Source organism: Hippichthys cyanospilos, chromosome 20 (assembly GCF_059441005.1).
Source record: "Hippichthys cyanospilos isolate Australia breed blue-spotted pipefish chromosome 20, RoL_Hcya_1.0, whole genome shotgun sequence".
Lineage (NCBI taxonomy): Eukaryota > Metazoa > Chordata > Actinopteri > Syngnathiformes > Syngnathidae > Hippichthys > Hippichthys cyanospilos.
In genome coordinates this window covers 10,883,509-11,026,785 of record NC_142388.1, presented here as the reverse complement: position 1 = coordinate 11,026,785, position 143,277 = coordinate 10,883,509, and the positions used below count along the sequence as shown (strand labels likewise).

The following is a 143,277-nucleotide window of genomic DNA, read 5'->3' as shown; positions in this document are numbered from 1 at the left end:
GTCATTCATGTCATACACTTCTTGCTATGGTACAGTGTATTATGACGCAATGACTGGCTTCTCAGAATTTTTCCTGCTAGCCGCTCAGCAAATTTCATGCTTAACTATAATGTAGAGGATTGACAGGCAGTGCATTCTCCCCGTGTACTGTACAGTATTTCATAGAATTTTTGGCCCATCCCTATTAATACCTGCTCGTTAAATGTGTCCATCCTGCCTGGGTGGTATCAACATAAAATGTGCTAAATACAAAATCTGACGTACAAGTATCTCCGAATGTTTCTAAGTCAAATATTCGTATTTAGAAAAGTGTCTGTATAGTAAGTTAGGTTCCTTGAAGATGAAATCCTTGGTATTGGTATGATTGTCACAAATTTACACATTTTAAAACCAGAGCCTGGTAAATAAAACTGTTCAATTGGGTCAGTGATCATTTTTTTAATCGTAGACAACTTGACATTTTTGCATTTTAGCCAGAAACTTGAAGTCATAATTAGCACATTCCAGGCCACATAAAATGATGTGATGGGCCGGATCTGTCCCCGGGCCTTGAGTTTGACAACTATGCCTCAAAATGTCTTGTAATTACTCTGAAAATACAGCCTACTCATGCAAAATGTGCCAAAAATGAGTAAATATCATACAATATGTAAGGATATGCGCTTTCATTGCAGACTGTTGGACAGAAAATGGCTGAACGATCCCTCAGCTAAATCCAACAGAGCCAAGAGTGACACATCGTACATCTGTTGGCTAATATTATTGGTTGATTTTGGCCCACCGGTGTGGAGTTTTTTGATACGACAATCACAGAGCATAAAAAGCAGACTTGAGACGTGATGTTATTGTATCCTTCGACTCCACTGTTGACACTCTCAGCGCCGTCTACGCCGCGGCGTCGCAAATGGGAGACATAGTGGAAAGTTAATAAACAACGACTTTCCCGTTTTCATTCCGGCGCCACGCCTGTCCTTGGCGGCAATCGCCTTTCTCCCGCTTATCGTAAGGTTGCACAAGCTGACTGAGAGAGGCGCTGGATCTATTATCGGGGGATCGGGAGAATAACTCCTTTCCAAAATCAGTTAAGGGTATCGAAATTCTCATACAGGTTGGGATTTGGGTTTCAGTCACCCGCAGGGTTGAACTGAGCTACGAATTTCAGTGAGTCGAATATGACGTCCACACTCCCTGGTGGTGGTCAACGGGTCGGCGTGAAAACCAGAAACGTTTAATTTTGCGCTCAAATCGGACTGTCAGTTCAGTGGTCAGAGTTTTCCGCAAATGGCCGATTTAACGGAGCTCATTACCAGACGAGGGAATCGCTTTTTGACTGGCGACTCGCTCCGCAGACAGCCCGGGCTCTTTAATGCTCAAAGCAGAAGTGTGAGATGTCAAACAGAGTGTGTGTGTGTGTGTGTGTGTATTAGCATCTGTTCATTTGACAACTACTGCATCTGCAGGACATCATGTGTTGACCTACAGGCTGTAGGTTCATTCCAGTCCAGTCCAAAACAAAACAAAACCCCCACACACACACGCTGCGGTTACTCTTCATTCAGAATCTGACCAGCATCAACAATCCCACTAGCCACCGGGTATTCATGCCCTCAGCTCCAGGCAGACTGCCAAGAGCTCCCAAATACGAGGCGCGGGGGAGGTTAGCGGGGGTTACATATCGCTTGCTTTATCATACACAAAATGTCCTGAGCGTGGCCCTCCTTTCTGGCACAGCTGAAAGCCGAAGGGTAAACACGAGGCGACTAGAGATCGACTGAGTAGATCCTACTTAAAGGAGAAGTCAACACCAACATTTTCTCTACAATAACTACCGTAACTCCCCATATATAAAACTCACTTTTTTTTTTTCAACACTATGTGGAAGATTCACCTGTCAGCCACATAAGCCGAGTTTTGACAAAAAAGATGTGCATTTTTATATCCGCCGTATTCTTACTTACAATAATTACCATAACAGGACAAGTTAGACGAAGGACATCAGTTTGCTGTTAGCAACAAGTGCCAGTTGCAACGTTATTTTCAATAAAAGAAGCAAGCGGACTGAACCACCGTCCGAGTCCTCCTTTGTTCATACACAGGAATAGTACTAAATCGGAGGGGATCGTGTCTCCCGCTGATTCAGTTGAGTGACATTTGACTTGTTTATTAATAATTGTGGTCTTTTGGCATAGACACACAATCATAATCAACTTTGTGAAACACAAATGCTGCACAACTTTACAATAAAATGAATTCGAGCAGCTTCGTGTGGAGAAGGACAAAAAATTGCTTCGAGCACATTCACTGTCAGTGTTCACTGACTGCTCATAATGTGGGAAATCTGAAACAATGATATAACCTACGAATATGAACACAGGAAAATATGAAAAGTTTTGGAACATACTTATCCTGTTTTGCTGTCGTTTTTCCATTGTTTCCTTGCATCTTATATACGGTAACAAACAAAAGACCAGAATTTGACCCCAAAATTAAGGGTGCGTCTTTTACTTGTAAAATGTGAAGAATTTTCAGATAAATGTGTTTTGCTGCATAACAACGTAACATTTTATGTCATACAGAGACCCGGCCTATTTATTTGTGTCCACAGTAGTGGACATTTTTTACTTCTTAATGAAAACGTAAAGAATTTTCACATAAATGTGTTTTGCTGGGTAACAGCTGAACATTTTATGTCCTACAGAGACCCTATTAATTGGTGTCCGCTGTCATGGACATTTGTTTTTTCCTCTATATCTATTGACTCACTGGAGCTACCCCACTAAGAGGGGACACAACAGTGGACACTAGTGGTCTCAGTAAAACAAATCTCAAAATGTAAAGAAATTGGAGATAAGTGCATTTTCTTTGCTGGAAATCAACTAAATATTTACATATCTTCCTGAGACTAAGCCTATTCATTTGTGTCCACTGTAGTGGACATTTGGTTGGTTTTTGATCGATATCTTGTGTTTATTAGTGCTACCTCATTAAGTCCTAGTGTGCTCAGCAGAGGACATCTTGGACTTTCCAATGATGTCCCATGTGTTTAGGTAGGGCGCAATTAACTCTGCTGAGAGAAAATTGACACCTCAGTAGACAGAAATGCTGAGTTTCCAAAGAGTACAAGTCCAAAAATCAAGCACATTAAGAAGGACTAACAGAAAGAGAAAAATCCCATCTACAAATTAAACTTTTTTAAGGAGCCAAAACACAAAAAGGAAATATTTTTTCTGAAATCACAGATGGAATTTGTGTGGGCAAAAGGCCTTGGAACCATGTGACGTTTGTACAAAAGGTTTAATATGACTTTTATTGCATCAAATGAGATCCGTCAATTCATACTGTACCTTATTTAGACACGTAGAATGTTTCGATTATGACTCAGGCTTTGTTGATCTGGGCTAGCAGTCGGGGGAAAAAAAGAGCCGTGTCATGGCAAAGGTAACAGCAATGGTGACTATAAAGTGGGAACGTGGCTGCTTCCCAGACTCCACTTTGAGCCCCTTTAACGCCTCTGCCTTCTTGTCTTGGTCAGTAAAAAGTGCAAAAGTGAGGCAAAGTCGGGAGAGATAGCGAGAGCAGAAGGGAAGCTCGAGTCTGACTGTGTCGGAGAAGCTGCCAGCCTCACATAAACACCGAGAACCTGTGGAAAGTTTCACTGCCCTCGGGAGGATCCCTTTCTCCTCATGCTCATTTAATTTACGTCTAGCTGGCCCGTGACCTTCTTGTCCTGTTTAAGGGGGAAAAAAACATGCGTTGACGGTTTGCAATACGGCAGCATTAAAAAAAAAAAAAAGTTTAGTGACCAGTAGTGCAGCAATGCTAGCACAATGACAATTGTAAATATGATTCAGAAAGTTCACAAAATTGATCAAATTTAACCATAGAAGTACTAGTCAGATGTTTCGGAAGTTATCGGCAAGAAGAAATTAACTATTGGAATTGGGTTTGTTCATTGTACAATAACGGCACACCTACCTAAAATGACTTGGAAATCATTGTGACCAAACAGCGAGGAAAAAAAAAATTGTGAAAATCTTGCTTTCAGCTGTTCATTACCATTTTCAGGTAAAGATCGTTGTAGAATTATGAGGAGATTCACATACTGCGTCTTTTAAAAAATAACTGTCTGCTACCTTGACGTTGACACACAAAACAAAACATGATAGGCTAATACTGTTAACATTAATGTAGATCAATTTTATTTTGACAAGCCCCCCCAGGAAAAAGAAAACTTTTCACACACCCCAGCTTGACACAGTGACTATAAATATGATCATTATCTATAAAAATGGTATAAGTATACCTGAACTTGTATCTAGGTGGGCATTAACCACCTCTAGGGAAAAGACTGTTTTTTATGTGAAGTGTAATTGCAATAAAAAAAAAAAAAAAAGATCTTTTGTTTTTCAGGCACTTTGATGCACATTTTTTTGTTTTGGTTATTCAGTTTTAGACTAACTTGTAACCTGTAGAACACTGGGGGGGGGGGAGTAGTTAACAGTTGTTGAAAATCGATTTATATTGCTTCTTTCTTATGTTAATGTGAGAAAAGATATAGTTTTAGATTCACATAGAATTCTTTTTTCGATAATTCCCTGATTTATAGTCTGTGCGGAGAGTGGGTGGGGCACGAAACGTTTACCCTTTCCTGGGGGGTGGGTTGCAATATTTGATCGAGAAGCACTGTTGCAGATGATCAACAAACGTAAGACAGTATAAGGAAAATGATTTTTAGATCTCTTGAACGTTCGTATAAAGCGAAAATACTGACACTGCAGTAGACGTAAGTACACCGTGTGTAAATCCAGCCTTTGATGTCAGGCCAATGAAAATGAGGAGAGAAGGAGCCAGAAAAGTAGTCAATGGGCACAAAGGCCTCACACAGTGTGGAGCCAACTCCGTCATCGCTAACAAGTGCAACATCGCCATCTGCAGGACATGATCATAAACCTACTAAATCCTGGATCAAGAGTTCAAGTGGAAGTCACCTCCACGGGTGAAGCTCTGAACGATTTTCCCATGACTGGGCGTGTGTCGTGTTTACATAGGTGACAGCGGGCTCCAGGTGCCAAAGCACAACGCTGCTGCCAGCTGTTTGCAAGCTGCCTCACTTCAACTCTGCCTTGATTGGCTGATCTCACAGGAAGTGACAAAGTGGTCAGCTTACCTAGTAGAAAATGTGAGGTTCACAAAATAAATAAATTAAATAAATAAATACGTTTTTCAGTGATGTACCCCCTGTGAAATATGTCTTCAAGCACCCCTTAACTAAAGCATTTTGGGGTTAAAAAAAACTGTAAATAAATAACTTGAAACAAAATCAGTTTCTTGTTTATTAAACTTTCGAACCTGTCAAACGTCATTGGTTTTTCTCCACAAAGTAATCATCTACAAATAGTGTTAATAGAAGAGATCTGCTATCATAAAGAAATAACTTCATATTGATATTACCCTATGATATTACCGATCATTACCCTAATTATTTATAAATATTTGTCCATAAAAAAATATTCAAGAAAATGTCAGACCTGTTCTCAAAAACAAATCCTTATAAATATTAGTCCACAGAAAAAATAATCAACTTAAAGTGTCCTTTTGGGATCATAGGAGAAATGTGTTCACAAAAATAAATCATTAATTTGACATCATTAATTAGAGGTGGCACAAGACAAGTTCTTGTACGGAAGAGAATCTGGGTTTTTTAAATCATGAACTAACCTACTGAACATAAAATTTGTTCCACCACAGTCTGAAGATTTTGCATAAAATGAAAATTGTCGGCTGATCTAATCTAGCCAATCAAATACAAGTACCGTACAAGTTCACTAACTGCAAAAAAAAAAAAAAAAACAGCAATCAGTATTGAACATTACATTCAAAACATTTAAATCAATAAAAGTTAAATAAATATAAATAAAAAATCTCATCTAATTAAAATATTGTGCAGTGCGGAACTGGCCATGTACAATTAACACTATATTCCAAAGGTCCAATTTGGCCACGCGTTTTTAATTTCCGCTTCTATTGATTAAAATGTGAATTTATTTCCTTAATTCAGACAGTGTTTGCATCTTTGCCATGTTGGTTGCTGACTGCACAATACAGTTTTGTTCACACTGTGGTGCACGAAAAAAAAAAAAAAAAAAAAAAAAAAGACTTCATTTCACATTCCTCGCTTATTCAGCGACATCCAAACTAAACATGGCCACCCGTGGCCCGCACAGTTACGCCAGACAAACTGTCCGGCTCATACTAGTCGTGACACAGGGGGGAGAAGAAGAAAAATCATAAATTCACAGTTAGGCGCCGATGATATTCTGGAGGTTGTTTTCATAACGTGGAGCTTCACTGCGTCCTCAAAGCGGGAAATGGTAAGTGACAACATTTAAAAAAAAAAAAAGCTTGAAAATGTTGAAGCAAAAATCCTACACTGAGCAGTATGAACCCTCGTGCAGAATTTTGTTCACTACTTTTGTGAAAGGCATTTCACATCATAGGGAAAGCATTGAAAGAAGACACTAAGGAGCTGAAATTTCACCCAGATGGTGATACTGTGAGAATGATCAAATGGGTTAGAGAAGTACATGGTGCCTTGAGGTACAGGTTTAATATGTTCTTTAACCACATACTTAACCGAAAACCTAGCTGAAATCATCTCCCATTAACCTCTCCCGAAAAAACAAAAATCCCATCTCAAAAATATGTGTTCATTTTTCAAAAGTCCAGATATTTTGCCACAAGGACAGTCTAAAACGGTTGGCACTAAATGACCTAAGAACTAAACTAACGTATTTCTCCAAGTACAAGTCAATCTTGCGTTTTTAATTTTTATTTTTACTCACATTTGGGTCAGTTTTACAAAAACACGAGTATAAGTATATACGAGCGCGGAAGGTTGGCTGTTCCTCCCCACACCTGCTGACATCCATACAAGCTTGTTCAAGCACACATCCAAGGCCTGAAGGAGACAGGTCAAGCCGTCTTTTCCTTTTCATAATGCATCAAAGTCCGCCGAAAAAATTATCCACGCAGTCTTGTTGTTTACAACAAAGAGGCAATAAAGCGCGGCTTGACGAAAATGCATTTTTCCAATGTTCTGCGCAGACGTTTTAAAACAAATGCATACTATATCGAATTAGGGGTATATATAATCATTTCAAGCCTTGTCAATGCCATGTTATTACTTTTCACATCCTAATTAATGTTATTCAGACACAGAGATGTGGAAAAAAATGGTCCGTTTTGAGTTATGCGGTTATAAGTGAGCACCCCGAATATGGAGGTTGAAAATGAGGAAAAAACTCGACTTGTACTCGGAGAAATACGGTAAGCACTGTCAAAAGTAATCAAATTGCCAAAGTGCCAAATTACTTGATCATTTTCAGTTACTTGAAAATTTTTGCAAAATTGAAAAGAAAAAAAAAATTCTTTAAAAATGGAAAAACATGTCAGTGATTAAATATGTAAATGGGGAAAAACACTACAATATTGTACTTTTTAAAAACACAGTAGTGGCACAATTAAAGAGTATGTTAAGATATCTTTGCTAGCAGAGGCTATGTTTAGTTTCAAATTCACATGTAATTCACTCGATTTCAGGTTTCATTTGACATTTAACTCAGTGGGCGGGACAATAAACAGCTCGAAGCCTCTTTTACAACAATAGTTTACTAATTATATGACAACCTGCTGCTTGTTTACAGCAATCAAGTATTTTCTCGCAAGCCAAAGTCATGGATATCTTAAAAACTCCCACAGTTACCTAGACTGTTTTTTGCAGGATTTCTCCTTGTTAGCACTTAAGCTAGGGTGCCTAACTCTTTAAACTTAAAACTACTTCTCATACAAGAAGATCAAGGGGATTTTTGTTCCCCTACAAATCCTGCAACTCCCAATCCCACCAAAGTCCCAGTATTGAAAAAAAAAAAAAAAAAAAAGCAGCAGCAATGAGCATAATGGCTCCCTTCTATGTTTGTCCAGAAAAATATGGCGCTGGAGCAGTGTTTGTATTATTTAAGAGGATCCAGACATGCAGCCAAATTCCTAAGCAAAAGAAACAGTCCTTAAAAGTAGTGAAGGCGCAAGCTGGTGCCATGCCCAACGCTGAAATCACGGACTGTGTACTGCAATATTTCACGGCAATAATACTGCAATTACACGCCAAGGGGGAGAATGTGCATTACGGGACGTGCCTCAGGAAACGTCCAAAGCTCCTCTAACCACTAGAAAGAAACACACTTGGGCCGGCAAAACACCATAATGGAATCTGTTGCTGTAAGGGGAAAGCCTCATTTGTTAGCATCGCATATCTAAATAGCATCTGAAAACTGTGGCTAGCGCTGATTATGCCGCAACGTTTTTGTGCCCAATTGAGCATCTTCGGCCTGGCTGATTAAAAAACCCGATGCGCTATCGCGTCCGTTTGGTGGGATTTACACTACATGGGTCAAGTGAGTCAATTATGTGCGCAGCACAATTGGGATATTCGGTTTCAACGTGACAGAAAGTACCGTCTACACAGCCTCGGAACAATGAAATTTAAATGATGTCTCGCCAGTGCAGTTGATCTGTTTTAGTCATCAGGTCTGTACACAACAGGCGAAGTTTGACAGAGACGTCGAAAGGGTTTCAAACACGTAAGATGATCCGAGATCTTGTTGGGAGAGCCAGACTGATGATGTTTGCCAAGGTTCTGCTAGTTCAGATCTTTGTGCTAACGCAGGGCAATGGGATAAGGCACATGGCTTGGGCTCCAGACAGACTTCATGAGTCCACCTCCCCTTTTCACACTGCACGTCAAAGTCAGCTTCTCATTCACTTAGTGAAAGACAGCGCTGGGGAAGACGGGGTTGATTTTTCCTCCCAAAATGGATGGATGGATGGATGGAAAAGTGTATACTAAGGATGCGACGAGATCTCGTGCTGCAAAATATCGTAGCGTCCTAAACTTACCAGATCAGGACGCTGATCTGTATGGTGCTTGCCGGCTTCTGGCATAAATTATCCACTAACTAGCAGTGCTACTGTACTCTATATCTTTAATTTCTCAACACAGCCGCCGTTTGTACTGATCACTTTTGAACGAACCAAGCTGACTCAAATTGTTAACAACCAAGCTGACTCAAATTGTTAACCCAAAAATTACTTAATCAAAAAAGTTGATTTAAAAGTTCAACGTTAATACAAAAGGTTAAAAATAGGGTTTTACATTTTATTCCAACAAACATTAACACACACACACACATACACATATATATATATATATATATATATATATATATATATATACACACACACACACACACACACACATATATTAGTGTTCCCTAGCTCCTTCATGCTTCATTTTTTCCGTCCTCGGTGCTTCACTTTTTCATTTTAATTTAAATAAATAAATAGTTTGGAAAAAAAAACATTTTTTTTAATAAAAGGAATGGAAATAAAAACATACTTGTAAAATAAGTGACATGAATAAATTGATAGATTAATCAAATATGAAAATTATTAGCCGCAGGTCTAGTACGCTATTCTACTTTTGATCTGAAATGCAAATGTTTCCAGGTTACAGCAATATGAAAACCTAAAATTATGGATTATTTTTTTTAATTATTCAACAAATCAGATATATTAAAAGCACATTATATTTTCATATTTTTAAAAAAGACAATTATTTCTAATTGATAGGGAACACAATCAGAAATAATGAGTAATTAATTTGATAAATCGATCATTCCACATTAATCGATTAATGATTAGACTTCTAAACAAGGCAGTAGAGCTTGCCGTTTCCATACTTTTGAACGTGACAATGTATTAATGCAGGAAGCCGCTTCAGAAGATTTCTGAAAGCCACAGGCAAATAAATCCTTGTTTACACCAATTTTCCGAAAACTACGCGAGGCTTTTGCTGAATCGACACGAGCACACAACAAAACCTTGGGGGGTACTCACTCACAGTTGTGGCGGCGACTGTGTGTGCGTAACCACGGTGATGTTCGCTGACCCCTGTTCGGGCCCACCAGAAGAGCATCGAGCAAAGCCGGCATTGCGCCAAGCCAAACATTTTAACTTTCATAGACAAAAACAAAACGGTTTGGCCTTTCCTCTCCCTCATTTCGCCCCATTCCTAAATATTTGTTCACCCGAAATCAAGCGTCACGACGACGGCCGGCGTTTTTTCGGATCTCCTCGTTTTGTGCTGCTCTTGCAAAAAATCCGCAAAAATCCCCTCCCGTGCCATACGTCCACTCCGCTCTTCTGCAGGAGTGCTGATTATTTTACTTTTTGCCTTGTCTTTCTTCCTAAATGTGTTTTTCATCCTGTTCAGCAAGTCTTCAGGCACACTTCAGAGGCCAAAATCAAATAAACAGACATGTTTTGGCCCCCCGTCGCCGCGGGCCTGGAACAATAAACAGCTGTGTTTCTTGAGCTCGCTTATACTCGTCTGGAGACGTTGGCGGACAGAAGCGCAACAGGAAGTAGACTGTGCGAACGTACGGACACACCGGGCCTCCGCCTGCCGTGGAGCGTCACTGTGTTGGTGGACGCAAGCAGACCGTGATAGCGCGGAGGCTGCTGGCGGGCGGCGCGGACTCCGTGTCTGGCACCCAAGGAAGGTTTACCTTGGAAGGCCACCAACCATCTGCATGCTATAAGGACTCAATCTGCGGGCTGACGTTGAATGAGCGAGACAAAAGCGCTCCACGTTGGCGAGCGTGTGTTTGTCTGACTTTATGTACGTATGTGTGAAGCTCTTCAAGGTACGTATAAACATAAAAGCAGGGCTGACAGCTGAGGCCTTTCTGCGTTTCAGGGAAAGAAGCGAGACGCAATTAAAGCTGAGAGCGGCCCCTCCGCTCATTGGGAGCTTGGCCAGGCGAGGGAAACCATATAAAGAGGTGGTTTGGGGCCTCTTCAAGGCGGGTTCTTCACCCCGTCTCATCTTCATGGCCTTCACAAGATGTTTAGTCGAGCTCTGACCTTTCGAAGTGATGTTACTGGAGTTACTAAGTTACATACATTTACTATCAGATCAAATTGGGGCTGTAACTAATGATTTTCATCATCAAATCATGTTGATTATATTGTTGATTATCCGAAGATTGTTAAAATTTCACGTCATTGAAAACAGGACATTCGGGCAAATTGAAAATTATGATTCGGTTAGGGGTTTGGGTCTCGTGTCAGAATGAAATGAAAATGTTGATCATTTTCTTTCAGTCTGAATTGACAAAAAAACAGCCTGCTTTCATAAAGGGCGTGAGAAACCGGCTGAGATTCTAAATTGAGAGCTTCATGGGTGAAGGGTGCAGTATTGTGAACTTTGATTATCTATCTGTCTCGTGATGTATTTGCCAATACAGTTTGTCAGTTTGTTGACAGGGCCGCGAAATATGGCAGATCGTTGTGGAGTATTCTGACCAAAGTCAAGAAGAAATGGGCCAACGTGAATATTTGAGCCAGAAAGGCCTTCTCATTTGGAATCGGGCAATGAAAATAGCAAGACTAATTTGTCAGATGAAGAAAATGTCATGTTGCATTGGAGAGTTGGGAGGGCAAAGATGGAGGTTAGTGCTTTGATCAGATGCCAAAGACTGATATTGAGTGTGTTTGTTGCCATCGTCACCAACTTGCAGTGGACAAAAATCGAAAAAAAAAATCAACTAAAATGACAAATTTTGAAGGCTGATTTACCTGCATGTCAGGCACAAACATAAGCGGCTTTATCAACAAGTGCCCACGTGCCGCACCCGACCAGTTGTCTGACCGGTAAGTTTTTCAACAGCACAGAAGGCGGTTCTTCCTTGTTGAAATGTAATCAGGACATTGCCATGCTATTTTACTGGTTAAAGATGGATATTCTCCACTTTAATGCAGTTCCAAGCAGACCTCAGTGGAGAGGTAAATCGATCGCTGATCGCCCGAAACCTCTTATGTTTTTTAACACAAGCCTTTATTTGGTGCTTAACACACTGCCTAGGTTCTTTTCTTTCTTTTCTTTTTTATTTAATGAACAGCATTCAGCTCCATAGATCACAGCGAAAATAGGGCTGCACCAGATTTAGCAAGATGCTAATTTCCATCGCTAGATTATACATAAATCCAAAAGACACAACACAAAATAACTGCGGCGCATGAAACATCAATCACATACACATCATATACAGACACAATCTAAAAAGACATTCCTAATATGAAGTACAGGGCATAAAGCATCCAGTTTGCACATACAAAGTGCTGGTTAGAGAGTGCTATTTATTATTGTCTTACATATGCGGTCTAAAAACGCACAGATGTGCATTTATTTATTGGCCATAACCTTACTTACAAGATGTGCTGCAAAGGGACGAGCCTGAGGTTGTTCAGCGTTATTTTCAATTAAATAAACAAGCAGACTGAACCGCAGTCCGAGTCCATCCTTATTCACGGTCAGGAATATTACTAAGACGGAGAGGATCATGTAAAAGTTATGAAGTCTCCAGCGTGTTCAACATTACACTGGCGAGGCGTTCACTGACTCCTCACATTGTGAGTAATCTGTAACACCCTTAACTTAACATGTGTCAAATATGTAACTTAGAAAATATGGCATTTCCAAAAGATGAGATGTATTCTGTTTTGCAACAGTGTTTACATTGATGCCAAAGTGTTGGTGCATCTTCTACATGGTAACATAGAAAAGTACCAGAATTTAACCCCAAAATGATGGGTGCGTCTTATACACAGGTGTGTGTCATATTTGGGGAATTACGGTAATAGCTATAGACGCACAAAAGTAGAGCTTGTCTTTTCCTCTTATTATTGGGGCACCCATACGCTCTGCATGTGCGTTCATAGAGTGGAATCCAGTGCGACTTGACAGTATCCAGACTTGCATATCAATGACTATGTCATGGCTTGGCCTCCAAGAGCCAAGAAGGAGCAAAAATGGCAAAACAAAACAAAATGTTTCCGTAGGCTCTTCTAAACTCGCTTTTCTAAAGCCAGTGCAACCAAAATACAATGTAATGCCATTTTTCCTGATGGACTACATATACTATGCGAGCTCCTGTGGTACACTTTAACTGTTGAGAAATTGATACTCCAAGCATTTGGACAATTTCAAATAAAAAAATAAAAAGAATCTCTAACTGATTAAGACTAATAATATACTTTACAGAAGTGCTTGTTGGCGCTAATGGGGGCAGCATACATGCATGCAAATGTTCACTGATCAAATTAAGGCCAAATAGCGATTATTATGAAATAATAATTAGGAAAAGGGATACAGACACTCAGAAAACGTTGTTTCTTTTGTTACACCCATGGGATTCTCAACTCCAGACACCACACCAGGCGATACAAGACAAAGCCGGCGTGACAGAGCAGATGATGGCCCTGTCACGCTAAAAACGCCCGGGAACATCAGCTAATAAAATACACGTCAGAGCACTCAGCTGACAACTTCTGGAGAACGTCTGGTGAACGTCCAAACTATTAAAAGGTAAATACAAACCTTATTCTCTCTAAAATATATTCGTGGCTCAAACTTTGTTTTCAAATCTCTGGCAACAGCTTTGTCTTTGACGCCTTACCACGGCTATTTAAAACCAAAATGACCTCGCTTGATTTACGATAACGCTGCTGATCGTGTATTGCGAAAACTAAAGCTCGAGCTTTTCCTTCTGGTAAATTAGCCTTGACATTTTACAAGGGAATTTTATTCCTTCAACTTTGCAGCATTTAAATACAGACGGCGCTTATAATAGAACATCAAACCTGTTTTGTACATCTTATGTAGACGTTTGAAATAAACCACAGCTCTTTGGGGGCGGGCATCCCATTTCAACTTCTTTGTAATTTTAATTTGTTGCTAGCGTGCGTCCTACACACCCTGCGTACTTTGTTCTTGTGAATTAAAGTCAAGATATTATGGGCCATGCCATGTTCTCATCCTAGTTGAAGGATGTGAGTCATCATTTTAAGTGATCCTACAGACAAAAAAAAGAAAAACAATCAACATTACTGAAGGAAATATAAAAAGTCTATGCAGCCTTGTTCAACTATAAGATTTGTGTGTAATAAAAATTCAGGGGGAAAAATAGCATTAGAACACAATATCCCAGTGCAGTTATATTTTACAAACCCCCCACTCGCAGCACCGACTATAAATAAGAATATTATCCAATAAAGGTTGTATAACTTTTGTAAAACTGTGTACTTTGTGTGTGTGTGTGTGTGTGTGTGTGTGTGTGTGTTCAGACACGTTACAAGCTAAAACAGAAATAATAACTTTAATAGCTTTTTTCCTGGGGTCATTTGTGCCCCTCGTCATTGCTGCACTATTTGATCAATTGAAATATACAGAAGCTCTGTTGACTTTTTTTTTTTTTTTGAGGAGGGAGGTTGACTAAAAAGCTTTGGTCAAGTTTATTTGAACTCATCAACCTCATTGTGTATATATTATACAAACATGTATGTCACCACTACTGATAGTACTGCGGTTTCCATTTCACATGCATATTTATACATCTACATTTAAATTAAATATGTTCTGCGTTTTCACAAAAACAGGCATATGTCGAGAATATTAGTTATTGGCAAAAAAACAACTTTTCGGCTACAAAAACCTGTTCCTCAAGGTCTCCACTTTCATTTCCCAGCAGCCAAACAGTTTTATCTAGCAAGCTAGCTAGAGCTCTTTGAATTTGCCACTGAATGACCCAGAGTTCAAAAGTGTTTACACGAATGAATTATATCAATGGACCAAGCGACCAATAAAATTCAACAAACAACAATCAGAGAGAGCGTGCAAATTCCTTGCAGTGGAAACACATCCCAGAATGCTCTTATCAGCAAGAAATTATTTTATGTAAAACATTTTAAAAGCAAAATAACACACTAAAATTTCTTTAAACGTAATTCCAAAAATTACTTTTATCTTTTGGTCAGCGAGATTGTGTACAGTATGCATTTTGGTTCATGAAACCAGGACTGAGAAAGGGAGCAACTACAAAGAAATCAATCCCCAGTAAAGTCAGCTGCGTCGTAGCTGTGAAAGCTGTGATTACAGTTTGCAGTTTAAAGATTCAGCAACAACAACAGAATGTTGTAAAGACAAACTATCCACACTTAATATCCTGGTTGGCAAAACGGACGTCTGTAGGCGACGGACTGACGGACAGCCCATCAGTGCTAACGAACACACCTCTGCTGACTATTGTATTGTTGTTCATAGGCACTTATGTACAAATAGTGTGCAGCTATTTTATACTTTACTGTATAATGTTGCTCTCACTTCAGTTGCTGATGCGTATGGAAATTTTGATGGTTTCATATTGTTGTTGCTTATAAATCAACTTTGCTTATCGGTTCTGTCATATCCTTGTCCTGTACTATAAGATAGTGTCATTTGGATTAAAATTGTACTGTGCGCATGGCAACCGTGGGACAAACAGAGATTATCCAGTATGAAATCGCAGCTGAGGCTGTCGGGTCTGCGGCTGTTGCAGATTTTGCGATTTAGGTTTCATTGGCTTCAAGGGTCGGGGCCCACACGCAAGCAATGATGCTTTAGTCAGCTTTTACATTTTCATGAATAATATTCCCAGAGATGCGAGAACGCCGGACAGACGCTTGTAATTCCACTGACAAGAAAATGAAAAGCTTTCTTTGCCCTCACGTCACTTTGGAGGAAGCAAATTAACAACCGGGGACAATTCCAGCTCGAACGCCATTTGGCCCGGTTTAAACCCCCACCAGCACCACCATCATCAAGCTTCTGAGCTTGAACGCTTTTCCAGAAGGATGTGGTCCTCGCTGGCCAGGCAGCTGCTTTAAATAAAGTGACAATTTTTAATGGGGTTTCAAACCTCAGCGTCACCGCGTGCTGCCAACTCTTCTTGTGATGACATGCATCCCATCTGCACATTTTTCAATGGAAGCGGATGCAAAGGAAGCCAGCAAGAGGAAGAACTTTATATATGGTAGCTTCGGGGTTTTTTTAGATGATCTTTCCAGGTTGCAGTGTCACTTGATGCGCTTTTATTAGCAGCGACAGCTGAAGTGGACAGACGAGATGAGGCGATATTAACAGTTTACGCAATTACAGTCCCATTTGCGAAATTCCTCAATGGGGAGCCTCCAATTTGGTGGCAATTTTAACAGGCCGGCGGCCGCTAAGTGATCATAATGATTGTTCATGTTTTCACAGAGCCCAGCTCCCCCCAGTGGTATTATCCCCTGACAGTTTGATCACCCCACCTCCCCAACCAACCGTCCGGTAGGAAAATTGTCATCTCAACAATTTTTGCCGTCATTTACATGAGCTGCTATTATGCTGCCAGGAGAGACAACAGTGGGCAGCACCACATTTTGATAATTCCACGTGCGTTCTATGCAACAAACTACATTTTAGAATTTGATTTATATGTACGATTTTCTTTTTGTTTTACGCAATTTTCTTGGTGCTGCCATGAGGTTTAAAAAAAAAAAAACAAGGTTGATTAAGCTCTGCAATTATTTGTTTTCATGAATGAATTAGTATTCACCTAAAACGCTTTAGAAAAACCATCACTTGTTTTTTCTCTTTGGATGTACAGTGGCACCTCTACTTACGAATGCCTCGTTACGAAAAATTAAGCTTACGAAAAGCCACTGCGGAAAAATAACGTCACTAGTGAAGAGAAAAAAATCAAGATAGGAAAGGTGACAGTTGGCATATGAAACACCAGACACCAGCGCGCATGGCAACACGACTGTAAAGCGTTATCACAACCCGTGATGTCTTGATTTGTGATGGATTTTTTTATCATTTATTAATATGCCGGCTTGCCCACAAATGAGACAATAGATTTTTGCATTGATGTTTACCGTGGTCTTCCACGTTTCATCTTTACTTGTTTCATCCATACTTCTCACCAACATTTTACGCCATTAGAACAAACAGATATAAAATTGACATTAATCTGTGGTAACAACCTTCTGTGATTATTGTTATAGTGTCTCTTTACTTGTGCCGTAGCACTTTTGGTGTACTGCCACATGGATGCCATTTGTTATCTTGATAATGGCTTTTCCCCATTATGTTTTTTTCATTAAGCTAGTGTACTTAAAGGCATAGTTATGTTAGCATTTTAAATAAACCCTGTATCTAAAAAAAATTGCTTTTTAAGTCAAAGAGTAAAAAAAAAAAAAAAAAAGCTGAACTTCCACTAGTATCTCAGTAGCAGTATTTTTTTTCATCGTATCATTACCGCAGATTTATTGTTTTCTGATAATCACTGACTCCTTTGCAATGCGACCACAAACTCTTCAGGGCTTACTTAAAAAAAAAAATAAACACACACAAAATTGCACTTTCCAGCTTGCTGTTGATATGACATCCTCTCCAGGTCGTGAACCACGATGTGCAAACTTTTTCTCTACGGCGACATAACGCAATCACCCCCCCACCCCACCCCCCAACCTCCTCAAAACCCAAATAAAGCCACAAAGGTCATCGTCTCACACTGTGACACATATCATTTCGATGAAGAGCAGAAGCTGCGACTCACATCAACAATGACAGCAGTCTAAAGCATGGGCCGTATTTTGTATTTCCGCGTGCATAAAGTGATTACACAAAACCCAGCCTTTGTGCTCTACAATCTTGATGAAGCTAACACACACACAAAAAAACAGGATAAAAAATAAGCAAAAAAAAAAGTTGTTTTTGACCTCACACATGGAAAATAAATACACCCAGTCAGAGGAACGTGTGATTATTTATGTGAAAAATAAACAGTGAAAGCTAATCTGCACAATGGTCACAGAACGCTGACTCCAAAACATTTCATTTCAGGTTTGCACGGAATGAAACGGGCGGAAGGATTTCAGAGAAAAACTTTTAAGCTGCTCAACTTTTATTGCAAGGTCTTTGATGTGGGTGTAGCCTAAACGTTTGCATCCATGTGGAATTTTGAAGGCGAATTTAGGTTTTTATTGGGTTTCTTCTTTAGAATGAAAAATCCACTGAAAACTTAGATTCCGGATTTAACATTAAATCACTATATTTTTCTGGGTAGACTAGTAACAATGAAGCAACCGGTTCAATGGATATGAGAGACAAGACAAACAACACTGCCCTCTAACGGTGACAATGAAGAACACCGTTTGATCAACCACATGCCTTTCACCAATTTCACATAAAACCAAACACAGAATTGTATGCATTTTGGCCGTTTCGTTCATCTCGCGGAACAATAAAACAAATACAACTCTTCAATATATAAATAACTATCAAGACAGAACACTGTGTCGGTACGTGTTCTATGAGTAAACACGTTTATGTTGTCAATGGAGATGAGCAGTCTGTGGCGTCAAATTTTAATAGACGTTTGTGCAATTGAGGATTTTTGTTTAAACATTTTCTCACGGCATCTTTGTGAAATATTGTATTTTTTCCAGTTACTTGGTTCATATTAAAATGAAAAAAAAAGCCTTTGTGTATCCAGTCAGTTGTATTTGTTCCTGAATGTACTTTAATATTCATAGTAGCTGACAAAAGGCAATTTTCTTCAAAGTAATGACTGCCTGAAACAAATTAAAAAACTGGGTGAACCAAAATTGCCTTCGACTAAAGCAAAACAAAACAGGGGTAATTGTTTGTGGCAATAAAGAAAAATAACATGAGGACATGGTCCTTAAAGGCTTATCCATGCTTTTATCTCCATTAGATGTGATTGCTTGTAATGGTCTTCTGACCGGACTCCCTCAAAATAACATCAAACAACCTCAACTCATTTGAAAAAGCACTGCTTGGGTTCTTACCAGAAGAAAGCCATCACAACATTAGTCCCTTCTCTGGTTTCCAGGTAGCTGCGGAATAGATTTTAAAATGAGGTTACTGGTCAATAAAATCTCGAAACAGTTTTAGGCCATTTGTTCTTGAACGATTTTAATTTTGGCAAGTTCCTTTTATTTGGTAACAATTTGCTTTTAAACGTACTGCATGCATTTGTAAGTGTGTTAAATGTTAAAGAATGGAAATAAAAAACATGTTTTTAAAAACCAGATTCAATTAAGCAATAATGTAATTGACAGGTTAATCAAGTGGAAAATAAAACAACTAACAGAAATGTAGTTTGAGATCATACTGTCCATAAAAAAATAAATAAATAAATAAAAAAAAAAATCAACATTTCCATCAGTCCCCCATTCAGGCAAGTAAAGCTCCATTTGCTAATTGCTCATGCTTAAATCCTGTATAACGTTTTGTATTTTGATAATTGCTATTTGTAATGATAATTAATCATATGTACACGATTCCTCTCAAAACAAATAAAAACACATTTTTAACTCAATAAATCACAATCAATATCACCGTGATTTTGCAGTCTATTATTCTGAAATCTGGCCGAAGGGTGTCGTAAGTTGTACTTTCTTTGTAAAAATGTTGTCATTTAAATGTGTTTGTTTGTAGATCCAACAACTTGTGACAGTTGGATGACATGCTAGCTAATGTTCGTTCTTATCTTCAGCCTGTTATATGGTACCGCCTTGTATGCGTTTAGCTCGTAAGTATTTCTCTTTGCTATATGTGAGCATTGCAAATGTGTTGCATTGATTAGAACTCATTTGCATCCAATTGAGTTTGTGATTCAGTTCTATGATGGACTTAAGGTCATTTGTATATATTTTTGCACTTTATATTCAATTTTGGGTGTTGACCGGTCCGTGGCGATAAAAAGTTTGGGGACTACTGTTCTATAATATTTTGGAGGAAGGCCCAGTTGCGTTTGTTATCAATCCACACGGTGTCAGAAAATGAATTTTTTAAAGGTGTTAAGCTTCAAGTCGAGTGTCAACTCCTGTCAGTTTTCCAAATATTACAAATTAGCACAATATGCACCCCTTAAATGTCATCATCCAATTACTTCCTAATTAGCATACAAGGGTGCAAATTAGAAGCCATCTGACACTCTTCCTATGCACCAGTAACACATGTCACATCCACTTTGGCGATGTCTGTGAAGTAGGCCCATGTCCTTGAGTGGGCATGCAATATATTCAACCAAACTGTCTTCATCTCCTATCAAGTCTTTTGAAGTCTTTCTCAATGACATACACTGAGAAGGCGCAAGGGAATTTATCGCCGCCCCACAGCAAGATGTGCAAGGCAACAATTACAAAGAAGCGTTTGTTGATTGTAATGGCTTGATTTTCAGAACAGCACACAAGCAAGCTGTTAAATTAATCAATAATTATCACCATTCAGCCACGCTTTTAAAGCTAATCACTTCAAGATGACGCATGCAGTACCAAGAAAATGAATCTTCTCACCTGCATCTTTTGCTTCAAGTCACAGGTGAATGCCACTAATTTGGAATGGGCTTTTAGAGAGGGCTGAAAGCATACTGACTAAATGTTTTCTGCCTTGAAAAGGTACAGCATGGAACCTACATTAAAAAGACATCGGCTTGGTATTATGAGAGCTTAAAAGAGGAACTTGACCCACATATTTTCCTTACAATATTTTCTATACACCCCCAGCAGTCTAAACACGGCATTCGGATGAATAAAGCAAAATCCACCTGTGTTTATCCATCTTAGAGGGCGTCCATTTTGTCCCTTGCCATCCACTGAAACTGACAGTGCATCTTAGTTTGCATTACCTGAGCAACTGTGATGTTGTTTTTCGGTCAAAGGCGACGCAAAAGGTACGAAACCTAAAATTAATCCAAATTTATATTTCAAAAACATCTGAATACCATGTTTGGACGACTGGGGCCGCACAGAACTTAATATTGATCGCACTGCCTATAGATGTAAAAGATTTTGATTATTTAAGATCTGTAATTAATTAATCTTTTTAATCTCATCTAAAAAAATATATATGAACCCTCAACCAGTTTCATTTGAAATAATAGATAACATTATGCTATTGTGGCAGATGAAAAGATTGACAGATTGAGACTAGTACCTAGTGCAGGATGCAACATTTACAGTAGTTTCAACCATCAGGTGGAATGGTGTTGTTTTCTTTTGTCAAACGTATGTCAAATAATTAGACATAAACATTGACGTAAAACGTCATCCATCCACTCCGTCGCAGACTTGCTCAAACGTGGACTTAAGTCTGGCAAACATCTTTGCAATGGCTCGCTACATTGGCATCTTTGCGTGGCTGTAGTCACAGCAGAGTGCTTTGCATTTATGTAGCAGGCTCAACTCTAGCTGCTCCTGTGGGAAGCAAGCTTCCTCTTAAAAACACGATTTTTTGGCACCCACGTCCAGATCTCTGAGTTAAAAATGCATCGAAAAAGTTCTGATCTGATACCTCAAAAATAATCTCTATACCTTTTTCTCACCACGAACTGGTCAACGTGGGAAATAACATGGGAAATACCTGGCACAAACAAAAATGCTAAGGAGCAAAACACATACATAACATGCTGAAAATAAGAATGAATGTTAGCTAGCATGGTATCCGCATTGTTACAAAGAAAGTACAACTTACACTCGTGGGCCACATTTCACACAGGAAAAACGTGTGTGTAACCAACAGTGACTGTTCTCAACTGAAACCACACCGTCCTTCTTCACAACAAAATGTAATATCAACAGTGGCCAGAGGTGGCGCCAAAAAAACAGCAATCAGGCAAAACAGAGCACAAATGAACTGTTAAAGGATAAATTAAATCAGTTCCAAAACATTATTTCAGGTGTGGCCCATGCAACCCAGTACCAGTTGGTGGTGATTTCTGATTTGGACTATTAACAATTAAAAGAAAAAAAAAAACATGCAAATGAGCCCATATCCAAACAGAAATGTACATAAAGATGTATAAAGGGTATATAAAGCTCTAAATATGATGAGCTCATTGAATGTCAGACATGTTTTATTTTACGTTATTTTAAGTTATCCGCACTGGCATTCTTTATGGGTTTTTAATATAAAATGAGGTCAACTTACACTTGAGATCGACTTCTACTGGAAAAAATATGCTAATATTCTAAGGCTTTTAACCCCTTGCAATGTTTCCTTGGCCACATTCAGCTGCGCCCATTTTCTATCGCTGTCATTCATATGTTTCAGCTACTGGCAAATAATATGCAAATATGCTTGCTTTCTCCATGCAGTTTTCACCATGAGGGAACCACTTGAAAAATTTCCATGTCATTTATTCAAGACAGAAGAGTTGAGAAACAGCGGCTATGGCTTGCATGATAAATGATGCTTTCTTCTCTTTTCCTGCAGTGCGATGTGTTAAAAGTCAGTCAAAAGGATGAGACGTTAAGGGAGGTTAATTGTTTTCAGCGGCTATCGTTTATACTTCAATGGGTACGTCTGGGGAACAAAAAGATTAGTGGAAATTAAGACATAGTTAACCTGATCTTTGAGCAACTGGCGAATTAATTGGTTTTTCTTGTTGCTTGGATTAATGGCACAGCTGTTATTTTGACACCGAAATGGGGGTGACGCTGCAATATTCAAGCTAGGTAACCATTACGTTAATCAAAAAGAAACCATGCAGACATTTCATTTATGCCCATGAAATAAGCAGAGGTGGGCAACTTACTTTTTTATGCTGTTCAGTTGTTTTTCAAAGCCCCGCCCCCTTTTCATCATCGTCGGTCCGTCATTTTTTCAAGGCATAAATAATTGTAAATCGCCGGTCCGTCAGTCCATCGGTGTATTTTTGTCCAATCTTCCGCCACCACAAAAGGGCGACATTTGACAATTTATTTTTGGCCCGTCATTCGTCAAGCGCTGATATACTTGTCTGCACTCATACTAATTTCTTTTTCTGTTTTAGTACTTACACTTAAAGTTAACACCATGTCTGTGGTTCTACAGGTACACTACAATTGAAACACAACACAGTAATATAAGTGTAACACGAAAAAAAGCCAGCGAAGTGGTTTAACCCTCAGCTATAATATACCATCATGTTTAATACGAAGGGCAAGAGTGCAATTAGCAATCATGTCCACTGGATGGCATCAGCATGCTTTACATGACTCTTTAGCGCTTAGAATGAGGCGGTGGGTGGTGTGTGAGAATGGATGGCAGTCTGAATGGTTGTTGTTTTGCTGATAAAGTTTGTGTGATTAAAGACTATTTCATCTTATCATTTTTTTAATAGTTTGGCTGGTCCTGTGATTTATACTCGTGTGGCACATGTTACTTTGCCACAGTAACTGACTTTTATTTTTTTTATTTTTTTTTGCCGAAAACACTCATATCAGTGCAGTTCATGTCTGGATTCTTGTTTACACTAATGAGTGCCACTCAAACAACAAACGCGTCATTGTTAGAACATAAATTTATGTATGAGTTTGTGCGTCATCCAAAATGCTATGGGTGATAGTTCAAGTAAACCCTTTTGCAGGGATAAAATGGGTCTGATTAATCTGAGTTACCTTGGTTCAAAAAATGCTCGAGGCATTTGTTTCTTGCCCCAAATAGTAGTTTAGTGTACACGAAAGGAAAAGTCAAGCCAATCACAGCAATTACTGTTAATGTTCTGTGTGACACTAAAGTACGCAAGAAATTCTGTGAGGTTAACTCCAAAATAAACCTTACTTTACCCAATAATACATGGACTGGAATGCCTTGGTAGGCTTTCATTTTGAAAGCAGGATGTTGCAGTGTAAATACTGTAAATGTCACAATACCAAAAGATTGACGGGTTCCTACTGACAGTTGCCGTTCCTACTGATCACATTTTTTAAAAACACATTCTCATTCAAATGGGATTTTTCAGCCAGCAAATTTGTCTCCTAGACCAAGATGTATGGCGAGGAATATTTGGAGTAGGAGGAAAGCAGTGTGCTCCTGAGCATCGTTTAAATTAAGAAAAAAAAAAAGCTAATCTAATTCATATTTATTATTTATATTGAATTTCTAAAAGTGTTTTATTCATATATAGACGGAAAAAAAAATATAGACGTGATTTCAATTATTTTTCAGCCCCCAAAATTTCATTTTTATCCAAATGCTCAAAACTAAATTCAGATTTTCTGCGCGGTTTCCGAATACCAAAATTACTCAATAGTTGCATCCCTTAAGTTTTCTTAATCAACAGTGAAAGAAAAGCTTTTCTGTCGTCCAAGCAGAACTTGCTGTTTCCAAAATAAGATGGGTTTGCGTGTCTGTACATTTATAAGTGGACCTGAGTTCTGCTTTTGTTATCAACTTATACTTTGGAAACTTATAGTCTATGAAATAAAATGCATAAATTGATTGAATTTATAAATTGATGGATGGAGTGCTTGAAAAATGTATTTTCATGTACTTCAACAGTCTCTCCAACTCATCCAAGAATCATGGAAAACAATAAACAATAAAATAAATGCAGCATACAGCCACATAATAAAAGACATTTCTAACGGAACTCAAGACTTGCACGTGGGGAGAGGGGAGTGTGAAGAGGATGGGCGTGACCAGCCAGAACACGTGCATCAGCAGTGCACCTGGGCCGTCACGGGCAAAGGAGGATATACGCGATTGAACCCTTTTTATTGCTGATACAGTAAATATCTTTTGTTCCACAATTTTAATGTATGGGGCGAAAGCGGGTTTGTCAATTCTGTTTGCAAGATTGTGTACAGAAACACAATGGAAAATTATGCAGCATGTGGAGTGCATGTAAATACCTAAGAAACCTATTTGCTTGTTTATTGCTTTAATTTAGTCAGCCAGCATATGCACGATGTCTACTGATGTGTTTTCCAACACGTTCATTATTCAGTCAGTGTCAGAGGTTAGCAAAAGGGCAGTCAAATGTCTTTTTCAGTCATTTTGCTTGACCGAGCCCGCAAGGAGTCACTGATGATGGAACAAACTTAAAAGTTGCTCTCCATAGGGACACATATGGCCGCCATGAAACACTTAAATCTGACAAGATGGAGAATTTAGTCCCCAAATGTGGTAGGCATGTCTGAGTATCCCTCGCCATCGCCTCCAAAAAGGTCCCATAAAAACATTATTAAAAAGACACAGTGTGTCTGCCATTTTGGTTTGAAGTGCCCATTTAACCCTTTCACTCCCGTTGGGACAATGCATCCCACAGCTTTTCAAAAAATGGCAGTGGGTACAGGAATGGTAGCAATAAGATGAAATAGCATGCCAGCGCTTCATTACACACCTATCTACAAATTCTGGTGGTATTCAGCAACTTTTCCATACACAACAGGCCAGTGCTGGGCCCACTGTCATCAAGGTAGCTTGCCTTGTACAATTAACCATCTAGTACAGCAAAACTATATTGATAATATGTGCTATATGTGTGTTGCTAGAGGTTACACTGATTACTATGTATTGTAGGTGTTTGGGGGGCATTTTCACTTCTCTGGCATATTTATGTTATTATTAATACTATATTATATTAATATTATTATTATTGTTATTATAAAATACTGATGGCAAAAAGAACAAAGGCCAGGGCCTGTAACCTAATCTATAAAAAAAAATAAATAAATAAAATCGGTAGTGAAAGGGTTAAGCGAAAATCACCCATTTCCAGCAATCAGTCTTTTTGTACAATTACATGCATATTTGAATAGACAGATTGGTGATGTGGAATTCCATATAAATTACTCACCAAAAAGTCTTATAGATCTATTTTAAGGTATTTTTTGGGGAGGAAACATTTGCAGTTTTCATATTGCTCTTTGACGTGTCAACAATGTCTGATAACTTACCATATGCCTGGAACTCATTCAGATATCGTTGCATTTTTTTTTCCAATCAGGAAAAGTAAGGTGTGTGTTTATTGTCAGAGAAATGTATGACTAAATGTGGAAATTGAGCTTTTCTTTTTTTTTTTTTTTTTACATGGATTATTTTTAATACGTTTAAATCTGTGCCCCCCCTTTGAGATAGTATGCTTTATTATGTGGATAGCGAAAGGACATCAGAAATTTCATCAGTTGAAAAGTGGTTTTAAAAGGTCGACGTCTTTGGAAAAGATTGTCAGAACATCAAAAGAGCCTGAGAATAAGACAGCCATATGTCATAACAGCCTTTGTTGCTTATGACCTTATTACCTTTAATACCCCCACCTCCATTAGCAAGGTGAGAGAAGTCAGTGCTGGTTGCCAAGGCGACAGTAACAGAAGGAAGTCAAAAAGAGAAAAAAAAAAAACCCTTGCCTTATGTCTGTCCAAATGTAACATTAAAGCCCAAAGAACCATGTCACCCCCCTATGCGTAGCCATGCTCCATGTAATTAAGTTACTTTGACCTTTGCTTGTGTGAGGCCATGCGTAGACTCTGCGGTCATGTGACTGACTGGCTCTGTTTGATTGGTCAAATGGATTTCAATGTCATTACTAGTTATGTTGGGTTGCTTAAATGTCATGCAAAAAAAGTCTCTCTGATAAACAATAGCATCCAAGAATCGGTAGAGAAAAAGCATTACGGTTACATGACATTCTGAACAACAATTTAAAACAGAAAAGTAATCGTTGCTGAATAAAATTCTTACTCTAAAAAGTTACTTGAATAAATTGTGAAAACAGTAAAACCGAATCAATGTCGCTTGTTATTAACCACCTCTTAAAAGCACTCAGTCTTTTTAATTACAGTCTTGGTCTGTAATGAATACGTTTTCCCATTTGTTTGTCACATGAGTGGCTATTATTGCATAGCGGCGTGTCAGCTCAATCCTCAGTGGTAATTCACCACGCTATTGATTTTTCATTATTGGATAGGGGCCTTAAGTAGGGGAGTGAAGAGAGACGTTACAAGCAAATCAAGATGAGTGCGTCTAGATAAGAGGGCATTCAAACAAAAACATACACTCAAGAGTAGCATGCGCTCGATATCCATCTGTATGATGCTTTGAAGATTGGTGACCTCTGCCATGTTCACTGCTTTGTGTGAGGAGCTAGGATTTCAGTTATGGAATAGGTTAGGTTAGTAAACTAGGAGTTATAATGGATTGGATCTTAGGGGTAGGCGATAGGGTTTGGGTTTTAAGTGAGGTTTGTAGTCAGACAACACATATGGGGCTGGGATCAGTTGTTTGACATGGTTTGGTGTAAAGGTAAGAGATGGGCATTTGGGCTGGGTTTTCGGTTTAAATGTCAGGGAAAGAAGTTTTTTTTTTTTTTTCCCTTGGGACCTTTACAATCCCTTTACAAAGGATAACTGCAATGTGCTAAAAAAGCAGTTATACAGGAGTTTAATCACTAAACACTGAATCTGTCCGTTGCAGTTTGAATCACGCGCCTTCCATCTTCGGCTATTTCCGACGTCACTGCAGCCAAGCAATTCAGCGGCGAGCACTTATATCGTGCGGTTCGTGTGCTTTCGGTTTCCACAGGGTTTCTATGTGCTTCTGCTATTTAACGATGCTTTATCGTGTCGCAGTTGGTTGCACTGTTGATGAAGTGGCAAGAGTCTTTTTCTTTCTTTAGCTTCCCAAAGGATAATACATACATGACGAGTGGATCCAGAAAGTCAAATTAGGAACGCGTTAACAGTGCCAAGCAAATACGCAAAGCTCTGTGCGTGATCATTGCATTAGAGAAGCGGCACAGCATTAAGTGAGGAGTTATTTGCATGTACCGACGATTCTATAATGGTGATTGTGCAGCGACTCACAGAAAAAAAGGACATCCGTTGTGTCACATGTACTTATTTTGCCTTGATGGCAAACTGAAGTTGGTCAAAGTAAACTCTTTGTCTAAACACAAGTTGGCGAACATTAATCATAAATTCAGAGTTCAAAATGACTTACCTTAAGCCAGGTTATGTAAAAAGCATTTGTAATGTTTGCATCCAGTCAAATATGAGTCTGGATTTCACAGCTATTTCACCATATAAGTGTGAGCAACTAGGAATGGTACGAGATCTATTTTCTTTAGGCTGTTTTTGACATGGGGTACACGAGAATGCGATTGCCTATTAATTCTCTGCGTCACGGAAAAGCACTGTCAAACCGTGGTGAGAAATGAAACTTTAGCAAACCAAATAATATAAAGACGCAAATGCCTCAGTATGTTCTTATTTTGAAGTTGGTCCAGGAAGTGTGTCGTGACAAAGACTAACTTGACTCACAGGAGTCGTGAGTCAAGATGACGTTGTTTCAAAATCGTATTAAATCATTAATTCAGGTCACCGAAAAAAGACTTTCCGTATTTTCCGCACTATAAGGTGCACCGGATTATAAGGCGCACCCTCAATTAATGACATTTTAAAACTTTTTCAATCACAATATAGTAATACTCAAAGTAATAAGAATAAAAACTCAAATAATACCTCTAAACTCTTAATAGCATAATAACTGTTGATTTGACCAACCTTGTTCAACTGTAAACACACAAAAGAAACAGGTAAAGCTTACATTATCAGTTCATTCCCCATCTACAAATCCCAATCTCAATATTAATCCATATATAAGGTGCACCTGATTATAAGGCGCGCCGTCAGCTTTTTTTTTTTTTAATGGCTTTTAAGTGCGCCTTATAGAGCAGAAAATACGGTAATTACAATGAAATGTACAGTGCCTACTGCCAGCGTTTATATATGCGAATATGCAAAAATTTGCATCTAGCTAGCATTTGAGATTACCTTTCAAAGGCAGTTTAAAAGAGGCAAATTATTCGCCTTGATGCTGACAGCCTGATCGTTCCTGTTCGTACTGATCGCTTTAGAACAAACCAAGCCGACTAATTGTGTTGTAATGTAATCACTTTGTTTCATTGACCATTTTCTATGGTGAAAGAGTTGCCTAAAACTTCAGTTCATGGTTATGTAAATAAAAGAACTTAATTGTCAAAAATGATCAAATTTACAGAACCTATCATATCACACTTTTTACACGTAATTCCAAATTCTTGACAAATTGGAAATAACTTATTTATCGGATTGGTGGCTGTCACAATGATCATTTCTATACCTATATTGGGAGGTCTTGCACAGGATGGACCCTAATTAGCAATAGAGTTATGGGTTATGGGTAGGGGATATGGACACATCAAGAGTATAAAGACAGGGCAGGAATGAGCATATAAATCGAAAGCCGTATCTGAGCAAGTGTCTCGCAAACACTGACTAAAATGCAGTTAGCAACTAAAAGACGTGTTGGCTAGTTCTACCATACGCAGCAATGACACTGAACAAATTTTGCGACGATATTGTCACAATCCTCCAATTTAGAATTACATTAAAAATGTTCTCACATTCCAAAAGCATGTACGGTTAATCTGGGAGAAAAAAAAAAAGCAAAAATCCCCGGAGGCTGTGAATTGAGGGCTTCTTCCGCCCTGCTAAAGATTCCTTGACTCAAGAGAGTTTGTCTCCGTCAAGTCAGAAAGAAATTGAATGAAACAACAAACAACATATTCCCCATCACTTTCCTTTGATACTGCCGAGAAAATGGATACGAATGTCACCTTCAATTGCTTAGCAAGGAAGGTGCAACATGCTAACAAGATCACGCAGATCTTGAAAACCTTTTCATGTTCACTAACAGCCTCAAAAGCCTCCAGGGGCCAAAAAAACAAAATGTCAAGTATGAGTGGTGTGATTGCTGTGATTCACCCCCCCCCCCCCCCCCCCCCACACACACACACACACACACACACTTTCTTCACTCTGAACCCCAAGTGACCTGAAGGGTAGTGTAAAAATTTTGTAGCATCTTGGATTCCATGACTTCAGATCGCATTAATGTTTTGTTTTTGTTTTTTTGAAGAACCGTTAATAGAAAAACCTAAAACTTTATCAATACTATCAACATTTTTTCATATCACAATAGTTTGTCTAACTATTCTCTTTTTTTTTTTTTTTTTTATCCATGTAATAAGACGTCTCTTTCCCCACCACAATTGAGAGGCAGCCAAGTTTTTGTATTTGTTTGGCCGAAAGTCAACTAGAAAAGATATTTCAGAGTGTTCCCATGAACTAAGTCATGCAAACCAGCGCGGAGTGATGAATGCGACGGAACAAACAAGCCCATGCTCGCTGACTTGAAGGCGTCAAAAATCACTCAGTGTTTACGCATACGACGCAAATAAGTCATGTGCAAACCGCCAGTGCATCATGCACATTGTATTTGTATATGAACAGCTTGGCTCATTAGTTCATTTTTGTAGGGTCAAAAGGGACCCGGAGGGACTTTGATTTTTGTGGTCTTGGTCATTTTCAAGGGGTTAGATTCATTTCTTTGTATGCAGAGGTTATACATTGTGCCGAGGCCCTTAAGAAACAAATATTTTCTTTTTCCAATCAAATGGGGTTTATGAGACAATAATAACATGGTATTTGCGGGCCTCTCTTTCTTCACTTTTCAATTTGATTGGATTGATGAACCAAATGCCAGCACGCTTCAAGATGGTACTTGGTACACTCGAAATGAAATTTCATTTCAGGCTTATACTGAAGTGACCAATGGGTATATCGTGATATTGCTACAATAAATATCTAGAAAAAATAGTTTTTCTTCATAGCTTTTTGCACACCAAAAATTGTAAACAGTAGAGCTACAACTAAGCATTATTTTATAATCACATAAACTGGCAATGATTCGATGAATAGGATGAGAAAAAAGGACTTTTGATATCCATTCTTTGATTAAAAAAAATTATATATATATATATATATATATATATATATATATATATATATATATATATATATATATATATTTTTTTTTTTTAAACAGAACATTTTCATTCCATTTGGTTTGGTCCTTAACATTGGGAAATTGGAAGGCAGTTAACATCATTTGCCGAGTAAAAACAATCGTTTTCAAAGATATAATCAAAGATGTAATCTGCAATACTAAAGATATAATCTGATATAATCTTCTTTAATGCAGTGAGAGTTACTGCTGAGAAACTGAAATGGAAATTTTTAAATTATAAAAGGTATCTAAACGATTGTGATTATAGCAAATCACTTCAATTGGATAATCGATCAATTGAGTAATTGTTGCGCCACTTGTAAACTAAAAAATAAAGTAATAACCTGACAAATATTTATTTAAAGTTTGATTTATTAAAATATAAATCTGGGGAAATATTAAGAAAACAATGTATACTGATTTTAAATCGGTTTTAACATAACTTAACAAATTATCAATTGCTTGGGTAATATTTACTATATTACGTACCGCAAGGGTCAATACTTGCGGTTTTAAATAGTTTGAGACGTAAATATTGGACTTTGCGCCACATGTGAATACGACATCGCTAAACTGAGAATCAAACACTCATCGTGTTCTCATGAAAATTACACTTTCAAGTGGCAGTGCACATTAAAGAGGACAAGTAGTCTTGTCAAGCGATCTTTTAAGTTGCAAATTTGGGAGGCAACTAGGGGTGAAACAAGTCCTTGAGTAATGTGGGTGCGATGAAAAAAAACTTTTGCAACATGAAAATAACGTAAGTCTCTAGTATGCATTAATTTTAGAGAGGTTGCACAGAACATCGCAAAAAAGCACTTTCGTCAAACATGGCATAATTGCCTTTGTTGTCAGGTGGTGTGGATCATTTTTTGATGCATTATGAAAAGGAAACTATGGCTTGACACGTGGATGTGGGGGAGGGGAGGATCTTCCACTTTTTCCCGCCCAAGACACGGATACCGATTACGTCAGAGGCGGAAGTTCTTTCTGATTGGACAGAATTTGCGACGTTACTACCACCTAGCGACTTGGCATGCTTGTACATGAATTCAAAACCGCACTATGCGGTTTCATATCGACGCGACTTTTTTAAAATAAGCAAACAACGACGAGAAGGAAACTATGCGGATTGTTACATGTGGACAAGGCCTGAGTCACTATTTTGCTGCATAGCAGTTGGGCTGATCTTGGTCTTCTTTAATAGATTTCTCTGACAGGAACCCGGGACCAGAGTGTTAGGTATAGCAACCGTGATTCACTTCTCGTACCCCGAGCAATTGTCACCTATTTCACATGGGATTTCTGCAAATATAACTAACCATGGAAACCAATGACTTTGATGTGTTTTCTGTTAAAGCAATGTTAAACAGCAGCCTGGAAAAGTCTTCTTTGAACAAGGTGCTTGTGAACCCTGTAGAAAAACGCTTTTGAAGGGCATGCTGCATCACCTGTAAGGATTTTCAGAAGCTTTCACATCATATTGCAGTCCGTGAGCTGTCACCAGAAGCTATATTGAGAGCCCAAGTGAGTATGCCGTATAATAAATATGTTTTTTTTAACCCTTACACTACCAATTCTATTTTTTTTCTGGGGAAACAAAAACCTTATGGCATATATTGCTTGTTTATGCGTCTAGGATACTTGGAAAATAATTTTAAAAATTCCCACTTCCAATTAGGTTACAGGCCCCGGGATTTTTAGTCCCATCGGTATTTGACAATAATAAGACAGAGAAGTGGAAATGATCACCAAACACCTACAATCCATAGTAATCAGTGTAATATATAGTCACACACATATATATCACATAATCACTATATTTCCGCAGTACTAGACGGTTAATTTTACAAGGCAAGCTTCCTTGTTGACAGTGGGCCAAGCACTGGCTCGTTGATTTATGGAAAAGTTACTATTAGCCACTAGAATGTGTATACAGGTGTGTAATGAAGCGCTGGGATGCCATTTCATCTTATTGCGACCACCCCTATATGCTATGAAAAGCTGAGTGAAAGGGTTAAATAAGGTGAACAAAGGTGTCGTCGTGTTTTTCCAACCGAGGGGGGAGGGCGGCCCTTCTCATATAGCTATCAGCAAGGGAGGCTCACACCCCCTCTGCAAGATACTGACCATTATGATGCAGGGTCACAGCATTGCAAAGTCTTCCAAGTGGAAGCAGTCCCACTTCAGACTGAGGAGTGAATGATGGGTTCATGGTGAGAGCAATAATTGCAACACCTCCTTTGCACTCGCTTGTCTCTATTCTCCTGGCTGGAACAAGTTTGGCGCAACGCGCAATTGCAATCAGCGCAAAGGGAATTTTGCAGACAAGTGCGAGTTGCCGCTGTGGGCACGAACACAACCGACAGACAAGCAATTCTCATTCTCTCGAAATGTGAAACATTCACATATATTGACATTTTACGCAGAAAAGGAAGCAGCGATCCGTGCATGATCAGAGAATTCTCACAGCACTTCGCCAGAGTGCCAAGTCGATAAAAGCAAGGTTCCGTCAATATACACGCAATAAACTGCAGATGAAGACAGCAGGCTAACTTAAATAACCTATATAGCAATGTTCGGGAATTAAAAGGGCAATATTTTGTTGAGGATTAATTGGAAAACTAAATTCCATTTGTGTAGAATGTATAAACATTTGTCCACTTGCCGTAGACTAAAAATGACATCACGTGCACTCCTGGCTCATGTAACAACAAATCCTGACCACACACGAGCAACCCCAAAAAAAGGGTTAGCTAGGTATTATTGGTCATGACCTGAGCACATCATCTCAACAGCAGGTCGAAAAAAGGTATTAATTACACATGGACAAAAGTTATCAAAATAATGAGAAAATAGAAAGCATTTACTGCTGAAAATGGCTAAAGTTCAGTGGCTCTTTGAATAGTTAAAGATCAAACTAAAAGAAAAAAAAAAGAATAAGACAACTTGTATTTAAAATAACTATGTACCTTTAATTGAAACACATAGGGGAAATGCTGTATCGAAAAGCATCTGTCTGTGAATATTTTAAGGAAAAAAGGTATTTGAACAGGCGGTTCGGTGGGGCAGTGGAGAGCACATCCGCCTCACAGTTCAGGGACCTAGAGTTCAAATCCGTTCTTCCGGTGTGGAGTTTGCATGTTCTCCCCGAGCCCTTGTGGGATCTCTCCGCCCACACTACAAAAACATGCATGGCAGGTGTATTGGACATACTAAATTGTCCTTAGGTGTGATTGGGTGCCTAAAAGGTTGTTGGTCTCTGTGTGCCCTGCAATTGGCTGGCAACCAGTTCAGGGTGTCCCCCGCCTCCTGCTACATCAGCTGGGATAGGCACCAGTAAGCCTGTGACCCTTGCGAGGATAAGCGGCTCTAGAAAATGGATGAATGGATGGTATGTGAACAGAAATGGTGTAGCAACACAGACAGACATAAAAATCACAGAAACATTATCTTAACTCTTTGCAAAAAAAAAAAAAAAAGAAAACTATTTGCGGCATATTTACAGCAGTAACTGTGTGAAACTTCATTTTTAATGGGCTTTTCTCGCCTTCCATCCTACTTCTGACACCAAGTCATAAACACATAAAAAATCATAAAAAAACAAAAAACATTCGAGATAAAAAGCCAAGTCGATTTGATCGATTCTAAAGACCGTTGACTAGTTTATCTACTTTTATCTGCATTCTTCAATGACTTCATTTCTCAATTAAAATCTTAATTGTCGTCCCTTCCTTTGTTGCTGCCCAAGTTGGGATTTGAAAATGTTCACTTGAACTATGTTATGTGCACGGTTGGCCACTTGAGTGAGATCATCGGTTCACCGTCTCCATGGCAATGCGTGTTGCGTTTAGGCTGCTGTGAGAAAGAAGAAGAGCGAGCAGCACAGATGGATGTGACACCATCACGCGGCAGCCTCGCGTCTATCTTCTCCCACTTTTTCTTCCGCCGCTAATATGGATTCTTCTCCAACTCCGACCGCGTACGACCACTACCGCTCCACGCTATCGCCCAGCGTGGACATCGGTGCTGGCACTTATCTGCTCTTCATAAGTAAGTTCATTTTATTCCAGATTTTCTTGTGTGTAACGGATGGACTTGTGGCTTCTTTTCTTAAACTCAATCAAGTGATGCATTTTGATTGGCTTTTGCAGAAAACGTAGCTAACCCTACAGAAAGCGTTTTGCGGGAACCCAACGACATGATAGAGGCGTCCATTTGAATACTGATGAAGTGTATCAAAAAGCCCAGGAGGGGGGCATAATGAAAGAATAATGGTGGTAGAAAAATGTAACAACCACCTTTGTATTTCCTGTATCGGGTCAACAATTCACTGTCAGCCCGCTTTAAACACATTTTTGACTTACATAACCGGCTATTTACAAAGGGATTTTTGGACACGTATCGCCACCGTCAATGGCAGTTAAAGAGTTAATGACTATGGCACAAGCAGTTGTTTAAAAGGGAGTAAAAGGCAAGGGGTCTGGTGGACATGAAACGATGCAATTTGATTATCTATAGAAAATATAATATACCAATCTTACGATTCAATTTGAGACAGGAATTAAACAGGAGCGTGTGCGTGTTATACATCAAGGGCCTGGTTTACTAAAAGCTTACAAATCTTGATTAGTCACGCAAACAGCTGTTGAAGGCGATCAATTAACTGGATGCAACCAGCGTTGCGTCCGGCCAACGGGAATCTTGCCTATTTTGCACACTGTGGGAGGAGTTTAAGCAAATGGATTAATTGGGCATTCGCTATGTGATTTATCATCGATGTCTGATTTGGCATCTTTGAAGCCCATGTAATGGGGAAATGCCTTGTAAATTTGACAACAGATAGCGTTGAGAAACACCACGCCAAGGTTGAATAGGGGAAAATAAATATATAAATGTTATAACGAAGCTTTTCTGACTGTTCTCAAACACTGTGAGCGTATCTGTTGCCTGATGCCCCGAGGCCACCGCCCACTCAACTGTCAATTAAATACAAATCTTTCTAATGCCTACACAGTTTTACGTTTGAGCCGTGAATATATCCACTTAAGGCCTCTGATGACGGTTGGAAAGTATCCCACGGAGTCGTCACTGGGCTCTCCGCAGCTTTGTTTAATTAAATCAATTGGTTTTCATACTTTTTCATTACATTTCGCTTTTTAGTTTTGATTTTTGAATACCGTTAGTTTTAAAGTTATTAGATGTTAGGGAGGTTGGTTAATCCTTGCTAGCTTCATCATTTTCAAGACGGAACATTAAAGTTTTCATTCTTTAACAGATGTATTTATTTTCAAATAGAATAATGTTAATATAGTTTTTGACACATACAGCAAAAGTGGAACGCTACTCAAATGAGTAGTGTGGTATAAAAACAGAATAGAAGGTAATGTGCAAATGAAAATAATGAGATGATGAGCAAAGAAAAGTAAAAACAATTAAGATTTTTTTAAATGGTTAAATACAAAAAAGGTGAGATGGTACAGACTTGACCAGTGGTTCTCAAAAGCGATAGGTGAGATTTTAACAGGTTTTCTATGGGTATTAGTGTATATAATTTAATGCGTTTTAATTCTCTCATAGAAACGTGACATTTTTATTTTCAAATTAAAAGCAAATCAATTGGAACATGGAAGCAATTTGTGCTCATTTGTGTTATAGTGACTTCTTTTGCAAAACACTGTATGCCTTTATTTTGTTAGGTTGCATATGAATGTGCATTGTCGTTAGTATCACAATTTCCTAGCAGACGAGTCAGAAATAAAACAGATGGTGTTATGCAATATATCTTCAGGCGTTTCAAACTAAAATACGCTTACAGATACCATTACATATTTAGTTTGTACTTCTTTGCGCGTGTTAGTGTGCATTTGTTTGAAAAAAATATTTCACACTGTATTTCTGCATGTACAAGTCGACCCCGTACATGTTGACCCCCGCCCCCCTTTTTACTTCAATTTGTGTGAATTTCACATGCGTATAAGTCTACTCCCGACTTTACGCATATGATGGCTGTCCAATTAAAACACATGGTGTGTGTTATTAAAATGACAAAATTACAGTACTTTTAGAAGCATTTCTTCATCGTATAATGAATAAAATATGTTGCGTTAATAGTGAGGTGGAGCGGAAACGAGACAAGTGCAAGGCAATGTACGCACGCGCGGACGCAAATGCTGAAACTAATGATGCATCAATAAAACCATTTGAAGTTTCAATGATTTGTTTTTGTTTGACACAGCTGAATATGAATGTCATCATCTTTATTCGACATGCTAAATACAGTAGCTCCTCTCATTTAAATCCTGCACAACCTTCCTCCTCATCTTTTCGCGCAAACATCTTCGTTACTCTTCCACAGGTAGTCAATTTGGGACCCGTCCAATTTGTTTGAAGTGGAGGTCTTCACAAATTATATTATCCCAAGCTTTTTTTTTTCCCAAGTGACAACTGTGGCGAGATCAGTTGATCTTCGCTGTTTTCGCATTTTTGTCTTGAACGGACAAGTCAAGCCGTCTTTTCCTTTTCATGATGGGTCGAAGTCCGCCGCAAAAATTATTCACGCAGCCTCGTTGTTGACAGAGAGGCAACAAGGCGGAGCTTGGCGAAAGAGCATTTGAAAGTGCAAACGCGCTAAAACTAACGCAAACTATATCATATTAGGGGCATATATTATCATTCAAAGTCATGCAAATTACATGTTATTACAGATAGATGTGGGGAGAAAATTGGTCAGGTTTTGAAATACGCGGGTATAAGTCGACCCCCCGATATGGGGTTTGATATTGAGTAAAAAAAAAAAAAAAAACTCGACTTGTAAACTGTGAGACATAGTGTACCCATAAACGCATTGGTGTATTACACATGGAAACCTTTATAGAGGTGAAATAGATGGCAAATAAATATGAGAATGTAAGGCACTATACATAATGCGGTCTTATAAAGTATGACATTTGAACAATGCAGGGAAGACGACAAAGGTGCAATATGATTAGAACTGTATCATGGGAGTTGTTTTATGTTTAGTATAATGATGGCTTTTAGGACAATGCTGTCCTTCAGTGTCTGTGCAGGTTTTGTATGCTCAGCGCTCCCACTCGGCAACTCTTTGAACCGCCGAAACAAGTGCCCAAGTGCAAAGTGTCCTTGACGATGTTTGTTGTTGCGTTGGTGTAGCAGGAGCTGGTACTAACATAGTGCGAAACGCCCCTGTCATCTAATGGGTTGAGAACGAAATTTTAAGATGATAATTCATTTGATAAATTCACAGACAACAGTAATTGTATACTGTTGTGTACAATATATGCTTGGACTCTCAGTCAATTGAGCTTTGGATGGCAACCCGGTCAGCTTCTAACCTTTCTTCCAAGAATCCCCTCGGTATTCTGTCAGCGACAATGAGTTGTGCTTTAGCACGTTTCTCCGTCCCTCTGGATATTTTCGGGTTGTGCTCCCATGACAGCGAAGCGTGAGTTTCCCCGCCGTGCTCTCAGTAAATTTATTGAGTTAATTGACAAAAAACGAGTGAGTTTCCCCCCATTCTGCCGCCTGTGGAGTTTTTAATTACTTCTACCCAAGTTTAGGAACTTGCTCTCTGTCTAGAATGTTTATGTACTGCCTTTGTATCAGACTTTTTATCCAGCCTGCATGAAAACTGTCAGTTGAAGAACATCGGCTGTGTTCACGCCCGCTACGGCGCATACTGCCCATTCCTGATGGTGTGCTTTCGAAAATATCAAAAGAATCTATCTATGTGCACGGACGGGCCGCGCTCTGCACCAGACATGTGCGAGACACAAATACAGCACCCTAAATCTAACCCTATTGCAGGGGTCGGCAACCACATGCGGCTCTTTCACCCTTATGTAGTGGCCCGCCGTAGTTTGGGAAAATAAATGCCGCTTGGTTCAGATCAATTACGTGGACGGCGTTGAATTGCAGTCAATGCTGTTTGCGTGATAGGACGACATCTATAGGACGCGATGGGACACGAAACGTGACGCAAGACAGCCAATCAGATTCGAGAAGGTAAAAACAGGAAACGGAAATATAGCGCGGCCTTGCAAAATAAAATCACAAACGTCAACTGCATGTGAAAATCCGGTGCCGTGTCGCTCCACTGGAGAGAGCGACATCTATTGTGATAATTTATCAAATACAGCGAAACGTGAAGATACGGTCGCTTCCGTGCGGGGTTTATTCTTCATATTGCGAAAATTACTTAGCACCCCTGCCCTAATGCTTTGTGTGTGTGTCCCAGCCGTGTTCTCCATCGCGGGCAACCTGCTGGTTCTGGTGATGGCCTTCAACCGTTCTTCTCGCATGAAACCTCCCGAGCTCCTGAGCGTCAACTTGGCAGTGACGGACCTCGGGGCGGCGGTCACCATGTACCCCCTGGCCGTGGCCTCGGCCTGGAGTCATCGCTTTGTAGGGGGGGATGCCACCTGCCTGTACTATGGTCTGGCCGGCTTCTTTTTCGGCGTGGCCAGCATCATGAACCTCATGCTTTTGGCCATCGTGCGCTTTGTCGTGTCCTTGGACCTGCAGTCGCCCAGTAAGTAGCCCGCCACGTCGCACCGGTATATAGTGAACACCTAATTATGTGGCGGTTCATATTTATACTCGAGTACGGTACAGGTTTTGATGTTTTTTTTCATTTATCATAATTTTTAGAGGCGTGACATGAAAATGGAAGAGCGTGAGAGGATGCATGCTTTGCTTTTATGCGGTATGCTAAACTTGAGTCATTTCTGTGGTAAACAAGCTCCTTCTCACATATCCTTTTTGGATATCACCCTACGTTTATTAAAGCTTCCGTCGGAGCGTTTTTGTTAAATTTAAGTGAGATTTTAGAAATCACTTTCTTAGCTATCAATCTATGAGATTGGACATAAATTATTAATAATGAGTTTCACCGCATATTTTACCGTTCTCCGACTGTGTCTCTTGACACCCACGAGACGTAGAATATAAAATGATACACGAGTGCCGACGGTGCCTTCGATAATCAGGTAGTAGAAGAAAAAGCTCATTTTTCCTTAGCGCGAGACCACGAAAGGTGAACTACATTATAACGATGGAAGATTGTATATTCTTACTCTATTTTCATCTTTTTAATGTATAATGAAGAAATTCATGTATACGCTTGTATATTACCCAGAGGACAAGGTGAGCTGGCGTCAGATGAAGCTACTGTGTTCGTGGTCTTGGCTGTACGCCCTGCTGTGGGCTCTACTGCCCATCTTGGGGTGGGGCCGATACGGCCCCGAGCCGTTTGGCCTCTCCTGCTCGCTGGCGTGGGGCCATCTGAGGATGGAGGACTCTTCCTTCGTGGTGGCCATGTTCTCCTTCAACTTGGCTTTGCCAGCAACCGTCATCGTATGCTGCTACTTCGGCATCGCCATCAAACTCTACGTCACCTACAGAAATCTGGTGGGACACGGGCGACGTGTGCCCAACGTGCTCAAACTGCACCGCAGGCTACTCACGGTCAGTATAGTCTGAATTTTGTGTGTTCTCTTCCCGTACACCCGCCAGTGGCAGTTCTTGATCCATTTTGGTGAGGGGGGGAACAGAATTTTATATGATTGCTACTAGGGTCGAACTATATGGATTTTTTTTTTTTTCTCCAAAGGCCAAAGCCAGCTTTTGGCAGAAACTTATTGATTGTTGGGCCAAGTAATTAGAAAAAGATTTGATTGAATAAAATACTATTTGACTCCCTCCTATGTACTCAGACATTGATTATACGTGGATTGTGACAATTTGCAGACCCATTCTCTGTGAACTATAAAAATTTTGAATGACGATTAAATAAAGAAAAAAGATAAAAGGATATGATTCCATGTAATATTTGTAAATGTTACCATTAGTTGAATGTGTCATATTTACCATTTGTACATGATTTATGTTGTATGTTTGTATTTTATAATTTTTTTAAGCAAACTGTAACCTGAAAACTAGAGACAAGCGAATCAATTCATCCATCCATTGGCTTAACCGCTTACCTTCACAAGGGTCATGGGCTTGCTGGTGCCTATCCCAGCTTTCTTTGGGTAGTAGGCGTGGTACACCCTGAAATGGCTTCCAACAGGGAAGACAAAGACTATCCCCACTCACGCGTTCAGGCCAATTTCCGAGTGTTCAATGTACCTATTAGAGTACCCAGAAAAAAGACCATGCCAGTCATGGGGAGAGCATGAAAACTCCACAGAGGATGGCCGGAGTTGTAAACCAATCCAGAGGACAGACTCTCGATTCATGCAAAGACGTGAAGTTGTGTCTCACGAGAGAGAATTGGTAAAAAAATCGCATAGGTCTTTTAGACAGAAATCTTACTCCACAAGGTACTATAATCCCTTTTTGGCACACTCCTGATACATATTGTATATACATATATTGAACTTTTTTCACGCGGTCAGATAGAGGAGGGTTTTGAACCAGTTTGTAAAGTTTGATTCCAACTCCATTTGCGGCTCTGAAAATACTCATACGAGTCAATATCTTGCCAGATTTCTGCGAATCTAACGAACATTCTTTCCCTTCGCCTCAGATGGCGGTGATGATCAGCGTGAGCTTCATCGTGTGCTGGTCTCCATACAGCATGGTGAGCTTGTGGGCTGCCGTGGGGCCCGGCAGCCCCATCCCGCCTCAACTCAGTCTACTCCCCTGCATGTTTGCCAAGAGCTCCACGGCCTGCAACCCCATCATCTACTACATTTTCAGCCAGAGCTTTAAGCGTGAAGTCAAGCGACTCATCCGGTGCCGGCCCGGATGTTGCGGCGCCGAGGATGGCGAGGATGCCAGAGGTGGAGGCGGAGGAGGAGGGGGAGGGTCCACTTTGGGATCCAAGGGGGCAGCAGCTACCACACTGGTTTGAGGGAAAACTGAGAACTGGACAACTTGACTTTGGAGCGGACAGCAAGAGCGAAAAGCGGATATTTCCCGACACCCCCAATGAAGTGAAAACAATGACCGGAGCATGAATATATTTTGGGCCCGGAATTATTGATTTTTTTGTTCAAGGCTTTAAGACCAAACATGATGGAACTGGAAATTCCAGTCTGCGACCTACCCTTGCACACCTGTTGACTCGCTGCAACGGAAAAACTGTGATCCCTGCTATTTTTAATGGTAAATGTTTTGACGCGCCACATTTTAGGTTTTTTTGTTTACGTCAACACTAATTGTGACAAATGTCAGGTCAATGAGTCAATTAAGTATTAATATTATTTTTCAGCTGTCCAAGACATTTCGGGCGCGTTTTATGCACCAGCATACAACAAATTAAATCAAGTGTTTAAGAATACCACTTACCATTAAGATGAATGTTCTTGTAAGTAGTCAGAGTCCTGCACATTTGATTTGTTTTCAAACAGTATAGCAAAGTCTCACACGCAGTAAGAGGTCAGGGGTGCCACAGGAAATTGTCTGGAAAAAAAACAGTTAATTGAAAATATGTCTTTGTTTATTTATCTATGCCAGCACCAATGAAATGCTTTTCTACAAGATGGCAAAAGGTACATTTCTCATGCTGCAATTCATGGAACAGGCCATGGATTCCTGTGATATTAACTTTGCCTTCAATTAAACTGGCCCAAATGTCACATTGATTAAGCTGTGGGTTAAATTCATAGTTTGTGTGATATTTTTGTTTGTGAAACGGATATCTCGGCTCGGTAACAGGTGGGAAACTGCTCTTCGATAGACTGCAACGTTTGTACCATAGCCAGGTTTAAAAAGTAAAGACAACTGCAAAATTTGCCTTTACATGTTCAACGTGCCCAAAACCAGTCAAAGAAAATCTGGGTAATACTTTGAAGGTTTTTTTTGTTTGTTTTAATGGAATTGCTTTTTTAATGGAATTGCACAAGCAAAGTTTTGGGCAGCTTTGGTTTAATCATTCAGATGAAAATAAAACAGACACAAAAACTATGGCCAGTGAGAATGCATCTCTTCATAATAACAATTAAGACAGTGAGATTCATTTTTTAGGTGATAGTCAACCCCATAATTTTCTTGTACTGTATGTCCTATGCAGACCCACTAGTTTCACCACAGCATTCTGATTCATAATAACATTGCATTTGTGGAATATGAATTGAGAAATATTGACAAGCTGAGGTGGGATCGGTCATCGCATAAGCCCTGAGCAACTGTAATGTCATGTTCAGTAGATAGCAAATGGCAAAAAACTTCCGCCTCTCAACCTTTGTGCAGTGTTTTGACCATATTTGGATTCTCTTCTTCCACATCATTTTCACAGTATTTCAGCCAAAGGATGGTTCAGCCCTAGTAGTGTGATATAACTAAGTGGACGTGCCATGTTGAACTCTGACATGTTGTGACCATCTGAGAGAAAGTTCAGCTTCCTAATGTCTTCATTCAATGCTTTCCACTTGATGTGAAATGCCTGTGATGCAAAGATCAAATGATGGACAAAATGGAGAGGTGACTTTATTTTAAGAGGATTTCACTGTGCTTTTGCTGTATTTGACAATAAATGTGAATTTTTGCAAGTGATTGTTTTTTGTTTTTTGTTTTTTTTTTAATCAATATCCGGATTATTTATACAGGTTTGTCTAAGCAGAAAAAAAAACACCAGTGCATCTAAGTGACTGAAAAATGCTGATCCTTATTTTATCACAATTATACTTCATGTGACAAAAACATGACAGAAACACATCCTTTTCCCTGGGGTCATCCACAATTTCTTAAAGATTAATTGCTCTTTCATTTTGCTTTAATCAGCCGCGGTTTAGAAGTCTAAAGTGCCCACGTAGGCCAAAGCATTATTGTAGTACTCGTACATATCAAATTAGTCTGAGATGATTGGATGGTTTAAAGCAGTGGTTCTCAAAGTAGGGTCTGAGGACCCCTGGGAGTTCTTGGCCTGACTGCAGAAGGTCTGTGAAATAATTTTGGTTATTAATAAAAAAATATATATTTGTGTTCATTTCAGTTTATTTGTATTAAATTGTGAACACATTTACAATGCTTCCATTATAAATTCAAACTATTTATTTATTTTACAATGTAATTATTTTGAAATTTGTCAAATAGACCCACGTAAACATCAAGGAGCTTGACCCACGCTCCCGCAAGACCTCTTCCATTTATTTAGCCATTTGCATTTGTAAGACTATCCGCTTCATCTAGTGGGATGAAAAGACAAAAGAAAAGCTGCCTACACAAAGATATTCACATTGAACTTGCACAACAAGGGCGCTTATGTTTAGCTTGAAGGGACAATATATCAGATTTAGACTGGTTTTCATTAAAAACTCGTACATTTTATGATTATAAATTTAAAAAAACATGCAAGGAAATGTTTTCTCAACAACCAATAGTATGTTTGAAATATAATGGTAGGTCTAGTTATTTGAAATGATATTACATGGATGTTGGTGGCACTACTCCGGATGTCGACCTGTCTTTAATAGCTACGGACAGCCAGAGGAGGAGTGTGTATTGCTGCATTTATCCAAATGCCCCCAAAGCTCCCACGGGTGCATGCGAAAATAATCCCTTTAAATGATGTTTTTGTTTTGTTTCTGCAAACATATGCAATGGGGGGCCTTGGAAAATGTGCTTTCCTAAAAGGCATTGACGACGCCAAAAAGTTTGAGAACCACTGGGAACTATGTGGGTTCTTAAAGATAATTGATAATAAAATGAAATACAATTGTTAACTGTATAATATATAATTAGCTGGGCTACATTCCTTGAAATTGTCATGTTTATTCATGTTACCAAATACGAGATTTTAATGGTTTCGTGTGGCGTTATTTGGAAAGTACAATCAATTGAAAAACGAAGAAAGGAGATCAACTTACCTAACGACACCGAGAAAATAATTTTAGTGGGGTTTTCCATGACTAGCGATGCAGCCTTCCACAGAGAAAAAATAATAACACAACAAGATGTATGTTTTCAAGTTTACAAGAGAATTTTTTTGTTTGTTTTTTAACCTTCAATAACCCAGCTAAGATCATTATCGGCTATCGGGGTCAACTGGCACACAGGTGCGTGTGCCTTACTGCGCACCTGAGCATGATTGACATACTGTCATGTCGTCTGACGCATCAGTAACAGTGTCTGATTGGCGAGTATTTTCACGTCGTGACAAGCAAGACAAAATATATCAATATCAAAAACTTAAAAAAAAAATCTCATTGTACTCACCAAACGCTAACGGAGATCCTGTTTGTAAGCTAAATTCTACTCATGCATACTAACTATGTAAGCGCTCAAACAAACTTTCTGGATTGAAATACGCCAGACAGCAACAGCGTTGGTCAATCTAGTCTTATAAAGTCTTTTTTTTTTCTTGAAAAGCGCACCTCGATCATGAATTTTTAATCATGGTCTGATACCGCCTCGCATCGTTAATCAAGCTTTGATGGACACGGCGCACAACCAATCAGCAGCTGCACGTGGGTGAACCAATGAGAGGATACGGGGAGACAACGCTATAATTTACAAGATGGTGAAAAAATCTCATTGGTTGATAGAAGACCCAGCGATTTCATTGAGTTTGTTTTGTCAAAGCCTGCACTGGAAATTTTGAAGGCGTAAGACAATATGTGCATGGCAACACATCGGTCTTTGCTTTTGATCATGTTTAGAGCTGCAGAAAATGCCTTGACGGGAAACCACGGATATATAGACACACACACACACACACACACACACACACACGCACACACACGCACACACACACACGCAAATGGAACTATCCAAGGTTCAGTTTTCACAACCAGCTCAGGTTTATGTAGCATTTATTCAAAAATATACACAATATACAAACATTACTAATCCAGAGTACTATCCGAGTTGCTTGGTAAGGCAAATGACAAAACATCATGCATGTAGTCATTTTTCTTCTGGTTATCATGATCTCCATTTGACAGTGAATAATATTCTTCTTGAGTAAAAATATCTTGACAATGAAAAGTGGGATGGATTTCCCTTCTAATGTAAAGAGCTGGCCTTTTACATGGCCTGTCGGATCTTCTCCAGGCTCTTGTGGATATTTTCAACCACGTCCATGGCGGCCTGGGGGATCCTGGTTCCCGGCCCGAAAATAGCACTTACACCACTCTGGTAGAGGAAGTCGTAGTCCTGCGTGTAAACAGAGTGCAATATTAATGTTAAATCTCATTTATTTATTTGTTTATTTTTTAGGGGTGCTATGGTATGACTTTATGGGCATTTTTTTAAAGGTATTGTTTTACAGACATTTTTTCTTTCATTTGTTTTGTTAGCATTGCCACTTCAAGCTGTTCATAATTGCTATAGACGTCTGTGCAGACAATATGGCTCATGCTGTAAAATATTATGACACAAATGTCAGAAAAAGAGGACATCTGCTAGAACATCTGATCGGGCTTAGAGGCACTTTTTATTGCAGTAGTTGTGTGCTCGCTGGCATTCAAAAAATGTTTGAATCTGGTTCACAGAGAACACAACCTCTTACCCAGTAATAAAAGGACGTTTATATTCCTTTATGACATGGCTCTAGTTCCATCTCCAAGCTAATCGTTACCTGTGGCGGGATGACGCCCCCGCAGATGACCAGGATGTCAGGTCGCCCCATCTTGCGAAGCTCCTTGACAAGCTCGGGCACTAAAGTCTTGTGGCCGGCGGCCAGCGTGCTGACGCCCACGCAGTGAACGTCGGCGTCCACCGCTTGCTGGGCCACCTCCATGGGCGTCTGGTGGACAGTGGTCACCAGCCACCAAAAAAAAACAACAACAAAAAAAGCAATGGGTACACTAGTCAGTCACATGTCACATGTAATATGCTACCTACCTCTATTTATTTATTCAATCATGCAATAGCAGCTCTTTTAAAATGTATAGAATTTCCTGATTTTTGGCCAATTTTTCCTTGGGTAGAAAAACACTACATAAAACAAAGACGATCATGTTAAAAAAAATGTTTATACTCAAAATAAAAGTATTGCAAAACACACAAACGTTCTGCTTGGAATTCATATTTTTATCATGATGAGCTTAAAGGATGAAAAACAAATTTGGCATGCTCTGTTGTGATTTGTTGAGATTTTTTTGTTGTTGTTTTGGGTTAATGTTGGGGCGTTTTGTTCTTTTGCTCCATGTTCATGTTTTTGTTCCCCTCAGGTCTGTCCTCCTGTTTCATGTTGCCTAGTTAGTGTTGAGTGTATTTAGTTTCCAGTTTGCTTTCAGTTGGCTGTGGGGTTATTGTCTATGTCATACTGTCATTTTGTCTAAGTGTCTGTGCACCTATATTTCTATGTTTTAGAACCAGTTCCGCGTCATCCTTATGCTCCAGATTTCCCGAGTTTTTAGTTTCTGAGTTTAGTTCTGGATTTCGTTTTTTGTTTTTTTCATTAAATCAGTCTTGTTGAGCACAAACCCGCCTTTCTGCCTCCCTGCATCTTGGGTCATACTCCGCACCCCACCACGTCAGACCGTGACAGCATTTATTTTATTGTATACAGTGTTTCCTTGCCATTTTGCACTTCACTTTTCATGGGCTCAGTGCTTGTTCATTTTATTTGTATTTTTTTTCAAGGGACCATCACTTCACAGCAGCAAATGATGCACTGCATCACTCCCACGCTCAGTCCTACCGTGAAGTCTGAACAACCAACCTAACAGCACTAATACACAATCTTGTTCATATAAAGGAGAACAACAGAATATGATGTATATTGCATTTTTAATATTTTTGTTTTGACTCCCTAATGCGTTTTGTAATAATTGTTTGTAATGTGCGTGGAGAAGACTTTCCAAACCTGAAAGAGCGGCCCGATGTCCACGTCAAAGCCCAGGTCAGCAAACCCAGTGGCAATCACCTTGGCTCCTCGATCGTGACCATCCTGGCCCATCTTGGCCACCAGGAGACGCGGGTTCCGCCCTTCCTGGTTCTTAAATTCAGCCACTCTGCAGTTATTTTAAGGCTCAATATTATTTTGTGATGAATGAATACATGCCTGTGATCATTTCTTTTTTTTTCTGCTCCGTTTGTCAAAGTAGCTTACTGCAAGATCTATGTTAATTTCAGTGCACATATCTATGGCGTTTCACATTAGAAGTTACCCAGTTTTCTAAGCTAAAACTTTTGTTCAGCCATTTACGACTTTTGTCGCATACTCATCTACTCATTTGTGGGCAGTACCTGCTGAGAGCCAAGGCGATTTCTTGATGCTCGCCATACTCGCTGCGGTAGGCGCCGCTCACCATGCGGCTGCTGGCCTTGTGTTCGCCAAACACTTTCTTCATGGCATCCGTGATTTCGCCAACAGAACATCTGCACGAGGAAAAAAAAAACCTTAATTAAAAAAAGAAATACTAGAAAGAAGAAGAACATTTTCTTGGATTAAGTCCAAACCTAGCACGTGCCGCCTCCACAGCCAGAGCTAGCAGGTTTCCTTGTCGGGTACGAGCGCACTCCTCAATGGCGGCAAGGCACTTTTGGGCCGTGTCCGTGTCACGACTCTCCCGCACCTGTCATGCCAATGACATCCATCGTTCTATATACACACTGCGCTTTTCTGTATTCATCTTGATGCACATTCAATGGACACTTCATTTAGTACGCCTGTTCATGCAATGCCATCCAATACCAAAATTGCCCCGTTACAAAAACCTTAACAGAGAAAATAAGGATGACATACATATAATTGTGAAAAATGTATAGCAAAAATGAGCTTGTGTGTGTGTTTACACTTAGTTGTACTTTGTACTACTGTTCAAATGTTCAAGTTTTACTTTCAATAGATTATTATTATGTATTTGTAGATTTCTTATTATTTTGACTGACCATAATATTTATTTTATGAATTAAAAACAAATATTGAAATTAAATTGGGCATCATTCATTTTATTAAAAAGGGGCAATTTATATGAATTAACTTATGTTAGAAGTAATTGATGACAATTGCCTTGACATTGCCTTTGACATGAATTATTGACATTTTATTCACTCGAAAGATGGAAATTTTATTCGATGGATGGATGGATGGATGATGAACAGACAGATGGAAGACTGGATGCATATTTTTATATATGGTAATCATTAAAACATTTTTGCTGAATTTATACTGTGATGAAAGTGAAGAATTCCAAAATGAATTGTCATTTAAAACGATTAATTTTGTCTTGTTGTGTATTGAATTCTTCAAATAACTCGCTCTAATTTAATCCATTTTAATACCTGTTTTCTTTTTCAAACCAATCTTTTATAATAAAAAATTAAATTTGTCTTTGTGCTGCTTGATAGGCCATGAAGTGATTGATATTTTAAAATTGAACATTAAACAGAGCGTTTGGCATTTTTCTTACCTTCTTCAACTTTTCAATCTGTTTCTGTCGTACCAGCGTGTTGTCGATGGCCAGCACCTCCACCGTCTCCTCCTTCTCCAGGCGGTACTTGTTCACCCCGACGATAACCTCCGACCCTGGAGAAAGAAGGGAGCGTTTGCAAACGTCATGGTTTCAGAAGACGGCGGCCCGATTTGCAAGGGTGCATACGTGAATCGATGCGGGCCTGTCTGCGTGCAGCACATTCCTCGATGCGGAGCTTGGGGATTCCCTCGGCCACTGCGCGGGCCATGCCACCCATCTCCTCAATCTCTTGAATGAACTGCAGTCAGGCATAAGATGATTATGAAAAGGACAAAAGATTATAAACTGTGGTCTTCTTTTCAGTCCCAAATAAGTGGAGAGTAGTTGATTAATATGTTTAATGTTCAATTGTTTTTTCTTGAAGTTTTGATTTTCATTCCTTTATTGCAAAAAACAGACTTGGACATTGCAGAAAATGTGGTGCCAGAAAACCAACAAATAAGTTGATCAATGTGTTTGGAAGTATAAGATGATTTTTGAAGTTTGCAAAAGTCTTATTTTCTTTCAACACAATGGAAATGTTATACAGAACAAAAGAAATTTGAAATTATCTTCAGTCAAAAATCTGAAATTCTGAGTAGACAAGTTTGGTCTCTAAATGATTACTCGATCATCAAAAATACTTTGTTGTCAAATAATCGTTATATCGCTCTAAGGGCACAAAATAAGGCTCATTTAGTTACAGTAGTTGAATGCAAACTACACAATTGAATTGTAATTACATTTTGATTATTATCTAATGAAACACTGGTTACTTGTTTTTAATTTTTTTTAGGAAAAACAAAATAGAATTTTAACATATGTCGGGTCTGCTCAAACTCACAGACACATTTCCCACATACCTTCAGGGCCGTGTTGTATAGGTCATCAGTGAGGGACTCCATCATGTGCGAGCCCCCCCAAGGGTCTGCCACCTTGGGGATGCCCGATTCCTCTTGGATGATGATCTGCGTGTTGCGGGCGATGCGGGCGCTCTTGACAGTGGGCAGACCGAGCGCCTCGTCGAACGAGTTGGTGTGGAGCGACTGCGTGCCTCCGAACACGGCCGCCATGGCTTCGATCACCGTGCGGATCACGTTGTTATACGGATCCTGCGAACGGTTCGATTGTTAGGCGTGGACTGAATTATCAGTAGAGTTGCAAAACTCTGGAAATGTATTTCGCAATGGAAATTCAGCATGGACTTTTGTCAAAATTGCATCTAATTTACCAGACACTTTGCAACCCTGATGATGAATAATCACTTTTCACTCACTTGCTCTGTCAAAGACCAACCAGACGTTTGGCAGTGAGTACGTAGGAGGAGGGACTTGGCGTTTTGAGGCTGGAACTTTTCCCGCAGTAGTGTGGACCACAGTTTCCTGGCTGCCCGAAGCTTGGCGATTTCCATGTAGAAGTTCATGCCGATGCCCCAAAAAAACGATAATCTGCAATGCAAGGTTGTTGGTTTATATTTTGGCAAAAAATGCTTTTAATTCTCTTTCACTGCTACGTGTTATTGGAAAAGGCTACAGTGCCAGTATATTTAGCGTTTTCAATGATCTTTCAAGACCAACAGAATATTCTGTGCTAACATGGAAGATTGATTCCCATTCCGTACTTATGATTAATGATGTAATAAATGTGTAGTATGTATGGCAACACTGCCATCCAGTGGTCACAGTTATCACTAAAGTGCTCAATTGGCTTAAAATCAAATAAGCACTAGTCAAGGGTGTCAGCTAACCTCCATAAAAAACGTATTTGATGGGAATGTTATTATTAGTTTTGTTTATTAATTTTCTTAGTTATTTTATATTTTTATTTCTATTTTTATTGATGGACAATTCTCAAGTTCAACAATTAACACAGTAAGTAGGCATTGCTTAATAAAGCAAAGTAAACATAAATACCACAAAGGATTTAAGTAACAACCAGTCATGTCTCAGCTTTCAAATGTTAGTTGACCAAACTTTGACAATAGGTGAATCGTGATTATTCATTACCTGAGCAACTATGATGTCATTTTCCATTGAAAGAAATTGGCAATGTGGCCGTCCCCAGAGAGGTATCATAACAGTTGGATTTTTTTTTTTTCACTTAATTCATATTCCACAAAAGCAAAATTTATCAAAATGCTGTGTTCAAAAGGTATCAAAAGGTGATATACAGAATATATAATTGTAAAGTTTTTTTTACTAACTTGATCCACTTTAAATGTTATTAAAAAATGAAAAATTAAATAAAGATTTAAGTAGGCATGAGCAAATAACCACAACAGCAATACTGTAAATTACAATTTTGAAAGTCACTGTTATTTAAAACCGTCCAAATCTGACAAAACCAATAATAATAACCACCTGATTCCCAATCTATACTGTGCTAGCTGACAACTGAGACCCATTTTGAAAAATCTGATTGGCAAAAAAATAACTCAGCAAGTAAGTTAGCTGTGTTGCCCCGTGTGCCAAGTTTTTACCATTTTTTTGCGAATGTTTAGATTATGATTTCCTTCATTTATTTTAGTTAATATTATTATTTGTAAGCATTGAAGCCCTGTTTATATATTGTCTGTTTAAAAAAAAAGGGCACAAAAAAATACATGTTGATGAATAACATGAAGAATAATCGTGATTTCAATATTGACCAAAATAATCGCGGTGTCCTTGGAAGACCTAAGAAAAATGAAATGTCCTTACAGGAAAAAGGTTCACTGTTCCTCAAGCCTTGGTCTTTGAGGTAAATTCTATTGAGGACAAGTTGTCTATTGTGAGACATTCAGGCCTCCTGTTGAAAGGCGATAATGACTTTGGTGACAAAGCCTTTCACTGAATGTGACATCTGTGAATAGACTGCGTCTGCTGCAGCCTCGGGAACGATTAACCCTCATTTTGATGTACTGCTACTGAAGTTATTGAATGGTGGTGACAAGAAATACAGGTAGACTTTAGGATAAAAGCAATTTCAAGTGAAAGAATTGGAACTTGTGTTCGGAGTGTGACCCCTGAACTGGAATGTACCACTGCAGCATTGAGACAAGAGGAGAGAACTATCAAGAATTTAACATTAATTCCAAGTTTAAAAAAAAAAAAAAAAAAAAAAGGACTGCGCCATCATTTTACCTGGGTGCAAACTCATCAATAGTCAAGCCGGCTTTGAGTCCGGTGCGGCAGTACTCGAGCCCATTGGCGATGGTGTAGGCCACTTCCAAGATGGCGTCAGCCCCTGCCTCCTGAAGATGGTAGCCGCTGATGGAGATGGAGTTGAACTTGGGCATGTGCTAGGAAAATGCCGGACCATAAGAATCGAGAACTGTCAGGTTACCCAAAAATGACTTTTGGAGTGTTGAGTATACCACAGATTTTTAAACAAATAATTTCTAATCATTCTTACTGAATACTCTGTTGTGGGTTCCAGGTTTAGTTTAGCTAGGTGCTTTGTGGATTTGTTGTACAGCTAATAAAGTTATTGTTTATGTTGAGTGTAATTCCACTCTCAGCCACTAGATGGTGGCAAACTTACTTAATTTGAGATAAGGGCTTCTGGAAGGTCAAGTCTCCTAACATTTGTGCCATTTATGCCACCTTTCCTTTCAAGTTTGTTGGATAGGAGGGATGCAAAGGTGGTATCTTAGCTTTTGACTTTTCCTAATTGACAGAGACGGCAAGTATTGGTCACCTAATAATCCAAGTGTACCCAGGTTAAGAGTTTCTACAACAATTAAGAAAAAATGTTTTCGTGAAAATCCCCCTGAAGATTTTTAATTGATTTCTGATTTGCACATTTATAACAAATTGTGTGTAGCTATCAATGAAATGTATAAAAGAAATTCTCTCATTTTCAAATACATCATTATTGACATCTCTTGCTTTTCTTTTTTCTTTCCTCTTTCCGCCCACCCACAAGATATAATGTATTCCACAAAACATTTGTACTTTTTTTCAGTATGGATGTATAGTATGAAACTGAAATGTCTTTGTAGAGTCTGTCACTTGGTGCAACGTTGCAGGAAATATTGTCTGATTAAAGACTTGTAAAGAATAATATCCTTTCGTAAAGGTTGGTCATAAATAACCTTTGCTACAGGTGGCTTAACAGTGGCATCCAGTCACGTTCCCTAATTGTTTGTAAAATTCGAACATTCTTATCCTCCAAATACTCTCGATTGATTTCGGATTTCTGGATTGGAAAAAAAAAATCCCTCAACAAAAACGAAAATCCTGAAGGGCCAACAACAAAACAAAACGATGAGTTATTCAGCGCCGCCAGTTTTTGTTGAAAGTTATTGAGCGTAATTCATTTGTACTGCTATAAATGAAGGTTGACTTACCTGGGAGGTGTATGCAAAAATGTCAGCAATGGCGTGCATGGAAGGTTCTGGTGGAAAAATGTAGGTGTTCCGCACCATGAACTCCTTCAAAATGTCATTCTGGATGGTTCCAGTGAGCTTGGCCTTGGGGACGCCCTGCTCCTCGCCTGTCACGATGAACATGGCAAGCACGGGGATGACGGCTCCATTCATGGTCATGGATACAGACATTTTCTCCAGTGGGATGCCATCAAAGAGCATCTTCATGTCCTCCACCGTGTCGATGGCCACGCCTGCCATGCCCACGTCACCGTGCACTCTTGGGTTGTCCGAGTCGTAACCGCGGTGCGTGGGGAGATCAAAGGCCACAGAGAGGCCCTGCTGCCCCGCTGAGATTAAGGAGAGAAAACATGCAAATTGGTGTCCTGGAATCTGGTCACAAATATCTTTGTCACATTCACATGGGACCTGTTTGACCTTGGTAGAGGTTTATCCTACCTTTGATGTTATCCTTGTAAAACTTGTTGCTCTCCTCCACAGTGCTGAATCCCGCATACTGCCTGATGGTCCAGGGTCTGCTGGTGTACATTGTGGGATAGGGCCCCCTAGTGTAAGGAAACACCCCCGGTAATTCGTCCGCACTCGCATTCGAGTCTGCCTTGGTGTACACCGGCTTGATGTCGATGCCCTCTGGTGTGTGCCATATCAGATCCTCTGGGTTCTTTCCCTTCAGCTGCTTCTTGGCCAGGGCGACCCACTGAGGATGAAGCTCTACCCAGTCCTGGCGTGGGGCAGAAGAGTGGATACCGGAGGTGTGGAGGGGAACCCGGGCAAAGAGCCGGGCAGTGGCGCATGCTCTGTGTGCCGTAAGCATACTTCCCCTGGGCTTACATGCACATGTAGGAGCTGAGGGAGATAAAGAAGATATTAAATGACAGTGTATTTTGTTGTTGTTGTTGATTTGTTTATGTAGTAAGGAAATATTCGGTAAACAACATATGCCACAATACTTACAGGTGGTAAAAAGTAAGATATCAGCTTTAGGATAAGATTTTTGTTCCTATTATCTTTACAAAACGAATACTAAGGGTCTATAAACTCATGAGTTTCTCATTTAGATGCTGCATTTAGATCCTTGTATGTTTATGTTACGTGAGGGAGACGGTTTTTGAACAACACGTATTTCTTAGTTCTATGCTTTTATAAGACAATGCAGTTCACTACATTAAGTAAATTATAAATACAACATACTAAACGTCATTAGCATTGCAAGCTAAAAGCTAGTCGAAAACGTTACACTACATTATGAAGTCAATAATAAGGCGAAATGGCAATGCATATGTTAGCTGGGATATGAACGTAAGCATGCTCATCTATGAAAAATCGAGACGATGTTAAGTTTAAGTCGGTGGGGATAAAAGTTAAGCTAGTTGTAGAAGCTACGTAGCTACTCGACGCTAATGTTGGCGAATTGATATTTTTGACAAATTTCGTCAACGAACTAGAAGATTTACTCGTGGCAGTCATGTTATATGGACTACTGTATATAACTTTCATATTTTTCTGACCTTGTTTGTTCTTATTGTGGTCTTTAAAGGTTGACAAAAGGCGTGCGTGCTTCCATCCAATGGATTTTCAAAACATGAGCCGTGAGCCAATTGGAAAGACGGCTAGTCCATGACATGAAACCGGAAGTTTTTTTTTTCCAGGGCGAGGACCGGAAAACGTCAGCTGCTTCCTCTTTGGCGGCCATATTGGTGCGGTATAATAAGCGCTTACGATCAGTCCAATTTCATTAAAATTCGCATACGTGTACAGTATTCGTAGTACGAGACAATGAAGGGGTCGTACGTTGCCAATAGGGTATGTCTTAAGGTTATTAATGAAAGAGAATGAAAAAGAAATAGTTATCAAATTTTATGTTACAACTTACAAGTCTGTTTTGTAATTCAGTATTCTCAAGCAAATATTCAACACAGGACACAGTGTAGTTAACATGCCATTTTTATTCCAGAGTTGGTCAACAAAATGGTAAGCAGCAACAGATTTGTACTTCATCAGACCAGGTCAACTAGAGAAACCACGTGCAGTAAATGCTTTTTATTGGGAAAGTTACAAATACATAGTTAACATGGCAACATTTTGGGAGCACTCAGCAGGACAAACCCTGATTAAAGTGGCAATGCAGTCAGGTCAGTAGTTTTGTGAGCTTTACGTTTATAAATAAAATACCCAGTCAAGATGCAGGAACTTTTGTAGTGTGCTTATTATGCTCTGTTGCTAATACTGTAAGGCAGTGAGCGTTTCGATTGCAGTATAGTATGACATAAGATGCATTTAAATAGTAAATGGAAAAAGAGAAGGGTATCAGTGGGAGAGGAGTTAGCGCATCAACAGCAAAAAAAAAAAAAAATTCACTCCAGTTTGAGGAGCTCTACGTCAAAAACCAGTGTGGCGTTGGGAGGGATTACACCCGGATGGCCCGTGAGGCCGTAGGCGACGTCCGGCGTGCAGGTGAGCTTCACCCTCTGGCCCAGGCTCATCTGGGGGACAGTATGTAACACTTTATTATCTAAATATACATCCACAACTTTTCTCACAATACACAAGCTGCCACAAAGGACTCAAAATATTAATGAGGAAACGTATATCTAAATTTGCCAGTCAGCATGTATTGGTGCAGTTGGAGATGGCGAGTTTTTTCTTTTCATGTACTACGTTAATTGGAAGTATGTAATACAACAAAATAATATTTACCTTGAGGGCTGTTTGTTTTCTTTTTTTTTTTACACTGTAATCTTGATTATACTTAACCATTACTTTTAAATTGTATTTCTATTTAACAGCAAATATTATATATATATATATATATATATATATATATATATATATATATATATATATATATATATATATATATATATATATATATATATATATATATATATATATATATTTGATTTGGCTTTTTATCATTTGTAAGTTTTTTTAAAACACCTCTTTACTTATCTGCTTTTTTCATCTATGTTGGTATGAATAGTTAGTTCAATGAAAAAGGCCTTTTAAGATGATTTATGTTACTTGAATTCTATTAAATGCTCGTTAGAGTCAAATTCCACAAAAGTACTTTAAGGCATTAAATTATATAACCAGGAGTAGGGATGATAACGAAAACAAACCAACATTTACATTGAAATGACATTTTTACCGTACTTGCATGACATCTAGTTGTATTAGTCAAATTGAGCAAACATTTATTTTCCTACTGTAAATGTAACTTTCCAATTGAGCGTCAACAGTTAATTAAGAAAATTCCTGGTTTATTTGGAAATTCTCAAAATTGTGCAGCAAGTGAAGGTACCGCTGTACTGTATATGAAACGTGCCTTCTTTTCCTTGCGCAGCAGAGGGCGCTGCTGTACAAGCTTAGATTAATTGAACTCCTCAAATTCAATGAAATTCTCTCTACACTTAATTAGAAAAGAACATTATGCCCGTCACTTAATTATTCCCATTGCATATTGCGAACTAGAAGGCTTGGATTGTTTAGACCTGCAATGACCCCAGCCGAGTGACATAAAAGCAGTCTACGCTTAAATCTCAAGAGGAGGCGTTTGCCTTACCTGAGCCACACCTTCCTCCCAGCCTTTGATCACTTCGTTGCGTCCAATCTTAAACTTGAAGGGCTTGTTTCTGTCTCGGGATGAGTCGAACTTTTTGCCGTTCTGCAGCATACCTGGTCAAAAGAGCAAAGCATAACTTTGGGGGTAGTATTTGCATACGAGGCATTTTTATGAATTAGTTGGGAAATATGAAGCACCACAGCGTGTGTGTGTGTGTGTGTGTGTGTGTGTGTGTGTGTGTGTGTAGGTGTGTGTGGCAGGGGTGCAAGATCTTGGATCGGTTTCAATTCACCCAAATGCATTAAGACACACTTTAAATAAAGAAGCGGTGTCCTGGTTTATTGGATTATTTTTGCAGTTAACAACTAGGCCATCACGTCCGTGTGTCGAGAGACAAAAGAAAAAAAATGTAGAAACCCAGATGGATGAAAACGGCTTAATCAGAGCACACCCAATAAGGAAGTTCTGGTGTGTACATTGCTAACCGCAAAAGCTATGCTTGTAATACACAGTGGTGCTGTGAGACTTCACTTCATTCCCTGACCATGTTTGTAACACAAAACAAGCTCAAATCCTCTTTCCATTAATCCATTCGTGCAAGCTCCACCCCCCCAAAAAACACTAATTAGGAAAAACAGTACTTTCTAATAGTACTTTATAAAATTGTGCAATGACAAATGTAAACACTGTAAAGAATCAAACATTTTGTGGGCCACAAACTTAGTTCTAGTTCATTAGAGAAGTGGCCCTCAAAGTGGGGTCCGTGACTTGACTGCAGGGGGTCCGTGAAATAATTTGGGTGTTTTGGAACTGATTTAGTTGAACTTATAACAGTTACAGATTGGTTCCTTGTTTGGCTTAAGTCTGCTTTTTAGCGCCGCCTCTGGCCGCTGTAGATAGTGCACTGATAATGTGCTGTGAGCAAGGATGGACTCAAACGTTGGATCAGTCTGCTATTTGTTTTCTTGAAACTAAGACGGTAACAGCCTTTATTAACACAAACACCGCTAACAGCTAAATGGCAAATGGAGAATACAAACAGGAAATACAGCATGGCCTTCTGGATTAAAAGCATTATTTCAAAATAAGATAACACAGATAAGTAAAAGATAAAAACTGGAGCGCTTGAAGAATTCCTAACACAGAATAAATCTCTTCTTAATACCCCTGTTTGTGAAGACCGACATATATCAGATGTAACAAAGTCGTTGCGGCTCGCAGTGTCGTCTTATCCGTGGAAACCGGGTCAAAATGACACTTTTAATGTTAAAGGTTGCCAACCGATGGTCTAAATAGAAGCCTTTGTAACATCCAGGAAGGACAGAACATTGGTTCGTTTTATTTTATATTAAATTTGGAAAGTATTCATAGCTCCTCCATAAAGCAATCAATTCACCCAGTATAATAACATTTTTAAAATCTAATCATTTTTAAATTTCCAAAATGCATGTTGTGTCCACAATTGCCTGCTAACGAGGCGGTGAAGCCAGCAAAGCTAATGCTGTTTTTGACTAAATAATTGGCAGCAACATTTTGGGGGGAAATTGTCCCGATTTGTTATTAGCAATTTTTATAGCTGAAAAGTAACAAATATACTTGTTATAAAATTGAATACGTTGCTGAATAAAAAGTGCACTTATGTTGTTGTTATAATGTTTTTTGTCCCCACAAACATTTCCTTGGAAAATTTGCTTTCTAAAAGGGGTTCCTAAATCCAAAATGCTTGAGAACATCCTCACCTTTCCATTGATGGCTCACGTGTTTGGTTGTTAACTTTTGCTGGCTTGCTGAGACAAAATGTGCACAACAGTGGACACAAATGAAAAGGCTAGGACTCAGGAGAATATTCATACTCGAGGATGAAGAATATATGCCTGTGAGTATTGTTTTATTTGGCTACATGTTCATCCATTGTTTGTGTTCAAATATCCACCAGTTCTAAAACCACTATTTAGTTTAACGATTAATACATCAATATTGTTTTGCATTTTGCATCTTTTTTCCAACAATATCTTAACACCGTTTTTGTATAAATAATGGTCTGAAAAAAAAACAAATGAATCGGCATGGCACTGTGACGCTCTTCCAGTAACGGCCTTTTAATTTATGTCAGAGTTCTAAAGACGTTGCGAGAACGTCACACTAACGCCACCTCTCCGCTTTCACTAGACGTTTAAATTTAGCAGCTCTGGGCGTTTCTAAGAATCACACAAGGCTAGCCCAATCTCCAGTAGGCCGGGATCTGTTCCAAACAAGGAAGTTGTCAAGTGCAAGCAGCAGAGGGCCAACACCTGCTATGACGTGTCCTTGTGGCCGTACACTGTACTGCGTACGGTGAATTGCCATAATCTATAACAAATCTAACATCTGAAGACACTCCTGACTCATTTTACGCAAACTGAAAGCAAGAAAAAAAAAACCATCTGATTAGTCTCAAAACAACCACATTGTGGTGCAGTTGATAGTTGATGCTAGGGTATGGTTACTGTTTTGTCACTATTATGACAACCACATTTCCCAAAAAACTTCATTTAATACTGCTGAATTAACACCATTATTTATTAGACAAAGCTAAAATACATCACAATGTCAAGATTTGATTGGAGCGTATCAATAACATATGGTCACAGATACAGTAATTCAATTTCTGGATTGATATTTGATGTTAGCATATGATTAGCATAAAATAACAGATGAGATATACAGTACAGTGGATGAATACGTCCCACATGGATGTTTGAGCAATTATTCATTGATATTGACTGAATGCAAAACCTTCTGCAATAGACTTGACATCAAACGTTTAAAGGGCTTTTCCAACAAAAAGCTTGCTATTTTTCATTCATAGCAGTGAGTGAGTGAGTGAGTGTGTGAGTGAGTGAGTGACTAAATATAGACAGGCCCAATTTTTTTCCCAGATTTTTCTTTGTTAGTTAAAATTGACAAAACATTCAAAAACGGTTTACCTGTAATTCACACCTAAATTGTTGCAAGCATTAAAAAAAAGGTCCCTTATGCCAGTGGTTCTCAAACTGGGGTCCATGGCCTGACTGCAGGGGGCCCATGAAATAATTTGAGTTACTTTACAAAAACGAAATGTGTTAATTTCATGTTATTTTAAAGTAAATTGTGAAAATGTTCATTTTTCTTCAATAAAGCAATCAATTCAACCAGTTTCACTCTTTCAATGCGAGGGACATATTTTCACAATTTTTAAGAGTCCAGACATTCAATACCAGATACTTTCCCAGATACTTAAGTATTGATTTAATACTTGAGTATCTGCGAATTAATGTCCTTAATGTAGTTAACTATCGATTGTCCAGACACTTAAAAAATGTGAAAATACTTCCCAGGCATTGATTGAGTTCATATATTTTTAAAAATGTAATAAATTTCAAATTTGTCAAAATGCGTTTGGTGCCTACAATTGCTTGCATTGAAGAAGCCAACAGGCAAAGCGGCATTTTATTTTATAATACTAATTTTGATTAAATAATTGTCAGCAACCTGTCCAGGGGAAATTGAATAGTTCTGTTATTTTGTATGCTTCAGTCTGGCTAAAAAGTAATAAATATACTTGTTGTCAAATTGAATCTTTTGGTGAATAAAATAGGAACTTTTTTTTTTTTAATTTATAACACTAATAAATTTTAAAATATTTTTTGTTTGTTTTTTTACATAAACATTTGCACTTAGGGGTCCTTGGAAAATGTGTTTTCTAAAAGAGGGCCCCGACTCCAAAAGGTTTGAGAACCCCTGCCTTATGCAACAGATTTTCTTTTAATTCAATAAATAATTAATCTGTAAGTACAAATTTATTCTGCCGAATATTGGAATCAGCGCAGGAAAAAAAATCCTATAGGCCTGGTTTCAAAGAACAACTACATGTACAGTACAGTAACTCGAGAGGTGTACATTAGTTGACCACTCTTTGTTACTAGTACTTTTATTGACATATAATGTAAACATCAAACACTTTACAAGCTGTTATCCTGTGAACTATTTTCCCTCACCAATAAGATGTTGTGTGCAGAAATGTCATCTAATTGCGGAAGATTGTAGTGACAAAAATGTTTGTTGGAGGCCACAGGCGTGCTCTTCATGAGCCCAAGTCATTCGACTACTGTGCTCAAATGTCAAAATAGTGAGAACAAAGTGCTTACGAGTAGTTTAGGTGGATGTCAAGGGTACTGAAACAAAAAGCTTGACTGGCATTTACTAAAATCCTAGAGGCAAACTAATGAGGATGATGTGATCAAAATAAATTTTAAGCAGAGTGGTGGTAAAAGTCTGACAAAGGTGCCAAATCTATTTGGACCCCTTGACGATTGGTTTGCAGCAGATGTCTCAAATCCTGCGACAGACGCAAATGTTGGCGTCTGGCACTTTTTTTTTTTTTTTTTTTAAATAGCCATGCGGGTGGTTTCTAACCTTAGGGAGTGTTAAATAAGGTCTTGTCTACACGGAAGCATGGCTATTTAAACCTGCATACCCCCCCCCCCCCCCCCCTTCCCGTGTAAAAAAAAAAAAAAAAATCAATGAATCTGCGTTTATTGTTAATCTTTGTTTATTGGAAAATGAATAGATAAATAAATAAAATATTGCTACTACGCGGATCCAAAAAAGTGCGGTTCTATTACCGTAATCCCTTAAATATAAAAGTGAAGGCATAAGACACACTTTTTTTTTCTTCCGAAAATGAAGGCCAAAAGTATGGGTGCATTCTAAGTGGTAATTTAAAAATTTGATTTTTTTTCTTAAATTCAACACCATTCAAGGAAGAAAATGTAAGAAAAGTTAACAAATTACATTAAATCAATCATAAAACTGAATTACAAAAGCTATTAATTTCAAGGTAAATACCTGGCAGAAATGAAAATGCGAACAAGCTAAATGCATAAAAGGCAGTACTATATAAAATGATAAAGATAAGAACTAATATTAGCTAGAATGTCATCCACAGTCACAAGTTGTTGGCTCAACAAACTAATTTTGGTCATGTTATTATACACCAACAATCTTACAAAGAAAATACAACTTACAGACAGTCGTGGGACAGATTTCACAGAGACAAAACAACATGTTCATCACCCACTGACTGCTCTCAAAACCACACCATCCTTTTCACCAAAAATAATATCAACAGTGGCCAGAGGCGGCGCTAAAAAAAAAACAAAGATCAAGTCAAACAAAGCACAAATGAATGAACTGTTAAACTAAATCAGTTACAAAATATTATTTCGGGTGCAGCCCACGCAACCAGTTGATCCAAAAGTTATGATGTCTCCAGGTGATTCAATTAAAAGTGCACCAGTTAGAGAACTTGGAAAAGTACTCTATTTGAGTTATTATTTGCGGTCTTTTGGCATATACACACAATCATAAACTTGATGAAACAGCTTCTGTTGCAAGGAACAGGAAAAACAACAACAACAACAACAGCTTCGAGTGCATTCAATGTTACACTGGCGAGGCATTTACCGACTGCTCACAACGTGGGAAATCTGAAGCTTAACGCGCAACAAATGTATAATTTACGGATATGAACACAAGAATATATGAAGAGTTTACAAAAGATGAGATTTATTCTGTTTTGCTACAGCTTTTACATAGTCTCCAAAATGTTGACGCCCCTTTTACACGGTAACATAGAAAAATACCAGAATTTGACCCCAAAATTAACGGTGTCATACAGTATGCACAGATGCCTCTTATATTTGGGGAATTACGTTAATTTACAAGCATATGCCACATCGGTAGGTGGCAGAACAGTTGCCAAATTCTGTCCAATCAGAAAGAATTTCCAGATCGTAACGTCACCCACGTCCTCGTCTTTGGCGGGAAATAGGAGTATAATCCTGACGTAAATCTCCGGTTTATGATTGCTACACACAAACGCAGATCCAGAGAATTTGGCAAATATCCACTGTCTCCACCAGCTTGAGTGATCTGCTTGAAGAATATCTGAACAAAGCCAGTGGATTTTATACCCCATGATTATTACCTATTTTTTTATACACTTTCCGCTTTCAATTTGTTTTGGTGTGTTCAAATATGTTTGTGTTTTGAAAAATTGTAGTGTCAATCAAAACAAAGCTATATTCTTATTAATATTACATTATTATTTTTGACGCAGTGGCTGATGCTGTCATCAATGGGTGCATAAGCGGGGTGGTAGCCCTCATCCCTTCCTGACCCTGACGCCGCCAGTTACGACCCTTAAGAGAAAAATCCAAGCTCTTTGGCTGCGTCAGCACAAAAAAAAAAAAGCTTAAGCGCTAACAGAGGCGGGGTTATTTTTACTCAGCCATATCCTGTCTCGCACCCACCTCAAATCCACCCCCTTCCCTCCCCACAGTCTAGAGGCGCTGCCAGCATGACACCCCTCACTACCCCCCACCCGGTCTGCATTAAATAGGGTGGATGAAAAAAGCTGCATGTCAGGCTTTATGTCTGAGTCTGCACTGCAGTCTACAAAAATGTAGCTTTAGGTGACTGGAAGGCCTCATACAACAAAGGTGGGAAAACTGCGACATATGGGACATACAAAGAACAAGATTATTGAGAATTCCCTTGAAGGAATAACACCTGGAAATGGTGAACCTCCTCGAAGAAAATTGGTTGTCTAACACATTGTTCATATAATATTCTGACTTTCAATTAAAACTAAACATTATATAGCAGAATTTTACATACTGAGTTCACCTAGGTTTTCACAATTTTCCAGGATTTTGGATTTGAAATAGGAATTAATGTAAATTTATAACAGGAAATTAAATAAACTCGGACAATTGAAGGCTAGCTCTTAAAAGGGAACTTAAATATAGTTAGGAGAAATAGATTTTAATATAATCTATATATGCAACAATTAAATTGAACAACTCGATTATTAAGTGTTTCAATGATTACTGTATTTCTCTGAGTACAAGTCTAGTGGGTTTTTTTTTTCCTCATTTTCAACCTCCATTTGGGGGGGTCGACTTCTAACCGCATAACTCAAAACACACCAATTTTTTCCATATATCTGTGTTTGAACATTAATTTGAATGCGAAATAATATCATCTAATTTACGAGGCTCAAAATGATTATATATATCTCTAATTGGATATAGCATGCAGTCGTTTTAGAGCGTTTGCACAGAACGTCAAAAAATGCACTTTCGTCAAGGCGGGGGGGGCAACCTTACACGCTCTGATTTCACAAAAGTCTTCACGGGTAAAGAGCATCCCAAGTAAGATGATCAGTAAATCATCTCCCAAGACCTCCATTTCAAGAAAATTGTACGAAGATGACTACCCGTGGAAGAGTAACGAGGATGTTTGGGCAAATGAAGAACAGAAAGGAGAGGACGTCTGTGTGGGAGGAGCTATTTGGTGTGTCAGATAGTGATGATGACTTTCAGGGCTTTTCGACTGATATTCAGCTGTGTCAAAAGAAATAAAGCATTGAAATGTCAAATAATTTTATTGTTGCAACATTAGTTTCAGTCATTGCATCTACCAGTACACGTACATTGCCTTGCACTTGTCTAGTTTCTGCCCCACCCCCTCGCCCCATAACCACAACATGTTGTTTGATATACGATGAAGAAAGGTGTCTAAAAGTACCATCATTTCATAATTTTAATTACACACACGATGTGTTATCATTGGACAGCCATAATCTATGTAACCACTTAAATCAGAGGTAGACTTATAATTGTGTTTTTTTTTTTTTTTAATCCACCCAAATTGAAGTTAAAAAGTGGGTATTGAATTATACACAAGGTCAATTTGTACATGGAGAAATACGGGATGTTTCATAATGAATTTCTTTAAAACTAAAATCTCAGCATCTCAACCGTAAATATTGGTAATATTCCTTATTCCTTTATAAAAGCGGACTGTGATAATGAATATTTTAGCCAATTTAACACATTTGATATGTTATAGACTAAACCAGCACATTATGAAAAAATGAAGTGTTTTATGTAATGTGAATTTGAAAAAATTCAGTTTTGAAATAAAATGGCATAAATTAAAGCTTTTTATAAATCTGATTTATCGTTCAATCGACAAAACAAATGACAGCTTAAACAATTTAATTGTTGGTTGAAGTCCTAGTATAATGCCAAATACTGTAAAACATCCAGATTTTGTACAAGTACAGCTGCACCCTTGATTATTTGTGTCCCATTCAGTCATCATTATTCTAATCAAATGCTTTCAAGATGGAAAATTCTGTATTATAACTTCGCAGACATTTATCAGAAGCAATCCAGATGGCAGGCAAACACTTAGGATAACATTTCCACCCCTTTGATTTCCTCCGTGTACCTAATGTTGTGACCGGCGAGTGAAACATGAATAATAAAAGCTTAGTTTCCATTCTTTAACTTAAAGCTCTATGTGCAAGCATGAGCAGCTTTCTTTAAAATGTTATCCTCGTGACCGCTCACTCGCCATATTTGGGAATCTCTCGCCCGAGTCACGGGAGGGTCAGCTGCACGCCATGTAAGTGAGCGTCTGTGCTGTGCGTGTGTGTCTGCGTGGTTTGAATCCCAGAGTGAAGATAACAAACAGCCCCGTCCAGTGTTCCCACTGAGGTTGGGTTAAAGCGGGGAGATGGGAATGTGACGTTTGCTTCCGGAAAGCAAGAACAAAATATGTAACGGTCTCTTTATCTTTGCTTCTCATTAGCCAGCAGGAAGCCTTCCGCGCGCCTAGGGTCCCAAATCTATGGCTAACCGCTATCCCCAGACTTCCTTCTCATGGTATCTTAGTGAAATCTTTCCTCTTACAAAACACAAACTGGGCCAGAGAGGCGGCATGAAAGCGTATACATAACTACCATATTGTGTTTTTTGGCTGACCATCAAACTTGACCTCAGTGCTCAACCCACACACAACGACGATAACAAATATTTCTCATAACTAAGTATTTCAATTCTGTCCAATATAGGCGGTTCAAATGTGGTAAACACACACACTACTAATACCAAAGAAGCAGCTGTTTCAAAAAGGTTGGTGATCCCTGCTCTAGAACGAGTAGCATCCTAAAATGTAGCTTTAAAATCACAATGGCAGATGTTCCTCTGAGTTTTTGTGCCTAGCTTTTAGAGACATTTTTCAATGTAGATAGTGGCATAACTAAGGCATGGGCCAATTACTGTAATGGCAATACATCGCGATTTTGAAAGTCATGGTTAAAACCGTCCAAATCTGATAAAACCGGGAAATTTTTTGTTCCCCCTACCGCCTTAACGGGCAATTTGCAGCCTGCAGAGGGAGGCTCCTCTCAATGTGACTCAGAACTCTTTGGCAGCCGCAGCCAATCACGTCCACTTCCTGGTTTGTCGGCACTGTAACAATGTAAATTAGCTACCGCAACTACCGCAGCTAACTACCACAGCTAACATGTTTATGCAACTTTTTCGGAGTGTTCAGTGGGAGAGATCAATAACAGAATCTACATTGTACTATTAATTAATACACATAGTAATTGAATGATTTATTTGAAATAAACTATCACTCAACGGTAAATAATTTTATTTTCAATTTTATTTTTTTAATAATATTGTGCATGGTAAATGTTTGTTATTGTAACAAATGCTGCATTATATATTTTGTTTAAAAATAGAATTTCATATACAGTGGGCCCCCGGGTTACGAACTTAATCCGTTCAGCGGCTACGCTCGTATCTCGAATTGCTCGTATAGCGGGCAATCCAAACCCATGTGAATGCGTGCAACGCGCGCCGAAGCCTTAGGTATAAACGACACACTGTATACATATATTAAAATTGAGTGACATAATCTGCTGTACACTTGCATTATATAATAAATACAATGGATAAATAGCTTTTACCTTTGAAACGACGAGACTTGAGCTGGGTGTAAGCAGAGGGGGGCAGAGTCCAACGATCAAAGTTAACACGGCGATAGATATGCTATTGGTCTTACAGTGTTACAGTAACTCTTTCAGTCAGGGTGCAAATCACGCAGATACTAAAACATCATCCTCTTATTTCTTTCTTTACCGCTGCTAGTAATTTTAGAAGCTATGTCTAACAGATAAAGTTTGCAAAGTCTTCACAACATTCCGTTTTTCACTAATTTTCTCTCCTTCCTTCCATCCTGTCCCATCAAGCTAGATAAAGGCGTTCGGCCAATAGCATATCGGCATTTCTGTGATTGACGTGTGACGCCGGCCAATAGCATCTCCGTGAGTGAGACCGGGTGACCTTAATCGACCCATAGCATATTCGCATCTCCGTGACTGACTGATAATTATTCGCACTTTTTTTTTTAAACGGTTGGAATGTATTGACAATTAATTTAAAAAAAAACACACATTTAAACCAATGACAATTCTTTGTCCTGCAATCGGCACATTTAATTTCATGTCAGCTGTTTTTCCCTTTAGCTGTACAAACACTACACTTAAATGGTAATATATTTAGACACCGTGAGTGAGACAGTCAGTGTGACGTTGTAAGAGCAATACCGTTCACGTTACTACCACGCGTATCTACTGATGATTGATGATGTCACTACTGTTGATTTTATTGACGCAATTAAACGAGAACATTTCTACATACTCAATGGCCGGCATGTCGAATTGCTCGTAAGGCGAGAAGTTTGTTCGTAAGCGGAGGACAAAAATCTCCCTGATCCACGCTCGTAAGGCGAATTGTTCGTAAATCAGGGTGCTCGTAAGCCGGGGGCCGACTGTAATGAAGAAAAAAAGAGTACCAAAAACAAAATTTAAATGATATATTTTAGATTTTAGGTATTCAATACCGTGATATCGCGATATCACTGTGATATTTTTGCTCAAGCTTATCATATCGTCACATTCTGATATCGTCCCATGCCTAGACTAATGTCAAGTTACTCTGTGAGATTAATTTAAAACCTGCATTGTGTAGAATTAAGATTTGTCATTTAGTGGTGTTACGTGAATGCAGCACACGCACTACAGTGTCTTAGAGAGACCATACTTTGGAAGCATACAAGCGAGCGAATACAATTCGCCAGGGTTGCCAGTGCACAATAGCGCAGAATCTACAAAACTTGGACAAATATGTCAATACCTGTTAGTTACCCCGGGCTTCGTGGTGGCAAGTCCATCAGCACCGACACATGAAAATAACATTTTCTGTGTCTTCCGCATGTCTTCTTGAGACTTTTTGTGGATCTACTCATGACAGACATGCCGAGCAAAGTTCATGTCGCTCAGTGAAACTGTCGCTGAATTTTCCAACTCAATTTGTTAGTTTCGTGTTTGTACATAAACTGGCAATCTTTGTTCTCCGCCCACATGTAACAACAAAAATAAAAATTGTAATGTTGCCTCGCTCATCCGCCTAATGAATTGTACCTGGTGTATTTTGGTAGTTATCGGACAAAATGAAGAACCACTGAAAAATCTGCAACATCCATCCTAATATGGCACTTCAAACCAAAAGGCCTGTGTTATTTCAAACGTAGCTCCTTCTGACCTTTTTTGTCCATCTGCTCACAAAAGACACGCCAATCTAATTTGACATTGACCAGTGAAACTGGCTTAGGGGGCTGCGTTTTAAAAAACAACCGCCATACTTTTTATGCCAGCAATTTCTCTTTTGCAGTCAAGAATAAGTTTATCGCTCTGTGGGGTTTGTCTGGCTGAATTGGAGCCAGCAACATGATGATTTAATGAGCCAAAATGGGGGAGGACGTGTGGCGTGAGAGACTGCAGAGGATGTGAGTGACGCACACCAATGGAGACATCCAGTCAGCAGGGAGGCAGGCGGACATGGGGGTGTTGACACCATGTTTGGGTGGAAAGTAACAATAACCCAAATGCCACTGTTCCTTCTTGTTTGCTTGATATTCAATACTTAGTTCTCATTGTGATATGCGGTTGTTTGTTTTTTGTCATAGTTATAGCACTGATTTTTTTATACAACTTATAAACATTTACAAAGAACATAAAGTTGTGGGTATTGTCTAATGCTCTGTAGAATGTGTCGCTGTCCTTGGTTGTTACTAGCGGCAGATGTGTGGTGGTTTAAAATCCCGCATTTTGAATCATATGTAAGTATTAAGATGGCAGACTTTTGTTAGGTGACTCTAGATGGCTTGGTTGCACATTTTGGTGCTTAATTATATTTTCTCAAATTCCCTTTTTCTATGTGTCAACTTTAGAGTCAAATTCAACTGAGAATAAAAAATCAGCTTGAATAACGCAAACTTTGCTTCTTATTTGCAGAATTAAACAAACTAGAGGGAAGACCCAATGTTAAGGAATGAAAGCTGTCAGAGGGTTCATGTTTCAGTGTGTCTTAATAACTAAGTCCTTTTAAAACACGTGGAGAAAAGTAAATATTAAAAATAATTAAAAACTCACTATCGCAGGTGGTGGGTCTCTAGACCATGTTCCCAGCAGACATGAACTGAAGTTGAGCGTAACACGAACATGCAGTTTCTCCTTCGTTACTAACGTTACATAACGGTTCACAGTGCATCCCAACGCAGCCACGTGTGTTTATGACAAAGCCTGCGGCGCAGAGTCTGAGGCAGTGTTTTTATAGCAGTGTCATAAACCTGCCGATCCGCAGACGGGGCTGATAGCAAACGAGCATTGCTTTTTGTTTTGTTTACTTTCTGTCTGACCTACTTGCCTGCGCCGAACAAGCGCCCAAGGCACGCGCTAACCCAAATGTTTCCCCCATGTCGCAGCGCTGCGGCTCACAAAAATTGGCCTGTCTGAACAAAAAGGAGCATATATATAAAGCATAATCGGCGGGCAGTCATTTAAGGACGTGTGGGACCAGCTTTCTTCAAACGTTCGCCTTAAACTACTTCTAGTAGTATTTTAAAATACCCATTTGGCTATCCAAGTGCCACTGTCAGGACCATCATTAAAATACAGTAGCAGGTGCTCACCAAAAACAAGATGGAGGCTTAATTCTTAAAAGAGAGATTTCATATTACAGTGAGACTAACTACTGAAATGTAGTTTGTAATTCAACTCCGTGCTGATATGAAGAATAAAAATGTGTACTTAATGAAATACGTTTCCATGCGAGTCAAATACAGGTTAGAAATGAACATCCTTTAAAGAATAAAACATGTTGATCAAACTTAAAAGTTGAATTTTACTCTAAATACAACTGAACTGTACATCAGCAGGGATTTGTTTTAGAAACACAGTAACCACTGAAAGGTCTCCATGTACCACACAAATCATATAAGAAAATGTGGGATGAATTGGAAAATCATGGGGGAGAAGGAGGCAGGACACACTACAAGGAAAATAAAACCACGTAAGACCATAGTAGTAGGACTGCATAACACAACATGAGAACAGCGTAATACCAAATGACATAGAGAAAGGGCAACTAAAGACCGCCGCGCAAGTTAAGAGACAATACATGTATAGTGTGTGTAATAATGTGTAGAAAGTAGGACTCACTCACCTATGTAATGAACCACACACGTCTGACCCTTCTTTGGAAATGTGCTTCCTGGTGGACACAAATACAGATGAGTTCATATTACCGCTGCCCCACTATATTGTGGTTAAGACTTTGCACACCATTATTTAACATTTTTATAAACTACTTACAAACCTTTCTGCTGAACAAACACTCCCACAACAGTTATGAAATGTTCTCAAGCTCCCACCAGTTCTAATTTAGAAATATCCACCATCAGGGGTAGTACTGCATTGAGCCAGAACAAGGTCTCCTTGTTTCACTTGAATTTAAGACATTAGCAACACAGTGGCACTATGAGGTATAACATATAAGTGACCAGACTGACCATTTTTGAGATACTAACCGTTGTACGGCCCTTTTTTTTTTTTTTTTTGCTTTGACTTGGACGAAAAATTAGATACATAACGACCCTGCGCCCACGTAAAGCAGGGGTTTGAAAAATAGTGATCAAATGTCATTATTATTAGTGATTATACAGATCACTATAAAGACAAAAGGGTTTCTTAATCCCTTTCCCCCCCTCAGACATTTTTATTCCCTGCTCAACAACGCCCCTGCATACACACACCGGGAGCAGCACTACTAATCGCAACATACTTATGATAAACAAAGTAATCATTTTTTTGAAATTCTAATTGTTTTATTAAATACATTATTGTGGCATGCTATTTCGAATACTAAACACACATTACATGTTTTTTTTATTTATCTGATAGGAGGCCGAAACTGATTTATTTGAATTTCCATGAATTTCGATGAGGAAAGATGATTTGCGATCGGAAACATCCTAACACGACTAAAGACGATGCAAAGTGCAAATGAAGTTAATTCAAGCCTAGCCCGACTAGCCCTAACCTAGCCCGGGGAAAGAACTACCAAGCTCCCCCTGGGAAGCAACTCACCATCACCGGGAGATATTGTTTCGACTTCCACGCCCATGGTTCTGCAAAACGTCGTCGACTTTTAGCTGTGAAACATAAGTCCTTCCCAGGCGAGCGCTTCCCCGTATGGCCGCTACCGTTACAATTCGGTGTGAGCCGTAGGACAGCATGCAGTCGACACCCGACCGCCGCCGACAGCCTCCCAGCGGAGATAGGAGTGCAGCGAGCTAGCGGATTTTTGGACTTCAACTGGCAGCAGTGCTGTCACAGAAATAGCGGCGCCTTATCGCGGCGGTGTAGAGCACTTACTGATTGGTGGTTTCTTGATGTGGATTTATTGTTGTAGTTTGAGGTCAAATGTTAACTGCTACGTGTGCAACGGGTCTCTCCTGGTGCTTCCAGTTGAAATCAGCTTGTAAAAGCAACGTTTGAGCAAGAAATGTCAAACAATATAAGACCAAATTGCAATTAAACTACGTTTCCCATGAAGCACCTCTCAAGGTGGTGTTCCTGAATCACTCGTGTCAGAAGGCGAGCTACGAACTGGGATGAAGAATAATTGTATTGATTAAGCATAAATGATCATATATGAAACATCTTTCAATGAATGTTTAAATATCTGCACTTTATAATTTAATTTATAAAATCACAATGTGTTTTTACTAACGAAAACCGTTGACAACTCCTTTAATGTTCAACTACGTTTCCCATGATGCACCTCCCTGAACGGTGCCCGATTATCACATCCGGGTCAATGACGAGTAAACAGCAGCGCTGCTTAGTGTTGCCGGTAAAATGTGAAGTATAAATACTACGTGCAGAAACAATTTCCACCGTAAGTGTTTTACAACTTTATACTCGAAAAAGTACGCGTTGTTTCCAAAGTGTTGTTTTTTCTTCTACCTGTACACAGTTGGATCACAGCGTGATTACATGATTACATTCTAACCCACGCGGGAATACGCTAAACGTATAAATGATTGCTTTACGATGTTATGTACAGAAAGGTGTATGAAAAGTTAAATAGATGTTCATACTTGACCCTTTACGCGCCAAAGAAGCAAAAGTACACCAATGTGATGCTCTCGCATGTGGGCAAGGAGAGCTATCTATTTAGTATGGATACCTGCTTATGACAATACAAAATGACACTTTTACACGAAATTACTCCAGTTGGATCCCAAATAAAGTGAACATTTTTAAAAATATTTTCAAAGTCTCCTATTTTAATGTAGAATTTACTGAAATATCTTTTACTCGTCTACCTTAAAATTTCGGTTTGGACCTAACAAAAGACAAAATGTTTTATGTTCAATGAGTGATTAAGAGTGCGACGTCAGCGGCCTTGGGTCCTGAAAGGTCTCGAGAGTGTCGTGTCGAGGTCATTGCGCTTTAATCGGCTATTAGAGCTCGTCACTGCGCCCTCGGCTAAGGAGAGCAGATTAAGCCGCCTGCTTGGGAGGAAACCCTGGAGAGAGCCTTTGCCGTTTCTAATCTGCAGGGGTGAGAAGCTCCCTGCCACTAACAAACCTTTGCCGCTTTCTCGCAGCGATGGACCTGGGCAAGGCCAAGCTGCTCCGGAGCGGCATCAACACACTGCACCAGGCCATCCACCCTGTGCACGGCGTGGCGTGGACCGACGGTAAGCAGGTGTGCCTGACAACGCTCTACTTCCAGCGCGGTGAGGCCAAGTTCGGCGACACCAATGTCATCGGGCAATTCGAGCACGTCATGGGGCTCTTTTGGGGCCCGCTGTGCTGCCCAGACTCTCCCGCCCTGCTGGCCGTGCAGCACAAGAAGCACGTCAGTGTTTGGCAGTTGCAGCTGAGCGCATTGGAGCATAACAAGTTGCTGTGCACGCAGACCTGCGAAATGAGCGAGCCCTTCCCACTGCTGGCGCAGGGCTGCGTCTGGCACCCCAAACTTGACATCCTGGCCCTCCTGACCAAACGGGATGCCTCAGTGCTCTTCTCGGTACGGGTGGACAACAGGAGGACTAAAGCAGATATTAAGGGTAGCGGGTTGATCCACTGTGCGTGTTGGACTAAAGATGGGACTCGGTTGGTGGTGGCTATCGGCACTGCGCTCCACTCCTACATCTGGAACGACATCCACAAAAGCCTGGTGGCCTGCTCCTTCTGCCCCATTTTTGATGTGGGGGGCTACGTCTGTGCAACCGAGGCAACGGGAGATTCGCAGGTTGCCGTGGCGACGGAGCTTCCTTTGGAGAAACTGTGTGGGTTGAACGCCGGCATGGCCTTTGAGGTGGACCCCCAGCGAGTCCAGACGCCGGAAAACGACCTCTCTTTGGATTCCAGACGACTATCATTTGACCTTGGTGATAGGTCCCATACACCCACCTCGGGTCCCCTGGACCTCACCCACCTGCTGGCAAGGCACCGGCGTTCAGATCCCAGCCCGCTTATCCACCTGCAGCGCAAGGACGCGGTGACAGGTTCCGGGCAGGACTCCTCGCACCTAGTGCTGATCACGTACGAGCGCAAGGTGGTCACCACCCGCAAAGTAAGCATACCCGGGATCCTAGTTCCTGATTTGGTGGCATTTGACCCACGCGCTTCCACCGTTGCCGTGGCGTCCAATACCTGCAACATGGTGCTGGTGTACCGTATCACCGCCTCGGCCATGCCCAACATCCAGCAGATCTCACTGCAGGCCACCGACAGGCCTAAGGGCGTGTGCTTCCTCAGTGACAAGATGCTGCTGATGATGGTGGGCCGGCAGAAGTCCATGGACCCCGCCTTCCTCCCATCCTCAAACACAGAAAAGTACATCCTGCGTCTGGTAGCCAAAGAGTTCGATGGGGAGGGTGCCCCCTCCCTCCTCAACGCAGAGCCTACTTCTAATTTGTCACGGATTAGGAGGCACTCAGAACACCTGCCCAAGGAGGACAGGGAGCAGCTAGGGATAAAGGACTTGGTTCTGCCCGGGGCGGGAGTTGTCCCCCGCTCACCCAGGAGTAGACGTAGGCTAGTGGAGGAAGTGAGGAGCCCCGAGCCCACCCCCGTGGCTAGCTCCGTGGACTTCTCCGCCTCTTCAGAAAGAACCCCCTCCGTCGCCATAGAAAACTTGGACGTTAGCCGCATGGCCAGCCTGGCAGTGTCCGGCCACACCAGCAGGGACTCCAGCCGGGCCGGATCACCTCGACCGGAGGTGATACCGGAACCAACGACCCCGCCTGGCGATCCTTCCAGGGAGAGAGCCCTGCAGCATCTGGTTGTCAACATGGAGCGGCTGTTTGCTCGCTTCGCAGATGTGCAGCAGTGCCTGGGCGAGATCCGAGAGTATGCCCAAAATGGAAAGAAGGTTCCAAGTTCCTACCCGGCCGCCACTGAGCCCCCTTACCTCAATGTCACATGTCAGGTAGGTTCGCATATGAAACAGCTCTAGTGGAATCTATTCTCCTTAACTCTCTGTAGTATCCACAGTATGTGTAAGCTGCCAAAAATATCTTCTGATACACATCTATGTGTTTTATTGTTTATTTGTTTTGTTCGTTTTCTGGGGGGGAGGGGTTCAATGGAATAGTGATGCTTGTACCACATAAACTCTGCCAATGGTAGCAAGAGAAAATCACAGATTTTTTTAGAGCTCTGTGAAGGCTGACTGATTAGCATGATCCATCCATTTTCTAGAGACGCTTATTCTCACAAGGGTCACAGGCTTGCTGGTGTCTATCCCAGTTGACTTCAGACAGTAGGCGGGGGGCACCCTCAACTGGTTGTCAGCCCATTGCAGGGAACACAGAGACGAACAAGCATTCACAGGCCCAATCACACCTAAGGGCAATCTAATATGTTCAATACACCTGCTATGCATGTTTTTGGAGAGTCGGAGGAAGCCACACCGGCTCAGGGAGAACATGCAAACTCCGCACAGGAAGGCTAGCTCGAGGTGGATTTCAACTGAGGTGCCTGAACTATGAGCTGGATGTGCTAACCACTGCTCCACCAAGCTGCCTGATTAGCATGATGTTTATATTTGCAAACATCCGCTCTTACTTTGGAAAATGATCACATTTTTGCCCATTTTATGGAACTTTACAGACCAAACTATCAACCAGTTTGTGTGTGTCTGTGTGTGTATCTATGTTAGTGAATATTCTGTACTGTCATAAAATGTAGTTTTTCAAGTTAAAATACTTGTTGCAGCTCTACTTCTATTCAATATTCGGCTTATCACATTTAAACTTGTTAAACTCAAGCTTTGCTTTGACAGAAAAAAAATTGCAAGCATAAATTTGCAGGCATAAATGTATTGAAAATACTAGCTGCAATAGATTCGAAGTCTGTGTGTGAGTTAATGGGTGTGTGCTGTAGCTGACAGAAGCTTTTGAGTGAATGTATACTCTGCAAGTGGCTGAAAAGTCCATCAGTAACTTTATCTTTCCTTTCCCCACAAAGTGAGCGCATTACATTATATATAAATAATATTAAATATATAAATACATACTCAAGTATATGGCAAATGACTTAACATGTACCCCAACATCCAAGCTTTTTGGTATTAGCAACTGGTGGATTGATAAATTGATTATTTTTCCTTCAATGATTTAAAGGGATAATTATTTAATCATTTTCAGCATTACAAAGTGAAAATGTCATTACATGTGCTTGAAGGTCAGGTAATGACCAATCACGGCTCAGCTTGTGAATCACATGTTCTCAAGGTTTAGGTAATGTCCAATCGCAGTTTACCTGTGTTCTGGGTTTGGTCATGTGACATTCGCAATTTGAGCCTTGAGCAACTGTGATATCATTTTTAATCGACACAGTAAGAGACAAAATATGTTTTCAGCAGCAATAATTGTGAATGAGAAATAATTTTGTAGCCAAATGAATTATAGACTAAGTAATAACTCTTTACAGCTAAAAATCCCCTTTACGTATAAGTGAGTGACATGAAAATGAAATGGTTAAAGTAATGTAATGCCCTTCCACGTGGGCAAGGAGAGCAACCTGTTGCCAATTAATAGTAGAATAAATACTGAATGAAAAGATCTAGATGTTGTAGACCACAAGTTCACATCCAGCTGTTTATGCAATAACAAATCAGCCATTTTTGGGTCATTTTTGAAAGTACAAAAATTAATTTATTAACTTCACACATGGTCAGATGTATTTTCAAGGTCAGAAGCATAGCTTGACTTTTTGCATACTTTTTGGGTCCCACAGAAGCAGCTGTCTGAGAACGTGTTCATTGACGAACGGCGGCCAATGCTGCTGTGCGACGGCAAGCTGTGTTTACGTGCCCTCCAGGAGCTTTTCAACCTGACTGTCGTGGAGATGCTGCACGGTACATCAATTGATTAAGCAATTTTTAACCACGCTCCCGTGTTTTGACACTATCAGGGGTTCTGTAATACTTGTTGCATTGATTTAGCTGCATTTTTATTATAAAATCAAGTTAAATTGTAGTAATACGTTTAAATTATTGTAAAAACGTATTTAATTAAATAATTTGTAAAGACATTTGTGAATGACAAAGGCATTTATTGTGAATGGCAAAATAAAGAACTAGCCAACCAAGTATAATTAATTTTAGTAAGTAGGGTAACAACATTTTAAAATTAGAATGGATTGTTTCATAAAAACTGACAAATTTCAAATGTGCAGTGCATTTAACACATATTAATTGTATTAAATTGTTACTTTGTGATGACAGAATAGTTTACAAATAACTTGTACTGAATTGAGCAATATACACTCAACAAACACATTCATTTGATTAAATAGTTGGTAAGACAGCATAATAGAGTATGAATTGTCGTACTTTTAAAAAGCGTTTGAAAAAATAACTTTCCATATTTTACATCCACACTGCTGTCCGATGTTTCTGTTTTTGAAAATTTTAACCAGCTCTGGTCTACACCATGCAAACACATCAATAGCCGTCACGTGTTTGAGCTATAATTGGATGTGATTAGAGGCCCAGGACAGATTAGAAGCTTTTAAACAGAAGCAGCTTACTTTATTGGCATGTAACAGGCCTAAACCGCAACGCTCTAACATCCCTTCCATATTTTTTTTTCAGGCCCCTTGTGGATAGTCCTGGTGTCTGACGCAGACGGCTTTGTGCCCCTAACGTTCAAGCCCAGGGAAGAGCTTACCATACGTAACGGCAAGCGCAAATCCACCTTGCGCACCCCTGGGAGCCCAGAAACCTCATGCCCATCCAGTCCAGTCCCCAGCCACAACCCCAACACCACAATTGAGTCCTCCACGTAGTTTGTTAGATTTCAACGAATTGTCAATAAAGCAGTCAACAATTCACTTACTGTTTTACCTTTTTTTCTGTGATTCAAACAAAAAGGCACGATTTATTTAGCAATTGCTAGATGCTGTGCAAATATGCCATTTGTGGCTATGAAATGAATACAGTTTTTTTTTCATTACCACCAATTTCACATATATACATATATATATATATATATATACATATATATATATATATATATATATATATATATATATATATATATATATATATATATATATATATATATATATATATATATATATATATATATATATATATATATATATATATGTGTGTGTGTGTGTGTGTGTGTGTGTGTGTGTGTGTGTGTTTGTGCGTAGAACTTTGGAAGCCCAAATAAAGCGCACTTTAGTAATTCACATGGGTGCCCCCATGTGGCGCCAACGCAAAGCCGTTAATGATTTGACAAACCTCGGCCAAAAAAGTGAATAAGTGACGTAAAGGTCCAGCCACAAGAGGTTTCAAACGAATGTATCACGACTGAAGCTTGTAGTTTTGTGCATGCAGAAGATGCCAGATGCCGAATCATCCATGTTTACTTAGACTTAACTGATCGTAACCCGCCCTATAGCCATGACTTCATTAATTTCTTGTAATTTATTTAGAAAAGTTGGAATGTTATTTATTCTTATACTATATGTGTTGCTTGGCAAATACTAAAAGGAGCTCTTTTTTTCAACCAATAAATATTCATCCTCAGCTCACCGACAGAAATTTGTGCCATTTTGAGACGTTCAGTCCGTAGACAGGTACGTTTAAATGCAAGAGCACATTCAATATGGCGACATAATCAACGTAAAATTTGTTCCAAGTCGTTTTCTACTAATTTTCTATGTCCCGTTTTGCCGGGTTAATTTTTTTCTGACGTGGCTTTTGGCCGGACGGGTGTGTCACGTGTTAGTTCCGTGGGCCACCGCCATTGGCTGAAACTTCAAATATGTTTTATCTTTACGTCCCCACCCACTCGTGGCATGTCAACAGACAGGTGGCCATAATTGTCGTGCAAGAATCGTGTCAACACGAGAAAGAAAGCAAAAGAAAACGGATATTTTACATTCAAAACCAGGTGAGGACCAAAATTCACAAACTTTTTTTCTGGAGTGGTCTTCAACAATGGTGAACAGTCAGGGTCAGTAAGGCCTAAACCAGAGGCGCGCACCTTTGTGCTTTTTCGATTTGGATTAGTAAAAAAATGAAATAGTAAATAATTGTCCTTGTTTTTATTGTATGTTTTATACATTTAATTACAGTTAATCAAACTTTTGATTAAAATGCATTTTTTAATTTTGATTATATTTATACTTAAATAAATTACGTATTTTTTTTTAAGGAGGGTGGGGGTGAGGGAAGGGAGGGGGGGGGGGGGGGGGGGGGGTTGGACATAAGACTTCCTTTTATTTTTTTGGCCCAATCAGATTTTCGCCTTTGTATGTTGCCATGTCAATCTAATCTGCCCTCGGCCTTGAATAGTGCTGGCCCAGATAAATTCAACATTTCAGCCAACCGCTGCATATTTGTGACTTTGTATTCATTTATCAAAAAAAGAAAGAACCACTAAATACATTTTTGTAAGCCAATGTTTGCGTCAGTAACCCATAAGCGATTGTATTCATTACAACGTGATGGTGTCCTGATGTTTTGTCCAGTAGGTGATGCCTGAGCTGACATTGCCTGCGGCTGTGCAACTCGTACTCCTGCTGTCAGCCTTCCCAGCTCAGTACTTTATTCAGAAATGGAGCGGGAACACGGCGGACCAGCGCCTTATCGCTTTAACACAGTACGCAACAAACACTTTTATTTGCAACTAATTGTGTGTTATCAAGTATGGATGAAATAGCTCAATGTGTGTCATTTACTGTTCTCCTGTGGAATCTAAAGTATTTCAATATTGAATGTACTTGAGTGTTTGAAGTTAAAAGTATTTTTTTATGCCAGTGATTGTTTATTTTTCTGCTTTACTCTTGCCTCAGCGGTGTACTTTAACAATCTGAAGAAGTGAGAAAGACAAATATAACCAGTGCAAAAATATAATGACTTCCTGATGACTAGTGTCTCATGACTAGTGTCTCATTTTCGTGAGCTGCCTATACCGGTTTCCTTAACACAACGGTACAGGCAAGAATGTTCTTTTTTTTGCGCCATGTTTCAGGTATTACGTAAAGCAATTTATTTTAGTTGGAGAAAAGTGCAGTAGTTGAAGAAAAAAAGTATTTATTTTTTGAAATGTAATGAAATTTGCCACATATGCTACGTAGCATAGTAATTAAGAATTTTACTATGTATGGCAGTATAAAGGTGCAAGGATTATTTCATGAGGCGACTAAATTGAAACATTTCTGATAATCTCATCATTTTTTTTCATTTAAAACCCCACTTCCAAAACAAGAACAGAGTCATGATTAATTTAACTTTGTGCATATTATGCACTTTCAATTAGAAAGTATTTTCATTTTTCAAAATTATTAAAACACGTATTCGCTGCAACTTTGTGGTAACCAACACAAAGGCGGATTATTATGCCTGTATGTTATTTCCACAATGTCATCTGACTTGACCATCATGTCAGTATTTATCATGATACCCTCCTGAGACCCAATAGATTAATTTTCCCACTGTTGTGTCCATTTTGTCCCAGCAATACAAAATTAATTACATCCTATCCAGACTCATGAGACAGCATTGGAAAGGCCAGGATGCTCTTTTATGAGGACACTAGAACTCAGCAGGTTAGCTCAAATGGGTAAAATAAAAAACAGACCATAACAAAGTTGGCAACAGTGAAAACAAATTAGAACACAAAAAAATGTTAACAGGCACAAGTGAAAAATACAAGATACAAATGAAATGACTATGAACTACAAATAAATATGAACAGTAAAAAGCGCAAATACTCAAGTAGGATCATCATTTTTTTTGGACATCCCTAAAATAATGTCATCAATGCACTCCCCACCCCAAAATCTGAATTTTAAATAGCGTGGTGTTGCATTTAAGGTTTGTTCATGTGTGGGAAGAGTGGAGCAGTTCCTACCTGAGCGTTTCTGCATGGAGTGAGTGGACCACACAACAGCTTTCCAAAAGCCTGTGAGTACTTTGAGGAACAGCCCACGCATTTGCTTTATAAACATCTTTTGAGTATGCCCTGAAAATTGCTATTTAAAAAAATGCATTATTATTATTACTACTTCTCTCTTGAAAACACTGAATATTGAAGTTCCCCACAACATCTGAATTTACCTTGGTGTCTTTTTATGCAAGGTCTGTCCTTGGTCTACACACGGATGAGGACGTCAATTTGGTCACTGTGGAATCTATGATGTTTGACAACGACAAGGGATTCTTTGGAGGTTTGCTATAAAGTGGAACATTTATCTAACTTGCAAGTCAACTGTTCTAATAACCTAATATCTACTGTGACAAATACTGTGTTCATAGCATGCATATCATTTTTTAAAATATAATATCAAATTGTTACATTTTAACTCAATACCAGGGACATATTTTCACATTTTTTTCCGGAAAATCTCAATCCCAGATACTAAAGTATTAAGTATATTATGTATATATTTACTTAAGTAAATGTATATATTTACTTAAGTAAATATATACATTAAGGACATTAATTTCCAGATAATCAAAGTATCTGGGATTGAATATCTGGACTCTTAAAAAAAAAAAAAAAAGTTTGAAACACTGATCCGACTTTCAAGTTGGCATTTCCCCGAATTTCCAAGACAAACTGAGGTTGACCCACTAATATTTGCCTTCTCCTCAAAAGTGCCGCTTATCTCAAACTCAGTGATGTAACGCTGCCAACTACAAGGATGTTCCTCATTACCCTATTTTACAAACCCTAATTTGTTTCAATGATATAGAGAAAAAGGCTATGATATTGTAACAGTTTGCTTTTATACAGTACAATACAGGACCATTTATTTCAATGAGAAAATGAATTTGAGATACACGTAAAACCAAGGTGCCACCGTGTTCCGAGAAATATGCCGCGATACTTACCTAGGTACATCTGCAAACTGATAGAATCAGTCCATCCATAGATTTCCCATATTGATGAAATCCAACAGAAAAATGTTGTTTTGTTTGTTCCTAGCATCAAAGGCAGTGCGCAGTCCACGACCCCCTTACGTCTTCCTGCGGGTGGGCGAGGTCGTGATGGAGCGCAAGGGCCGCCGGGTTGGTGTGGTGGTGAGCTGGGACACTGAGATGAGGGCTCCCGACGAGTGGGTGGATAGGATGTATGCCAGAACGCAAGTGAGTTGGGGCAACTGCTGGAAAAAGAAAAAGGTTTAAACCACAAAGTAGTGAAAAACTGTATTTGCATTAGCATTTTGACAGTGCCAATGTTCAAAGCTACAGTTATGCTTTATTTAAAAAAAAAAAATCATATTAATTGAAGCAGTTGATAACATAAATGCAGTTCATTTGTTTGCCTTGAGATGGCGCTGATGTATTGTTGGTACGCAGAGAACTTTGTTCGTCGTTTTATTTGTACATTTTTAGTTTACATTTCCAGCGATCTGGACATTCTTTACAAGTCCAAGGAAGAAATAATATTTATTTTGGGCATCTAAAGTTACCTAAGTTTAGTTTAAGGTCATTCCGCTGGACGTGTAATGAGCATAATGAGCTACATTTAGAATGGCAAATCTGTATTTCCATGTATCTTCTTGGGTGTAATGTAAAAGTAATGCAAAAGTAGTGTAACACCTTACATTTCAAAAGCAGTAATACCAATCTCGCAAGATGTTCATGCAGTTGTTCAATTTTGTAGAAAATTAGAAAAGACCAAGCTGAAGGAAACGATGTCATCAATCAATTCTGTGGAAAAAAATGGATGGAATCACCCTGTAAATTTCCGTTTCCAAAACACTTGCATGAGATTAGATCTGCTTGTTAGTCTGCAATTAAACAGGAATGACCACACCTTGGAAAGCTGTTGTACCAAGTGGACTGACATGAATCATGGCTGCAATGCATGAGATGTCGAATGAAACAAAAGAGAGGATTATTAAAGTTAAAAAAGCTAAATCATCACAAAGTGTTGCAAAAGATGTTGGTCGTTCAGTCAGCTGTCTCTCAAATCTGCACCAATTACAAACAACATGGGAAGGTTGTTCAAGGCAACCATATTGGTAGACCAAGGAAGACAAAGCGTCAAAACAGAAACTCAAAGCAATAGGTCTTGAAAACAAAGCACAGTAAAACAAAAGAGGAACAAACTGGAGTCAAAGCGTGTACCAAAATGGAACAAAAAACCCCTGAAGGAAATGAGATTTACATACAGGAAAGCTAAGCGAAAGCCATCATTAAAACCTAAACGCGAAAAGACACGGTTACAACGGGCTAAGGAAGAGCACTCGTGAACTGTGGATGACTGAAAGTCATATTCAGTGATGAATTGCAAATCTGCGGTGGACGAGGTGACGATGCTGGAACTTGTGTTTGGTGATGTTACTATGAGATTTATGAAGACAACTGCCTGAAGAAAACATGCAAATTGCCACATAGTGATGTTTTGGAGCTGCGGGTCAATTGAAGGCAAGGGGGAGATGACTGACATTACTTCAATAACTGCGCAAGTTTACAAGAGCGTTTGGGGATGATGGAATCATTTTTCAGGACCACAATGCATCGTGCCATGCAGTAAAAACTGCGAAAATATTCTTTGAGGAAAGACACATAAAGTCAATGGCACGGCCAGTAAATAGACCAGCTATTAACCCAATTGAAAAACTCTGGTGAAATTTGAGGAAAAAATCAGAGAAAGTTGGAGCAAGATTGATGAAAATACTATTTGTCACTCAAGTCCATTCCTCTGAGACTGAGACTGTGAAACGAGGTGGTGCAACGCTTCTGCTAGGTCTAAAAAAAAAAAAAAAGTAACTGACTACCACATTGTTTGTTTCTTTCTTTTAGTTTTTTTAAAGCCAGAAAGTTGCCAGTTGAAATAGCTTTAGTTTTGCTGTCATGTTTGTAGTCTGGTTTTTTTTTTCCATACAAAATAAACAACTGCAAGAACATCATCCTTGACTGGTGAGTACATCATTTTCGCCTGGAGTTGTAGTTAAGGATTTTACCATATTTTGGGAGTGGCACAGACCCTTTAACCCACCAGAAAATATCTGCCCATTCAAAATTTCCCTCAAACGTCTCGACATTCAGAACCGAAACAGAAGCAATCTGTGGTAAACCATGCTTCCTTTTTTTTAAAAATTGCTATTATTATTATTATTATTACTACTATTATGTGAAACATTCTTATGATATTTTCAAAATTTTGACCTTGACACAGCAGAAAATGAAGGAAACCATTTATGCTGTTCTATCTTTATACCAGAGTTATGAAGATAAATCTAATTAAGAATAGCTCTATGGTATATAAAATTATTGTATTCGTAGAAAATGTTATTTTTAGTAAATGCTGTGGGCTGCTTAAATATAGATGGCAGGGCCCCTGGGCCATAGTTGGGACACCTTTGGTTTATAATGTATGCGCATTCCAGTCTTCGGCAATATTTGAACAATTTCGATATTAGCGATACTCAAATGGTGATAAGCGTACCCCTGAGGGTACATGAAAGTAATTCACAGGGTAGTTGAGATTTTAACAGTTTCTGCAGGTATTAGCAAATTTGGTGGAGTGCTTTTTAATTGCTGCGGCATTAACAGTACATTTTCTTTTCAATTTAACAGCTAATTAATTGAAACACGAGCCAGCATTTAGCAAAACTGTTTTATCGTGACTCCTTTGCAAAATATCTTTGTTAATTTTGTTTTACAGTGTGCATTGCGATTTGTAATGTAATTTGGAGATTGACAAGCCAGGAATGAAAACAGATGTTACCCAATCTATCTTCTGAAATTGAAAAATATACCTTGAGATAGCATTACAAATGTAGTTCCTTTAGCCATTAAAAATGTTTTACAGTGGTTTAGGAGGTACCTGACTGAAAAAAAATTTTTCACAGGGCCTCATTATTGAAAAAGGTTGAATACTACTGTGTTATTTACCTATGCCATGATATGATGTGTTTGGGTACTCTTTAGGGTTTTGCAGCACAGAAAACTCCTCATTACAAAGTTCTATTTGGTGGGCCAGGACCTAACCATCTAATGGTGGCATACCTGCCTCAGACTCTTCTCAAGCGCCTTACCAGGACAAAAGTAGGAACAAAAAAAATGTCACCACACACATCACACAACCTTTGTGTATATAGGGAATTGTGTAAAACGATTTATAATTGTCCACATGATGGTAGCAAAGGCATCTTATAGAATCTAAATCTCTTAATGAAGCTCCTCAACTGAATTCAATAGTTCCTTGTGATCAAAAGCAATACTTTTATTACACAAACTACTCGACACATAATGACACATGGTTTGTGCTGATTGTGATGTGTTTTCAGCCGAAAATTCCCAGCTTGGACAAGTACTTCACACATTTTGACGGCCACCGCTTTGTGCCTCTCCCGTGGCTGAAAGAGATTTTCCCCGAGGACGACACAGAGATGTCTGAACGTCATGGCTCATGAGATGACCAAAATATTCATCATGACAATTCCACAAGAGCAGCAGCTAATTTGAAGGTGTTTTGCACATTGTATTGTGTACAAGTCTGAGCCATCATTACCAATTTCCCCAACAGCAACCATTTTGTCATGAGAGTAAATCGAGTGGAACCCCAAAATAGAAGTTCCAGAAAATACAACAACAGAATCTGTTCCAAGGTTCTATCATAAGTTGTTTGCTTTTAAATATTCTTTATGACCAAAACCCAGTTGTTGAATAAGTAAGGGATACAGTGGTCTTGCATTATACATTCATTCTTTTAACATTCCTAAATTTAATGAAATGTTTTTTATTAAGTTTTGAAATGTGTCCATTTAACCTGCACTGCTGAACAAACCATTTTAGCCAGCTCTTTTAGTGTTGTAAAAAAAAAAACAAATGCATCTCTTGCAAATGGAAGTTAAACATGTTGAAGCTCACAGAATTGAGGTAGATTTTTAATTCAGAGTTATACCACTTTATGGTCATTTTTTTTAAATTGTCATTCTCTGTATTACATCTCCTACAAGCTGAAGCCATAGAATAGGGCTACATATTTGGTATTAGGTATTAATGGCAGCTTTTTGAAGCTCCTTATAGTATCACCTCAAAATGATATTGCTTGACATTTGCACACTGTTGTATATGCACAGCTTTGAATGTATAATTATGAATGTATAACTTCAAATAAATGACAATACAGTGAGCCCCCATTTATCGCAAGGAATATGCTTTGTACTCAACTGCTATTGACCATAAACTGCGGAGTGCTGCCTTAAATCATTATATCCTCACTAAGATGTATCCTAACCATCAATGGCAGTAAAGAGTTAAAAAGGAAAGGAACTTTAGTATGGTGCTAAAAATAATATGAAATACAAAGTAGAGAAACAAGTTTTTGCAGCGGTCTTTGAGCAGTAGGCGGGTGACACCCTGGAATGGTTGCCAACAATCACAGGGCACACAGATACAAACAACCGTTCATGCTCACAATCACACCTAAGGGCAATTTGGAGTGTCCAATACACCTACCTACCTTGCATGTTTTTGGAATGCGGGAGGATACCCGATTAGGAACACAAATGAACTGTGATTTCTCCGATGTTTACTGTATTAGCTTTGAAAATGTACTTATTTTAATCTTACCTTTATGTTAGAGCACTTTTCTTTTTAGTATTTCTTCCTATTCCCATCACGCATTCGGAAATAGACGGAAACCCGCGAGGATGCAGTAATGCTGGGTATGCTGGGAAGGGGAGCGGCCTGGGTGGAGGTGGCCTCTTTGCCCCCGCTTCTTTCTCCACTGTCGTCATCCTCGTCCTCACTCCGGCTTCTCAGCTCTTGCAACATCTCCTCTCGCACCAAACTGGGCGCTCCCAAGCTTTGCCCCAGGAGCTGGCTGACTCTGCTGGCCTTCTGCTGGGCATTCTCCACAGCTGAAACGAATGCATTCTGCCTGTATGCACACACAGCATATACACGATTTTAATAAGGTTTCTAAAGGGACCAATAAATCAAATGTAGTGCTATTTAATGCCTTGACATCAAAAGTAAATGTTTATTGTCAAATTATGAGCAAATTATTTTGAACATGAAGCAACTTTTTGCTGATTGTGATTCCTTCGCAAAATGTTGTTCTATACGCATGTGCATTGTCATTCGTGATGCGGTTCTGCAGATGGGTCAGAAATGAAACCGCCAACGATGTATGTTCTAGCATGGGGGTCACCAACGTGGTCCACGCGGGCACCAAGTAGCCCCCAGAGATCTAATGAGTAGTCCGCAGGTCTGTACTGCAAATAGCTTACAAAAAAATAGAGCATTGGTGATTTTCTACATTACATTTTTTACATTATATATTACACTTGAGTTACATATTTACTACAGCTATTCCTGAATTATTGTGAAAAATCATTAACGTAATCGGTGTCTTCACATTAACTGGTAGCCCGTCGTATTATTCAGTACCAAAGAAGTAGCTCTCACTTTCAAATAGGTTGGTGACCCCTGTTCTAGAATTACTGAATAAAATACGCATAGAGATACCATTACAAATGTGGTTTCAAATCAGACATGGATGTTACAGCACTATGATGTCTTTTATCCCCATCCAAAAATGTTTTGTCCTTGTTAGGCAGTACAAAGCTGGAAAAAAAAAAACTATTTTACAAAGGGTACAATGGTTCTACAAAGGTGAAGAACCATAGCCTTAAGTAATTGAGCGTTTATAAAAAAAAAAAAACTACAAATATTGAACAAGAAGTGTTCTGTTTCTTAAATTGAACCTTAACAGATTCTGATGTATCTGAAATGCACAAAAAACTCGCACAATATGTAACAACGATGTTTTTAATTTACAGTTGTGTTCATACATTTACCCATGTGAAATGATGCACTGTAGAGTAGGTTAACTAGTGCTGAATGGTGATATATACAGTTGTGCTCATTACTTGAGCACAACTGTACTTTGAGACAAAGTGAAAACACAAATACAGCTATTACAAAAACAAAAAGGAAAAAGCCTTCCATTACAGCAGGGTTATGTAGACTTGTTATAACCACTGGAGATTTATTTTAAAGTGTCGTTACCTGATAGTGTTTAGGCATTCTGCGCTGTGGAAAAATCGAGGCTGTCCCACTGAGACGCTCCTGTCCAGTTTCTCCAGCAGTACGCTGCACGCCTGCTCCATTTTGTCAAAGTCAGAGAAGGTGACAGTCACCTTGAAACAGAAGACCCATCAATCAGATAAAACATAAGGTACACATGTGCAATCTGATGACAGCTGACCATTTTTCATAGCACTGATGCTCATTTCGGTGGTGGGTGAGCTGGATCCCAAACATACAGTAGTCCACTTTGCTTAATGCTAGCAAACAATGCAAAATGACATAGACAGGCTTTGTGAATAGCGTCAATGTCATGCTCTTAAAACTCTTTAAGCATTGGCTTTTTTTTTTTAACAGAAATAGAGGAGCAGAACATTTAAATATAATCTACTTACATGCATATCTGAAGTATGCCAGGTTCTTATTTACCTGGCAACTTTAGCTTACTGAGGATTTTGATGGACTTTAGTGTATTGTAATGTAGAGCGCTATTTTTCTCATGAAAATACATTTTCTTATTGTTTTTACCTATGCTTGGAATTTTAGAGACATTTCATGGGAAACAATTAATTGAGATTGTGCCCAATGTGGTCTCTTGCACCCAAACAGCTACATTTAAGGACATCTACTTAGTGGGCAAGTTGAGCATTATCCAACCATCGAAAAAATAAATACATAAAAAAGGAATACATTCACACAAATTGCACACACAAAAGCAAAATGCAACCAGGAGCTGTCACTTAATGGTACTCTACCTCTGCGTTCATATGATACACTTCAAAATCCCGGTGAAGGAATTTCCTCACAGTGATGTCATCTTCTCTGACTCCATGTTGTCTATAGTCACCAAGATACATTGAATGTTATGCCACATATCTTCATCAAAACCACTTATGTGAAACACAGTAAAAGCATCCATCTATTTTCTGTACCTTGAGGTTCTTGGTGAGCCTCAACTACAGAAATGAGAAATGCAAGGCATGGTGAAACTACCATTATAAAAACTATCTTACAATCAGTGGTAGGATTTTAAAGAGTACAATTACATCATTACTGTAAGCAATATCTCATAACTTATCTCATAGTAAGCAATATCTCATAACTTATCTTATAGCCGCACATTTGAACAGGTCTGTTATTTACTAATTATTTCATAACAATTCAAAATGTCACTATTCCTCCCCATGGCGAAACTAAAGATAGTAGCCAGCACTTGGAAATAGTCTCAAATACATCAGAAGGTAAATGATAAGTTACACCTGCATCTGTTAAAGAAAATAAATGACTGAATCCAGTATTTGTTGTTGTATATGAATCTTCTGATCTGCCACAATAACACAATGTATCTAAATCTTAAAAAAATGACCATGGTTGAATGTTTTTTCTCAGAATTTTTGGGGTGAGATCAAAATGAGATTTAGATTAATTAATGACATATTTTAATGAGTCTCTCAAGATTATCAGATATAAATAACTACTGAGTCAACAATAATGTGTTGTTTTGTACTTAAGTACATTTCAGTCTATTTCCTCTAAACTTTTGCTTCAGTCTTTTGTTTTTTTATTTTACACGATTATACTTCTTTTAAATTAAAGACTGTTTGGAATTTTGCCACACATGTGTACATCAGCACATCACAAACACGTCAAGGCTATGTAGCATAAAAACAAGTGTGGTGCCAAATGGAGTTGGTGGTTTACAAGTCTACCAAAGAAATCATTTATATTTGCCCAAAAAATGAATGAATTTACCAGTACTTTTTCTGGAGTTGTTCAATAGTTCCTACTGATACACTAAAGCAGTTCTCCTCAATATTTTGCGAGATGAACCATTAATTTGATTTCGGGAAAATCAAAATGTTGACAGAGACTTAAAAAGTTTAGAACCCCCGCACACTTTGTCAATGAGAGCGCCATTGCACCACCTGGTGTCGTAGATGTGCAATTACACTACACAGCGCAAAAGCAAAGGCCGTTTCCCTACGCCCCCCGCCAACGCGTCCCACTATTTGAGAAGAACAAGGTAAGAATGAACATTCAAGAAGAGCGTGTACAAAAAGTGTACGTGTTCAGTCTTTTGTTTTTTAACCCGCACCTGATTGCTTGTAAAATGTATTCCAGCCGTCGCGACACGCTGGTGGTGACTTCGGTGACAGTCGCTTTGCTGCTGCTTACGCTCAGCCGCACCGACGCTCTGTCTGCCGGGTAGCTAACTTCGGCTGTCCCGGTCACCTGGAGCTCCCTCGCTTGGCTCGCAGCGGGACTCTGTCTATTCCCGGCCCGAGTCTCGACGACCTCTTGCTCGGTTTCGTTGACAGCAAACGGGCTAACGGAAGAAGTCGGCTGCGTACCGGCAGGAAATAGTCGAACCATGTTGTCCATTGCTGTCGCCAAACTAGCTTCCCGCTACTACCATGGCAATGGGTGAAATGCATGGTGGGATATGTAGTTTATTTGGCGGGCGCGTCTCTTAGCTGCTCTGCGCTGTCTTCTAGCACATACACTTTTTAAAATATTTTTTTTAAAATCAGATTTCAGTGTTTACACGTGTAGGGGATAACTTAAGTCACTAGCAAATATACACGTGAATATCACTACAATATGTCACAAAATAGGACTCTGTCGTGCAGAGCCTCGTCACATTCATTCACACCCAAGAATGACACAGAAAATAAAAATTGTGAAGGGAGGTTTTATTGTAGGGATCTTGGCATCCGATTATTCATCAGATTGGCATGTACACAATCTCAATTATCCATATCTGTACACCTCACAATCCGATTGTCTCAGCATCACATCGGTTGTTCACATTTTGTAATAAATCCATGCCGATTGTCTGCCAATTAACTTTAAATTTAAAAAAAGAATCCCTTTTGAGCAGGTTTAATATTACATCCTAGCTATGGAGGAAACAACGAACAAGGAAGTAGAACGGTACAGATCAGAAATATCTTGAAAAAAAATAGACATTTTTCATAGCGTTGGGGCTTTTTCTTTACTGTCCTCGTCTCTATTTTATTCTTTAAAAAAATAACACATCAACCCCTACCTTGTCACCATTTTATCACATGATTCATAAATAATAAATAACAATGTTGCAATGCAACTAGACACAGCAAGGAAAAAGGGGAAAATAAAACCCTGAAATACATTCATTTGTATAAATATTCCTGTTATTATAGAATGGCTATACAGTACAAGTTGAAACAAAAAATGTTCACAGGTAAAAACAAATCAAGTCCCAGTGTAATATACACCAATACCATCAATTTCCCAGCATGCATCGCTGGAATACATGTCCGGTGTGCAGAATTATTTTTTCACGTCACATCACGGCCATGTCATCTGAACCTCTGGAAATACTGCTTTGTTTTCTGTAATACAAACAATAGTTTAATTGCTGCCATGCTCCAAGAATCGCCCTAACTTCAAACCAAAATGGCAACATTTTTTTAAAACGGTGCCTTGAGACATTTTTTTACGGTCTCCTTGTGATACACGCCTCCCAAATTTCATGTTGCTAAGAAAAATTTCTGACTCACCGCAGTTCATCCAGGTGTAGCTTATTACGCAGTCGCACTTTTTCTGTAATGGGGTACAATAGCAAGATCATGAGGCCCGTGATGATCAAGGCCACTGGGGCGGCGCCGATGAGCAATTTGAGCGTGTAAACCACAGCCACCGGCTGCTTGCAGGCACCGTTGTCGTACCCTGCAAACCTAAGCACAAACAAAAACATCAAGTTTAAGCAAACCAAAATGGCTGACATCCAAGGTTAGTTTCCAGGTCTAATCATGAAAATCTTTCGACTTTCGTATTGCAGAGTGTTTCCACGCCAAAACGACCGTAAATTGGTTGCTTCAAACCAACATCATTGACTTCCTGTGTGTGTTTAGGCATAAAATTCTGAGACATTGTTTGTAAGCGGGCAGTGCCACACCGCATTCATCCGTGGTCAGATCTTAAACTTGATGTGAACTGGTGGCAACTTACTGCAGGAACAAAGTGGACACGCCCAGTGAGACAGCGGTGGCAAACTTGGTGAAGAAAACGTAGAAGGAGTAGAAGATGGCCTCATGGCCTTTGCAGTACGGGTTGGCCAGCCGGAAGTCATCCACCACGTCAGGAAGCATTGACCTGTTGTCACATTTGTTGTCAAAATTGCAGCCTTGGCGGAGGTATTACACAACATGACAAGTCTCACCAGGGCAGAAGGAGCGAAGCCGCCACGCTGAGTCCGGAGGACACGGCAACCACGTACGCCACCACGACGTTGGGGATAAACACCAGCATCATGGTAAAGGGCATGATCCACTGGAGAGACAAGATCCTCAAATTAGTCTTTTATATCACGTGCTGAAAGTTGCCACAAGATGGCCCCCACCACTTCCAAATAGTTGCATTAATGCTCATTCTAACCATTCTGCAAGAAGCTATGACTCACCGTGATGCCGCAAAACGCTGCTGTCTTCTTTCCAAACTTCTGCAGGAACCACTGCCACAAAGGGATGCTTATTACTGCAGAAACCTGAGCGCACGCAACAAAGACATATTAGAAAATAACTAAAACACACAGGTAACTACAGTGTTGTTACCTCGCTGATGCCAAAAATGCCTCACTGATGACAATGCATGTTTATGATAGACTTTACAAAATAAAGGCATATTACATTTTGCAAATGAGTAACTATAACACAATTTAGCAACGAGTTGCCTTATGTTCCAATTAATTTGCTCTCAATTTGAAAATAAAACATAATGCCCCTGCCACTGGATTAAAAAGCCTTCAATTAGATTTGCTGATGTCTGCAGCAACCCTAACATTTCAAAAACTGCAGTACAGCTGAAAAAAGTAACAAATATACTTGTATTGTATATATATTACACATATATACAATTATTCCATCAATACTTTTCAAATTGAACATGTTGCGAAATAAAAAGGGCACTTAATGTTTGGCTTAAAGGGGCACTGTAAAGGTTTAGAGCGTTTTTCATTACGGACAGCAAGAGGTGCTGCAGGTGCAGCATTTACCATTGTCCGTAACTATAGCAAAGATGGCAGCCTCCAGAGAAGTGCCACCCCCCATGTAATATAATTTCATGATAACTAGACCTACGATTATATTTAAAACATAATGTTGGTCATTTAGAACACAAGTATTTGCAAGTTTATGAAATTTATATTATTTAATGTATTCATTCTTAATGAAAAACGGTCTAAGACTTACACAGTGTGCCATTAAATTATTTTTTTTCTGTTATGCAAACATTTGCAGTGGGGATCCTTGGAAAATTTCCTTTTAAAAGGTCTGTGACTCCACAGACAAAACAACTGGTAACACATGTGCCAATTGTGAAATACCGTACATATGTATAAAGCATCAAAAATACCAAAATGAACCACTATGAAGTATAAACTTAGGAAGACGATAATTTGATCACAACAATTATTTAAGATACACGGCAGGGCATGGGTAACAGTTATGAGACACATACTGTGTAGCCCTGTACAAAATACAAAAGTAGCAACTAAAAAATGTGCAAATGATTTCCTGTATAACTAAGAACCCCCGGATACATACTGTACATGCAAATATGAAATGCAAAAACAATGCTGGTAACATGCCAAAATAATAACTTTAGGATGAATTTGTGAATGATGTTGCTGTAGATAAAAGATGTACAGTATGCCCCTTGGATGAATGACACATAGTGTTTTGTGTTTCATAGAGTATGTAACACTCACAGACCAGAACTGATAAACTCTGCCGGAGTGAAGCCAAGGAGTTTGAAAATCAGTTTTGTAAACAGTAAATACATAAAAAAAAAAAAACATAATCAAAACCTCAAATCAAACATCATATCCCTAGTTACACTATATTTGGCTGTTTTCTTCACCCAATTTTATTCAACAAGGAGGAGGTCAAATATCTGCCAAGGCCCATTTGGAGAAGAATAAACAAGATTGTAATAGACACTTTCCGGCAAAACGCCCAAAATGAAAATGTCAACATGCTCAGTGTCAATCATTGGCTTTTTTTTTTTTGCAAGTTTGCGACTACAATGCATGATTTTTGTGAGAAAGCAAGCCTGTATGTGCAAATAAATATACGATCCATGAGCTCAAAGTGAAAGTGCCAACTCACCAGGATGGTTAGAACAATATTCTGGAAGTGTTCCCTCAGGTCAGCCGCGTACGTGCAGAATAGGACAAAATTGTTCTGCACCAGCTGCACGCAACAAATAACAAGGAGTCACACTAGATGGCGGCCGACCACACAAAACGTAACAGAAATAGAAAGCGGGACTCATTGATCTGCCAACCGGGCCGGGAACCATTAGCATCGATCGGGCTGGCGGGTTTTTTTTACCTGAATGGCCACCAGGATGAAGAGGAAGGCGGCAGTGAGGATGAGGTACGGCCCGTGACGCATCACCATGATGAAGCCGCGGTGGAACGGAATCTGCTTCTCTGTCTTGGGTGCATATGGATCTAGACAGAATGAGAAAACCAAATGTATTTAAACTTTTTTTTTAGAAATACCGTATAGAATTTTGGGGCAAAATCCTACATTTGTGTCACCCATTGGCCTTTGTACACAAATAATACAAGTTTGAAACTAAGTATTATGCTTCAATGCCAACATGTCACATTTACACAAGAAAGTAGTCTGTTGAAGCAAAATACTGCCATTTAAGTCCAAATGTAAAGCTTTTGTGGCTTGATATAACATTTTCCTTCATAAATAAAGTGCTTTTCATGTCATACAGAAAGCGCCAGAAGAGTTTCAAGGTGACTTCCTTGAAATGTTTGCCTTCATTTGATGCTTGACTAAACCACCAGGATGTACCGCAGACTACCATACTACCACTGAGCTTGTTCTCTAAATATACGGTACGATATATACAGTACTTCTGATGATAAACACAACTTTGCTTTCAAGATTCTACTCATCTCTGAGCTTCTGCTTTTTCTCATATCTGTATATACAAACCACGATTTTCATTCTTTTATGTTTAACCCCACAAAACACTAAAGTATGCAATGAGAGCTTCTCGTTAGCTACTTAATTAGCTAGGTAAATAGTTAAATGTTATTTTTGAGCTCCACCAGGCAGTAGTAATATTGATGAACTACCTAGTTAGTGGCTAAGTTATTTTTCTACTTAATATTTCCTTAGCTGCTTAGCATATTGGTAGTGTACATTAGTCACATAGTCAGTCAGCTAAATATATATACAGTCGAACCTCTATATAGTGAACCTCTACAAAGTGAATCTCTCTTCATAGTGAACGAATCTTTACGGTCCCTTGCAAAACAGCTATATTTGACGTGTATGTAAAACCTCCTCATAGTGAAACTCCACATAGTGAATAATCTCTTCATAGTGATGCTATTAGTCAGTCCCTTGACAGCATCTACCTCTATATTGTGAATATCTGAACTTATCGAAAATTGTGAAGTTGTAAAATTGGGCGCAAGTGTCGGGATTTCCTCCCTGCCTAGCCGCTCTCGCGCGCCGCGACTTTCTCTTGCATTTTCACTTCGTCCGCCGTCCACTGCGCACGCGTTTCTCCGGTGGTCATCCCTCCGAAAATTCTAAGATGTCGGAATCTGCCGTGAAAAGTATGGATGCTAGATCTATAAGTCGGAAGCGAAAGCCTTTGTCGTTGGAGGAGAAGTGCGACATAATTCGGAAGTGTGCGAGTGGAGGCATACCGTGCAACCTCGTATTGACAGTTACTTTCTCCGCGCTGATGACATGCACTGATCATGTTTTATTATGATCATATACTGTATTCATTAACTATTGTTGAATAATAATAAAGAGTTTTGTTCAATGTAAAATGTTTTTACATTAGTTTTACCGCATTAGATTTTAGTGTTTAAACAACTTAAGTTGTTTAATGTACATTTATTTACATATTTATTTTTAAAAAAACGTATATAAAATTATTTACATATTTATTAAAAAATTACTCACATATTTCATCAATGAATTCTGAACATTTTAGGAAAACCTCTATAAAGTGAATCTCTCTTCATAGTGAACTTCTCTCCTCGGACCCTTGAAGTTCACTATGTAGAGGTTCGACTGTATATATATATATGTATTTTTTTTTTTAAGTTAGCTGGTAATTTAGAGAGATACTAAACTTATTTAGACATTTTCAGCAGTAAAAATTTTACATTTTGTCAACAATTTATCCGTCAATTTTCTTAGCCGTTTGTCCGCACAAGGCTCACACGCTTGCTGGTGCCTATTCCAACTGTCTTAGGGCACTGGGTGGGGCACACCGTGAAATGGTTGCCAGCCAATTGCAGGGCACACAAACGACCAATCACACTCACAAACTCACCTAAGAGTAATTCGGAGCGTCTAACATACATAATTATCATGCATGTTTTTTGGTGGGAGAAATGTAGGAGAAAACCAATGCAGGTATGGGGAGAGCATGCAAACTCCACACAGGAGGACCAAAGCCGGAAGCACACCAAGGTCATGCTAACCACCCTGCCACCATGCCGCCATCTACAATTTATGTGATACCTTTGTTTTTGTATACAATTAAAACATTTAAACGATTTTTTTTCCACATCACATGAGCTCAAGTGTCAGGTAACACCCAATCACGACTCACCTGCTTTCTACATTTGGTTGTGTGATGTTCACAGGCTGAGCCGTGATTGGCCTCAAGCACATGTGATGCAATTCTCAGTCGACAGCAAGTGGAAGAATGTGTGTTCAAATGTATTAATTAGACATGAAAAACGTAAAATTATTTGTTGACAAAAAACATCATTATTGTTGAATTAATAAGCGAAATAAATTTAGTATCCCTTTCATTGTTTTTCTAGGATTAGTTAGTGAGTTGCAGGTGAAGGCCTCACCATCTTTCTCTTTGACTCCCAAAAACATGACCACAGTGCAAACCAAGAAGATTCCCCCAATGACACCAGCAGCGATCATGTAAACTTCCTTCTGCAATCAGAAAAAAAAGCAAAACATTGTCATTTCCTCATTAATCATTATAAAGTCTTGGGGAAAAAAAAAAACATCCTACTCCATCCCGCTGCATTTTTGGCTAGTTGTGGTGTGGTGTGTTACTTTCCCCTTGCAGAAAACACTTCTGAGCAAACTGGGGACCACAAGTCAGATGCCAAATATAGCACCTCTCCTGTTTAGTACATTTGTTTGCTTCCCTTTCCCACTGTCATTATTTGCATTTGCCCAAACCACGAGGAGGCTTCACCCAAAATGTGTCGGAAAGAACAAGCCAGGCCCAAATAGCAGCGGCCAAAAACCCAAATCCCAACATGTGACCTATCACGTTACTTTTCCGCCCTGTAGTGCCACACAAACACTAATATTACTGACACAAACTGCCTGCACGTGTTTCTGCTTCTTTAAGTCAGCCAAATGATAGCAACTTTACTCTAAGAGCAAGCAGTCCATTGATTTTGGTAACAGAAGAGCATCGAAAACGTTTATTCTTGCTGTCCAGTGAAAAGCAAATGCTGACTATAAGCAGTTTTTGACAAATTGGATGTCAAATGGATCACTGCAACGCTATAGTGTAGAAGGAATCAATGAACCAAGGCAATCATCAATTTCTTCATACTACACAACCGCAAATGTATATGATAGTAGTTTAAGAAATCAAATGTAACTTCAATGTCACTTTGTACATTCAACGATCGCAATGCGTTCACACACAATTTCAACACAAACTGGATTCTTTAGTTCTGGAATGTTATTTTTCCTTACAGCATGTGACAGGTATTCCTCAGAGCGCACCAAACTCCGGACCACCTCCGCCCCCCCACTCTTGTTGAATGCATTAGTGGTGGCGTTGTGTCCCTGGCAGTGTTTGAGTCTGTGGGCACTAGCCACGATCTGACCCTGGATGGCGGCGCCAGCCAGGGTGCCCAACACCTCCAGAGTCATCCCTAAGTGGAGAAAAAAAATCATTCCGTCATTCCCAGATGATCACAAATGATTTGACAAGTTGTGCGAAGAAAGAACTTACGGTAGGCAGTGGCTGAGTCTCGCTCCCGCTGGTCTGTACTCAGGAACATGGTGAGAGCAGAATAAGGCACGTGGTAGCACTAGCGGGGAAAGAAAAAAAAAATTACAACTCTGATAAAGTTATAAAGTCAGTTATAAAGATCACAAAATCACAATAATCCTAATCATATTCTCCTACTACTGTATGTCAAATCAAGAACTCTGTTTATTTTAATGGGTCATAAATTATATTTTATCAGCGAGAGCCTCTATTTACAATCTGGCAGGGCAACAAATATGGTGATAATTTTTAAATGTCATCATAAGAGCCCTTTTGATTGTGAAGGATATTCACGATGGTATGCGATTCATTCTGATGGGCCACAAACACTAAGCTATACTTATGCGCCAAAGCACGCTATTACAGGCCAAATGGAGATGAATGGTGCATGATGACAAAAGGCGCCAGGAATAGCTACACTTTCCCTTTGAGAGGGAAGCGGTGCCCCAAAAGCCCCTGGGCTCTACTGTCTGACGTCTTCACAAAGAGGGAAATTCCCCAACGTGATTACTCCTCCTGTCAACTTTCACCTTCAACTTTTATCCTATGAAAACTGACATTTATGCCGTGAGTTGGTGAGGCTAAAATGGGACATTGTAGTTTTATGACATTGCACTGAAGAAGAAGGTGCCTTTAACAGTGAGGTGGCAATTTTCTCATTTTTTCATTGGATTGTACATGTGTCAGAAGGATCCATATATATATATATATATATATATATATATATATATATATATATATATATATATATATATATATATATATATATATATATATATATATATATATATATATATATATATACCAATAATTGCATGGATTATTGTAGTTCTCCACGTACAAGTCAAGTTTTTTTTTTTCCTCATGTTCATATTGTATATTGTATTGGGGGGGGTTGACTCATGACTCAAAACCAGACCAATTTTCTGCACATATCTGTGTTTGAATGAAATTAATTTGAATATGAAATAAGTAATATCATGTCATTTACAAGGCTTAAAATGATTTTATATATATATATATATATATATATATATATATTTTTTTTTTTTTTTTTTTTTTTTTTTATTGTTGCAACATTAGTTTTAGCATTTGCGTCTATGCGCGCATGCATTGCCTCGTACTTGTCTCGTTTCCACCCCACCCTCTCCCTCCATAACCGCAACAGTATGTTATTTGATGTACGATGAAGAAATGTGTTTAAAAGTCTCGTAATTTAATTTAATAAACACACACCATGTGTTTTAATTGGACAGCCATGATATGTGTAACCACTAAAGTCCGGGGACTTAAACCGCTATTGTAAAATTCACCTAAATTGAAGTAAAAAAAGGGTGTGGGTCGACTTGAATCGTAATTGAATAAAAATAGATTTTGATTATCAAACAACAATACCAATACAAAATATGCATGTGAGGTGCGGGTATTAATTTGGTCAGGTAGGAACTTTACCTTTGTTAATTTTTGCAGTTGGGTAGGTTACACAGTACATACAGTACTTTTGTGCTGGTGGAAACAGTACATATTGCAAGAATGGTACTCACTGTGATGAGGGTCTGGTAGAGGCAATAGAAGCCAAGGTACCATATGAACCTCCCAGTAATGAAAGGAGGCACATACCAGAGGTAGAAGTAGGACACCACCAGAAATGGCGTGCTACCCAGCATCCTGTAGGGGAATGAAAAAGGGTTTGGGATGCCATTTAAACCACAGCTGTCAATCAAACTGTGTGCTTTAATCCATTATGTAACATCAAAATGAGGTCACTTTAGTTAAACTAAGCCTTGTTGTATAATACATACATTTGCATAGGCCTAACTCAGTAGCTGTACCCCTTGTAAAAAAAAAAAAAAAAACCTACATCTGATCTTTGGGATTTTTTTTGTCATTGGTCTATGGGACAGTTATGAATGAGCCCTACAAGTTCTGCCTAGCGACAAAGGGGCGGGGCAAACCTGTAACTGGAGTAAGAAAAATAATGCAAGTTTAAATTTTTATTCCTCATTTTTTTTGTTGCTTTGCTTTTTTGTCATTGACCTAAAGGGCAAATTTAAACATTAATTTAATTTGTTATTATTTTACATTTTACCAATAACTGTGTCTGATGGGCTCGTTCTTCCAAACGTTCCAAAACCCACCAAGCATGGATTGAAGTCATCCTAAATTTTGTTGCTAGTAAAAACACCAACATGTTTTCATTGTATCATCCAGGAACACTTTAATTGTGAAAGAGGAAAAAATGTGAAGGTATTTGAGTGACTGCGCCCAAAAACACAACAAGCAACCTCTGACCCCATGACGCTGAAACAGGAATAATGAAGAGTGAGAGCCCGAGTGGTTTCTAGTAGCGTCCGGCTGTGTTGCTCCACTCTCCTCCTGATTGTTTAGGGTAACAAAAGATGCCGCACAACGCTGGTGCGGCACAATATTAGAGGAAGGGTGGGGGGATCCACCAGTGGGCCATGAAAGGGTTCACGAATGATAATGTGTAGCAAGGTGGCACACAAAAACATTCACTGATAAAAATATAATCATGCTTATTTGAATTGAGTTAATTGGATGGGAAGCAAAGGAACAGAGGGGATTTAAAGGTAACATAACGGCTACTTGAGGGTACACCTAAAGTTTAAGAACTTTTACGGCTTGATTTTTTACAAGTAAAAAAAAAAAAAAAATGCCTCTTAGTCTGTTTACTTTACTTTCTGAACCCGGATTTGAAACCTCTGGTAGTTCAAAGATTCCTTTTGAGTGGGTTACTACAATTGTCTTTGTTGTCTGTCTAAATGTGATGATGCATATTTTGTGTTCAAACACAGTGGACCTCCGTGTTACAGCATCCCTGGCTTATGTTTTTTTCATGTTGCGATGTGGAATACTGAGTTATTTGGTCCCCCTTTACGTTAGTTTACCGGCTTTGCGACAAAAACAACTGTCATGACCCTAGGGGGTTGGCTGTATTTGTGTTGTTTTGTCTCCACCTGCAGTTGTTTTTAGGTAATTGCACTTATTTTCTGTTGCTGTCACATGACGGAGATGCTGGTCCGCTATTAGTCGGACTCACTTGTTTCAAAATGGCCGAATGGTAAAGCTTTATTCTATTGCGAGTGGTTACAAAACCATATTTATAGAGCATTTTACTGCTTAATTCAAAAATGAAAGGGTTAGCCATGGGTCCCAAGATTGCTAGGAATGTTAAAGAGAGAAGTAAGAAGATGATTTGAATGGAAATTATGCTGGAGATAACACTTATTAGGGAATATGGGCAAAACAAGCGCCACTCAAAAGGTAAATAAACCCTTTCTATATTTTGTATTTATGATGTTTTCTGATTGTATACATGTGTATTATATATACGTAGCAATTTTGGTACCAATTTTTAATATGTATGACCAATTTTGATGTTTTTACCTGGGGTTCTAAATGCATTAGCTATTTAACATAGGTTTGGATTGCCCGCCATGCGCCTTACGAGCCCAACTGCAGAACAGATTAATCTCGTAACATGGGGGCCCACTGTATATGTTTCTTAAAACATAACACTGTTACAGGCATGCTATTCCATAGCCTGTTTCTGGTAAAAACTCGAACTAAAGGGAAAGCTATGTGATTATTTTAAATACGCAAGGTGCATTTGTCAAACATTTTTATCACGGGCCACATTGTAGTTACAGTTTCTGTCTGAGTTTGACAAATGTGGTTTACCATGACAGTAAACTTTAACTAGGTGGCTCAGTGAGCAGTGGTTAGCACGTCCGCCTCACAGTTCGGGGACCCAATTTCTAATCCACGTTGCTCCGGCCTTCCTGTGTGGAGTTTGCATGTTCTTCCGAGCACGTTCAGGATCTCTCTGGGCACTTTGGCTTCTTCCCACATTCCAAAAACAAGCATGGTAAGTGAATTGGACACTCTTAATCAGGGGTGTCAAACTTATTTATATTATGGGCCACATTGTAGTTAATAGTTTCTGTTGGAGAGCCGGTCAAATAAATCAAATTATGAATGGTCAAATACATTTTAGGTATATTCATCACACATTTGCTCATTTTGAAATCAGAGGCAGCTAAAAACCGTTCAAAAGGAATTTTAGTAACAACAACAAAAATCTTGTTTCCCCCAAAATTTGTAAAACTTGAAGACAACTTCCAAATTTGGCATTTTAGCCAGGTAACTTTGAAGTCATAATTAGCATATCGCAGGCCACACAGAATGATGTGGCGGGGCTGATCTGGCCCCCTGGTCCTTGAGTTTGACACCTGTGCTCTAAATTGTCCTTAAGTGTGATAGAGTGTGTAAATGATTGTTCAGTTCTGCAAGCCCTGCAATTGGCTGGCAACCAGTTCAGAGACAGCTGGGATAGGCACCATCAGGCGACAGAAAATGTATGGATGTGTAAAGTTTAACTAGGAGTTGCAATAAATGTACTTTTTCCAGAATTTTTCAATAGTGTCAGGTTCTGTCTGGGTTTTTCGGGTTTTTGGATTTAGTTTAGGTAGTTTTTGGTTCATTTCGTCTGATTCATTCGTGTTGGTTTCCCTGCGTCTGCCTTTTTTTCTGTCTTGTTAGTTTTCTCTCATCCACCTGTTGTCCGTGCGCCCCCGCTCCTCACGTGTTAGCCAATCCGGTACCCCTCCCTCTTGTCCCCGTCCAGCTGTAGTGTGTTTTCTGTAATTAGTTTTCGTGTATTTAAACCACCGTCCTTCCGTTACCTTCGTCGGATTGTTGTACCTCTCGCCCCACCGATATATTCAATTCGTGTTCCCTGTGCCGCTGTACTCGCCCTCAATTCTTCCCCGTCGTCTGAATTAAGTCTCGTGAGTTATATTTCGTTCCTCATTTATTTTGCTACTTTGTCAAGTTTTTGTCTTCTGCTTTTCCTGCCTTGTTTTATTATTAAAAGAGCATTTTTGTTCGTGCACACCCTTTCCGTCCTCCTGCGTTTTTGAGTCCCTTTCCCTCCACCGCCCCACGCCGCCATGCCACGACGTGACAAATAGGTGCCAAACTGCTGCTCCTAAAATTAATTGAGTTCTGGCATTGAACAGTATCTCAAATTTTTGCTTGGATGTAGGTCATTTTTGTTAGTTTTTGTATGAAACAGTGGCTAACTTCTTTTTACACTTGTTTCATGCTTCTTTTAAAAAAAACATTACAATCACAACATGCGCTTGTCTATTTCCGGCGACTGGTTGACGGGATGAGCAAAAGGGGGGAAATGCACTTTCTGTGTGGGAAGATTTCCATCAACGACAAACCCGTTAAGGCCTATCAAAATATGCCGCACACACCGCAGCAGACTCCGGAAACAAACTCACCCACATTCTCCCAAATCAGGCAAGGTGGTTAAAGAGGGCCTCAACTTCAGTCTGCTACTGTTTCTTGGATGTCCTCCAAGCCTGATCTGCGTCTACGGTATGTGTGTGATCTAAGGCCTATAATGCACAAGCGGCATAAAAGTGTGTCTATGTAATTACAGCAGCTGCTTTACACTCAGCAGCCCGGTTCTTAAGTCCATCGCGGCGACAGTACAAGCGACAGTAAATCCAGAGTGCTAAAGTGGGGAAAAAAAAGGCCCTGGTGATGGTGGACGTTGCCCAAAGTTGAAATGAAGCGTTACGTAAATGCAGCGGCAAAGGGCAGGGCGTGTCGGGAAAAGCGTAATTAAAACGCCATTAGCCACAGGCGGAGGAGTTTAGCTGACATGTCTGAGTAAAAACACAGGTTAATAGTTACTTTTTATATTTCTAAACGTTGAACTAATTTAATATGTGGATATTAACATGTCTGAGTTGTCGGGTAATTCGCCTCTAATTTCCCATTGCTGCTAAACCTGTTTGTGTGCGTTCAGCCTGTGGTCATTCAGTTTCTTGGTTTGTGTGGCAGATGCAATTTTTGTCAGAATTTTCAGCTTGTCTGGGTGGTTTTGATTCTGCACCATTACAATTTACTATTCCTTTATATCAGCGAAACAGCCAAGTGTGGGGCCGTTTGGGGCAGTTATGACTTTGTCCTCCAAACTTTGCTTTTCAACTGGGTTTGTGACATTCTGTTGAGTACCCTGCACCATTAGAACCTACAATTATTATCAGTCAAAATGTTTAAAGGATAGTACAGAAGACAGTGCCTTTAACACATTTTTAACCTTTTCGACCTATATCTCATTTTCTATTGCCAAATGGGGCAGTAATGTGTATGCCCTGAAAACACATGAATGGCAACTTATTTGAAGTATTTTTGTTCTGTTTTTTCCCCCAAAATGCCTTGCACTGGATAAGTTGTACTTGGCTTAAAAAAACAAAAACAAACAAACTGGTGTACATACAGGGCTGCATGGGGGACTTATGATTGTGTCAAATGGACACTGCCTGGTAACCTTCGACAATGTCTACTAAACTTTAAGCTGGTTCTACATATGATTTAGTTTTCATAGTTTATATATTCTAATTAGCCTATTCCTGAATATATTAATAGCTGTCAATTGGCTGTGAATGGGTTAATTACAGTGTACTACTGTGAATCTATATTTTTATTAATACATGTCACCTTGCTAAAAAAAGAGAAATCCAGTTCGTCAAGAGCCATATCCGACCTGTTTTCGATGTCTCTCACTTTCAACACTCCTGAGTTAAAATGATCAGGATCATTATCAGGCTTCCACAGAGCTTGAGGATGAGAGAAAAATAAAAACAGGCTTTTTTCCGTACAGGATACGGCTCTCGAGGAGCTGGAGTTCTCTACTCCTGCGCAGACATAAGCTCCCTGTAGGAGGTAATAGTGTGGCATTTACATGTATGGCAGAGCGGGGCTCACCACGGCATGAGTCTACCGATCCTGGTCCACTTGGTCTTGTTGATGAAGAAGCCCACGACAGGATCTACCACAGCCCCCCAGGCCTTTCCGATAAACAGCACCATTGAGGCCTGGAAGGCGTTGATCTGTGACGGGACAATATTTTTGATAGGATGGTATTGTTATCCTCAAGCTGTTACGCTGAAATTGTGGCTGACCTGAGCAACATCCAGCAGGTAAATCTGCAGAAAGAAGGCGGTGGCACTGGCCGCAACCTCTTTGGGGACGGCGCCAATGGCGAAACACAGCTTGTTGCACACCGATAGCTTCTGATTAAGGTCGGTCTAACAGGAAATAGAGGAAGAAAAACAACGACAAACTCATTTCAAATTCACATAATTATTACATTACGCTAATTTTATGTACCCCCCCCCAAAAAAAAAATCAAGTGTGACGGAGATATTATATTTCCACTTTCACAGCCTCTGCAAAGTTCTGACGAGTTTATAGTCAGGAACATTTACGGTTCACTACTGGAGAGTGCAATTAGCATATTCTATTTGCAAGTGTGCCCACGGTTTGGGGGATTTGGTTTTGCCAGTAAGTACCAAGCATCCATATTTAAAGCTATAAATGTTTTAGAATGCTTGGGTCGGGCTGAGGTTGCGGAAGTGAAAATGATGATGGTGCGGAGAGACACCATGTAAATAACACGGCGGTGAAGTGTCTATTGATTTATTCTATTTGCTCTGTTTATTTTTATTTTAAGAAGGCATTCATAGAGCACCAAAGACTCTATTTTACTCACGATGATCAGTACATTGTGTGATAAACTCCAAAGGTACTATTGATTACTTGACACTACGAAGCAATTATTAATGATTGCACTTTCAAAATATCATAACAAATCATGTTTGATGCAATTTCCTGCGTACTGTGTTTCTATATTCAAAACTTCCACCATGCGTCACCTTGAATAATGGATGGGGAAATGTTCTTAAAAATATATTTGTACACTCCTTACTTCCCAGAAAGACACTAATGAAATGATGAGCAATCCAAAAACGCCTCTGCATGGTTACAAGAGGTAAAATTATATGCACAATCTACAGTTCGGTTTGTAAATGAGGAAGTCTTTGAATTCTCAGAGGAATAATAGCATAAATGATTTTTGAAAATGTCAAAGAAGCATTGAGCCTCCGAGAATGCAGGTCATCCATTTTCCAGTTTAGATCAAATATTGTGTTTTTGTGCGTTCAGAAAATGTTTCATGCACATGTGACAATGTTGCATTTTTGCATATGAACGTCAAGAGTGAAACAAATACGGTATCAAATATTTTTGCGTAGGTCAAACATCTTTACTCAAGCTGAACCTGTATTTTGTTATGCTAAAAATGAATTGTTTTATGTTACCCGTTGAAGTTGAGGCCAACTTAAGTGCTGAATAATAGGGCCCATACGTACAACCCAAAACTCAAATACCAACAAAGTGACCACATCTCAAAGTGAAATGCAGTTATTACCGCCGCCCTGTCAAAACATGAAGGGCCCGAGGAGCAACAATTACCAGGAGGGAGGCGTGTAATTATTCCATCTCGAGACGAGTGGGGTCAGAGGTAAGTAAAGGCTGAGGCTTTCACTGCAATTACGGCTAATTGGAGAGGAAATCAAAGTGTTTTCGCCGGCTTCACGCCACTGATGATGTGCAAAAATATGCTGTGAACTCTTCTATCACTCTTTCTCTCTGTATTCTTCCTTATTCTTTCCTTCTTAACTCTCCCGCTATCATCAAAGGGGATAAACAGGATGTCCCGCCTAATGTTATTTACAACAAAAAACTGCAGCTTTCAGCATGTGTCAACTATGCAAATAGTACCACCATATAGATATGCATATCACTGGTATTTGTTAGATACATCTTTACATATGTATACATGTATATATGTAACAAATATATGTGATGCATATATATACACGTGCTGAGCTGAATGAACGATAATATACGTACAATACATATATATATATATATATATATATATATATATATATATATATATATATATATATATATATATATATATATATATATATATATATATATATATATATATATATATATATATATATATATATATATATATATGTCAGATTTTTAGTCTAAAAATTACAGACTGACTTGATGCACAGGAAAAGAAACAACTGGAATGAGGCACTCAGGAAAATGAGTAAAAAAATATTGAAGAATAACAGCACGAGTAAGGATGATGATGGCAGATTATGTGAGTCATGTCAAAGGTAAGTCATTGATGACTAGAAACGGAAGGCACGTGAACAGGAACAAACACAACCAATCTAGTAGCCTCACACTGCAACAAATGGGACATTGGACTGAAAACAACGATTGTGCAACACTTAAACTGTGTTTTCTAAATTTGGCGCACCACAAGGAAGAGTATTAACATCTCAGTAATCATGTATGTGTGTATATATATATATATATATATATATATATATATATATATGTATATATATATATATATATATATATATATGTATATGAGACATAACCTCCACGTGTTATGTAGAATCAGATTACTGTTTTTTACCTGAGTTTGTGTGAAAATGCATCACATTTCAATTTAAAGCTTCCAGTGTTCACACCATCCCAAATTCCTGGTCCACATGCAACTTTTATTCTGTGTGACATGCACACTTCCACTCAACAACAAGGCGCGCTAAAGCAGCCGATACCGATACATCTCTAAAAGGAAGGTGTATTTTTTGGTGGTGTGGGTTTAGCTGGCTAACTGCATGTTGAAACCACTGATGAAATGATGCTACAGTTTTTATTTAGTTGGAGAGAGGCAACGAATCCCAGTCCCTCAATAACAGCAACAAAAAAAAAGAAACCTTGAAAAATAATTGAACTCATTCACTGCCTTTGACGGCTATAAACGTCAAAGATCCATTTGTACTGGATTTGCAGTGCAAGTATTAAATGCTATATCTCCTCTAATGAGTGCTACATAGTTCTCAGCCTTGTCACATTTCCAGCAACCGCATATAATGCAATATACAATCTTAATATAAAATCTTGTAATAGATGAAAAATATGACGTAGAATGAAATCCTTTCACATTACAGGGTCAATAGTTTTCGTCATCCAAACCACCTGAGGAAATTTCAAAAGCTTGAGGTGTTTTTACCTGCTGGGGAACCTTGGCATCTAACAGCGTCTCGGTGGGCTTGAGCATCTTCCCCGCCGCAGCCAAGCCCCCCTGGGCGCCATTCTCCCCGCGGACCATGGCGGAGAGGCTGTGTGTGAGGCGACAGGTGCGCTTCTTTTGTGAGGACGTGTTGAAGTGCGTGTGGCTGAGGCTGCGGGTGTGTGTCAGAAGGCGGGGTGGGAATTGGATGTGGCTCTGACTGCGTGACGGGAGCTCTGACTGGACCGCCTTCTCTTCTTCCTCCTCCCGCACCTCCTGGACAACTCGAACGCTTTCTGTCGCCATTCACATGCTTTTGTGCTCTGGGACGGGGAGGCCGGGTCAGGGAATGAAACGCACACAACACAAAGTAGACATACACTCGATAACAAGTATGCACAACATGCGCGCTCAGGAATGCTGACACACTATATGTGCGCAAAATTCCTTAATGGAAAAAGGTTACACGCACTACTACACACCTAAAGGGTAAACACAAACTTCATTAGGTACACCTTATTCTTGAATATGAAGGCAAATGAATTATGGTTCATTTCAATGGGTACAATTGATTTGAGAGACACGTTTTCATTGTTTTGTTTTGTACTTTGCTAGTTGTATTTGTGTTCATTTTTTTCATTCAAACTGCTTTTACAAATATGACAGTTTTATGATGGCATATTAAAGTAACAATGGTATTATGATTCTTTTTATGTTGAGCAAATAAGCATAAGCATTTCAATACCCCCCTAAAGGCCTTAATAACCTAAAAACACAGACAGACAAGCAGACAGATAGATAGATAGATAGATAGATAGATAGATAGATAGATAGATAGATAGATAGATAGATAGATAGATAGATAGATAGATAGATAGATAGATAGATAGATAGATAGATAGATAGATAGATAGATAGATAGATAGATAGATAGATAGATAGATAGATAGATAGATAGATAGATAGATAGATAGATAGATAGATAGATAGATAGATAGATAGATAGATAGATGGACAGACAGACAGGCTAGATAGATATACTATATTTCACTCACATGGAGGAGTTTGTGTGCATATAAAATAAAAATAATAAAGCAGGAAAAACTATTAACATTAAAGTGACCGTCAGAAGAAGTATCATTTAGATTGAAAGTGACTGTTGTTGTTGAACATGTTGTTATTAGTAATGAAATTTACTGCCTTTTCTGTTACTTTTGCACCAAATGTATCTCCACACACGGCGTCAAAATATTATAACAGTCATTGTCAATATAATAATGCTTTGAGAATGTTTACAGTGGTTTATAATGCAGTTTCAAAATTGAAATTGAGCGTAGACCAAATGTATATGGGTGTTTTTTTATTTTTTTAGTCGACAGCTATTCCTTATATTTTAATCCATACAGTTGCTTGAATGATCAAAAAATATAAATAACATCGTGTATTACAATAGTCAAAATAATACTCAGTTTTTTTTAAAGGTCCTCATCAGGGTATGTGCCTGAAGTGGTACCTAATATTTTGTCCGCTGAAGGCAAACGGGATGCAACGCGAGTCCCGTGTAAAAAAAAAAAAAAAAAAAAATAGTGTTACTATTCCTGGCAGTGCACATCAATAATGTATATTTAAGCAAATACATGTATATATAGAAGAAAATGTGCATAAGCACAAATGTGGCGTCTTACCTGCTGTTGTTGGAAGAGAGGAGATGAGCTTCGTTCAGTGGCGGGTTGCAGGGTGTGTGCGCCGGGAGCAGACTGTCGGCGGCCGGGCGGGATGAGAAGGAGAATGCGGAGAAGAACCAAAAGAGAAAGCAGTCGACAGTTGGCGCACTTGAGAGGCGACCCCGCGCGACCGTCTACGTGTACTGCAATACTCATCTATTCATTGTGTATTATTATTATTATTATTATTATTATTATTATTATTATTATTATTATTATTATTATTATTATTACTGTTGGAAATTGTTATTAAAACCTTTTAATGATTACAAAACATCTGTCTCAAACATATGGCTCGCGGGCCAATGGTTAAATCCGGCCCGCGAGATGATTTTTAGTTTTTTATTGTAAAGTATAAAAATGAGCTGATTTTTTTCAATAAATTATCAACTTGAAATGTTTTATGATTAATAGTGATGTTAATGTTTTAAGATTAATAGTGATGTTGTGCTTGTACGATTTTGGACAGCATAAAAAGAATAATAATGAAGTTGCTGTTTTAAAGTGATATAAATTCATACTATGATATTTTTTGGAAATAGATTTTCCTCTTTGTGGCCCACAAGATAAAATGAGTTTGACACCACTGCTTTAAGATTATATTGTAGAATAATGAAGAAAAATTAAATTTGACCTTTTCCAAAGCTTTGTGCGATATGAATTTTGGAGACCATGCAGGCTAGTTCAAAAGAATGATAAGATCACAGATTTGATTAAAAAAAAAGACCAATATCCATTTTAATAATTTAATTACAGTACTGTATAGTCAGCCCTATTATTCAAGATGGATTGGGACCAAATTCCCATATAAATGACTCCCATCATAATGCATTGGGGAATATAAAATAACAAGGATCAAATGCAAAGTATCTCCCGATCTAATCGAGCCAATCAAATCTGTGCCAAGTGTAAAGACTTATTATCCAACTATACATTATCCAAGCCGCTTATTTTCACATGGGTCAAAGGCGTTCTGGAGACTATCCCAGCTGTCTTCAGGTAGTAGGCGGGGTACACTAAAACTGGTTGCCAGACAATTGCAAGGCACGCAAAGACGAACAGACATTCGCACGCACAAACACACCTAAGTACAATTTAAAGTGTCCAATTTACCTAACCTGAATGAGCTCATGCAAACCTAGATCATGCAGATCATGTAAACTCCACACAGAAAGGCCGGAGCCGTAAAGTAACCCATAAACGTGCCGCCCCAAAGATTTATTAATCCGACTAAATTTAGTAAGCCTACTCGGGCATATTTTGGGGTGTATCTATTGTGTTGTATCACCATGTAACCTCCCTACGTGATTAATGGTGAAGCATCAGCGTAACCAGGTCAAACCAGCAGCCATCTCTGATGGCTCATAACAAGACAATCACATTTCCGAAGAGTTGATTGCACAAGACGCGAGTCGAAAAAGTCCCTTGAAAAAAGTTGCAATCAAAAAATGCCATACATACATTACAAAATACAATCTTGCCCTACCTGTATTTGACAATCCAGCATTGATGCCTCAAGACCATCCCCAGACGGCGACATTCCGGCTCGCGTCAGTGGTGGCTGGAACCCACAATTAAATACGAGCAGGTGGAATGCTAACAATGATGTTTGGCTTCATGTCACTGACAGTGATTCAACCTTTGAAAGGTCTATGTCTTGTGACAAGGAACTCGCTACATTATTTCCCACACTCATTTTTCCCACATCATCATTACATTTTTCAGCATGTTTAACAACATCTGGTCATAGTTATTACCTTATAAGGACTATAAGACTACATCCCGTAACAAATTATTATGCAATGAATTTTTTTTATTTTATTTTAAAATATCTAAATAGTTGACGCAATGACAAAAAAACCTTCAAATCATCATGACGGTTGATGACTTGAAAAAGTCATTTGCACCAACTTTATAAGAAAATCAGTCAGAAATATGATTTGCATAATAAATTGGAAGGATAAGAGTAAATATGCATTACGTCAAGGTATGGCTGCACGTTTAAAATGATTATTTTGGTCAATATTAAAATTATGATTTTTAATCATGATAATTCATCATGTTTGGTCAAATAAAGTAAATAATAAATAAGACAAATTCACCCAAGACATGGTAAAATCTTGGCACACAGGGCAACACAGCTAACTTATTTGCTGAGTGCAAACTAATGAAAAAAAATGAAGCCTACATGAAAACAAGCTCCTACGACAACAACAGGCCTGTAACAACACCTACAACAGCCTTTGGCAAGAAAAAAAAAACAACAACAATACAAAAGGACCAGAATCACTCAAAATGAGTATGGACTTAGCAGTCAAAATGTCATTTTTGGTCATTTCAAACATAATTTATTTCAATTTTTGTCAATCGGATTTTTTCAAATGGTAGGTCTCTATTCACAGCTAGTGCGATACATTAGCCAGAAAGGTGGAGCGAAATGACCCAAATATTAGGTTGATTCTTTTTCGACCCGTAACTGGATTATTTTGCCCATTTTAAGTGTATGGTCCTTGGCAGGCGTCTTGTAGGGTACAGTGTTTTGTATCTGATTGGTACGATGATTATGGCCCACAAGAGTGAGATATGAAGCTTGGTATCCAAACAGGAGGGTATAACCCTTGATACTCCAATCCATGGCACCCAAGCGTTAGGCAGTGGGTTTTAGTACCAAAGCAGTTGGATATGGTTCTTGGTATCTGAAGTGTAGTGTACAAAGTTTTGTATCCGAATGATACACATAGATTACGGTCCTTGTTCAATCAGGAGTAGGCTATGGGGCTTGGTATCCAATCAGGAGGGTATAACCTTTGGTAACCCAAATAGTAGGGTACGGTCGATGGCACCCTTGAGTTAGATAATGGCTTTCGACGCCCAAGCATTGACTATGGTCCTTAGTAGCTGAACTGGAGGGTACATTTGTATCGAAATGGTACCGTTAGATTATGGCCCTTGTAACATCAAGTGATAGATATGGGGCTTGGAATACAAATGGATAGGTATAGCCATTGCTACTCCAAATGGTAGCGTAAGGCTCATGGAACTCAAATGTTAGAGCATGCCTATCAATACCAAAGCAGTGGGGTATGGTCCTTGGCATTTAAACTGTAGGGTACAGTGCTTTGAACCCAAAGGGAAGATTAAGCCCCTTGTTACCTCAAAATTAAGATATGGGGCTTGGTAGCCAAATGGGAGGGTATAACCCTTGTCACTCCTAATGGTAAATTATGCCACGTGACACACAAATGTTAGGGTATGGCTTTTGTATCTAAGGAGTATGGTGCTTGATATGTGTAAAGTGTTTCATGCCGGAATGGTAGATTATAGTCCTTGTGATCTGATGAGTATAGGATATATACGTCCTTCCACCCATGACAGCAAAAGCATGTCAAGTCAACCCCCGGTTTTTACCCAAAAAACAGTGATTTGTCTCCCATATGACCCACATTAACATGCGTATGCCTCCCACAACAAAAAAAAGCGGAACGTGTAAAACGAAAGGTTGCAAAGTATCACCCCGCACAATTTTACTTATGAAATATGTAGCACAAAGGAAATGCGCTCACTCTTTCCCTTTCTCCTGAACCCTCTGTTTCTTCCTTCTTCTCATCCCACCTTTCTTCCTTTAGCCTACCGTTTCAAATACATCAAAGTTCTGCAAGGTGCATCAGTGTGAAAGTCAGGCGAAATAGGATGTTCACCACACTGTCACTGTTGTGACCTTGACCATACAGATCCACTAATCCCATCTTGTGCGCATGCTCCTCCAACGGCTTTAAAATATTGACGACGGATAATGGCGTTTGGCTTGGGAGAATACTGGGATAATAAGGGGGTGAGGGGAAGAAGACCACGCTTACAACACTCCTCATTTAGATGAAAAACTGTCTTTCAAACCCTATTTTTCATGCTAAGGATTTTAATGCAGCCAAAAAGTAGAACCGAAAAATTGCAAAGATTGCATCGTCACACTAGACTGTCATCTTAAGAGGTGAAACACTCAAAGTGGCACAATTTGGAGAGATTATAAATGTGCTGATGGCGACAGTAAATAACAGTATGTCACAAAAAGCATTCGGGAAAATTGAGGTATGCTCTGAGTGCCTACAGTATATGTTAAGGAATAATGGCCCTTGGTATCAAATGGTACAGTGCTTAATGCTTGATATCTAAACATTAGTATATTGATGGATGGATCATTTGAACATAATGGTAATACAGCGTGTGTATCCGAATGTTAGGGTGCAGCCACGTAACTCTGAAATGTACGTTTTTTTAGCAATCAATGGTAGTGTCCAGATTTTGATAACCAACTCTTGCCGTCTAGTTTTACGTGTTACCAGAAGCGTACATGTATGGTTTTTGGTATACAAGAGGTCAGCACGGTACCCAAACTGAAAGACACCTCGCAGCTAAAAAAATAAAGAAGAAATATGGCTAACGCATTATTAAAATGATCAGCTAAAGCTAGCAACTAATGCTAATGTTTTTGCCGTGCTGTAAACATATTCATCTTAAAATTGGTGTTACTATATTTTCATTTCATTACATACGTCTGTATTTTTTGGGGGGCGGGGCTTGACTCACAGGTTTTATTAATGCTGATCTTACATTACTCTGTCAAAAGACAAAATAACATCTTTTGCTGACATCATGACCAAAAACAAGGTAAATATTTCAGTTTTACTCATGAATTTAGAGGAAAAATTCAGCTTTATGTATTTGACATGAAAATGATGCAGGCACATAACACATTACATTCAAAAATGAGTAGATGTTAAAAAAAAAAAGACATTCAATGTAAATCTCAATGTGCAAGCAGTGTCCGGTTTTGAAAAAGTGCATAAAAATGGCATTCACAATTTGGGAAGACTTTTTTTTTGTCGTGTAAGGTGGTGTCTGTAATAATGTAATTTATATCATTTACATATTTCAGGTGAAAGACAAAAGTGGATTATGGAGCAAAGGGGGCGTGCGTGTTGAGGGGCCGCTGGACAATGACGGCGTTGGCCAAGTCTGCCTCTTCAAGGCTCAGCTCTTTGTCGTGAAGTTCCCGCACGGGAAGCGACGTGGTCAAGATGAAGGGGGGGCAGCTCCTCTGGCAACGCGACACAAAGTCATGAACATCTACGATCCTGGGGGAGAGGGGGGCGGAGGGATTAGACGCCAATACAGGAGAAACTGTGCAAATACTTTCTGGTTTACAAATTGAATACTGACAAATTTTGATGAGGGAAAAAAAAAACCTAACCATCCAGGAATTACTTCAATAAAAGTCCGAATGATTCAAAGGAACAAAGTCCATCACTTCATAGGTATAAAGTCTATATTTTCGAAGTTGCAGAAAAAAAGGAAAGAAAAAAATTGTGAAATCCTTTTTGTAATATTTAAGAAGATATAAGGGAGAAATAGATGTTTATACCTAAAACAGATAATTATCAGATAAAACTTTTTTAAGTTGTTTTTTTAGAAGAAAGTGTCATAATATGTACATTATTATAGGGCCAACCTACTTTATAACAATAAAGTCAAAATATTTGAAAAAAGTTGACTTTTTAAAAGAAAAAAGTTTTGAGATATGTGGGAATAAAATTAAGATAAAATTTTCGGGGAAAGATGTTGAAATTTCAACACGTAAGTTGAAATGTTTTCTTCAAAAAAATCAAATTTTTTGACTGCGCTTGATAACAAAAAAGGTTGTAATACGTTGAACTGTCCGAGAACAAGACAAACTATATTTTAAACAAAACACGCTCCTGAACACAAAAAAGGTTGTAACTTGTTGAACTTCCTGAAAACAGAAATTCAAAACAATATTTAAGACAAAAACAAACAAACAAGAAAAAAAAGATTGTTTTTTTAATGGAGAAGAGACGAAGGGCTATTTTTAACAATAAAAGTGCATTTTGTGACAATAAAATTTAAATATTATGGGTAAAGACTACTTGACAAGAAAAAAACTGCTTTATAAAACAATTGCAAGATTTTCAGAGAGAAAGAATCAACAATTTAGAAGGCAGATTTTTTGAGGAGCTATTACAAGCAAAATAAAAGTTGTAGGTTTATCACAAAATTAAGATGTATGTTAAAAAAACAACAACAATGGTTAACTTCTTTTCACTTGCATACAATCGTCAAGATTGTTGAACAGTGAGTCACCCTAAAACAATTGATTTTTGCTTGGATTATTTCCTAAGGGAGAAAAAAGTGACAGCCCGTCCCGTGCTTCCCTCCCATTCGAGTGATGGTCTCCATTATTCATGAGCACTGGTGGTCTCCTGCTCGCAGAGAAGGCGGACGAAGGTCGGAAGCAGGCTCTCTCCATCTTTGAGCTCCTCACCCCCCATTACATAAACGCTGCATTGGGGGTTACGCAACCCATCCCCCGACTGGGATTTGATCAACGCACTCAATCTCAGATTATGTTTAGCGCAACAGACTAGCATTGCGTAATCCAAACTATCAGAAATCTTTTTTTGTCATATGGCGAATAGGACAAATTCAAACACACAGATTAACGTTTTTGTTTTTTTTTTGCTTGTTTGTTTGGTGGTGGGTGATGTGTATACGCACCGATGCGATAGGTTGAAACGCTGCACCAGTCTGCGGCCGTCGGCCAACCACAGCTGCAGAGAGGTGACGGGCAGGGCGTGGTCCAGGGTTACCATGGGGATGGGGGGAGATTCGCCGTCCTCGTGCACCGATGGTGAACGGGCCACCACTCGGGGCGCCACACTGAGGCACCGACACAAATCGCAGATGAAGCATACGTCAGATTAAATCTTGATCTTTAATACGGATGATGATGGCAGGAGGAGAAAATTAAGTCGGTGCTCTTTTGAAGCTTGTCTCGTCTGGGTGACGCCATGACCCGATTTGATAGTTTGGGTTGTGAGTGACATCTTGTGGCGAGCAGTAGAATAGAAACTAAATGAACACAAATTCATTTCAAAATTCAAAATGTAAAGCACATACTTATTTTTTTTTAAAAAAGCATTATTCATTTTTATGCTATTTTTACAAATATTTTCAGGCCACTCTGATCAAACCTTATTTTGAGTGCATTTACGTAACTAGTCAAACCTTTAGAAACACCTATTTGATTTTTTTTTTTTTTGTCAAACCTTATTTTGAGTGCATTTACGCAACTAGTCAAACCTTTAGAAACACCTATTTGATTTTTTTTGTCATTAAAAAAATCCTCTATTGTAGATAAACATCTACGTAATCAAAGTTATGAAAAAAATATTATGACAAAATTGATCAACAAATATGGAATTTGTAATTATAATTCAGATTCTCCAAAAGTAGGCATCTCTTTCCTAATACCAGATTTGCAGATTCAAAACCAAGACCTCTCCCTCATTAAATCACCACAATAAGCGGAGAAAATGTGCTTACTATTGTAACATCATGATTAGCAATAAGGAGGGCACGATGAAAGATTGGTTAGTATGTCCGCTAAGCATGTAGAGAGGTCTTGAGTTCAATTATGGCTCCGGTACAACTGTGTGGAGTTCGCGTGTTGTCCCCATGCATGAGTGAGTTTTATCCAGGTACCCTGTTTTCCTTCCACATTCCCTAAAATATGCATAGCTGGTATATTGGACAATCCAGATTCCCTTAACATATTTATTACATGTATGATTGTATTATTGTTTATATTGAAAGTTTTTTATACCATTTATTTTGCTTTTGTTTTGTTTTTTGGGGGGTTAAGTAGTGTTTTTTTAATCATTCGGTTAAACATTGTAACATTTTTAGAAAATTTTGCCTGCTGAATGGCTGATAAATATTAGGTGTCAATTTTAAGATAATTTCCATTTTGTAAACTGCGATATTTTTAATTACACCCAGGGCTCTTTTTCCTTCCAATCTCACTATTTTCAGGAAAGTCCCTCTCACCTGCCCAGTCGGTATCCTCGCCCACTGAAAGGGTGGAAAACCTTCTTCCTGGGAACATACTCTTCCTCTGTCAGATCCTCCACGTTGACCTCCAGCTCTTCCTCCTCTGCTCGGCTCTCCCACTCTGCCGGAAGTTCACTGCATAGAAAGTCATAACACTGTGGATATTTACACAACATTATCCTTAAGAATTGTGCTGAAAACAAAACTCACCCTCTTTTGATGGCATCCAGGAACTCCTGGTTTGCAGGAACTGAATAGCTGCGGAACTCCTGGTCATTGACAGTGAAACCATCCTTCCAAAGGCGCACAACCATCTCCACCTGGTGGAAAACATGGAATATTTCTTGTTTACTTTTTAAATCTCTCAAATGAGAATGAGTCATAGAATTACAAGAACAAATTCGGAATTTTTACAAGAAAATTATGGGTTTACCATAACAGTTGAAACCCTAAGTTATAATATAAAGAAGAAATATATAATCCGCAATTATACAAAAGAAAAATGAAGAAATATCATGATTAAATGTAAATATATTGAAAAAAAGGGTAAAATGATAAGAAAATACCTCTGTTTAGGAAAAGGAAAATCCAACAAGATTATGATTTCTTAAGAAAAAACATAATATATAATAAAGATTGTAAATTTATAATAAAAAAATAACAAGAAAAACTGTAAGTTTTACAAAGATAAAAGGGAAGGGATTATTATGAAAATACCTTATTAAAAAGAAAAAAATATTAAATACTGAACAAATGGCATTTGATAAAATTACATCAAAATATGTCAAAAATAGAAGTCATAATTTGACAGGGATTGAGTAGAAATGACAGAGCAAATTGCCTTAATGAAAAAAAAGGAGAATTGTACAAAAAAATTGTTGAAATTACAACAACAAACACGTTAATACACAGAATCAAGAATGAGATTAAAATATGAAAATGATCATTTTAGGATAGGACATTTTAGGAGTGCAAAACGTTTTAGTGTTACCAGAACTGTCATGTTGATTTAAAAAAAAAACAACAACAACATAATATTCAAAAATTATTCTTTGCTTTTGTGTGGTCTTAATCTCTGTATGACTGTATAGCAATAATGAATTTGTCAAATCGTTTCTGACCTTAGACGTTCCTGAGGCATCATAACAGATCTTCTCCACCTCATCTAGGAGGTCTTCAACAGAGAAGCTGCACCTAATTGGAGCCTCCTCTTCATTGTCATCGCTGGCAACCCTGTTCAACACAATATTTCTTTAGAAAAGTTTGCATTACTACATTCTAGGTCCATTATTGTGTTATATTATGGACACAATAGATCCTATTGAATAGGGTATCTTTTTCAGTTAAGGAGACTTTTCCTTTTGACAACGTGAGAATATGTCTTCATCCTTTTGAATGGTACTGTTTTACTCAACTGCCATCTAGATCTTGTAGTTCTACGACAGCAAGTGTTTATCTTACCAAATGTCATCTTCCTCAGTGTCATTGTGTATCATGTCGTCTTGTCTTGTCCATCTAAAATACAAAAAAAACAAGGCGAAGATATATCGTCGGAGGCCATTCAGAAAACATTTAATCAAATGAATGCGTCAGATATCTTTTCTTGTATGTTTATAAATATTTAACACTCCACATGAAAAACATGTGCATGATTGATAACAAAATACATTCGTAGACTATCGTTAATAACGAACAGCGCTAGAGAGGCGAAACGAAATCTTTCTAGCACAGTAAAGATTTTACGTCAAAATAGGGTGTGAACATGAGGTTAAAATAGGTAAAGGAACAATTTACCAGTCTGAGTGTGAGTTTGAGCGTCTTTTCCCCGGCTAAAACATCTGCAGCTAGCTACCAAGCGTGTTTACGGCAGCACTCCTTCGACGTCAGTATCCTTGCCATAAATTGATAAGGAGAGTCGTAAAAATCTCCGTTGTGGGTCAACTGTTGCAAACCTGACGGGTGACGAGAAATAAATATTCATTGACATGACGCGAGCATTTGTGCCATTTACTTTTAAATATTAATAAATTATTGTTCCCAGTAATAATATTGAGGGGGATAAAGTATATAATTACAAAAGGTTCGGAATGTATATACCTAGAGAAACTAAAGAGAACAAGGTTATGTTTTAGGGTTAATCTGAACCAAAATCTCACAAAATGTATTTAATTCTTATAGTTTGATCCTGTATTTGTATTATTGTTTATCACTGCCCTATACCATAAGACAATCATTCCAAATTCAATGTATGGTTGTATGTTTGATATTTAACTGTTATTTGTGGACTAGGGACATACAGACCGATGGATAAATGGATAAGAAATAAAGCAAATTTGTCGATAAAACAAACAAAAAATAGCATTAATGATGGTTGATGCATCACAACATAATAAACCAATACTCAAGTAAAATGGAAAACCAATGGACCCAACAACTGAATGTAATTATAATAACTAAAACACTTAGAGATCAAAATTGATATCATACTAGATAGAGAATTTACTGCACAGAAAAACGATGAGAGTTTTATGATAATATTTTAAGAAAGAGACAATGTAGAGAGAAGAAACATCAAAACAGTAACAAAAATTAAAAACAAGTTTGGAAAAAAGGAATTTATTAGACAGGAATGGAGACTTGGGGGTACAAAACTGCAAGGGAGAGATGCGGGAGAGATTTTTTTTTATTTTATATATATATATATATATATATATATATATATATATATATATATATATATATATATATATATATATATATATATATATAGTCAACTTTAGATTCAGGTATACAGCAAAACCGTGCTGGTGTGGACGCTTTGTAGTGCCCTGTAGTCTATTGTAGGTATGCAAAAATTACACAGAAAAAGATATAAGAGCAATGGGGAGGGGGGTTCAAATTCAAACTTGACAACCAATGTAGACATGGACAGGGTCTTCAAACCTAGGACCCTATCCACATTGGAATGTGTTTCAAAGTTTATTGGCATTTCGTCCACAAGAGTTAACCACATTATCATTTGAAATCGACATACAGTACATGTTCAAATTAAATTAATTCCAGGTCACAGAATATTTGTACACAGTGTTATGGTTACATGATTGGCAGGTGACAAAGTTGTGCCCACAGCATCTGGATGCAACAAGAGTGCCTTGATTTGTCATGCTTTTTTAAATAAAATGTAATAGATTTTCTTTTTCTTAGTCTTTCTAACTTGGCAATATCGCTTATAAAAAAGCCGTAGATGCCGGGTTCAGTAGCGTCTTGTTTATGATAGCACCAAAGGTTTTTTCCAGGGGTGTTTTACACTAGAAGTTGTTGAAACTGTTTCAGTAAATAGTCGTCTCCATGTATGCCCTATATACAAAATATTAAAGCTGTAAATGTCAAACATTTGTGTTTTTTTTGGTCAAGTCTGTTTCACGACTGTAGTAAACTTTTAACAGATGTTTTATTTTAAGAGGAGCAAGTGTTGTCCAGTCTGCTCTGCCATCAGTGATGTTGCTGAGGATGTGTGAGATCCTGATGTCACAAAGAGATTCATAGGCACTGTGATGACTGAATAGAGGTTCAAAATGTAGTGTTGTTCTTCCATCCATCAATGTGTCGTACAGTTCCAAAACTCATGTTGCACAATTCACATAGATTTAGAAAGGAATGTATCTGTCAGTACTTTTGTCAAAGTGAGTTCTAATATGAAACGTAAATTTTTCTTTTACGAAATATCGGAAGGTCTTTTTGTTATATACCTTACGTAGAAACTTATTAGATTGTTTTTTTTTTTCTTTTAACCACCAGAGGCCAAGGAACCAGCTCTGGTAACCTCATTTGCTTTAGTTTTCTGCAAGTCATTGGGAATTTTGATGAAAAGTATTCAACTGATTATGTCCCCCATTAATATTGAAAAATAATAGTATTTCGATTAGTGTGCCCAGTAGGCATGTTGCTATGATCCTTTCATGCTTTGAACCTGTTGGCTTGGTCTTTGCTGTTTTGGACTTTGTTGTATCAGTTTTGTGATGGCATGCGAAGAATAAAGATCTCCACTAGCACAGCAACGTGTGGTTTCTTCGCCTCGCCACAACACCTTCGTTAGAGGGGGTTCCTCAGGTGGATCTCGGGTCGAGAGAGAGCTAAAGAGAGAGAGGGCGTGAGGGAGAGAGCGAGCGAGAGAGGGAGAGAAATGGCGCCTCGGTGCCGTTCTCTGTGAGACAGTGTTTTGAGCGGGTTTGGGAGCCTTTTGGGGAGACTAATCATGGTGAACACACGGAAAAGCTCGCGACCGGGTAGCAGCCACTTCATCTCCTCCAGGACCCGCGCGTCGTCGAGGAGCGAGCTCAACACGAACGAACACGTAAGCCGGTTTAGTCGTTTTGCCCCGGGTGAGCTAGCTTGCAAAGCCGCTGCTAGTTGTAGCTGTAGCTTTGGCCTGGGATGGAGCCGCACTCGCTCCTTAGGGCGTCATTCCCGAGCGAAATAACACCGATGCCGGGCTTGACATCCGCCGGGCCACGCTTGCACACAACCGAACACCCCAACGCCGCCACCCGTACGCCTGTCATTTACAGCGGGCGTCATAAAAAGGCGTTCAAAGTGGAGGCTAGCCATGTTAGCTAGTAGCTTCAAGTTGAGTTCCCTTTGTGTTTGGCAATTGGACCCGGGCGACGCCACTCGCGTTCGCCTGCTTGTTTTACCCCTTCAAGCGAAGCCCACCACGGGTTTTGAAAGAAGGGGTTCCCAGCTAACGTATGACCCCTTCGTGGGAATATTTCACACTTTTGTGACTGGGTTAAAGTGCAAGTGGTACTGGCACTAAAGGCTAGCCCGACGGGGTTGCCTTGTTGTGGGGGAAGGGATCACAACAGTTGGCTAGCGCAAGTCCTGTAGAATGCAAGTTTGAACTTGGTGAACTTTACGGCGTTAATACTATACATTAGCTTTTTTGGAAAATTAATCGAAGTACAAATTATCAATTAAATATGGTCCCTTTGTGTGACTTAAAAGAGCTCATAAACAGACTTTTGGTGTCATACGGTAGCGACGAAAATTAAAAAAAAAGTTTGTTACAGTAGATTACAAAACTCCAGATTTAAAAACTAGCATTCACCGCTTGACACCATAAATAAGACATATTGTAGAGAAAGAATCAAACACAAAATTGAAGACAAGTCAGTAACTAGTTACTTGACACCATTCTATTGAGACATGTACAGAAAACAAAACAAAAGGAAAACCATTTGAGAGAAACTGAGAAAAAACAAATCGGTGTAATGGCAAGTAAAACAAAATTTTACTGTTCCACTTGACATCTCAAAAGAGACATATACAATGCAAACTTAACACTTAATTGTCAGCATAGGTCACTCTTGACCACATGTAAATAAAATGGCCCAATAATTGTCGAAGAACAAAATTACCATCCAGCCCCAAAAATGGTAAAAATGAAATATGTAGTCTTAAGTAAAAAAACATGCGTCGGATACAGTGATATAAAGCACATTATGGACCTCAGCAATACTCTCTGTACTGTGATGTCTCTTAGGAAAAAAATGTAAAATTGAATGATTTAGTCTTAAATACAAAAACATGCATCGGATAAAGTGACAGAGAAAAAGACAAAAAAGAGGAACAGAGCACATTATGGACCTCAACAATACTGTCTGTACTGTGATGTTTTTTTAGGAACCTAAGTGTATTAATAGGTTAAGTAGTAGTTCTTTGCAATTTATTGACTTCATCTGAAAGATGAACAGTGAAAGAACGCAAAGAACGCAACATGCAGAAGAAAAAGACCCTGCCTTTTACATTTTTTTTTTTTTGTCTTTTGTTTATTCCCCCCCAATGGCCAATGAGTAAAGTAGCATTTTTCATCGTTTCAATGAATTTGTTTTGCTGGACCAGAAGGAGATGAGCAGTGATGTGAGCAGTCCGCGGCTTAGCCCACCTGCCAAACGGCCGCACAGGCAGAGGACACCGGAGCCCAGCTCCAGTGACACCTCACCTTCTCCCCAGACCAAAGGCCAAAGAGTTACCTGGGGAATCCCCACTTACCGCACTAGGTTGGCTTCATTTTGTTATCTCGAGTGCTTCATTTTCATGGTGAAATTCAAGGATGAACCTAAAATGCATTTTAACATACGCAGATTACCGTTATTTGATGTGAACAAAACATCTGAATGCCATGATTATAAGTTATGTTTCAGTATTTTTGGCTCTACATACTGTTTTTCTAAGAAGCTTTTCATCAAAATTCACAACAGGTTTTTGAGTCTGGTATCGACCATTATATTTCCAAGGATGTCCATTTGATCGTGGAGGTTTAATTAAGTTCAACTGTGAAGGCTGCAGTGCTTTTTATGTTCATCCTGAAAGCCTATATCTCAAAATATTGTTATTAGTGTACCATGAAATCACTGCAAGCCTAAACTTTAATCCTTTCTTTTTCACTTTTAGATTGTCATCTCGTATTATGCAAAATGGGCACGGTAATATTACACAAAGCATTAAACCTACAAACATAACAGAAAATGAATTCCTTATTTCAACATTTTTGTTTGGAATTTGTTTCATTCACGCCACAGGCCACATGGGCCACCGAAAGGAGGAGATGGGCCAGGGTGACCACTCGCGCATGAATGGCCATGTAGAACTGAAGAGGAGCTGCCGTGTCAGGAAGAGCCAGTTTGAACACCTCAACCAGAGCCTGCTGTTTGACCAGCTGGTCAACAGGTGAGCAGCCGGGCACAAAACACTTCCGCATCCAAACTCAGACAAAAAAAATCCAAACTCGGACAAAAAAAATTACATGGTGCCGACTTAACGTTGCTCGTACTAATGTGGATTGGTTAGTTTTTCGAGGAAATTTATGATGAAAACCTTTGCATGGGGGAAAAAGCACAACTCGACACATAAGCAGGACCACATGATTGTTATGCGGGCATATTCACCACTACTGCTTTGACTGCTATTTTGTATGTAAAATAAATACATGAAAAAACGCTCCGCTGTCTTTGCTAATGCTGTTCTAGATAATGAAAATTAATGGGGGGAAAAATCATTAATAAAATAAAAAATAATTTCCATTTATTTGATTAAACAAAAACTTTTGTTACAAAAATAAAATAATTACATAAAAAATGTCAATTGTCCGCTTTGTCAATACCGATGAACATTAATTTTAAGTGTATTTAAACAATGTATATATTTTAAAAACTACTAAAATTAGTTCAAGCTACACTAAAAGCTTTTTCATAAAACACATACATACCAACAAACATGATCTAACAACAAAAGTTAAGACAAAATAACTACGTTGAATAACAAAAAATATATTGAAAAAGCCAAACTTATTCTACCCTGCTCCCCCCCCGAACAAACATTCTCACTCTTTCTTGCTCTGCGACTTTCAGCATTTTGCTCCAAACTACTTTGAAAGACAATTTTTTTGTCTTCTGATGCCTCAAAAAAATCTCCCTCAAATTAGACTTCAATCATTTTTGCTTGATCATTATGCAGCACTGCTGAGGCTGTCCTCCAGGAAATGGACAACATCAGCAGCATCAGGCAGAACCGAGAGGTGGAGCGCCTCCGCATGTGGACCAGAGACACCGAGGAGGTACTGGAAAAATATCCAGCCCAATATCAGCTATAACACACATTTGCCTACGACGCACACTTGCTCACTATGGTCTGATTTTCTTTCAGGAAAACATTGACATGTACTCTCGGGTGAAGCGGAGAAAGTCCATGCGCCGTAACACGTTCAGCCTTCCCGCCCACCACAAAGTTATGAGTAAAACACAGGAGGAAGAGGAGGAGGGAACAGAAGGTGATTTCCTGACTCAAGCAGGCATTTCTTTATAAATCAGACGAGTCATTGTGGAAAATGTTTAAAACGTGCAGAATCTCACGAGGAGGAAGAGGAGGAGGAGGATGCAGAGGACGAGGATGACGAAGGGGATGAAGCGGGGGAAGCAGGAGAGGGGAATGACAGGCCGTACAATCTGAGGCAGCGCAAGACGGTGCAGAGATATGAGGCACCTCCGATTGGTAACCAGCATCCTTTTTTTTGTGCCCCTTCATTTTTTTTGTAAAGGTGGTGACCACTCACATTAGTTTTTCTGCCCTCAGAACCTGTGAACAGGAAGCAAAGCAACCCCACTCTCTTTGACACCCATAGATCGCCAGCAAGAAGAAGCCATATACGGTGAGTGATGCTATGTGCTAAGCTAGCTTCTCTTTCCAGTAAAAGCTCAACTTCATGAGTGTGTTGAATTCTTTTTTTTGCTAGTGTGAAGAAACATGCCATCCACAGCAGTGACACAACATCGTCCTCTGATGAGGAGCGCTTTGAGAGAAGGAAAAGCAAGAGCATGACTCGAGCCAGGAATAGGTGATGAAATGCTGTTTATTAAATAATGTTTTGTGTGCTTATATTGTGAAATGTAATTTAAACTTAAAATGCTCTGACGCAGCAGGCTGGAAAACCACAATTTGATAAATGTGCACTGTAGTTTGTAGTCCTCTGACCAATGAACTTGTCAATCTTAGATGCCTGCCCATGAACTTGACAGCGGAGGACCTAGCCAGCGGTGTCCTACGTGATAGGACAAAAGTGGGGGCCAGCCTGGCTGATGTTGACCCCATGAACCTTGACACCTCAGTGAGTCTCATTTTGTTTAAACCACTTTAATACCCAGCGGTTGTCATTTTCTAAAAAGGGTGTCCCCTCCTTCAGGTGAGATTCGACCAAGTTGGTGGCCTTGGTAATCACATCCAGTCTTTGAAGGAGATGGTGGTTTTCCCGCTTCTTTACCCGGAGGTCTTTGAGAAATTCAAGATTCAACCACCACGGTCAGTAGAAGTCTTTCTCATTTGAAATCTTTAGTTTTGCTATTCATGTATTTACAGGGAGATACCTATATTATTTAAACAGATGTGGCCTTTACTAGGAAAATATTTGGCTTGAAAATACCATAGATGTTCTGTAATTGTGATTAAACTGAAAATACTCATTGATATCATGTCTGCAGGGGGTGTTTGTTTTACGGTCCACCAGGGACAGGAAAGACACTGGTGGCCAGGGCCTTGGCTAACGAGTGCAGCCAGGGTGAGCGCAAAGTTTCTTTCTTTATGCGCAAAGGTGCCGACTGCCTCAGCAAGTGGGTTGGTGAATCGGAGCGCCAGCTCCGCCTCCTCTTTGACCAGGTGAGTCAGATTTTTTTCAGTGAAGAGAGATTATTATAAATGTCGGTTATGGTTACTCCTAAACAGGCATACATGATGAGGCCGTCCATTATCTTCTTTGACGAGATTGATGGCTTGGCGCCGGTTCGCTCCAGTAGGCAAGACCAGATACACAGGTAAAACAACATTGTGAGGTCCTGACAGAAACCAAAAGCGAGCTTTAAAGAATCATAGAAGTTCCTCTCGCTGGTTTTACACTGTATAAAGTGTCACTATTATTATTATTAATATTATTGGTGAAGTGCAATTTAAAATATACAAATATGTTAATTTGAGCAGGAATTTGGATTAATTTTCCTCAATGAATGTGGAATAATTACATTTGTATTTGGCTCATGGATACTATTATGAGGGCAACTCTTGGAAATAATTTGCTGACCCACTGAGAAGTCTGACAGGGAGGGAATTAAGAGTTGGAAGAATTTACAAGAGTGATGTAAAAAGCAAGAAAGTTCAACAAATGGAGGTGGTGATTTTTTTTTTTTTCAACTTTTCAACACATTAGTTCTTTCTCATTGTTCAAAACTGAGCGTTGCCATGTTGTAAATAGGACCCCCTACATCTGTTAAAAGTGTAGTGTTTTTCATATGTTATGCATAGCCTCTTACAATTTGGGAGAATATTTGTTAACCGCTGTTCAAAATAAAAAGTGCATAATGTATAAAATTGCAAAATATGCGCTGGTCAGATTCTGCACATCTCATTTTCACAGGGGAACATTCTTACGTCAAGCATGAAAACCAAGCTGTGTTTCCTGCCTCTCCCTTAAATTCTCTTGTTTTCCCTGTGGTATTTTCATATTAATTAAATATCCACACTCATTCCTCCTTTTTTTTTTTTTTTTTAAAGTTCCATTGTGTCTACTCTGTTGGCCTTGATGGATGGCTTGGACAGCCGCGGTGAGATAGTGGTCATTGGTGCTACCAACAGACTTGACTCTATCGATCCAGCGTTGCGAAGGCCAGGCCGTTTTGACCGGGAGTTTCTCTTCAGCCTTCCAGACAAGACGGTGAGAATCCTTTGTTTGGCATAAAGAGTTTGACTCTGCCCTTGAAGCCAATAATAACTTGTCCAAAAAGTCATTTCTGACAGCAATTACTGTACAACACAGTATAATTAATATTTATTCAGGCAATTAAAGGACATTTAATGCATGTTGGCCCTCGGGTGCTTATGAGTCGTTTGTATGTTTTGAGATACATCCTTAGAAGGGGCAAGTCAAGGGAAAACAATTCTTTGCAATAATAGGTTCACTAATCCAAACATGGTAACCTGATAGTTGTGTGAGAATTATTAATTGAGCAAAATCGACTCGTTCTTATCCGTCTTGGAAGTTCGGCCACATGCTGTCAACAAATAATAGAATTACAGTTACTCAATGTTCAGGAAATGACCATTCACTGCTCCCCCGATAACTGAGTTTGGTCATGTGACGTTTGCGAGATGAGCGATAACTACAGATCTCACTGGACTCCAACATACGTAATCAGATTTTCTGAAGTCAGCTGTGATTGTGTGAACCAAGATAATATTTTAAGTTTTCATTGATTGACGGGAATTATTAATTCATTCAATATTTTGTCCATTTAAACCAAAAGGAAATTTCCTTAACATATTTTTATCAGTAGGATGTCTCCATATTAAGAATGGGTAACATTTCATAATCAAAACTTGTTCTGGTTTGATAGAATTGATACCGTTATTCCACAGTTCCAATTTTTGGTTCAGTTTTTTTTCTTTTTTGTTTTGATTAACATCAACGTATTTAACAATAACCTTTTTTTTCCCCTTACAAACCAAGTGTTGTATTGATTAGGGCAGTGGTTCTCAAATGGGGGTACAAGTACTCCAGGGGGTACTTGAAGGAACTCCAGGGGATACTCAGGATTTTAAGTAAAACAAACATGCAAAAATCCTTTTAAAATAATTATGGAGGTCATTGAATGTTTCAGAAAAATATAAGTTGATAAATTATTTTTCAGTTGGCTATTCAATTTGCTTATTTTTAAATCCCAGACTCTAACCCATACTAGAATGGTTTGACCCAACTTGTCACGTGCCAACTCTCAAAATAATGATTTGTTTTCGTGAACAGATCCCTACTACGATCTCAAAAGAGGACACTTTTAGTTGAATATTTTTCTGTGGACAAATATTTATTTATAATGATTTCCTTTTGAGAACAGGTCTGACACTTTATGTTGTTTTTTTTTTTTGGGTGGAAAAATATTTATTAATGATTTAATTGATTTATTTTTAAAACCCAGATTCTATCCAATCTTAGAATAGTTAGACCCAACTTGTCACATGCCACCTCTCAAAATATTTCTTTTTGTGACCAGATCTCTACTGTAATCCCAAAAGATAACACTTTATGTTTAATATTTTTCTGTGGACAAATATTTGTTAATAATGATTTCCTTTTGAGACCTGACACTTTGATGATTACTTATTAATAATTAAGTTATTTCTTTTTGTTAACACATCCTTTCAATCATCCAAAAGAGGACACTTTATGTTGATTTAATTTTTTGTGGACTAATACGAGTGAAATTTCAAGGGTTCTGTTCTAAAGTTTAATAAATCAAACACTGTTGGCATGATTTAAGACTTTTTTTTTTTTTCCTGGGGGCATCAGCAGCTACCACCTGGTGCCACCTCCAAGAAGTCCAATGCCTACTCCAACCCAATCATGCTAGGAAGTGCTTTGCTTTACCGTCACTACAATCTGCTTCACAAAGTGTTGTCGTTTGGCTTGGTGGCAGGCAAACCTCGCTCGCTTACAAACTTGGAAATGCATCGAGCATAGCTTGTTTGTAGTGGTGACATCACATTGTTGTATTCAAGGGCGCCACGGAAAATCGACAACTTCTAATCCCACAAAACCCACTTGTACAGCTTCTGAAGATGCATTTTGAAACCAAAAGTCCAGCCTTCGGTACCATCTCTAATGAAACTGGTACCACTTTGCATTTCAATCTGTACCCGAGAAATGGCTCTCAATTTCAAATAGATCGGTTATCCCTCATCTAAACATTGCAGACGGTTGCACCAGCACACTTGTTCCAATTTTAAAAACGTGGCTCTGGTGCAAATAAAAGGCCCTCTGGACACATTCAAATTCAGTTCGACCGTCTGAATCACACGATATTGAAACCTTCGCCAAGTTAGACTCTTCGATTCACAGTGTGATGAAAGACGACGAAAAGTCTTCTGTTGACAATAGCAAGCACTTTGCTTTTTGACGTCTGCCCATCAAAGCGGAGTCCCCCACTGTTGACGCAATGAGCTCACTGGTGGCAAAGCTCACCTTTGATACTCGTGACTGTCATTTTTGAAAGAGGCTTGAGCAATCCTCCCCTCGTTTTACTTGTAAAGAAACTGCTATTCTTTGTTCTTTCATCCTGCCAGCCAACTCTCTATTAACTCCTGACTGTTCCTTGAGAATTTTACTCTTGAATAGTACTTACAAACTCATGACCAGTAAAGATCCCATCATAACTGAAATGATCTATTACGCTTTTATGTTCAACTTTCATTGTTGAGATGATTAATTTTTTGTTTTTGTACAGGCCAGAAAGCACATCTTGCAGATCCACACACGGGACTGGAACCCTAAATTGTCTGAGCCATTTGTAGATGAACTTGCAGAAAAATGTGTCGGTAAGAAATGCTGCAAAACCACTCATGTACAGTAAATTATTTTTGTCACCATAGAAAATAATTGTACAGCGTACAGCTCTATGGATTATCAAATTTAAGTACTTACGGCGTTTTCGCATTACGGTCCCAACTCCGGAACGGATTAATGTCGTATGGCGGCGTATCATTGTAATGATAACAAAGTATTAACTTTTGTTGGCTTTTTGATAACCCTACAGAGGGAATAAAGTTGACTGCCATTTATTTTGTATAGTTTTGTTTTTATAGATTTACTAGTATTCGACTGTACTCTCCTTGTTTTAATTTTGTCAGGTAAATCAGGCAGTGGCTAACAGCATATTAAGTTCAATAATTAATAAAGAAATCTAATAGATGATGAGTAATAAATAATTCTGCCTGAGTTTAAAATACGTTGGAATGCACCTCATACCTTTGATAGTTCAACACTTATGTTAGCAGCTAACCAGCAGCCAATGCCAGAGACATATACTATAATAATGGCGTATTTGTGTGTGCGTGTTTTTTTTTTATTTAAAAAAAGAAATAGAATTAATTTTTACTTAATTTTTGGAATTTATTATTTATGGATGGAGTTGTGGTGAGTAATCGCAAGAGTGCAACAAGGAAGGGCTCTGTGGGCTAATGTGAAAAAAAAATAAATAAGATGTGCTGGTACATTATGCTGCTATCTACTGCCCAACCAGCACTAGAATTACATAAATGAGCTACCAACTTGTATTTTGTTGTCAATTTAGTCATTCTACTAAGTAGGTCAGTCATGATCGTTGATTTTGGAATCATTGTTATTGTATGAGCTGTTTTGCGTAATTGTTTCCATCAGAAAAGGTAATTGACTGTTGGTCTCAATTCCAGGCTATTGTGGTGCCGATATCAAAGCACTTTGCACAGAGGCGGCGCTAGTGGCGCTGCGCCGCCGCTACCCTCAGATCTACGGCAGCTGTGTCAAGCTCAAGCTGGACGTGGCCTCCATCGTATTGGGGCCCACCGACTTCTTTCGGGCCATGAGGGCCATTGTGCCAGCCTCCCAAAGGGCTCTGGCTCCCCCGGGTCGAGCACTGTCGCCTGTCCTCAGGCCACTGCTGGCCGGCGCCTTCTCCTTGGTGCTCAATGCTCTCCTTCGAGTCTTCCCCCATGCACAGTGTGCCGACAGAGACACGCACAGTAGGCAGATTTTTATTTTTTTATTTTTTGGTCAAACAAAATGACTAATTGCTTCAACTAAAGGCACAATTTAAGCAGATTTTAAAAGGTTGGAATATTTTGAAGGTATGCATTTTGAAACTGAAACCCAGACATAAGTCAAAAGAGTGAAGGGGAATGGCAGTGAATGCTGAAATGTAGACTGCAAGACCTGGAAGTTGGAATCAGTCAAGTAAGGTGAAAGGAGGAGTCAATTTTGGAATGTGGATATTTTATGGGCGGTACGGTAGCAGACTGGTTTGCCCTCCGCTTCACAGTGCAGAAGTTGAGGGTTTGTTTGCCTCTAACTCCGGCCTCCTTGTGTGGTGTTTGCATGTTCTCCCCGGTCCTGTGTGGTTCAGTTTCCTCCCACATTCCAAAAGCAAGCATTGTAGGCATACCGAAGACTCTAAATTGCCCCATGTTGTAAGTCTTTGTGTGCCCTGGCTGGCAACCAGTTCAGGGTGTACACCGCCTCCTGCCCGAAGACTGTTGGGATAGAATCCTGCAAACTCCTGCCTCTCGTGTGGATAAGTGGAAAATAGATTATTTTCATTTATTTTTTTCAGTTAGGGAATTTTTCTCAATTTTAGAATGGGGGGGGGGGAACTTTGATATGCCTGCATGCCTTGAATTTTGTGAATGTAATAAGTTGCAATTGTTTGAATTAGTAGAGAAATGTAGAGGGACTCAGACGGGGACAATCTGTTTCATTATGATGATTATCATAATGTTTAGGCAGGGGGGCTGGAAAAACTGCTGTATGAATTCAATTCAGTGTTCCGTTTGCTTCTCTTAATTTATGCATTTAGTGCTAGAGACAACATTTTCGTTGGCATTTTTCTTAATTCTTAGTGGCATATGTGTGCATAAAGGTGAATCCTAATGACAAACCTCATTTTATGCAAGTAGATATTTATGAATGTAAATTTTGTCAATGGCCTTGTTGGAGGTCCCAGTCCAATTGTAGCTCATAGAAATAAAAGACAATGTAGAAAAAGAGACAGTATTTTACCAAGCTATAGAAAATGGTTCAGAAACTACACATTTTAGTACCAAAATTAGCCTATGCCTCACCTAGCCATAGAGTTTTGCAAAATTCTGCCAACAAAATAGTTTTGCTCTTTATTTAACTTTGTGTGTGTGTGTGTGGGTGTGTGTAGTACAAGGGGGCGACAATCACCTCCTTGAAGAGGACATGTACAGCGATGACGACAATGAGGAGATTTCCATCTACGAAGTCCAGCCTGCCTTGTGTCCCATAAGTCCGTCGCCATCCTCAGAGTCCACCATGTGCCGGCCCTTTATTCATTGCTCTTTGTGAGTCAAGGTTTAATAAACATACATCATTTTTTTTGTGTGTGTTTTTCGATTTGTGACAGGACTCCTTCTTTGCCCTGCAGTAGTAGGGATTTCCTGTATGTATTCGTTTCAGTGGACAGCGATGATATTGGAACAACGCTGTCTGTCCAGTCTGAATCCGTGTAATTTCTCCTTGCAGTAACCCTCACCAGCAACCCACAGCGTACCGGCCCCGTCTGCTCCTGGCCGGTTCCCCAGGCTCGGGACAGAGTTCCCATCTGGCTCCTGCCTTGCTACACCACCTGGACAAGATGCCAGTACATCGCCTGGATTTGCCCACTCTCTACTCCACCAGTGCCAAGACGCCGGAGGAGTCCTGTGCTCAGGTAACACGTACAAGCAAGAAAATTTACAGTTGAATCCTCAATTTGTTTCAAATGGTCCATTCAGGTTTTCCGTGAAGCCTGCCGTAGCGTCCCCAGCGTAGTGTTTGTCCCACACATCTCCGAGTGGTGGGAAACTGTGAACGACACTCTAAAGAGGACCTTCCTCTCCCTGCTGCTGGATGTGCCCTCCTTCTGTCCCATCCTTATCCTCGCCACTGCCGAGGCTTCCTACTCGCAACTCTCAGAAGAGGTGAGAATGTGGCAAGCTTATTATTATGATTGTTATTATTTATTTATTTATTTAATTTTTTACGAGAGGCGTGTCGCTGCATTTGGAGTGGAGCATGCCATGTTGACTTAGAAGTTTGTGTCATAATGGAATTTAGCAACACTTCTCAAATAGGGATTTTTAACAGTTTCTGCAGATATCAAAACTGATTTCATGCTTTTTATGATGACAGGACAAATGAACATTACATTTTTCACATTAAGAACAACTTTAATGGGGCAAGAAGCAACCTATTGCTAAATTGCAGTATGATGATTCCCGTGCAAAATGTTGTATATGTGTCTTTCTTTTGTTAAGTTTTTAAGGATATGTATCGTCATCAGTGATGATATTTTTCTGCTGACAAGCTGAAAATAAAACAAATGTTATGATTAGATTGAGAACCACTGGCATTTACCATCAGTAGTGAGATGACACCTGTGTTTTCGGAGATTCTGCAGTTATAGAGTGGTATGAAGTAGTGATAGGAACACCTAATAAAAATTTTCAACTTCTTGCAGTTCATAAGTACCGCACAAATATTTGTCATTCTTTGTAGAAGCTTTAGAATATGTCACTGTGTACTGTTTTATCGTGTGTCGAGGTATCTTTCTGGGCTGTTTGTGTTTGTTGTTGTAGGGTTAAAGGTAAGAATTTTGCTGCCTGTCATCCAGTACAGAGTTTACTCCCACCAGAGTTCTCATGTCAAATTTGCACTCACAAGTTGAAGCAAAAAAAAAAAAAATCTTGTATCTTGAAAAATCTTGAGTTACGTGTATCTCAAGGACCCCACTGTACATAACACAGGATTTTGCCACCTGCTGTTGCATGCTGAGTTATCGCACGCAAAAATTGGGTGAAATGTGCTTTGCTGGGTTCTATATAAAAGGTACAGTTGGACATGTACTGGCAGTTTTGTGTGTGTGGATGTCAGTTAATTTTGCAGGCATTTTTCCACCAATGCTTTTCACAAATGGATTCTGCAAAATCATAACGAAAATTTTAATTAACTGCCTTTTACACCTGTCAAGCCAGATATTACATAAACTATGCTGTAATGCAACTATGTCTCAGTATCTGAGTATGAAACCTGCAGAAGATAATCCCCCCTTTTGGTTGGTGGATAATCCATCAAAGAGCATTTTGTAGGATTAACACTCTTTAAATGTAAATCTATGCTTTTAAAAGTATCACATTTGGAGTGTCCCATGGATTCTCTGTATGTAAGTCCCTTCTACGGTTTTCCCATGTTTTCTTACACAACTGAGCATGGAAGTAAATCTTTCTTTAACCGAAAAACTGGAAAGCGAGCTCTGACTGTTGCAGACTATTCCACCGTTTCAAAATCATGGTAATCTAGCATTCATGATAACATTAAAGCGCTTCCGCACCATATTAATCCTGATATCATTGGTGTCACATCAGTAGAGCAGGTGTTAAATTACACATCATCATGCATTATTTACAACCTCCCTGTGTTCGCACTTTGCACACTTTTTCACCATGAGAAATGCCCAGCATCATCACATACTTTTCACTCATTGCCTGAAATTTCCTCCCACTTCTCCTCCGTTTTTCAATATGATCACACTTGTCTGAGGAAACAGATCAGAAGAACTGAGAGGCGATTCAAATATGTCAAGATAAGAGAAAGGATTGATGTGAAACAGACAGAAGAGGAGGAAGCTTTGTCAGCTAAATAGCTTTTCACAAGGGTGCAGCCTTCAACTCCCAAACACAACTGTTGGGGGATTGTGGTGCCTTTTAAAATAAGTAATATATATTATTTTAATTGTTTCAGGTGAGGAGCATGTTCCAGAAGGCCTACGGGGAAGTGGTCTCGCTGCAGCCTCCAGGCGAACAAGAGCGAAGGAGCTTCTTCTCTGATCTGCTGCTGGTTCAAGCGGCTAGAGCTCCGCCACGCCTCAGGAATAAAGGTACTCAAACATAAATATTGGGACACCTGTTCAATTGTTTGTATTCATAATATGAAATAGCAGTCATTCAGAAATGTAAAAATAATCTTCTGATTGAGTTAAAATTCCTTAATTTTAGATTGAAATTTAAAACTTCAGCATTTTTAGATTATTGAAAGTAGGCACTTTTTAGCCAGTTAAAGGGTTTTACACATCTTGTGGTTTTCAATGCTTTATGGAATGTCTGTACACAGATTTGCATTATCAAGTTAATAGCTTGAATTTCTCGACTTCATAATGTTTGAGACCATTTAAATCTGAAGTTGTTTGCAAACTTTTGACAAGATTAGTATATCCCTTAGGACAGTTTTACATATTGATTATGGACAGCCAACCAATGGGTTCTATTAATTTTTTTAAAGCTTCACAAAATCATCTTGTGGGCCGAATTAAAGCCTTTGCCATGAGAAATTATTTTGAAATTCCATGTTCAAAGTGGCTATTATACTATCTCTTTTTTGAAGTCTACAGAATTGATGATAGTATAATTGACTGCTGGTTAAAGATTAGAAGTCAAAGTAGCTCAACAATATAAAAGTGAGTAAACAAAGCAGAACATTAATGACACAGAACTAAGTTTAACATTATTTCTTTTTAAAGTGTCCTAATAATTGCTGCTTAGAGGCCATTCATAGAATTTTTTTTAATACAAAGAGGCATAATATTCCTATAACTGTAGAAAACTTGTAAACTGTATTTTGGATTTTACAGTCAGCATCTCAATGTGATCAAAATATTTTGAATGCTGACATGTGATTCCTACAGGAAATGAGGAGGTTATGGGCTTTGGCTCTAGAGGGCAGTGTTGGTTTTAATGTGTGTTTCTTTTTAAACCTAAAATATTTATGGTACGTTCAGCTCCAAGCAGAGAAGCACACATTTAGCCAAATATGTGTGTAGGCCTCATTCATATTCTGTTGGCATATGTGAGCGCTAAATATTTGGCCCCTGAGGTGTATTACGTGGCTGGTAGATATGCAGTGATGTAAATGTTTCCTGGGTTAAAATTGCCTTCTCGCAGTCCCGTTGTGCCCCTTCATCACTTTCTCATCCCAAGCATTAATATATCCACTGCCACTGCCCCGCTCCATCATTCAAGCATAATACGGAATCCCCCATAACCCTTCCCATGTGAAATAAGGCTAGGGTCCTCTGCTCTACTCTTCGGGGGTCCTGCTGGCTACCATGGAAAAAATCGGCAGGGAAAGGAAGCGACTTGTGAATCCTGAAGCCATTATCCCTAATTAGAGTCAGGGAACGCTTGTGATGGAGAAGAGGTGAGGAGCCGTAGGGGCTTCATAAGCATCTCTCATCTGCCCACAGATGGAGCCTCGGCGGCGGACATTGGCTTTTCCTTAGTTCACTTAATCACTACTTCAAAATAATTTATTCAGAGCAGAGGGATGTGCGAATATTTAAGCTCAAAGGCCAAATTTGAGTTTTAAAACATGCAGAATGATCTGGTATGTATGAATGATTAATGATATTACAGTAGAATTTTACATACTAATGAAATTGTATTTTCACTTAGTCAGATTTTAAAAACTATTTTCAATGCTTGAAATTCTCATTTTTCATCATTAACTGCTTTGGTCATTAATATTCTCCAGCTGAAATCCTGTCATTTACTGCCACGACAGCTTTCCCAATAAAGTTAATTAGCAAGGGGGTGTGGAACAGGGTCTCCCCAAGTTTGTCCATAAAATTTAGGCTTGTAAACAACAGATCTCTATAGATGGCAGTGACACATCACTTTGGCTTTTAGATCAGCACAGCTTTGAAATGGTAGATACTAGATAAGGATTAAGCAATGAATCTCAATTATGAGAAAGTCCAAAATTCTACGTGTCGTATAGGTGGGACAGTTAGAAACCTCACTTTAGAACGTAGTATCCGTATGTATGTGATGAAAGTATCTAACAATATTGTAGAAAGTGGGTGTTTCGATTAAAAAAGACTTTAGAGATTACTTGTAGTGGATTCCAAAATACGTGATTACTTAGTTCATGGCGTGAATGATTATCACCATAAAAAAACAAAACAACCAAGGCATTGATGAGTACACGTTTTTCAAGCATGGTTAAAATCGGTTAACCCTGATTGCTCATTGCTAATGTTTACCATTTTTGCTTTCGTCCCCGGTAGAGCATTGCATGGAGGTGCTGCCGGTGGCCGAGGCCCCGGGCCCCAGGGTGCTGTCTGCTGAAGAGCAGCGTCGGTTGGCCGAGCAGGAGGAAAATACGCTACGAGAGCTCCGGCTCTTTCTCAGGGACGTGACCAAGCGATTGGCCACCGACAAACGTTTCAATATCTTCAGCAAGCCTGTTGACATCGAGGAGGTGAAGACAAAAACAAAACCCAGGAATTTTTTTCCCCCCACCCACAATCCGACTATTCACTATCATGCATCTGTTAGGTGTCAGACTACTTGGAGGTTATTGGGCAGCCAATGGACCTGTCCACTGTCATGACCAAGATTGACAAGCACCAATACCTGACGGCCAAAGACTTCCTGGCGGACATCGACCTAATCTGCAGTAATGCACTAGAGTATAATCCTGACAAGGATCCTGGAGGTAAGACACAGATGAGGTCTAGGGACCCCCTCCCCCACCCCAAGGGTGCTAGGTTCCAAAGGTGAGAACAGTACTGGGAATTCACTTTGATCATAAATATAGGTACCTTACAGGTGCCGTTTGAACATTTTTCACATATTAATTCATTGACTGTTACAAATTCTGTTGATCTCGTAAAATTAATTATTGATCAATGGGAGTCAAAAAGGCAAAATGCTGTATGCTCTGCCACCTGTGGAGGCACTGTTTAGTCAATATGGCATTAGATATGTAAAGTTGAGTTTGTGGAGTTCTCCCCAAAAAATAATTAAATGCACATGAATGGTAGCAATCATAAACCATGTACTATATGGTGAAATTATTAGCGAAATTCTAGATTGTCAGATAGACTACAGTTATTTGCCTTAAATACATTGTAATGTGAGGTTTTATGCATTAAAAAAGTATTTACATTTCAATAACTTACAATTGAATCGGAGCTTAAAAAAAAATGTATAGATTGTTTGACGACTGTAAAACACATGGCTTCCTTTAATCACTTTGATAGTTTGTAGTTATGTTGCGCTTCATTAGTGATGGAGCAATTAAACAAAACGAGGACTTAAAAAATCTAATGACTTATTAAGCAAGCCTACAGACGCAGTAATTTCAAAAGCTCCTAGCGCCTTTTTGTACATGTCGGAAATTTAAATGAAGAAAGTCACTTCCCAGCTTCCCCGTTTGCCATGTAGAAAATGAGGAAGGCTTGCATATGTATGAAAATTTAATCTCGTCCTCTTGTCTCACAGCTAGAATTGATTTCTACTCCCAACCCCCATTCTTTCCCTCTTGAGCACCCGAAACATTGCAGAAGACAAATGTATGCACAAACATTGAAAGAAGCCTGCTGTTTGAATACACATTTATTCGTATTTTGTGTATGCTGGTGAAAAATGTCCACGCAGGCTAAAATTGAACATTAGTGACAGTGGCGGAACAGAATGATATGAATTGAAAGCAGTGTACTGCACGAGTAACTATTTTAATTCTCGCGTCACTCGCGATGCTTAATGGGAAGCCGTTTTCTGCCGGGCCAAATGAATAAATTATGTTGTGCCATCATTTTTCTGCATGCGAGGATATCTACCAGGGATGCACTAAAAGGCAGAAAATGCAATTAGAATGTTTCATAAAAAAAGAACTGCCAAGCCTTTATCTTGTGTACTAGGACCTGGTTGTGGCACATTAAGCCTCCAATTATGATCAGAAGTCATTATTAGCTTGTTGCTGGCCTGTTTCTTCTCAGGAAAAAAAAAATAAAGTAGTAGTAGTATTACCCTCTTCAGCATGCTAAATAACCTTGTCTGTGGTTGTAAATGGTGTGTCCTGGCTTGCTGAGTGACATGGAGTGTTTTGTTGTTGGTCTCAGAATAGCAGTTGAGTGTTAAATGTCTGTTAGGTAGTCTGCTCGTTGAGTGCGTGATCATCAGTTGTTACTGTGCAACTAGTGTATGAATGTGCTTATTATGTCTTCATTTTGTTTGTTTTTTCAGTAAATTATTCTGCAGTGTCTGTGCTTGAACACCTGGGAAGGTATTACAATATGTTCTGACTAGCGATAATAAATTAGCAAATGATGTTAACTTCCCCCATACATTTGTTGCCAGTTCTTACTACTTTGAAGAACCCCCCCCCCAAAAAAAAAAACTCAGAAGAATTTTTATGGGGATTGTCCTATTGAAGTAGAATTTGTTATTAACATACAATGAGGAAGATATTTCACCATCATGCAAAGTAAGAGTGCTGGTAAGTAGTCGCAGAAAAAAACTTGAAGCAGATCAGCTCTCAGCAGGCCAGATGTCATTAGAAGCCTCTGAGAGACCTTTTTTTCGTAAACACACACGCACATAAACACACACTGCCTCCCATCACCATTACGCAACCATCGTCCAATTAGACAAATGCTGGCAGATTGTAACCCCACTGCTGCTGCTCTACCTCCGCCTCCCTGTAATGAGAAGCACCCTTGTTTACAGTGGATACGTGTTTAGCTTCACTCTTCAGTGCGCCCCTTCAGTCACACAAAATGGGGGGATTAATAATGTCCGGGCACATTGGAGACATGGTGTGCTGCTGTGCCAGTTACTGAGTTACTTTTTTAGCTCAAACACAGGATGTCCAATAATAAATTGTGTTCCAGACACAGTAAATCCCCGCATATGTGCAGTTCTCTTAACAGATTCACATGTCCGTTGTTTTTTATTAATAAAATTATTCCATTCTTTTTACATCTTGTAAGAATTGATTATTGTGTACTTCTACACTAAAATACTGAAGTGCAAAAAAAAAAGTATCTAGTTTTTCCCTATGTTTTTTGAGAAGCTGGAATGGTACTTATGCTATTGTTTATGTGTGTACAAAATGTGGAGATGCATGTAATTGTCTGTTTTCCAGACAAGGTTATCAGGCACCGAGCATGCAGCCTCAAGGACACAGCGCACGCCATCTTTGCCTCTGAGCTCGACCCAGAGTTCGATCGCATGTGCGAGGACATTAAGGAGGCACGCAGGAAGAAGGGTGAGAAGCTTGACATTTGTACTTTTTTTTTTCCATTGAATCCCTGAGATGGGAGACACAGCTTTCTAGTACATAGTGGTCCTTGGGTAAATGGGGTCTTGACATACATTGAATCCGGAAAAGATTGACAGCACTTTTCACTGATAGGCGCGCCAAACTATTAAGTAATTTTTGTGCAGGCCTTCACTGAATTTCAGATTCAACTGCAGATTCGGTTCTGGCTTGTCGTGATCGAGCAGATGTTAAATGATACATTGGAAAGGTCTTTTTTTTTTTTTTCTTAAATGGGTGCCATCAAATATTGAAGCGATGAGGCGTGTAATCGTATGCAAATATTCTGTTGACGATAACCCCTGTTGAAATTGGCTAATTAGCACAGTTTCTTAAGGTAAACGCAACATAGTTTCTTGGTGCTTACAACTCCCTATGTATGCTCCTCACACAGTTTATATATTTACACATTCAACTGTGAGAGTTTCTTCTCTTGTTTATGTTTAAATAGTTTTTTGTGAACTTATTGCACATGATGCACTGTGAATACTGCACGAGCCAGAGTTCATGCTCGGAAAAAAAATGAGCGCTGTGCTTTTAAATATTTAATCTTTTAGTCAAGGTCCTTTTATAAAGCAATCAATTAGCTGATCCGTTTGCATGACACTGTCTATAATGAACTGGGACTTGCCTGACTTGAGAAAGACAACGAGAGGTGATGAAATGTGAGAAATTAAAATGTCGTTATTTAAAGGGCTTCAGTGGACCAACTCAACCTTAGTATTTAATGTCCAGCAACACCGATGCTGTCTCTGTAACTTAGAAGACGAAGGCCCACACTCATTAGATTTTATGGATATTGAGTTTGATTTTGCCTTTCCGGGGGCAATTCAAAAGACAACTGACAAAAGCAAAACAAAACTGAGTATCACTATAAGTGAATTAAAAAAAAAAAAAAACAATCAACAGAAAACATTTTAACCAAACTGTGTTACCAAAAGGCCACCAAACATTCAACTGGTTAAAATAAGACTAATCTATCCCAAAAGATGCACAGGCTAAGACAATTGTGGTTTACACTAAATCCTGTAAATGTTAGCCTTGCACAATTAATTGAATTTTAATCGCGATCCTGATATTGACTGCCACGATTATTTAAGCTGATCCTCTGTGATATTAACAGTTAAAAAGCTGGCTACCAACATGTCAAACCAAGCACTTTGCCATCCTACCACCAGGGGGCAATGTTTCACACGTTTGCATGACAAAAGCCTCTGCTTTTTAATCACCCTAATATATTATTTACCAGTGTGGAATGGCGTTGAGTTTCTCATCCGATTCCTTACACAGCTGACCCCCGAGTTACGGCGTCCCTGGCTTAGGTTTTTTTCACGTTATGAAGTGGAATACTAAATTTTTTCGTCCACTCTTTACGGCATTTTTCACGCACTACGACATCAACGACAATTAAAAAATTCGAACTTGGCGGTCAGTGTTTGTACGTATGACTGCGAGTTGTACCACGCTTATATGTCACCACACGCCTCACAGCATACATCACTAAAATGCTGGTCTGCTATTGATCGGCGTCATGCTGTGATCTCGTGTGAGTGCTTACAATATCGTATTTGTTGTGCATTTTAGTGCTTGATTCCAACTTTAATTGGTTAGTCATGGGTTCCAAGATTGCTAGTGATGTTAAAGGGAGAAGTAAGAAGATGATTAGTCTTGAAACAAAGCTGGAGATAATCAAGAAATACAAAGATGGCTATGCTAGGCTACCCTCGCTAGGAAATACGGCCGTAAATAGCTCGTCACGTCACTCCAAAAGTAAATGAAATGACATTTTTCCTTCATAGATTTTTTATTTATGATGTTATTTAATTATATACATGTATAACATATCCACGTGTTTTGGGTGAGTGTTCTTGATTATTTGTTTTTTGTGTTTTCATCAAAATGGAATGCATGAAAAGCCTCATAAACCTGCGACTGGAAATTTCCACGAAATCTGCTTTTTTTTTTTTTTTTTTTAAGCTGTTTTTTTCAGTGGCCAAAATTATTTTCTTCTTCCCATTTCCCTTTGGTGATTGATATTAATGCAGTGTGACTCCTCTACATGAAGACCAATATAGGCATATAGTGTACTTCTAACCAAATCTTCTGTTGTGATCTGCAGACCAGCAGACACCAGCTCAGCCTGCAGCAGCAGCACCCGTGGCAGCACCTGCAGCAGCAGCAGCAGCAACATCAACTACGGCGTCGCCATCAAAAGCAACAACAATTCCCCAGAGCGCTTCTGGAACCCGGAGGAACAACAGTACCACAGAACAGCAGAGCAAGGCCAGCACTCAGAGCGAGGCCACTGACAGTAAACCATGCACCCCAAGTGAGTACCGCAAGTAAAAACAAAGTTTTGGTTATCTGCCACATGTGGGAAAAAACATAGTGATGGAACAAGGTCTCGTACTTGTTCGCAAAAGCATGTAGTAACTTGAATCATCTTTCTTTTGCTCCCAACTCCCGTTCAAAACAACACAATGTTCTTCTGAAGTTATCTTCAATCGCCAATTCAAGGCATTAAAAACTACTTAATTACACTGATAGTGTACTTTATGGCACCTCTTGCTAGCGTTTATTGGCGGCTCTGACTGTATGGTTTAGTATGAATTCGCTGCCAACTAGCAGCTCTCGAGTGG

General features: G+C 39.0%; 9 protein-coding genes across 14 annotated transcripts in view; 4 read left to right on the top strand and 5 right to left on the bottom strand.

Annotated features, from left to right (window-relative positions):
• Window positions 1-32,093: 32,093 nt before the first annotated feature.
• opn8b (opsin 8, group member b) lies at window positions 32,094-43,068 on the top strand. The gene is made up of 5 exons (XM_088403634.1): window positions 32,094-32,125; window positions 34,453-34,651; window positions 38,856-39,149; window positions 39,756-40,084; window positions 41,148-43,068. Exons 2-5 carry the CDS (start codon window positions 34,555-34,557, stop codon window positions 41,472-41,474), a joined length of 1,047 nt encoding a protein of 348 aa, XP_088259760.1. The 5' UTR covers window positions 32,094-32,125; window positions 34,453-34,554; the 3' UTR covers window positions 41,475-43,068.
• Window positions 43,069-45,358: 2,290 nt separating this feature from the next.
• On the bottom strand, window positions 45,359-54,955 carry mmut (methylmalonyl CoA mutase). The gene is made up of 13 exons (XM_088404147.1): window positions 54,844-54,955; window positions 53,774-54,181; window positions 53,297-53,664; window positions 52,089-52,246; window positions 50,243-50,414; window positions 49,830-50,078; window positions 49,114-49,225; window positions 48,925-49,040; window positions 47,972-48,087; window positions 47,759-47,890; window positions 47,376-47,523; window positions 46,143-46,310; window positions 45,359-45,718 (listed from the first exon to the last, which is right to left on the bottom strand). Exons 2-13 carry the CDS (start codon window positions 54,147-54,149, stop codon window positions 45,590-45,592), a joined length of 2,244 nt encoding a protein of 747 aa, XP_088260273.1. The 5' UTR covers window positions 54,150-54,181; window positions 54,844-54,955; the 3' UTR covers window positions 45,359-45,589.
• Window positions 54,956-55,263: 308 nt separating this feature from the next.
• fkbp1b (FKBP prolyl isomerase 1B) lies at window positions 55,264-71,556 on the bottom strand. Its single transcript, XM_088403231.1, has 4 exons — window positions 71,269-71,556; window positions 70,346-70,393; window positions 56,898-57,010; window positions 55,264-55,818 (listed from the first exon to the last, which is right to left on the bottom strand). Exons 1-4 carry the CDS (start codon window positions 71,303-71,305, stop codon window positions 55,690-55,692), a joined length of 327 nt encoding a protein of 108 aa, XP_088259357.1. The 5' UTR covers window positions 71,306-71,556; the 3' UTR covers window positions 55,264-55,689.
• A 437-nt stretch (window positions 71,557-71,993) lies between these two features.
• Window positions 71,994-77,537, top strand: wdcp (WD repeat and coiled coil containing). 2 transcript variants are annotated; one of them, XM_088403229.1, is made up of 4 exons: window positions 71,994-72,082; window positions 72,797-74,628; window positions 76,440-76,560; window positions 77,299-77,537. In XM_088403229.1, exons 2-4 carry the CDS (start codon window positions 72,799-72,801, stop codon window positions 77,490-77,492), a joined length of 2,145 nt encoding a protein of 714 aa, XP_088259355.1. In that variant the 5' UTR covers window positions 71,994-72,082; window positions 72,797-72,798; the 3' UTR covers window positions 77,493-77,537. The 2 variants fall into 2 exon arrangements, with proteins under 2 accessions (XP_088259355.1, XP_088259354.1); XM_088403228.1 differs by lacking the exon at window positions 71,994-72,082 and having other exon boundaries at window positions 72,671-74,628.
• A 935-nt stretch (window positions 77,538-78,472) lies between these two features.
• Window positions 78,473-85,823, top strand: LOC148407381 (uncharacterized). 2 transcript variants are annotated; one of them, XM_088403036.1, is made up of 7 exons: window positions 78,473-78,610; window positions 79,194-79,321; window positions 80,539-80,628; window positions 80,803-80,891; window positions 81,653-81,813; window positions 84,610-84,726; window positions 84,969-85,823. In XM_088403036.1, the coding sequence occupies exons 1-7, from the start codon at window positions 78,482-78,484 to the stop codon at window positions 85,092-85,094; spliced, it is 840 nt and encodes a 279-aa protein (XP_088259162.1). In that variant the 5' UTR covers window positions 78,473-78,481; the 3' UTR covers window positions 85,095-85,823. The 2 variants fall into 2 exon arrangements, with proteins under 2 accessions (XP_088259162.1, XP_088259163.1); XM_088403037.1 differs by having other exon boundaries at window positions 78,505-78,610; window positions 79,191-79,321.
• irak1bp1 (interleukin-1 receptor-associated kinase 1 binding protein 1) lies at window positions 78,927-90,127 on the bottom strand. 3 transcript variants are annotated; one of them, XR_015863773.1, is made up of 6 exons: window positions 89,813-90,127; window positions 88,473-88,554; window positions 87,700-87,830; window positions 86,257-86,566; window positions 80,782-81,830; window positions 78,927-80,696 (listed from the first exon to the last, which is right to left on the bottom strand). XR_015863773.1 is itself a non-coding variant. In XM_088403038.1 (5 exons), exons 1-4 carry the CDS (start codon window positions 90,097-90,099, stop codon window positions 86,281-86,283), a joined length of 786 nt encoding a protein of 261 aa, XP_088259164.1. In that variant the 5' UTR covers window positions 90,100-90,127; the 3' UTR covers window positions 78,927-81,830; window positions 86,257-86,280. The 3 variants fall into 3 exon arrangements, 2 of the variants coding, with proteins under 2 accessions (XP_088259164.1, XP_088259165.1); XM_088403038.1 differs by having other exon boundaries at window positions 78,927-81,830; XM_088403039.1 differs by having other exon boundaries at window positions 78,927-81,827.
• Window positions 90,128-90,389: 262 nt separating this feature from the next.
• On the bottom strand, window positions 90,390-109,579 carry mfsd2b (MFSD2 lysolipid transporter B, sphingolipid). The gene is made up of 15 exons (XM_088403035.1): window positions 109,471-109,579; window positions 107,786-108,108; window positions 104,796-104,921; window positions 104,599-104,723; window positions 99,336-99,459; window positions 97,753-97,831; window positions 97,491-97,672; window positions 96,614-96,704; window positions 94,092-94,213; window positions 93,867-93,950; window positions 92,162-92,245; window positions 91,922-92,031; window positions 91,711-91,854; window positions 91,260-91,436; window positions 90,390-91,091 (listed from the first exon to the last, which is right to left on the bottom strand). The coding sequence occupies exons 2-15, from the start codon at window positions 108,089-108,091 to the stop codon at window positions 91,043-91,045; spliced, it is 1,803 nt and encodes a 600-aa protein (XP_088259161.1). The 5' UTR covers window positions 108,092-108,108; window positions 109,471-109,579; the 3' UTR covers window positions 90,390-91,042.
• Window positions 109,580-114,200: 4,621 nt separating this feature from the next.
• On the bottom strand, window positions 114,201-119,342 carry ubxn2a (UBX domain protein 2A). The gene is made up of 7 exons (XM_088403448.1): window positions 119,209-119,342; window positions 118,876-118,929; window positions 118,536-118,647; window positions 117,625-117,734; window positions 117,412-117,549; window positions 116,080-116,241; window positions 114,201-114,641 (listed from the first exon to the last, which is right to left on the bottom strand). The coding sequence occupies exons 2-7, from the start codon at window positions 118,908-118,910 to the stop codon at window positions 114,461-114,463; spliced, it is 738 nt and encodes a 245-aa protein (XP_088259574.1). The 5' UTR covers window positions 118,911-118,929; window positions 119,209-119,342; the 3' UTR covers window positions 114,201-114,460.
• A 2,118-nt stretch (window positions 119,343-121,460) lies between these two features.
• atad2b (ATPase family AAA domain containing 2B) overlaps window positions 121,461-143,277 on the top strand; it is a 60,558-nt gene continuing 38,741 nt past the window's right edge. Inside the window, exons 1-24 of one of the 2 annotated variants that reach the window (XM_088403993.1) lie at window positions 121,461-121,768; window positions 123,319-123,473; window positions 123,868-123,899; window positions 123,996-124,143; window positions 124,930-125,029; window positions 125,119-125,242; window positions 125,317-125,463; window positions 125,545-125,620; window positions 125,705-125,806; window positions 125,965-126,076; window positions 126,152-126,267; window positions 126,447-126,621; window positions 126,688-126,776; window positions 127,510-127,669; window positions 130,233-130,323; window positions 131,197-131,505; window positions 132,687-132,843; window positions 133,025-133,211; window positions 133,276-133,461; window positions 135,281-135,416; window positions 137,601-137,794; window positions 137,872-138,031; window positions 140,465-140,587; window positions 142,758-142,967. In XM_088403993.1, coding sequence (XP_088260119.1) covers window positions 121,670-121,768; window positions 123,319-123,473; window positions 123,868-123,899; window positions 123,996-124,143; window positions 124,930-125,029; window positions 125,119-125,242; window positions 125,317-125,463; window positions 125,545-125,620; window positions 125,705-125,806; window positions 125,965-126,076; window positions 126,152-126,267; window positions 126,447-126,621; window positions 126,688-126,776; window positions 127,510-127,669; window positions 130,233-130,323; window positions 131,197-131,505; window positions 132,687-132,843; window positions 133,025-133,211; window positions 133,276-133,461; window positions 135,281-135,416; window positions 137,601-137,794; window positions 137,872-138,031; window positions 140,465-140,587; window positions 142,758-142,967 — 3,388 coding nt within the window. In that variant the 5' untranslated portion in view covers window positions 121,461-121,669. Of the gene's footprint in view, window positions 121,769-123,315; window positions 123,474-123,867; window positions 123,900-123,995; window positions 124,144-124,929; window positions 125,030-125,118; window positions 125,243-125,316; window positions 125,464-125,544; window positions 125,621-125,704; window positions 125,807-125,964; window positions 126,077-126,151; window positions 126,268-126,446; window positions 126,622-126,687; window positions 126,777-127,509; window positions 127,670-130,232; window positions 130,324-131,196; window positions 131,506-132,686; window positions 132,844-133,024; window positions 133,212-133,275; window positions 133,462-135,280; window positions 135,417-137,600; window positions 137,795-137,871; window positions 138,032-140,464; window positions 140,588-142,757; window positions 142,968-143,277 lie in introns of both variants that reach the window. The other variant, XM_088403992.1, reaches the window with a different exon arrangement.

Coding starts and splice junctions, on each gene's coding strand:
- opn8b (XM_088403634.1), top strand. CDS start 34,555: ATGGATTCTTCTCCAACTCCGACCGCGTACGACCACTACCGCTCCACG. Junction 34,652..38,855: donor CACTTATCTGCTCTTCATAA/GTAAGTTCATTT, acceptor TGTGTGTCCCAG/CCGTGTTCTCCATCGCGGGC. Junction 40,085..41,147: donor TGCACCGCAGGCTACTCACG/GTCAGTATAGTC, acceptor CCTTCGCCTCAG/ATGGCGGTGATGATCAGCGT.
- mmut (XM_088404147.1), bottom strand. CDS start 54,149: ATGCTTACGGCACACAGAGCATGCGCCACTGCCCGGCTCTTTGCCCGG. Junction 47,524..47,758: donor ATCGCCTTGGCTCTCAGCAG/GTACTGCCCACA, acceptor AAATAACTGCAG/AGTGGCTGAATTTAAGAACC. Junction 45,719..46,142: donor GGGGCGTCATCCCGCCACAG/GTAACGATTAGC, acceptor GTTTACACGCAG/GACTACGACTTCCTCTACCA.
- fkbp1b (XM_088403231.1), bottom strand. CDS start 71,305: ATGGGCGTGGAAGTCGAAACAATATCTCCCGGTGATG. Junction 57,011..70,345: donor GTGTGTGGTTCATTACATAG/GTGAGTGAGTCC, acceptor TCTTTTGACCAG/GTATGCTGCAGAACGGCAAA. Junction 55,819..56,897: donor GGGAGGAAGGTGTGGCTCAG/GTAAGGCAAACG, acceptor ACTGTCCCCCAG/ATGAGCCTGGGCCAGAGGGT.
- wdcp (XM_088403229.1), top strand. CDS start 72,799: ATGGACCTGGGCAAGGCCAAGCTGCTCCGGAGCGGCATCAACACACTG. Junction 74,629..76,439: donor ACCTCAATGTCACATGTCAG/GTAGGTTCGCAT, acceptor TGGGTCCCACAG/AAGCAGCTGTCTGAGAACGT. Junction 76,561..77,298: donor TGTCGTGGAGATGCTGCACG/GTACATCAATTG, acceptor TTTTTTTTTCAG/GCCCCTTGTGGATAGTCCTG.
- LOC148407381 (XM_088403036.1), top strand. CDS start 78,482: ATGTTTTATCTTTACGTCCCCACCCACTCGTGGCATGTCAACAGACAG. Junction 79,322..80,538: donor CGCCTTATCGCTTTAACACA/GTACGCAACAAA, acceptor GTTGCATTTAAG/GTTTGTTCATGTGTGGGAAG. Junction 80,629..80,802: donor CAACAGCTTTCCAAAAGCCT/GTGAGTACTTTG, acceptor TTTTTATGCAAG/GTCTGTCCTTGGTCTACACA.
- irak1bp1 (XM_088403038.1), bottom strand. CDS start 90,099: ATGGACAACATGGTTCGACTATTTCCTGCCGGTACGCAGCCGACTTCT. Junction 87,831..88,472: donor TGTATCATATGAACGCAGAG/GTAGAGTACCAT, acceptor TTCTGTTTCAAG/GTGACTGTCACCTTCTCTGA. Junction 86,567..87,699: donor GAATGCCTAAACACTATCAG/GTAACGACACTT, acceptor GTGTGCATACAG/GCAGAATGCATTCGTTTCAG.
- mfsd2b (XM_088403035.1), bottom strand. CDS start 108,091: ATGGCGACAGAAAGCGTTCGAGTTGTCCAGGAGGTGCGGGAGGAGGAA. Junction 104,724..104,795: donor ACCTGCTGGATGTTGCTCAG/GTCAGCCACAAT, acceptor GTCCCGTCACAG/ATCAACGCCTTCCAGGCCTC. Junction 91,855..91,921: donor GCTTCGCTCCTTCTGCCCTG/GTGAGACTTGTC, acceptor ATGTGACAACAG/GTCAATGCTTCCTGACGTGG.
- ubxn2a (XM_088403448.1), bottom strand. CDS start 118,910: ATGATACACAATGACACTGAGGAAGATGACATTTG. Junction 116,242..117,411: donor CGAGGATACCGACTGGGCAG/GTGAGAGGGACT, acceptor TCGGTGCCTCAG/TGTGGCGCCCCGAGTGGTGG. Junction 114,642..116,079: donor CGTTTCAACCTATCGCATCG/GTGCGTATACAC, acceptor CCTCTCCCCCAG/GATCGTAGATGTTCATGACT.